The sequence below is a fragment of the Rattus rattus genome, chromosome 13, assembly GCF_011064425.1.
Source record: "Rattus rattus isolate New Zealand chromosome 13, Rrattus_CSIRO_v1, whole genome shotgun sequence".
In the NCBI taxonomy this organism is placed as follows: domain Eukaryota; kingdom Metazoa; phylum Chordata; class Mammalia; order Rodentia; family Muridae; genus Rattus; species Rattus rattus.
The window spans coordinates 1,652,680-1,779,033 of NC_046166.1; the positions used below are offsets into that span (position 1 = coordinate 1,652,680).

At 52.2% G+C, this 126,354-nt stretch overlaps 1 protein-coding gene across 4 annotated transcripts; it reads left to right on the forward strand.

The window, feature by feature from the left end:
• The first annotated feature begins 27,931 nt into the window (after positions 1–27,931).
• On the forward strand, positions 27,932–121,486 carry Zmiz1 (zinc finger MIZ-type containing 1). 4 transcript variants are annotated; one of them, XM_032919115.1, is made up of 21 exons: positions 27,932–28,063; positions 32,160–32,273; positions 37,596–37,701; positions 91,319–91,463; positions 98,282–98,396; positions 99,247–99,464; positions 100,231–100,429; positions 101,268–101,558; positions 104,190–104,372; positions 105,077–105,157; positions 105,801–105,975; positions 106,453–106,594; positions 107,971–108,181; positions 109,064–109,169; positions 109,643–109,803; positions 110,603–110,670; positions 110,867–110,935; positions 111,355–111,599; positions 112,625–112,791; positions 116,138–116,392; positions 117,784–121,486. In XM_032919115.1, the coding sequence occupies exons 1-21, from the start codon at positions 28,004–28,006 to the stop codon at positions 117,889–117,891; spliced, it is 3,219 nt and encodes a 1,072-aa protein (XP_032775006.1). In that variant the 5' UTR covers positions 27,932–28,003; the 3' UTR covers positions 117,892–121,486. The 4 variants fall into 4 exon arrangements, with proteins under 4 accessions (XP_032775006.1, XP_032775007.1, XP_032775008.1 ...); XM_032919116.1 differs by having other exon boundaries at positions 101,286–101,558; XM_032919117.1 differs by lacking the exon at positions 116,138–116,392.
• Positions 121,487–126,354: the final 4,868 nt, after the last annotated feature.

Consider the following 126,354-nt stretch of genomic DNA (forward strand, 5'->3'; position numbering starts at 1 on the left):
AGTGCATGTTGGGCAGGAGGGGCAGAGCCCCTGGGCATCTTCAACATCAACCTTCGAGGAGTCAGAGCAATCAAGAGAGCATGTAAGCTGGAGTTGCGCTTGGGGCATCTGGGTGTGGACTGGGGTCCTGGAGCTTCCCTGAGTCTAGCAGGAGCACGATGCTCTCCACAGTGGACCTTTGGGAAGGGCCTGGGAGGATGCAATATCACAGGAGCTGCTGCCTGGACTGCCCTGTGGCCTTGGTACCAGAACTGAGCAGGGTGGGAGAAAGGCCTAAGCTCATGAGGCTGAGCTGGTACAACAAGGCTATGCATGAGTATTAATGGTACCTCTGCATCTTAAAGGTAGGGTCTCACACCTAGGCACCACCTGCTGGTCAGATTTGGAGTGGCTTGACACCATTTCCATCTCCACCCCTCCCCTCCTTCCCAGTGACTGTATTATCTCCACCCTTCTCCTTGGCCCCCCTTTGCCCAGAGACCACACGTGACCTTAGCATGGCCACTCTCCCCACTCTGCCCAGATTAGCCAGCTGAGCCCAGTGTCTCCTCACCTCCACTCTCCTTTATCATCAGAGCCACTCTTCCCTTGCAGGACACGCAACAGTTCTTCTGCTCTGTCTTCTCCTCCAGTCTCAGCAGAGCAGATACTTCCTAGGTTCCTGAACTGCCGCTACCTTTGGCCTGGCTTATCGGGCTCTGTTTCTCCCTTGAAACAGGTACCTGAGGACCATAGCGCAAGGTGAAGCAATGGGTCCACAGGCTGACTTTGCCATTCACAGATGCTAGGGGGCAGCATTGCTTATGTGACTGGAAACAGGACTGCGCTATCTCCTCTCTCCAGACTTGGTCCTGTAATGCTGGACACATGGATTGGAGGAGGACCTCCTAGCCCAAAGATGAAGACGAGGGACCCACACCCACTATCAGGGTCTTTGGAGACCTGGTGTTTCCCTGCAGCATCATTGAAATGTTTGCTATAATTAGAAGTGAGGTGTGCAGGAACTAGCTGTTTGATGGGAGTGCGTATGTGCTCATGAATAAATTGTCCTCTTCCAAGGGAGAGGGAGCTGGAGATGAGCTACCAGAGAATCACAGACCTAGGAATATCGGTGACCTGGTCACCCTCGGGAGAGTCTCTGGCTGGTATCTTCCTGAAGTGCCTACTGTGTGCCCGGCATAGTCAGCCTGGCATGGAAACTGCTGCCCTCTGGCTACATCACAGACCCGTGCCCTAGGCTGGAGCCCCTGGCTCCCCTGCCTTCTCACACTGCACCTCGCCCTGTGGCCCTTACTCAGCAGTGCCCCCTTTCCTGATTCTGCGTACTGGCCTCTTCAGAGACTGTTTCAGTCCGTGTTTCCTGTATGAATTGAGATCAGACGTCTGTGTCTGAGGGACGCTGAGTTTTTGCTCTCTTTTCTGAAGTCTAGGCCCTTCCTCTCCCGTGACCTGCCACCCTGTTCCACATGGATCGTGTATTGGAATGATAATCTATTGGGTTCACGGGGCAGATGTTTTACATTTGTGTTTCATATCGCGTCTTCTCTGCAATCTGCTGCGTACTTGCTAAGTGCACACAGATCTCACGGTTTGGCCATTGCTGTGGCTCTTGAGAACACAGCCACCAGTGCAGGCTCGGAGGGTCTGGCTTCCTCATTTTGTAGTTAGGGATGAAAACTAAGGCCTTGTTGGGGGAGGGGGAGCTGACAGAGTCTGATCCTGAGGTCATGAAGGTGGATGAGGCCAGCAGGATTATGACAGAAATGCTTAGGGTAAAAATTCACTGTATCTAGAAGGGAGAGCTTATGTAAATTCTATCCCATCTCCCACTGTGTCTACATGTGTGTGTACATGTAGAAGTAGAGGGTTGACCCTCAGTCACTATTCACCCATGTTCTGAGGCAAGACTTCTCTCTCACTGAGCCCAGAGCTTGCCATCTTAGGCTGGTTGCTATGGAGTTTAACCATCTGCCTCTTTGCTAGCTCGGTGCAGGAATTTCAGAGGTGCACATCTGTGCCTGTCTTCTTAGGTGAGTGCCAGGAATCTGAACTCAGGCCCTCATGCTTGTACTTGCACAAAAGCCAGCACCTCCTCTTTAAGCCATCTCAACAGCTCCAGGCCTCTGGAGTTTTAACAGGTAGCCTCATATGAAACCATGTTCATTCCAGTCTGGGCTGTACCAGTGCCTACAGAGGGGAGCTGGCCTAGAGACCGCATGGTTCCACTGGGAACCTGTTACTGCCTGTGGCTCTAATTTTGTACTCATAAACCAAAGGCTTTTGTGATGTCAGGACTCTATGCCTAGAAAGCCTTATGACAATCAGGTGTCACTGCCAGAAACCTGGAGGACATACTAGCTTTAAGTCCCGTTCCCTCTGGCCACAGAACATTGGGTTCCATGGCTTCCTGCCAGCCCCAAATGCAGGACCTGCTACCTTTTCATCAGCCACCAGTTCCTGAGCCCTAGTCCCTGGACCAGACAGGACAGTTCTCACGGAGGGTCGCCAACAATCTTCATGCAAGTGACCAAAGAGTCCTCAATCTCCTAATCTATGTTGATGCTCAGAAGAGTTCGTAGGTCAATTGGGAAGGCTAGGCCTGCTCTAATTAGGTGGCTAGACCCTTGCAAGTGACAGAGAAGGAATTTTTTAGTGCTAAGGCCTTGATGCCTAGGATGATGTCAAGGCCTGGGTGGTGCTGTAACTCAGAAGAGAGGACACACCTCTCTGACCACTGGCATCCCACTTCCAGAGCCAGCCTTGGGTATGGGGCCTCATGGGTGACTATAGCTCATACAGGGTGGAGCCCCAGCTCAGTATTGATTCAAGACCACCCCACCCCACCCCCAGGCTCTGCACAACCAGTCTCGCCCCACTGCATTCACCGTTCTGTATGTGTGTGTGAGAACCTATCACTTATATGGGTTATACTTAGCATATTACATGTGATGGGAAAGAGCAGCAGGGTGGAAGCCAGGGCAGCTCAGCACAGTTCATCAGAGTCCAGGGTAAGCAGTGCATGTTGGGGCATCCTTCCAGGCTGTAGTACCACATCCTACAGACCTGACATATTCCTCCAGAGTCAATGCATCTCTCTACCAAAGGCCCAATATGGCACCTGGGCTAAGAGGCTCAAGGGAGAAGAGGTGCCCAGAGCTTGGCTTCAGAGTGGGGCAGCCCCTCTGGGGTGACTTGTACACAGTACATGGTACCCCAGAGATATTCACTCACCCTACAGGCTCTAGACCAGGAGAAAAACAAGTTTTATAGCACTCTGTCTCTGAAGGGCAAGGGACAGCTGAGTCATCAAGCCCTGAACGGGCAGTCATTAGTGATGGAAACAGTAATGACATCAAGTTTTCCCGATAGCCCCCTGGCAGGTGAGGATCAGAGTCACCTCTGGTTTATAGGTGAAGAAACTGAGCTACGCTATGTGATGGGAACTTAGAATCATCCCCTAGCTCTTGATGCTGAAAGGTCGTGCAGGACCCTCGAGCAACTTATTGGACACAAATCTGAATAAGACACAGGCTCTTAAAGACTGGTATCATTATCCATTATTTGGTGTAAGGGTGAGAGTCTCGCCTGGGCTTCATGAGACTCTGCCAATCAATCCATCAATCATCAATCAACCGTTCTCTCAATCAGGCCCCTTTACTCTTTACATTCTTTCTTCCTGGACTTACCCCAACTAGGTACAGAGCTGCCTACCTGTAGTTAGAGAATGTCTCTTCCTGGAAGCACACCCTTTACAGCAGAAAGGACATGGTCTCCAGCCTTGGGCTCTGGGCAAGTGATAATTCAGGTGTTTAAATGAACATGGCTACAGGGAGAGACATTGTCTGATGCCGGACTGTGTGAATTCCCCAGATCTTCCAGCTCTGCCCCAGAATGTGCTGACCAGCGCTCAGGCATCCTTCCTCAGGGGCCTCCAGGCTGTGAAGGCCCAGGTAGTGGTACTGGCCCCTGTGAAAGCAGGTTAAAGGGCTGCAGGACCAGAGGACACCCTGCTGACTCTGGAACTGAAATAACCAGGTGCATAGGAGGGGACTAAGGAAGGATTTTAAGAATCTACTTTGATGGCTAAATCACAAGTGCAAGTGACTTGCCCAAGGCCACTGAACCCAAATTTAGCTGTGAATCATGGTGTTACAGTGTGGAGTGCATGTGACTGCTTAAGACTATGTGCTGTGCGTTAGGAGAGCCTTCATGGTAGTTGTATTGATTAATACTTGCTCTCATTTCTTTGCATACGCCATCTAATTTAAACCTCATAGAGGTCAGTTTTAACCCTGGCATGGTGGTACACACCTACAGTTCCCAGCATTCCCAGCACCGGAAAACTAAGAAACTGATAGGCTAAGCACTCCACGCACAGCCACACCCACTGGAAGGCACAGCCAGAATTTGAACTGCCCCCGACTTTCAGGCCTAAGCTCTCAGCCTCGACCATAGGCATAGGGAGCCACCGCTACAGGGCTCCCTGTTACTATCCAAAAGACAGGGGGCTGCTTGGAGGTCCACAGTAGGGTTTTCTGCAAAGGACCCGGGCTCCTCTTTATTTTCTGACTAGTTGGGGTAAGTCCAGGAGGAAAGTACATAAACAGTAAGAAAGAGGGAGGATGGAGCCTTACCATCCAGTGGACCCAGACTTATCCAGGAATGACAAAATGGCCAGCAGATCCCATGCTATCAGCTGTGGCACAGGCTACCCAGGTGGGAGCCGCCTTAGCATCCGCTAAGATAATGTACTCAGTTTCCTACAGCTGCAGCTGTAGGGGCTGCCTGAGAACCACAGCCTCCATGAGAGGGACAGAGAGAGGCCATGCTGAACTGGATAGAACATGAGACGTCAGGAGAAGAGAAAGCCAAAGCTAGCCCCATAGCTGAGCATTCAGGCACAGCTCCAGAAAGACTCATAGGGGGCATGTCACGGGACTCTTTTGTTTGATGGGCAGTGAGAAGCCAGTGAAAGTTGGGTTCGTAGAAGAACCTGAGGCCATTTCTCCTGAGTTTCCATGGGAGGCTATTCATGTTGGGGACCCCTTCTATAGCAGAGCTGCCCTCTTGCAAGCCTGACCTTTAAAATGCAAGTCTAGTGAGGGTGGGGACTAACGTGTTCAAACTGTTCATCAGAGATGGGATGCTAGCAGTGCCCATTGTGCAAGCCAAATGGAGAGGTTAAGGGCTAGGGGGCTCTGAGGAGGCAGCCATCGAATGCCTCCTGCACTGGGGAGAAAACAGGCCTGGAGCTGAGAAGGGTTTGTCTGAAAAGCCTCAGAACCCTTGCAGTAAATGCATAGCTCTGGCTTCCGTCTGCCACAGCTCCAGTCTGCACCTGTTATCCTGAGGGAGATCTCTTCCTACATGCCTCTGACCTCAAGCCAAAGACAATGAGTGAGAGAGACCTGGAGCAGCTCACCACGATCAGAGCAAGAGCATCCTCCAGGAGACAATGAAACCCTTCTTTTGCCCCTAGATGTTGAGGCTGCTGCCATGTCTGGCCTGTTGCAAGTGCACAGCAGTCGTCTGGCATTGCGGCATCGTGGGCCTAGAACAGTTCCACTTGTCTGGAAATCTGCCAGCCTGGGTTATGGTCTGTGGAGGGCTCCTGGGTGCTCAGCTGATAAGTGAAGTACGTTGGGTACCTGTGGCTGTAGCTGCCGGAGGAGTAACATCCTGAGTCTCTGTGCAGTGTAGCCAGCACACACTGCCTAGCAGGACCTGTGAAACGAAAACATGTGTTTCCTGTTAGAAGCCAACACAGGGCTGGGCTCCATGTGGCCTTGGTAAGCTGGCCTGCTCTCAGGAAGCCCTGCACCCCCTGTCCCCCAAGCAATGCCACAAAAACAGTGGAAAAGTGAGCCTGCTCCAAGGCTGTTTCCACTGTAAACAGTGGCTCTTCAGCTGGTCCTCAGCCTCCTGAGTCAGGGCCAGACTCCTCCGCCCTGCCTGAGAAGCACCTCAGCTGCCCTCTAGCCGCCCTCTAGCCTGACAGCGGCCCACTCGTAGAAGAAGCTCTCAGGACCTTCCTTAGAGTATGGGTACAACCCATCAAAACCCCTTTGTCTTCACACGCAGCCTGCGAGGTGAGAAGGCAGGAGGTCGGGAAGCACAGCGGTACACAGAGAAGTCCAGAGCATGGCCAATGTCACACGGCAAAGACTGGCACAATCGTCTTCCAGAACTGCGGGTCTCAGAGAAAGATTCTGAGTGGTGTTCACTGCCTAATGCGACCTGGGTTTCTTTGAGTTTGCGCCATAAATGCAGGAAGTCAGCAGCATTTAGTGGGAGCGACATCTTCGCTTCTGATTTTAATAATGTTCTGTTTTCCTTAGTAACACGCATTGCTTGTGGAAGTCACAAAAGTATAAGGTAAAAACAGAAGTGCCCTGACTCTGCCCAAGGAAGCCTTCTTGCCCAACACTCAGCTCCCTCTCCCTCTCCCTCTCCCTCTCCCTCTCCCTCACCCTCTCCCTCTCCCTCTCCCCTCTCCCCCCCTCCCCCTCCCCCTCCCCCCCCCCCCCCCCCCCCCCCCCCCCCCCCCCCCCCCCCCCCCCCCCCCCCCCCCCCCCCCCCCCCCCCCCCCCCCCCCCCCCCCCCCCCCCCCCCCCCCCCCCCCCCCCCCCTCCCCCCCCCCCCCCCTCCCCTCCCCCCCCCCCCCCCCCCCCCCTCCCCCTCCCCCCTCCCCCCTCCCCTCCCCTTCCCCCCTCCCCTCTCTCCCCTCCTCTCTGTCTGACCACTTTCTAAGATCCTTTCATCTATTGGTCTTATGTCATGAGCAGATTTTGAGGGCCACTGTTTCTAAAAACCAGGATTCTTCATGGTCCTTGACAGTTTTCCCCTGCCCAGACTGGCTAGGATGGGGGCTATCAAGGATGCCATGAGGAGGTACCGCACCCCACCAAGAAGCTTCTAGAGAAGGCGGATTTATGCGAGCCTGGGAACTAGGTACCAAGAGGTTCTGCCTTGCAATTTGACACAGGTTGTCTGTGGATCACCCTGGAGCCAACCCAACCGTGCCCAAGTGTTGTCTGTTAATTGACTGCGAACTTGACAATGCTTTCCTTCCTTCACATCGTCCAGATGTCAATATCAAGAGCCTTCTGTGTGCAATGGTTAGGAAAGCAAAAAAAAAAAAAAAAAAAAAAGGCCTCAGGCCCCCTACCTGCCCCTCCTGTCACCCGCTCTATTCTAGAAGCCTAGCCAGGCCCCTCTTTGAAACCCTCACCAAGTCAGATCTGGAGGCCAGCTGGGCTGTGGGGCAGCAAAGGTTCCAGGAGGAGCTGTCTCCGGTCCCCTCCATCCGCTGACGTCCTTGGTGGCCCTAAGACAGCTTTATGGAGGACAGATTGAGGCTGTCTCCCTTCTGGCAGGTTTATTCCTTCATCTTTCAACCCCTGCTCTGATTTTTTCCACCTTGGCCTTCCCACCCCCACTGGCTCCCTGGCAAGCTTCCTCTTCCTCCCCCTCATCTGTCAGCCTGGCTAGGCAGAGGGCCACCGGCCTCCCAGGTGATTGAGTTATGGGGGAGGCAGGCCAGGCTCTGCAGGAGTACTCTTGGCGTCCTGCCTTGGAGAAGACTGGGGAGGCTGGAAGGGTGGCGACTGCAGACCATGGATCCCCAGTAGGTCTCCACTCTGTTTAGACAGCCCTGCCTGCTGGCCCGGCCACCCCTGCTCAGACCTCAGTTTCCCTTCCTGAGGAATAGGCTTGTCCAGACCTAGAGGAAGGCAAGATGTCAGAGCAGCCAACTACTGCCTCACTATGGAAAACTTCCTAAACATTGTTGTTGCTTGGCTAGAGATCAGAATACGTGGAGGAATAAGAGAAGGGAGGTACACATTTATAAAGAGCCTACTGCGTGCAGCTGCCACCACCCCTGCCCCCAGCAGGAACCCAAATAGGTAGTCACTGGTGGCAAAAGGTCAAAATTATTTTTGACAGGTCAGCAGACTTTACTCGTTTGCTGCCAGTTCTTTCTTAAAGACAGTCTTGTTATACAAGCCAAGCTGTACTCAGAGGCAGTATGTAGCCCAGGATAACCCCCACCTCTTAGCAGTTCTATTGTCTCAGTGTCTGAGGGCTCGGATTACAGGCCTTACAGTTTGTAAGGCTTGGCAGCCTCGGCTGTAAGTTCATAGAAGCAAGGGATTCTGGACCCTTGGGTCCTACAGAAGGCTTGGCAATGAGGTAGAACTCAAAAAGAGTTGGGGAACCTGATTGTACCAAAGAGACCAGGGAAGTGAAAAGGGCAAGCTGAGACCGCACAGCTAGAAGTAGAGCCCTCTTCTGCCTGGCTCCTATATCCTACTCACTCTTTGTGGCATCAAGCCACTTCTGACTCTACTGTTGGCAAGAAGGATTTGGCATTCCAGCTGGCATTGCCAGCCAGTGCTTGCCATGGTAGACTAAAAGCTTGATGGCTTCAAGGTTTGCCTTTTCCTCACAAGCCAGTGTCTGACCCTCTGCTAGTCCGGCCCCACTTGCTGTCTCTTCCCCAGCCAGGAAGGAGGGGCAGGAGGGAACCCCCAACACATACACACATACCACACTACCACCACCACCACCACCACCACCACCATCACCATGCTGCTCCCACACTCTAGCTCATGGGAATGAAAAACACATTGGCTTCGTTATCCTTGGAGTGAATGAGCAGGGTTGCTATGGCAACAGCCATCTCAGGCCAGGAAGGGGGCAGGGAAGGGGTTGGTGAGACGGAAGCAAGTGGGGACCCGGGCAGTGGGTGAGCAGGCACATCGGGTGGGTAGGCCATGGGAACAATTGTCATTTATACCGCCTGCCCTCTTTTGAGGCCTCTGGCTTCCAATCTTGCACTGGGCAGCAAGGACCAAGAAGGCAGCAGCATCCTTCCCTAACTTGCCCCTCATTCTTATCTATCCCTTCCATGGAAGGGTGCCAGGGTGGTGACAGGCCCATACCCAAAGCCATTCACTGGGTCCACTTCCCAACAGAAACCAGTCCAGGAGCTCCACTAGCCTCCCAGATACATGATTGAAGGAGGTACCAGAGTACACTTGAGTACCGGGGAGAGGTTATGGAAAAGCTCACAAAGGCTCCAACATATTGTCCTGGGAGGCCAGCTCTCCAGGCATGAATGGGATGAGGTAGGCGATGGTGGCTTTGTGGGGGCTTCTCAGGTCCAGCCCTGAACTAATCCACTCCCTGATTCTTTCCCTGCCTGAGCTAAGTATCCCGATGCCCATAATGGGCTCTTCCCTACCTGTGGCCTTGATTTACCTGTCCTTACACCCCACAGATAGTCACACCCAGATAAAGCCTGTTCTGCCATCCTATGTTCAGCCTAGCTCAGAGGTGACTAGCTGTAGCCCTTCCTCCTCTAAAGAACTCCAGCTATTCATCTGAAGGTACTCCAAGCTCTCAAGGCCACTTTGTCTTATCACAAAGCCTCAGATGTCCCTTCAAGTGATGCACACACTCGAGACACCACCAAAGCCTTCCTTCCAGGGACTATACCTACAGTGTCATCAGACAGAGCCACTCAGACCCCTGCTCAGATGCAACACCCTGGCCAGTCTGACCGGCATACATACCGTGTTCTCATAGCCTAGGCTTTCTCTCCACTGAGTAACTCCCAGCCCCCACCTCTGTGTCCCACCTCTTACCATGTCAACTTTAATGAGACACTGGGTCTTGGAAAGGAAATGACTTTGTCTAGGACCATTGCGTATGTATATGTGTTTGGGGGGAGGAGGGATAGGAGATCAGTGCAACTCAGCCTGATACTACACATCCTTTCTCCAACCCAGGCCCTTAGTACCCACTGTCATGGGCCAAAAGACCATATGGTCTTGGATCCAATGCCAACCTCCTCTAGGGCCAGTGACAGCTTTCTTACCAGTCCTGGTTGCAGAAGATTGAACTAACAGCACCAAGTTGTGAGTTTTTTGGTGGCCTTTCCTGGTGGGGAGGAACCATTGTGGGGTGATCTAGGCCTGAATTCTTTACTCTCAGCTCAAGCAAGACAGGGGGCAGTCCTGTGGTTCCATCCACAAATGGGCAGTAAGGGGGTGCATGGCCTACAGTTGCCCCACCCTTCTGGAATTGTGGAATGGAAAGGTTGCCAAGCAAGCTGCAGATCTATCCCAGAGGCTGTTCTCAAATGCAGGCCCTGGAGCCCTTCTAAGGGATCCCAGGACAGGCTAGAATTCAGTGCACTTGACTTTGCCCCAGGGGCTGGCCATGCTGCCCAAGTCTGAGGCCTGAACTCCTTCCCCTAGCCTCAGATCAATGGTGAAAAGCCTTTGCTGACCCTCCCTGACCCTTGTCCATCACCTTTCCTCTACACACCCACAGTGCCCCATTCCCCATGGTATCTTCCCCTGCTGTTGACCTCCCATGATTCCATGGGGCTGTGTATCCTGGGCCTCCTCCTAGTCAACACCAGGGCTACAGCCTGGCTTCCCACTTACAGGCTTTGGAGGGTGGCTGGGCAGCCTGTCATTTTCCTAGCTGGGGATTATAGGTTTGGGGTTGGGGAGGAGGAGCCAGAACCCTGGTGTAGTGCCAGAGAGAAACACCTCACAGAAAGAGGGGGGAGGGGGGAGGTTGGGGCTGTTTGGGCCTGACTGATACTTGACTGGGTTCAATCAATCTCTCTCTCTCTCTCTCTCTCTCTCTCTCTCTCTCTCTCTCTCTCCTCCCACCCCACTGTGTGTGTGTGTGTGTGTGTGTGTGTATGTGTATTCATCCCTCTACTCAAGGATCTCTCTTTACTCTCACAATTTATTCCTCTCAGTGAGTCCAAGGCCAAACCTGGCTTCAGATTTTCCAGTTCAAAAAAGACAGAGCTCTGGCTGGAAAGTGGCTCAGTCAGTGGAGCCCTTGCAAGCCTGAGGACCTGAGTTCTGATCCCAGAAACCCACCTAAGAAGCCAGATGTAATGGTACTACTTACTTGAATTCCCAGAGTTACTGAGATGAGCAGAGACAGGCAGCTCATAAACTGGGTAGCCTAGCCTACTTGGCAAAGTTCCAGGCCAGCCAGTGCAGACGCATCTACACATCTGTGTACACACACAGAGAGAGACAGAGATACACAGGCACAGAGACACACACAGAGAGAGAGAGAGAGAGAGAGAGAGAGAGAGAGAGAGACACACACACATACACAGACACGTAGAAAGGGCATCAGACTAGTCAGACTGGCCTATTACACAGCAGGTTAAGGCAGAGCCAAGATTGGGCCACTCCTACTACCCACTGGTACACGATTGGTCAGCCTCATGTGGACCACTCAGCAATCCAAGATGGTGCAGAAGCCTATGCCTGACTAATTTACCTCATCCAGATTGTGCTTGTCCTTCCACACTCTGTTCTCAGGGACCAGAACTTAGAGAAGACAATGTAAGCTGTACTCAGTGTGAGTAGAAAAATTTCCCAGTGGTCCATCGTGTACAAATTGGGGTGGGGGTATACACCTGTGGGGTGACCCAGCCCCTTTGAAGGATACAGGCAAAATATATAGGCCAGTGATAGGGCTTGAGGACTGAGGAACCTGAGACTCAGGAAACATGCTGGAATGGTCAGGCAGACCTCTGTGCTCAGATCTGGAACCCAAGCTACATTAGAGGTTCTTAGAGCCTCCACCTTGTTAGAAGAGCTGATGGCCACACCTGGCCCCTTAGTGCTGGCTAACTGTAATGCATGCTCTGGTGGTCTTTGCTTCTCTGGCTGTTGGTAGTTAAGGCCCTGTTCACCGACTGAGCAGTCAAGGTTGGAGCAGGGTAGCCAGCATGCTTCAAGCAGCCCAGAGCGGGTCATGGGGGTGGTGGCTTGGGTCTCTCCCAGACTATACCACTGGGGAGCCAGCATTTCTGATGGACCACCACTTCCTGTGTGAGCTGGCCTTCTGCTGGCAGCCAGAGAGACCTCATGGAACCAACCCATGACTCCCTGCAGACCCAGGGGAGCAAGCAGCTGGCAGGAACCAAAGCTATGGGGAGACCTGCCTGTTCCTGGGAATTCATGACGCGTCTGCTTGTTGCAAGCATCCCCGATAAGGAAGATTTGTGGGTGAGATTTGCAGTTCTGTTTTCTCTGATGGTTATAAATCAGTGGCACACACATCTTTCTCGCAGCATCCGCTGGAGGCTCACAGGCGTGAAACGGGAACACACATGAGGACCATCCCTAGTTGATGTTCCCTGGAGCACAACAAAGACTTCTGAAGGGAGCAGAACACTGTAGAGGAAGAGCCTGGAGCTCCCGGCTGCCGCCTAGCCTAACAGGGTCCCAGAACCAAAGACACGAGACAGAGGTGGGCAGGATTACTCGTGTGTGAACTTTCATTCAATCCTGACTCTGCAACTTACTAGCTGTGTGCTCTTGGCTATATGACTTTTAAAGTGTCCTGCCTCAGTTCCCCCCGTTTCTGAAGTGAGAATACTTATGGTATCGTTTCATGGCACAGTTGAAAGAATAAAATAAAATACGATGCACAGAATGCTTAAAACATCCCAGAAAAACACAGTGGGAGCTTGGGAAGGCTTGCCTGTCCTCAGTCGGCCCTGTTCGAGCCCCCATACCCTTCCACCATGAGCTGTTAACTACTCTGGTAGCTGGATCGTGACCAGGAAAGATGTGATAGGAGGCCCTCCGGTCATGGCCACCATTGCTGTGTCTGCTGGAAGTGGGCTCAGGGACTGGGGCATTGCTTTGAAGCCTCCAGGTGGCTCTGCTCTGTGGCCTGTCTTCCTGGGGGAAGGATAGCATGCAGAATGTTTAGAGAACAGGAGAAGGCTGAGAGAGGGGAGCCAAGGGAAAAGTCCAGGAACATCTGTCTCCCTTCCAGCAGAGGAAGAAACCACTAGCCACATTGTCTCCCGTTCCGTTCTCCTCTCCTTTCCTGTGAGAATGGGCCTTGGAGAGGGGCAGGTGTGAGTCACGGCTGTGCCATGCACTTACTGGGTGGCCTTGGGCAGGTCATATAATCCCTCCACTCCCTCCAGTAAGGGATAATTGTGCCTGCCTTGCCGGGCAGCTGGGGAGCGTGTTAAATGAGATAATGCATGTCAAGCACTTAGCCCAGCGCCCGGTGCTGGCCTCGGGATAAGTGCTCTGCAAATACCATGAGGGCGCCTCTCCTTCCTCAGCACCTGATGCACGGATGGCATCTTCTCAGGCCAGACCTTGGACTATTTCTCTCTGGAAAAAAATGAGGTTTCAATGTGGGACATCTAGGAGCAACTGTATAGCCAAGCATGGATAGAGGGAAAATCAGACCTGCTCTGCTTCCACGCAGGTCCTCTTTGTCACCGTGTCAGAGCTCAAGAGCATCATGCACAAAGCCCAGCCCCCGATGGCCCACCGTTGCCTCCCACTCCTGCACCTTTACTGCCTCCTGGGGTCCACAGGTGCTGTCAACATGGGCTTGCTTCCAAACTGCTTCTGGCATTTTTACCTGCTCAGCCATAAAGCCTGGAGAGCTATGAATCTAGGCATGAGTAGCTGCTTGCACAAGCTCAGGGGTGGGGGAGAGACGGGGAGCTTCGGTTATATTTTTTGCAGAGCTGGCACTTTTATGCCGCTCTATCCCAGCTCACTGCTGGGGCAAGCAGGACAGTGGAGCCTTGGCCTCAGATAATTGTTGGGAGCATCCCAGGCCAAGCCTGGTCTCCCTGTCAGAACTTTGGAGGCTGGACTTTTCTGTTGCCAGGGAAACCAGTATTCCCTGGAAAGGAAATCAACACCGGTGCTTTGGCTGTTAAGATGCATCCCCTCCCTGCACCCCCCCCCAAATGAGTTCCCTCCAAAACTGATTGCCCCTGAAAGCATCCAGGCAGCAGCAGCCCGCCTCCTCCCTGAGCTCATGGAGATGCCAGAAAATGAGGTCTGCCCCGACCTTGCGTTTCCCACCTCTCTTTAAAACATTCCATTGTAGTGCAAGGACGTGTTTTGTTTTTTCTTATTTATCTTCCTCTCATGCCAGCTGGGGTTCTGAGTATTTCTCTGCTCTTGTTGACTAGAGCCAGAAGGGAAAGGCCTTCCACCTCTTTCTCTCCTTCAGCTGTCAGCAAAAATAAACAAGCAGCTTTATATTTGGAAAATAGAGGGTCTTGGCCACCAGATTGCTATGTCCGGGGCAGGCCACAGCCTTGGTTGTCGTCCCCCCACCCCCACCCCCACAACTGGAGTTTGAAATCTGACCCAAAGATTTGCAGAGCTGCAGGAAGGGGGGAGGCTGTCTTCACTCACACAGACTTTTAAAAGCTCTTGGAGGGTCACTGTGACACTCCTGTGGCCAGCAGCACTGGGCCTGGGGAGAGCAGGTTATAAGAAAGGATAGCCAGAGACAATTCCGAAGCTGTAAAGCTATGAGCAGGGGTGCCTCATTCTTGTCTACCCTGGACTGTACCTACCCAGGTCCCAGTTGTACCTGTTGTTGTTGTTGTTGTTGTTGTTGTTGTTCTTGTTCTTGTTGACAGAGTTTCTGTATAGCTTTGGCTGTCCTGTAGACCAGACTGGCCTTAGACTCACAGAGATCCACCTGTCTCTGCCTCTGCCTCTGCCTCTGCCTCTGCCTCTCTTCTGCCTCTGCCTCTGCCTCTACCTCTGCCTCTCTGCCTGTGCCTCTGCTTCTCTCTCTGTCTTTCTGCCTCTGTCTCTCTGCCTCTGCCCCTCTGCCTCTGTCCCTCTGCCCCTCTGCCCTCTGCCCCTCTGCCCCCCTCTGCCCCTCTGCCTCTCTGCCCTCTGCCCCTCTGCCTCTGCCTCTCTGCCTCTGCCCTCTGCCTCTCTGCCTCTGCCCCTCTGCCTCTGCCCCCTCTGCCCCCTCTGCCTCTGCCCCTCTGCCCTCTGCCCCTGCCCCTCTGCCTCTCTGCCTCTGCCTCTGCCCCTCTGCCTCTGCCCCTCTGCCTCTGCCCCTCTGCCCTCTGCCTCTGCCTCTGCCTCTGCCCCTGCCTCTGCCCTTTGCCTCTTTGCCTCTTTGCCTCTTTGCCTCTTTGCCTCTGCCTCTGCCCCTGCCCCTCTGCCCCTCTGCCTCTGCCCCTCTGCCCCTCTGCCTCTCTGCCCCTCTGCCTCTCTCCCCTTCTCTGCCTCTGCATCTGCCATCTGCCTCTCTCTGCTTTCTCTGCCCCTCTCTCTGCCTCTTTCTCTGCCCCTCTCTGCCTCTCTCTCTGCATCTCTGCCTCTCTGCATCTCTGCCTCTCTCTGACTCTGCTTCTCTGCCTCTCTGCCTCTCTGCCTCTCTGCCTCTCTGCCTCTGTCCCTCTGTCCCTCTGCCCCTCTGCCCCTCTGCCTCTGCTTTTGCCTCTGCCCCTCTGCCTCTGCCATCACACCTGCCTCTAAGAAGAATCTTGCTGCCTGACCCATTGTTCTCCTCATGCACTGATGGGAGGGGACTAAATAAATCCGGGAAAGAGAACCAGACTAACTAGAGGGTTGTTAGAGACCTTTTAGGGTTCAGTAGAAGAGGGTGAAAACACTAAGAGCCCTTGTCTAAACAGCGGTCAGACACTTTCCCCTTACGGCCTGAGACTTGATGCTCTGTCCTTAGCCTGTGCTATGACCTGAACTCTCAGGACCACTTTGTTTTGGTGATCTGAGGAGTTAATTTGTCACCTACAAGTGACTCTATAAGTAATTTTAAACAAATCCTTTCCTGTCCCTGAACTTCCGCTGCAAGCAAACATGCCCCAGCTGGGCTTCCCTCTGTCAGGGGCAGACTCAGAGATAGCATGTGCTCCAGGAAGTGTGCCCATCAGTCAGGCAGCAAGGGCCCCAAAGCTCCAGCCACTGAACCACTGAGCCGGGCACAGGCTCACAGCAGGAGAACCCGAGGAAGTGTCTGGGGCTCTCTAGGCCTTTATAACCTCATTCTAGGTTCTTGTGGATCTTCCTGAAGCCCTGTCAGCTCTTGCTATTAGCACAAGGCTCTCAGAATGTAGAGTAAACTAATGAATTACAGCATGATTACACAGCACATAATTAACTTTGTAATTAATATGCAACTGCCACTTAAGCTAAAACACTGCTTATAGAGACGTGCGGCAATAGGAAATCACAGGTCAGAAATGGGCTTCGGGAGGTTTAGAAGGCTGAGTGGAATCGGGGGATCGTGCAAGACCACAGGGCGTGTTAATTAAAGGAAAGTGAGGAGTGGGGGCCCTGTTTTCATTCTGTACCTTCTCCTCTAACAAAGACCCTCCCCCCAAGGTTGTATTTTCAAAACTAAAGCAGGCCTTACCTTCCTGCCCACCCTGTGTCTTGACCCTTGGGACCTGGTTGTACCCCTTCCTCCTCCAAAAAGCCTGTGGGGTCCCCCCCACCTCCTCTGTATTTTAGGCTTCTAGAAGTTAACGGTTTCCATGGTCATTTTTATTCAATCTTATCATTCTCTGGCCTATCCCAAAGCTTTAAATCTCGAGGATTCCTTAGAGGTCACCCCACTCAGCCCTCTCCTTACACCAAGGCCAGAGTCAAGAGGCTTAGCACCTCAGTCGCCTGCTAATATGGGGATGGGCTGATCAGGAAGCCTCCAAACATTCCCCTTTGGTGTAGGTGGCTACCAGACAGATACAGCCTTTGTAGCTGTGGGATTAAGCCAGAGCCCTTGCATCCTGTCAGTCAGTCAGACAGACAGACAGATACACACACACACACACACACACACACACACAGAGAGAGAGAGAGAGAGAGAGAGAGAGAGAGAGAGAGAGAGAGAGAGAGAGAGAGAGAGAGACCTGTGTCTTTGGGAAACCTCCCTGGGCCTTGGTTACTATAAGGTATAACCTAGACCGTGAGACCCACTCCAGTAAACCAGAATGAGGGTTAGGTGGGAAGATGCACCTGAAGGAGTTATGAGTGAGTGCTATGAGTAGAGCTGGCCAGCTTTCTGCAGCTAAGGGAATGGATCCCGAGCGTTGAAATGCATGTCCACAGTACCACACATAGGCAGGTGTGCTTGGGACATCCCCATGCCCTGGAACCAGGAACACCCAATGATGGATCCCTGTCCACGAATCCTACCTCGAGCTGGCTCTTGGTTGTCCTGGCTTTGATCATTGGACTTGTCTGAGAGACCTGAGTTCAAATTCCGGCTTTGTTGTTGCCTGATCTGGGGCAGATTTTAAGCTCCTTTATTCTTTCCTGTCTGAGCAATCCCATCAGTAGATGGCACCAGTCGGCCTGCCTTTGGCTGTGTTGTGATCATTCTTAGGGAATGTCAAATGTGCATGCCTGGCGGGTGGTGCCTGAGGTGCACCTGTTCTCATTCTTATTCATAGCTAGTGGAGGCTGCTGACTGGCCAACCCTACAGCCTTGGGGAGAGAGCCCTTGCTCTTTGGACACTGGGTCTCACACACCTGGTTCCTGAGGCCACTGCCTTTGCCTGGGTGGGAGAAGGAGGGGGAGGGGTAAAAGCCTCAGCAAACCTAGTCTTCACCTTAGCCAGCTCACATGGTCATTGCCCACTCAAGAAATGGTTGGGTCTCTGCTCTTCAGTGGCTGGGTCCCTGCTCTTCTGTGGCTGGGTCTCTGCTCTTCAGTGGCTGGGTCTCTGCTCTTGAGTGGATGGGTCTCTGCTCTTCAGTGTCTGAGTCTCTGCTCTTGAGTGGCTGGGTCTCTGCTCTTCCCAGGCTTCTCTTTCCGGAGATATTTTGTGGTCACATCTTCACTTGAAGATAGGAGTCTCCTCTTGTCCCCACCCTGATGGCTCTGCCATCTCTGAGAACTGCAAGCTTCCCTTTGTCCTCTCCTTCCTCTGTATCCCCATTGGCATGCCTCTTAGGTCAGCATTTGTCCAATTGACTTCTGGGGACATTCATGCTTACAGAATTTTTAAATGTTCGGGGAGAGCGGTTATGATCCAATACCTGTGGAAACGCCAAGCATTCAAAGTAATATGTGGGCGTGTAGAAGCCATCTCCCCAGGAGGCCAAACAGAAAGCATTTGTCTCATCTGACCAGGGCCTCAGTTCTTCAGGATGACCTCAGGGGACTGTGTTCCAGTGGACAGCTCACAGCAGCTGGCAACCCCACTCCCCTAACTAAACCCTCAGTGGCCCTTCTCTGGCTTCCTGTCCTCAATGCAGACACTGCCTGTCTGGAAAGGCTCTGTGTTGGTACCCAGGCCCCTGCTTGGAGAGCTCACAAGTCTCAAAGCCCCTGCCTTAATTTCTCATCCACACTGAAACTTTACAGACCTGGACTAACCCACTCGATGCTCCCACCTAGTATTCCAGCTGGTGGGCTTGGCCTTGCCCCACTCTTAGGCCCAGTTACCCACATCCTCCAAGCCTCTGTGGAAGCTTTCTCAAGAGAAGTGGGGGAGAGGAGCTGGAGAGATGGCTCAGTGGTTAAGTATACATATGGCTCTTCCTGAGGGCCTGAGTTTGATTCTCGGCACTTACAGCAGGAGGTTTACAACTGACTGTAACCCCAGCTCCAGGGAAATAGGATTTCTCTGACCTCCGTTGGGACCCACATTCATGTGCAGTGGTGCCTCAGTCTACCCTCTCTCCTTGGCAGCTTCAGTTACAAGTTGAGACTCTTTTTAAGACACTGCCGCAAAGCTCAGTGAGCAGGCTTAAGAACTAGGTTGCTGTTTGTTTCAGATTGACAGTTTTTAGCATTCAGGGTAACTGCACGTAAGTCTTCCCCAGCAGACGCCAGGCTTCGGCTGGCTCCTCCCTCCGCGAATATTGTCCAAAAGGGCCAGGGGCCCTGTGCAGAGCTGATTGGTGGGGCCCGATGCAGATTTATGTTTGTAACTCACTCACAAAGTGAGGCCAGCAACCTGGGTGGCTGCTGTCATTACTACCGCCTGCTTACAGAATAGCACAGGCCTCAGAAGCCAGCAAATAACAAGGGGGGGGGGATTTGAACCCAGTGCCCTATGCTTGTACACTAAGCTACTCTGCCTGTCTGAGACTGGGTGATGACAAGAAGGTGAGAACGCCCAAGTGCTCATCTCCCCGGACTATCCATCGACGTCACCAGGCAGGAAGTAAGGTCTCACTTATCCCCTTGAGGGCCTCTGACCTGAGACAACAGTGGCTTGGTCGTCATAGCCCGTGACTCCCTGAGTTCAAACAAGATGCGAGACAGTATGGCGAGGCTATAGAGCCAGCTGGAGAGAAAAGAGGCTTCTGCCCAGAACGCTGGGGTCACAGTTCTGCAGGCAAAGTATGTCTTCTTCACAGTGGGCAGAGCATTTGATCTACCTACCCAGGCTTCCAAGGTTCTCCTCTGACCACACCCACCTCTCCCAGGCCTGTTTCCTCAGCTGTGAACGTCAAACGTGTCTGACTGCTTCCCCAGATCTCTTCCAGGTCTAAGCCATGAGAAATGTTGCTTGTTTTCTATCTGCCACTTGTAGCGCAAATCTGTTTCCCTTCTGATACTTTTCCCTTTTTAAAAAAAAATAGCTTTTTTGAGAATTTTTGAAAAATTTGGCAGGCAGAGGCAAACAGGAGCTGCTATAGGGGCTAGAGAGATGATTGGTTAACAAGTCATACGTTCCCAGCATCCACCTCTGAAGGCTCACAATCACTTGTAACTCTAGCTCCAGGAGGATCTTACCCCCTCTCCTGGCCTCCACTGGACACTCTCACCTCTACCTGGCTGACAGAAATTGCACAACCCATGCCAAGCCTCAGTTTTCCCATCTGCAAACAGAGTCAGATGTGCAACTGTGCTAGGAGGCCGCTTGGAATGTGGCTGCTTGACTGTGTGGTCCCTCCCGCCGGGGGCTTGGGGCTTGAAAAGAGCCTCGCTCACACTCTGGATTTCAGGAAAGAACATCAAGTCAGGAATCGGGAAGTAGGTGTGTGGGCTACCTCTTGCCGGTCACTCCTCTTTCAGAGCTGAGTCACTCAAGGCTGGGAAGATGGCTCAGTCAGTAACATGCCTGTCACACAAGGACCCTAGTTCAGATCCCTAGAACCTAACAACAACAACAGAAAAGGCATAAGCAGTAATGCAAGCCTATCAGCAAGCATTGATCTGCACAGCAGCAAGAAAGATAAAGTTCTTCAGCCACACAGCCTGGAAGAATCAAGCTATAGGTTCAGTGACAGATCGTGCCTTAAAAAAGGGTGGAAGGAAACTGAAGAAAGGCATCCCATGTCAACCTTGGACCCCCACGTGCATGCTCACACATAGACACTAGCACCAACATGCACACAACACACAACACACACAAAGATGGCTCACCTGAAAGTCTTCATTTCCTGGGATAGCAAAGAGTGGGTGCGCAAATGGTTTGGTAGACAATCATCTGTCAATGTCTAGACTAAGCAAGAAGAGTGCTGTGATTGATTAGCCATGTCTGTCCAGGGTGTAGGAGTTGGAGATGGCTTTACTGTCGGTCTTGCTCTCTCAAACCCGCCCTCCCCAAACTGGGTGATCCCCATCCCCTACAGACCTGAAGGCCCAGGGGAGCCAGAGGTAGGAGACAGTCAAAACACTTTCTGTGCCTGGAGTTAGAGCTGTAGGAACATCTGCTCGAGTTCACTGCTTTCTAGAAGATTCCAGCTTCCTTGTCCCCCAGAGCTCCTGAGTAATTGCTGGCCTCCCTAACCCCTCCCCACTTCCTGGCATCTGAGACTTTGGCATAGCCTCAGGGAGGACTCCTCTCTCTCTCTCTCTCTCTCTCTCTCTCTCTCTCTCTCTCTCTCTCTCTCTCTCTCTCTCCTCTCTCTCTCTCTCTGTGTCTCTGTGTCTGTGTGTCTGTGTGTCTGTGTGTCTGTGTGTGTCTGTGTGTCTGTGTGTGCGTGCTGTCCTGGAGACACTGTGGCCTGGACAGTGTCAGTCATGTTAACAGTGAACGCAGTGATGGTCACTTCCTTGCTCTGGGCAGTAGGGGTGGGAAGGAAGTGTCCAGCTGGTGAAGATGCGCCATGCTCCTTTACAGAATGAGATGTGCAACAGAGGCCCTTGTGGTCAGAGCAAGGGCAGAATCCTGGCGCCATTTCTCAGCCCTGGGGCCTTCAGCAAGTCACTGGGCCTGTCAGAGCTGACACCAAGTGAGGTGACACAGAGAACTTTGTCTCTGGGCTCTGCAGGCTCAGTAGGGGGGGAGCTGGTTCCACTGAAGAAGAAGAGCCCCAAGCGTGTGGTCCAACACTGGACCAGCCCTCATTTGCATTCTGTGTATAGGAGTTGGGGCGTGGGGTGTGCAGAGTCAAGGACCTGAGGGGACAGAAGAGCTTGACTTGAGGGCAGCGTAAGGCTTCAAAGGCATCCTGTGCCCAAAGGGCAAAGAGCCCAGATGTAGCTGCAGTCCTCAGCCTAGTGTGGGTAGGGACAGTGGCGACCTTTCTCAGGGTCGATGTGTGTCATTCCTCTAGACTAACTCTCAGTCCAGGGCAGAATGTCAGGCACAGCTAAGTGGGGCTGCCCTTCGGGAACCTGAAAGGCCAAGGCTATACTATTTTTCTTTAACTAGCATCAGCAGTGGATACCCTGTGGATAGGATGGAGTGCTTGGGAGATTTGGTCACTGAGAAAAGAAGATCTATCCTTCCAGAAACCTCCAAAGTGGAGCCAAAGCACCTTGAATCCTGGGCCTTACAGAGCCTGGTCACGGGCTGCTTGTTGATTGGGTAGAGGAAGCAGGTGTGGGCCTTTCAGAAACCTCTCTCCTAAGTGTCTTTGCTTGCTCATCCCCACAGCCCAGGGAAGCATGAGAAGACACAGGCTCAGGAGGTAAAAGGGCCTTCCCAAATCCCACAGTCAAGAAGGCTCCCAGCCCACCACCCACTGGAACCCCACCCTATGCAGACCTCCTGCCTGCCCAGGACCCATCCTCACTGCTTGATCCAGAGAATGACAGCTGGTCCCCAGAAGCTGCCTGAAGCTTCCTTGCTTCTCTGGCTCCTGTCTGCCTGTCTTCCAGAATCCCCTGGAGTAGAACACCAATAGAAAAGTCCCCCTTCCTCCGCCTGCCTTTGCTTCCCAGTCATTTCTTTCCCATGGCCTCTCCTTTAAGATGAGGAGGGTGGAGGTCTACATCAGAGCTTCCCTTACCTCATTCCTGGCCACCACATTCCACCCAACTCTCAACTAAGACTACATTTAAAATGACCTTTGAGCTCACTTGGGTCAGCCATTGGGTAAGTAGTTTAACTCCATCGTAAATCAGACCCGTGAACTCACCCTTGGTCATATTCCTAGGCCAAGACTTCACTATGAAAATGGAAAAGGTTTGCCCATAGACCTAAAGTCATCCTTTTCACCCATGGGACATGGATCACTCCTTAAAGTCACTGTCCTAAGAGGCCAGTACCTCCCAGTCCCGAGATCCCCTAGTTACAAATGTCTTAACGATAGCCATGCGTCCACCCATGTCTGTCCACTGAATGAGCACATTTGGGGTTTGGGCTTCAAGATGCATAACTGTCAGCCATCCCGGCTGAAGGGGAGAAGGGTATGTGACAGACACTGAAGGGACTGGAGTAGAGTGAGTACTGTCACTTGCCGGCTACACTTTGCTGGACCTTTAGGGGTAAAAGGGCAGGCAGTCTGACCTGAGGGCAGGCCATGTCAAAGCTGTAGCAATTCATCCAGAGCTCAGACTAGGAGGCAATGAGCTACCCTGATGAGGGGCTCGGAGTGTGGGCTATGAGCACTGAAGGAGGGGGCCAAGCCAGGAAAGGACATGGATGGTGTTGACACATGCGCAAGTTCCATGACCTCTGTCCCCTAAAAATCCACAGCTGCTTGTCTTAGTTAGGTTTCCACTGGTGTGAACAGACACCACAACCAAGGTAACTCTTATAAGGACATTTAATTGGGGCTGGCTTACAGGCAGGTTCAGAGGTTCAGTCCATTATCATCAAGGTGGGAGCATGGCAGTGTCCAGGCAGGCATGGTGCAGTAGGAGTTGAGAGTTCTACATCTTCATCTGAAGGCCACTGGGAGAAGACTAGCTTCTAGGCAGTTAGGATGAGAGCCTTAAAACCCACACCCACAGTGACACATTTCCTCCAACAAGGCCCCACCTATTCCAAATAGTACCACTCCCTGGGCCAAGCATATTCAAACCACCACACTGCTGGAGGGATAAGTTGGGGTGGTACCCTAGAGTCTAGCGTCTATGTTTCTCTCCCTGTCCCTCTCCCTGTCCCTCTCCCTTTCCCTCCCCTTCTCCTTCTCCCTCTCCTTCTCCTTCTCCCTTTCCCTCCCGCTCCCCCTTTATGTCTTTCTTTTTTCTTTCTTGCCAGAGTAAGACTGTCCCCCTGGTCCTGTTTCGAAGCGCAACCCCTAGTCAAGCTGCGGGTAGAGCCTTCCAGCCCTGCTGCCAGCTCCCCTCCCCCAGCCCCCAGCTAGAGCTGCAGATGTGCATGGTGATTGAATCGTTTCTGCACACCGTTGCTCACACAGCTCCCCAGAGATGTGCTCCTTGCCTGTGCAAGCTGTCAGGAGATGTGTGTGCTCGAGTGCATCTGGGCCAGCAGCCCTGGTGTGCACATACCAACTATGGAGAGTGCAGAGGGGTACGTAGGTGTGTGTACAGTGCAAAACCACCCCTACCTGGAGGAGCTCAGGTTTACTAGCTAGGCCTGAGAAGTAAGGAAAAAAAAAAAAAAACATGGTGTTTGTAAGATGGTGGTGAGGTAGTCTTGCTACACTGGGGTGCTCCGGGTGCCCACAGTACAGTAGAAATTCTCTGTCTCTGTACCCAGGGAAGGACTCTATATGTAAGGCAGCCAGATGGGTTCCCGCCTGTTTGAGGCTTCTACCCACTCTTTTCTGCCACTGGCATAGTTGAAGAGGCTGGTTTCTCAGTCTCCCTTCAGCTCTCTGCAGATCATTCTCCAAGAGGCTTTAAGTGCTCAGGGCAAGCTTGACCTGAGCATTGCCAGGAGGTGACTACTGTCAACAGAAGCTTCTCCCAGCATGACCACCCCTGGAAATTGGGAAGACTCAGCCTGACTACCATGTCATCACCTAAAAACTTCCATACTCCATACATGCAATGAACTCTGGTCAGGCGTAGCTTCAAGAGAGACAGTGCCTGAGGCGTTGGGCCATCTGGCGGGGTTTGGGGGTGGGGTGTGGAAGCAACATTCACAGAGTTTTCCAGGCTGCAGGCTCCAAAGCTTGGGAAAGAACCTTTGAATTTTAAAGTTGGATGCTCTGCTCCTACTGAGGTGGAGTTTCCAGGCAGCTGGAGCCCTCAGATGCTGGCGTTTGGCAGGTTGCCAGAGGATGACTAGCCCAGGCCTTCATTTTACAAATAGACAAACTGAGGCCTAGCTTCTTGCCCTGTTCACACAGTGGGAGGGTGGCACTCAACTCCCCCCCCACCCAGCTAACTAGAAAGGTTTGCAAGGACAGAGATGACAGGACCGAAATCAAGGTCCCACACTTATTCAGAGGGCAGCAGTATTGGTACCAGGCTCTTGGTTGGTAGAGAGCCAGGACCTGCCTGGGCACTAGAGCTGCTTCCATGGATGATTTTGTAAGGATGTCTAAAGGCACCTGGAGGCAAACACAGCTGAGCAGCGCTTCTGTGGCAGCGGGGCGACCTCTGCTGGCTGCCGGCGGCTTGCCACTTCCTGACAGCTATGCTGAGTGCTATGCTGGGGTTCTGGGTGGTCTTGCAAACCACTGGCTTTGGACAGGTTTGCAAATGGAACAAGTACTTCTTTTGGGACCCAGTCGTGGCTTGAGATAGGAATACACAGGAGACTGAAGCCACCCTCTGGGAGGAGTATGGAAAGGATCACATGCGAATGGACAGTGCTACCCTCTCCTTGGGCTATGCACCCTTAGCTTCCAAGTCCTCGCCCCTTGCAGTGTAGAACTCAGGCCCACCATTTCCGTTCATTCCTGTGTCATTGACCCCATCCCCACCATTGATATGAGCAGTTTCCAGGGGACACTTCAGCTAAGTATAACGGCTCAAGAAATCAAACAAGAGTTTCAGGGAATCAAGGCCAGCCTGGGCTACATACAAAAAGTCCCTGTCTGGAAAAGAATGAAACAAAAGGAGTGTATTATATGTCACCTTCCATGTACGGGCCTCTTTCTTCAGCCAGATACTTTATTTTATAAATAGGAATCTATGATAGCTAAGTATCAGTAATTTCACCACTAAAGAGTTGAGGCAGGATTCCCCATGAGTTTGAGACCAGTCTGAAGTGCAATAAAACTGCATTGGGGGGCAGGGACCCTGTGATGATCTGTAATGTCTCCAGACAGTTATCTCTCTGATGTCCTATGAGTCTCACAAGTGTTGGAAGCCCAGCTGGGCCACGCCTTGATTCCATAAGATGGACCTGTCATCTTGGACAAAAATCATTATGGGTTTTGGGATTCCCCAAAACAAAATCAAACGGACTGTCAGGTTGGGAACAACCTTGCCCGCTGGTATCCTGTGGATCTTTGAATCCAGAGACCCTGTGGAGGCTAGCCTGATCTAGCATGGTACTTTCTGTCTCTTTGCTATTTGCCTCCTGAAGTAAGATCTGGGGTCCTGACAGCACTCATAAGGGAAAAGCAGCCTTGGGACCCTAAAGTTCCTGACCAGGGATGTGCAAGCTCCTCATACTTGCTAGAAGCTTCCGTGGGTGGGCAGAGCATCCTTAGGCTACTGAAGTTATGGATTCCTGGTCCTGAATGGCATGGCCCTCCTGGAAGATCCTCCTTGGAGACAGAACTTGGTGAAGCCACAGGGGACTCTTGTCTCCCATCCATGGGGAAAACAAAGCTTTGAATCCAGAGATGACTGCACAGGGCCCTCCTGGCTTTTAGAGCTCAGGACACCTCTGAGCTTTTAGAGTGATGGGAAGGAAGAGATGCCCAGAGAGTCTGCAGTGTCTGCGTCTGGCCCTCAGAGTGCTGTAGTTTGTCTAGAGTGCCCCCCCTGCTGGCTGGTATGGCCTTGGAGGTCTTTCCTAGTTGGTTACAGCCTCTGAGCTGGGTGCTGGTTATTCCAAGCCCAGTTTCTTTGTGCTTCCTTACAGGGTCCCCAGACAGTTACTAAGGTGATCCACACTTGACTTTCTGGGTTACTTTGACTCACTATCCTTGTCTTAGCCACCCCCACTCCCACTCAGGCATGCACGCACCATAGGTGTATGCGTGTTTGACTGAATATATAAATATATATACACCACATGCACGTCTCTTACCTGAAGAGGCCAGGAGAGGGTGTCAGATTCCATAAAACTGGAGTCACAGATAGCTGTGAGCCATCGCTTGGGTGTTAAGAACCAAACCCAGGTCCTGTGCAAGAACAGCAAATGCTCTAAACCACCGAGCCATCTCTCCAGCCCTAGAAAACACTTTGCAGGAATCCTGCCAGCCATTATTTGCCCATATTTAGAGTAGGATGATCATTTACACACCCTCAAATATTTCCAAGAACTAAGATAACCTGTCAGATGGTATACCATTGCCCCACTTCTACTCTGGGCCTCCCCTTGTCTCTGCCTTCCCCATGGCTTATCTCTGACCACAGAGGCCTTCCTTTGTCACTGGAATGCTGGCTGAGGCTCTCTGCAAGCGTACCTGAGAGGAGACAGACTCTGCTTGAAGGACCCTAAAAGGTGCCAAGGTGCTCTGCACCCCTACCAGCCTCCAGTGAGGACCCCCTAGAGGCACTCCCCAGAACCTGTCCTATAGGTTGGAACAGGAAAGCCAGGATTCTGCCTTGGCTCTTACAGGATCAACTGTAAACGGAGTCACACTTTCTTCACCTGCAGTGTGGGAATATCGCAGTATCTGTCAGTCCCCTGGGCCTGGATCAGCACTTGACCATTAGCAGGAAAGGTTCAACCCGTTGTCACCTAGTAGGTACCCTAGGGTAAATGTAGGCTTTTTTCTTTTGAAACAGAGTCTCAGCAAAACTGATGATTCTCCTGCCTCAGCCTTCAAAACGCTTCGACCATGCACACATGCCAAGAGTTCCAAGAAGTTCATGTCATTTTTCATAAGTACTGCTGGCCCCAGCACTGGGGATCTAGCAGGGTCCCCGGGCAAGCAGAAACACAGGATGGAATAGATGGAAACTCACAGTGCGGGGATGGATGTAGGGGTGTGGGAATGGCTGGACCAATTGTCGTAGTTAGGTCACTGTGCTGTGATGAAACACCATGACCAAAAGCAACTTGGGGAGGAAAGGGTTTGTTTAGCTTACATACACTGAATCACAACCCGTTAAGGGAAGCCAAGGTAGGAAATCAAATGGGGGCGGACTGTGAGGGAGGGCTGACGCAGACAGAGTGAAGGGTGCTGCTTACTGGCTTGTTCCCCATGGCTTGCTCAGCCTGCTTTCTTATAGAACCCAGGACCACCAGCTCAGGGATGTCACCACCCACAATGAGTCCCTATCACTCACCAATTAAAAAAAAAAAAAAAAACACAATACCCCACAGGCTAAAATCCGATCTTTTTCTTTTTAAGGTATTTATTTTTATTTTATGTGCATTGGTGCGCTGCCTGCCTGTATGTCTGTGTGAGGGTGTCAGATCTTGAACTAACAGTTGTGAGCTGCTGTGTGGGTGCTGGAAATGAACCCGGCTCCTCTAGAAGAGCAGTCAGTGCTTTTAACTGCTGAGCCATCTCTCCTGCCCCCTACAGCCGGTCTTATGAGGAATTTTTTTTTTTTCAGTTGTGGTTTCCACCTCTCAAATGACTTTAGCTTGTGTCAAGTTGATATAAAACTGTCCAGGACATCAGTGAACATTGAAATTATAAAGAAATGATAGACAAAGAAGTGGGTGTCTGGAGTATTAACATTTGACAGGTACCAGGACTGTGAAAGAAGGGGCAGGATGCAGATGAGGAAATAAATACAAGCATGGCCCCCACTTTTACTTTCTTTCTAGAAACCTCGTGAGATAAAGCTTGGGCAGCCAGGGCTCCTCTAGGGCAGGACTGCCAAATCAGAGGGTAGCCAAGAAGCTGCACAAAGTTGTCAGGTGTACCCCATTCAATGACGCTCTCTTTCCTCTCTCCTCAGGCTGGGCCACGTTCATGGCTCTCGGGTAGGACCCAGCTGAACGGCCAGAATGAATTCTATGGACAGGCACATCCAGCAGACCAATGACCGTCTGCAGTGCATCAAGCAGGTAGGTGTGGCCAACCGGCAGGGTAGGCAGGACAGGCAGGGAGTAAGTCTTGCAGCAGGATGGTCCCTGGGTGTCAGCTAACTCTAGACCCAAACACATATGAATGCCAGCCGCACCTCATTCCCTGCTGTGCAACTTTGGGACAGTGTCTTGTCTTCTCTGGGTTCTGCTTCCATGCTTTGAGTTGCAGTGAGGTACCTAACACCATCATCTACTTTCTACCAACCTCCTCCCCAGACCTATGCTCTCTGGGCCCCTGCTCCAGCTGCTTTGCTAACAGTAAACAGGAAAGGCCTGGTATGGTTGGCCCACTTCTGTGAACCTAAGCCCTAGATAGATGCAAGCAGGAAGATCAGGAGTTGCAGGAAATCTTCAGCTACACAGCGAATTTGGGGCCAGCATGAGATGTATGAGGCCCTGTGTCAAAAAGTTACAAGAAAGGAAAAGTTTCTGAGAACCTTTACAGAAAAGGAAACTGAGGCACAGAAAGGGAATACTGCTTCAGAACTTCACCCTACACTGTTGGGGGCGGTAGTTCCCCAGCTCGTCCACACTCAGAACCCCAGTGGCAATCTCTAGCACCCTCATCACGGGTTGTTGGGAAATAGGGAACCCCTCACTAGACACCTCCCAGACATGATCAGGAATGATGCTCCAACCTCCCACTAGAGATGACTAAGAATGATGCTCTCTCTACCTTTGGGACAACCTCCAGCTGAGGACTATGGAGTCTCAGGTATCACAACTTTATCATAATAGAAAGGTGAATGCTCACAAACACGGGTGCCAAATATGTCTGCTGGGTGGGCCCTGACTGATACAAGCTGTAGCTCCTCCCACCCTGGGCCTCACAACCTTGGACTCTTAGCACCTAATCCTTCCAGCACAGCCTTCCCAGCCACCTCATGGCCTCCTGCAGTCCCTGGCATCAGATACCCCAGCACCAGACAGCCCTTCTCTACAGCTCCCTTGGTTGGCTGCCTCTAGGTGCTGGGAGAACCAAGGCTTCCTCTTTGCAAGTGATTCTCAAGGCCTGGTCCTCTTGGTGCCGTAGGAAGAACTCTGCACTGTGAGTCAGTTCATAGTGCCCAGAAAGCTCCCCAGGCCCTAGGCAACCTTAGAACATCAGCACATCCTGTTCAGGGGCTTCCTGGTCACCCAGAAACCTCACCTATCCTGCTCCCCTCTTGAGCTGAGGCATGAGGATCTCAAAGTCCACTGTGTCCTACTGTGCTCTGTCCATCTAGAGTGGGGCCCTAGTATTTCAGATAGGTACAGAGGAGGGTGGGTGAGTGGGTGGATGGACATACGGCTGGGGAGTTAGATAAGTAGGTATGTATAGATGATAGATGGGTAGATGGATGAATGGGTGGCTGGCTGGATAAATTGGCTTCTAGATGAATGGACAGATGGATGAGTGGATGGATAAGGGATAGATAAAGTGATGAATGCATGAATGGGCAGATGGGCAGGTAGATATATGGATGGATTTGTTCTGGATGGATAGATAGACACATAGATAGATGAATGTGTCTATGATTCATCCATCTGTTTATCATCCCACAGAAGGACTGGTGGGCAGTTGACTTGATAAGATGAATCCATCACCTCTCGGGGAGCCGGCCCCGGATGGTGTGCCCACTTCCTGCCCACACAGTTAGCAATCATGGGTATAGCTCCAGTCACCTCAGGAATTGTGGAGAAGGGAGAGGGGGTGGCTTTCTTATGGGAAATGAGACACTGATGTCTAGTACCAGTCACAAGTTGGAACCTCTAGAAATGATTCCAAATGTTCATCCTCCCCAGGCCACTGGGGCCCCTTGTAAAGAGGTCAGGTGGCTGGCCTCAGTTGAGGAGCTGTCATTCAGATAATCGGATACCCATCCATCACTCCTTTCAGATCTTACCCGGTGCCAGTCTAGGGGCCAGGCATGCCTAGGAAGTTGTTTCTGTCTTCTAGACTCTAGAGTCTAGAGGTTCATAAGAGAAGTGAGGCCCCTGCATGGGAGGCTCCAGTTGCCAGCAGCCCCATGTGTCCCCACTCTGTAGCAGGCTTCTCCCGCACTTCTACACTTGGCCATAGGCTCACGTGCTCCCACCCCGCACCCCCATTTCAGAGTTGAGAGCTCTGAAGTTCAGTAATGTCCTCAGGGCTGCATGACTCCGTGGCCAAGGTGGGGCTTGGGCCCGGTGTGCACTTTGTGTGTCATCAAAACCCGACCTCTATGTGCTTAAGCCATAATGAGGTGGAGACCAGCGAAAGCACAGGCCACTGAGATCCAGGCAACAGCACTAAGAGGATGTCACTGTTTACCGCCTCGGTGAGATGCATCCCATAATGAGCCAGCTGTAAATGAAGAGGAGGCTAGCAAGGTACAGACAGCTTTAGCTCAAATAGGGCCTGAACACAAGCAGGCTTGGGGATCAGTCTCAGAGGCCACTCAGGAGCTCAGACCTCCAGAGAGCATTGCTATGGCCACCTGAGAGTAGCGTACGGAGCTTGCTGACACTGCCGATTGGTTGTAGCATCCCATAAATAAATGAAACACCTGGTTGTCAGGGGGAGCGCAAGCCAGAAGGAGCCGCTGAGCTGCAACACTCAGTCAGAGTCTCAGGGCTCCCTGGGGCCTCTGAAAGGCAGATTTAGAAGTGAACACCAGAAGCAGAAGCGAGGCCAGGCAGCCATCCTCCCAAAGGGTGTGGCTGGCATACTCAGCGGTCCCTCCTGATCTGAGGAGCTGCAGCTTTAGAGAGCCAAGCCTGAGAGCCTCACAAAGCTGGGCTCCTACAGAGGAGGTGGGGAACCTCAGGGAAACTTGAGACCCAACCCTAACAGAGTCAAGGGCAGCCACGTGTGGAACTGCCAGGTGCTCTGCCTGGTCTCGTTTAATCGTCGTCCGACCCCCACGACACAGGCTGCTGCTGCTCACTTGCCCTTCCTCTCGCTCTATTTCTCTTCTTCTCCGTGGAAGAGCTCACTTTCTTCTGACTGTAAGCATCTCCTTGCATGAACCATACTCTGACAAGCACAAGGAACCAAAATTTCCATGACCATGTGGGAGTCTCCCATCCCCATCTTGCAGATGGATGACTGAGGCTGGGAGAAGTGAAAGGACCATCCTAGATTAATAAGGGGCACAGGCAAAGCGAGCCCAGAGCCCTGACCCCAGTTCCAAGGCCCTCTCTGCCCTGACGATGAATTGACTCATGCTACACCTGAGTTACGGGGCCCGTCTAGGCCAGTGAGATCCTTCTGTCCTTCCAATACCAAGGGGCCTGGAGCTGCTAGCATCCTGTGTGTATGCATCTGGTTTCTACATGATATCCTCTGGGGTCATACCTACCACTAGGCCAAATCACAGCTGTGACTCTAACTTGCCCCATGGCCCTGGTTTTCTATCTCCTCGTCCCAGTGCCAAAATGACAAGGACCCAGGAAGCCAAGGGTCAGTGTTAAGGATGAAGTGAGATCTTTTCAATTTCTCCATACTGGCAGCCAGTAACCCTGAAAGCCCCAGGATTCTGACTTCCTATGTGTGAAGCAGGAGGAAGAGGCTCCAAAAGGGCCCAGATCATCTAGGCCTGAGGAGTTGGAGGAGCTTGGAAGCTAAGAGCACAAACCAAATGCAGTACTATCGATGGCATGATGATCCAAATGCTGTATACCAAGTCCCCTCCCCAGTGTGTCCTCCCCCACACCCCCAACACACACAAGGAGGACTTGAGCTGGAGTACAGAGGGTGAGAGGGGGTGGGTTGTTAGGAAGGCACCTCCAAAGCCTGCTGGTTTCAAGTGTAAAGACTGGGTACCACCTTCCAAAACCTTTCTGGGACCCCTCCCCAGCCACCTGCAACCACAGAGCACTTGGATGTCTCATGGCTCTAGCCTTTACTAGCCCTGATTCTCATCCTTGAAGTGGGTCGCTGGCCTTAATCCTACCACTGTGGGCCAGGCTTTGCATGCAGAGTGTTTAAGAAAGCTGAAGAATCCAGTCTGCCTTCTGCCCCTTTCTGTGTGTCTCCTTTCTAGCTAGTTCTGAGGTCCTCCATTCCCTGGCCTCTTCTAGCAGCCTCAAGCCGGTATCTTTTTCTCCACAGCACTTACAGAACCCCGCCAACTTCCACAATGCTGCTACAGAGCTGCTGGATTGGTGCGGAGACCCTCGAGCCTTTCAGCGGCCCTTTGAGCAGAGCCTCATGGGCTGCCTGACGGTGAGTCCTTACCTCCCCCACTCAGCACCCTGGGAAGCGTGGACGTGGACCAGAAGTCCTGTCCACATACCTTTCTGCAGGCCCCAAAGCTGTTGCTGGGGCAACAGCTGCCATTGCTACAAGCTGACCCTGCAGGGGAACACACCCCAACTGCCAGCTCTGATATGGAGACAGTCTACATGGGATGTGTAGCTTCCTCACACTTGGTAAGAAGCACACTGTGGGGACCAGTGTTCCCTCAGAGGCAGGGGAGCTCGAAGGACTCTGCCTTCCTTCTCCACAGCCATTTTATTCCTTTATCTGCTGAGCATTTGTTGAACTCCACTCTGGTCGTCTGTCTGTCAACTCCAGAGCATGTATAGAGCCCCTGTTACATTCATCCATCTGGACAATAAATCTTGATTGATCCCTCATTTATCGTGTGTGGTCCCCCTCTGCCAAGTCCTGGATACCCCAAGATAAATAAAACTTTCTTAAACTTGATTTCTTAGTAAGGGGTAGCAATGTGGAGAAATGACTGAGGAAACAAGTGACGAGAGGGGCTATGGGTCTTTGCCAGCTGGGAGGCGAGGCTAGTCATGCAAAACAGCACATACATTTGGCCCAGCTTACCAGGCTGCTGACCACAGCCAGAGTATGCCTGGGCCACAAAGCAACATGTACCAAGGCCCTTGGTGTCCAGAGAACTGGGTAGGGTTCTAGGATCCAGACTAGGCAGGATCTTGAACCTGCCCAAACTCGAGGCTAGAAAGACCCACCTGGGAGAGTCTTCTGTAGCTTTTAAGTGTGCCCCAGCCCTGTGGTCTGCATTAGGACAGTCCCTCAGAAGGCCTGTAGTGGGCTCAGAAGGGAGTGTGGATCACACTGTGTGGAGCCTGCATGTCCTGAGTGTGGAGTGGAGGCAGGAGATACATGGCCAAGCAGGAATGGTGTCTCCTGAGGAGCTCCACACAAGAGGGGGACAAAGAGGCCAGCTTAGCTCTGGCTTAGAAGAGGAAACATGGTGGCCACATTGAGCTCTCTGGTTCTGAGAAAGGCCGAGATGCCTGTGGCACATGCCACCTCCCAGAATCCACCTGTCCTTCAGGCTGCCCATTTCACAGAGGAAGACACTAAGACTCAGAACTGACTGCCATGCCACCAAGCATCTTGGTGTCTAGCTGAGGCCTGTCTGAACCTAAAGGGGGATGTTCTAATCCATCTAAAACATGGCGCAGAGCCTCCCAGGGCTCGCCTGTCAGAAGCTGACCCCATCTGTCTCACTCAAGCCACCTGCATAATGGCCCTGTCTTCCTTATCCTTTAGCCCCCGAGCTCCCCTCTCCGCCCAACTGCCTAATCCTCTTTGTAGGATCTGGGGCCAGCCTAAGCCCCATAGAGAGGGCCAGATGTTGTCCAGGCCATGGTTCCCACCCCAGTTTCCTGGGAAGAGAGGCTGGGGGCCATGCACAGTGTTTTGCTAAACAAACTAATATGCTACCCCAGTATACTGCATGAAGCTTGGCCCTGCCTAGATCCTGGACCTGAGGGAGGAGACATTGGCCCTGGCCAGCCTGGATGAACCAGAGGCTAGTCCTGCCTTGCTTTGCCCTTCATTTACTCATTCAGTGGACGTTTGCCAAGTCCCTGTTGTGGGCCGCCACCACCATAGCCATGAAATACAGTAGGAACTCGGAAGGTCTTGTTCCCCGGGGAAGAACCCACAGACTAGGAGAACGGAGCTGGGTGTCATCTGGAAGGGACAGGGTCTGGTGGCAGAGAAGTGGGAGACAGAGCTGTGCTCAAGGAAGGAGTAGTTGTTGGGGTCTGTCCTGCGAATGAACAGCAGGGCAGGGCTTGGTGTATTGTTGAGTGGGAGGTCTGACCTGGGAGTCAGCAGCAATGCAGGGCTTCCTGCAGAAGGGACCCCACCCCCAGGAGGGCCCCCTGAGATGTTCCTGAGCAGAGATGAGTCTTTCCGGGCAGAGGACACGGTGGACAGAGGTTCTGTGTCAGTTCCCTGGGGCCCTTCACCACCTCCCCACGAAAAAGCACGTGCTTACCCTTGCCCTCCAGTCTGCCTCCCAACCAAAGGGAACCCTCGAAAGACCCTCTGCCAACCCCCACAAACACGGCCCCAGCTGCACAGGCCTTCGAGCTCAGGAGAGCCAGCTGTAGGAGGGAACTAGAGAGGGGAAGGTCACAGAAGTCGACCTTAGCATCTAATCTGTTTTTTGGGGCTCCATCTTCACAGTATCTAGAGAACCTTCCAGGTAGGCAGGGAAGGAAGTTACCATCACCCCAGTGCCTCCTGCAAGAAGAGACCAATGCAGGGCAGGGAGGCTAAGCCCTCCCCAGGACACAGCACACCAGACTGCAGACTTGGGTCCCTCCCTAGCCTGGGGTAGCTAAGCCTGCAGGTTGACACAGTTCCCTCAGTGACCTCTGGTAGCTAGTTCCAAATTCCTCCAGATCGGCTTACTTTGAGGATATAAATTAAAAACCACTCAGCTTCAGAGAACAAATGGACACGGAGTGTTTTTGTTGTTGTTGATTTGGTTTTGATTTTTAAGATTTTTTTGTTTTGGTTTGGTTTGTTTGTTTTGCCACCAATGTCTAAGCTGCTCAGAGTCATTTCAAATGTGAGTCTCTGGGCCACACACTACCTAACTCAATCCCTGGAGGCCTGTCTGGACTCACTCCAATCCACCAGTCATAAGAACATTTGTACCCATTTCACAGGTAAAGGAGCTGAGGCCCAGGAAGTAGGTAGTCACTCGAGCAAAGTAAGATTACTGTCAAGGGGCACTTGCAGACCCCAGATTTATGCCTAACTTCAGAGAAGCAGCTGCCACAGCAGGACCCTGCTGTGATCCTGTAGGCAAGTCTTGTCTCTAGGATCTTTTCACCTGTTGAAGTATTAAAACTGAACACCCTACCAGGTGCCCCTCTCTAGCTCTGGCTACTGACCTGGCAGCCAGAGCTAGCAGAAGGACAGCCTTAGGTGAGCTGGTTTCTAGCTTGTATCCAGTTTAGGCCAACCACAGGACTACTACAGGTCGCTCTAAGATATAATCTGCCCAGCTTACCAATATGCCTTACCAATGGCCAAATGGGCCCTACCTTATGAGACCTTCTTGGGGACTCAGACTCAGCCAGGAGCTAAGCTGCATGTGAGGATTTTTAGTGTCACAGGTCCCGGCTTGCTTGCTCTGCCATACCTTTGCCGTATGGTCTCCAGCAAAACCCTTTCTTTCAACAACAAAAGACAACTTGAGCCCAAAGCGTGCCAGACTTGGCCACAGCAGACCCAGTGTTTCTCTGGCCTGAAGTCCTTCCTCATGACCCCAGGCCTCTCTTGCTCAACTCAGCTAGAATTGGTTTTCAAAACCAGAGCAACAAGACTGGCCAGTATCAGACCAGGCACAAAACCTTTGCCTTGCTTCCCTGACCCAAGGCCTCCCCAGAGGTGGAAAGCTATGGCTTTAACTCTTTGTTGTCCAGACTACCTGGAAAAACTCTCTCTCTCTCTCTCTCTCTCTCTCTCTCTCTCTCTCTCTCTCTCTCTCTCTCTCTCTCTCCCCCACTCTTGTCCCCTGGGAACCAAGTTCTCAGGATACTACTATTGACAAGTGTTCCCCAGCATAAACTTTAACACTGTACCAGTCCAAACAAAGTTATCCATGATGGAACTCCACAATGCCCCCTAGGCTGTTGGGCCAGAAACGGAAGGCACAGAAGGCAACATCTAAGCTGCAGCTCAGAGAGTCCAGAATCTACCCCACCCTCCAGAGCCCCTGACTGGAAACTTGAAAACCTCCACAGGCCAGATTGTGTTAGGGATCTAGGCTAAGGCAGACAGTAAGGAAGCTCCACGCCACAGGGCTAAAGACTCAGGGACATAGAGCCAGGGAGCCCAGGGGGCATCAGAAACCAAGCAAACATCCCAAAGTAAAATTAGCTGCTTCCTAACTAATCCTAGCTGGCTTTGGGCCTGCAGGGCTTCTCCAGGACCACAGAGGGTCCAGAGCTCTGGTCTGGCAGGTACTGGGAAAGGGCTCTCTCCTGTCTCCTTCCAGATTCTGTTGCCCCCTCTCTGAACTTCTGTGTCCCTTCAGTTTAAAAGAGGAGATGGAGCCAGGCATGGTGGGTGGTACATTTGCAATCTCAGCACTCGGGAGGATCACAAGTTGGAAGCCAGACTGGGCTACACAGTGATAACCTTCCAAAGAAAGAGAGAGTGGGATGGGGGAAAGGGGAAAGGAGAGCTGGCCTCACAGGCATGGTTGAAAGGGTCCTCCCTTTCAGCCATAGAGCCCTTGTGGTGAGCCTTCTCCCACCCCAAGTGTGGTGCCAAGCTAAACCCACTGCAGCCTGAGGCCCCTCCAAGTAGGGCAGACCCCAGAGACTTGAGGACTCAGCCTCCCTTTCTCAGTAGCTGGGAACCTTCTTCCCACCCAGCCATGGCCTCCCCAGCTACTCTCCTGTATGAGTGCATTTTCCAAGCTCCTTCCTCTTTAACAAGGAAGCATTGTCTCATTAACAGAGTTCAGAGTACAGAAGTACAGAAGCATCAGGTCACCTAGGGATAGGTCTTCTTGGGACAGAGTCAGGTGCGGGAGACTCCAGGGCCTCTCTTTGGTCCTTGGGGCACCCCAGCTCCACACAGCACCCCAATAAGGCATCCATCTCTCACAGGGACTTACTCTAAGGGCTTAGTGCTGAATCAGATCCCAGACTGGGCCTCAGAATACAGGGTTCTGCATCTATAGGCTGAGGTGTGATGACCTACAGAACCACGTGTCCACCTGGCCCAGGAGCCCTTGACATACTGTAGGTGACTCTGCCTGTGAACTATCAGAAGAGCAGCAAATCCCAAGTCTCTGGTTCTCAGAATACAGCTGTTGATGCAGGATAGTAGGGGCTGCAGGATATCTCTAAGAGATACCCCAAAATGTGCTGATGCCTGGGGGCAGCAGAGGGTGAGTGCCTGCAGGGGTATGAGCAGAAGCCCAGACATGTTGGGGGAGGCTGAGGGAAGAGAAGCATCCTGGGGCTAGGACTTGGGAGGTAAGGTGAGCAGCTCTGGGGTGATGCAGAACACCTAGCTGGGGCTACTCTATCGAAGGTGGTATTGCATCTCAAGCTAATGGCTAGCTAGAAGGTTATTATTCAAGCCATTAAAAGGGCCTACTAGAGCCCTAACTCTATCTGGCCTTTGGCCCCTGCCGTAGCCTGGTGCCTTCACCTGCTTCATTGATGTTATGGGTATGTCTGCCTACTCAGGCTCAGAGATCTGAGGGAGCGGTAACTCACCCTGGATTTCCTCTTTCCCTGCTGTCAGGTTGTCAGCCGTGTGGCTGCCCAGCAAGGGTTTGACCTGGACCTGGGCTACAGACTCTTGGCCGTGTGTGCTGCAAATCGAGACAAGTTCACCCCCAAGTCTGCTGGTAAGTACCTGTTTGTCTGGGGCTCGACAGTTGGAAGCAGAAGGTGGGAAGAGCCTCAGTCTGTCTAGGGGTGGTGCAAGCCTCTGAGGACCAGTGGCTGAGCCATCAGCCCTAGGGCTTACAGATTGGGTTCAGCCCTGTGTGTCTCCCAGCAGAGGGGCAGCACTCTCACATTTGCTTCACCCCAGCATAGGCACCAGACTGAAGGCAGGTCAAGCATCTTCTCATGTCAGCATTGCTGTGGGCGTTTGGCATATGCCTTGTTATCTATCCAGTTGCACCAGTGAGGACACTGAGGTTTAGGGAAGCAGAAGAGATTCTCCTGGTCAGGGAGTTGTATGTAGCCAGGTCTGTACTGCAGAGTTAGCATGCACAGTAATCCTTACACATTCACTCATTCATTCATTCACTCATTCACTCATTCATTCACTCATTCATTCACTCATTCATTCATTCATTCACTCATTCATTCACTCATTCATTCACTCATTCATTCACTCATTCATTCAAAGCCCACTTAAAGAAAAAACAAAAAACGAACCTGTCAATCTAGCATTTCTAAAAAAACGCTTTCTGCAAAACATTGTCTATTGAAACTTGGCCACAGCATGGGGCTCCTGAGTCCATTTTTACAGAGGTCTGGGAAGGTGCTGGCCTGCATTCTGCTTTAGGGGGAAACACATAGTTACTGGAATTTGGGGGCAACCTGGGCAAAAAAGGTGGAACCCCATCTCAATTTTTTGTTTGTTTGCTTTCTTAATGACCCACGTTTGCACCTGCCACCAGCCCCATAAATGTGCATAGACAGAGGATACATTTGGATTTTTAACAACACAGACAACCGACTGTCTGGGGTGCCCTTGCTGAGCATATGATCTGGAGGCCTCATTGTGACCTCCTTGTGAAAGAAGGGGTGATAGAGTGAATCTTGCCTTTCAGGGGTCATGGTAAGTTCTAGAAACTCGTAAAGCGCCGGATGTGGGGTCAGGATGTTACTAACACTCCTCATGGGTTCAGAGGAAGTGGACAGATGGCTATAATGTGTGGGAGTGCATGTGCATGCACATGCAGATGTACACGGATGTTGAAGTGTCTGCAGGTTCAGGCTGTTCTAAGTGCTATGAAGGAAGAGTGCAGGGGAAGGTGGAAAGACACAGATCACACTGGGTCAAGAGAAGCTTCCCCAAGTTGAGAAAGAGTTGAATATGTGACAACAGCCTCACAGGTGAAAGGAACATTCTGTGCAAAGGTCCTTGAGTGGGAAGAGGACAGGGCTTTGTGTCAAGAAGTAAATAAAGGACAGTAGTTCTGAAACCTAGAGGCAAGAGTACAGAGCCAGAGGGAGGCTGGTGAAGCCAATGGCAGCTGAATCATGTAGGCCCTGTCTTAGAGGTGGTGTTCTCTGTCCTGAAGGAAATGGGAAGATGGCTAGAATCCCAAGCTGTGACATCCCATCTCTGCTAGCACAAGGAGCAAATTGCATGGGCCAGCGATCAGTGTGGACACAGGGGCCAGTATCATGTCTCTGAGGAGACCACTGGGGCAAGGCACAGTGGTAAGATGCTTGTCTAGTGTCTTTGCTGCTTTTCATTGCTGTGACAAACTGCCGTGATCAAAAGCAATGTGAAGAGTAAAGGATTTATTTCCACCTACAGATAACCCTATGCCATCAGGAAAGAGAGTCAGGGCAGGAACTCAAGGCAGGAGCCTGGAGTCAGGAACTGAAGCAACGGCCATGGAGTAATGCTACTATTGGCTTGCTTCTCAGGGCTTGCTCAGGTCATTTTTTTATGCAATCCAGGACCACCTGCCTGGGGATGGCACCACCCACAGTGACCTGGGCCTTCCCTCATCAATCAGGAAAATGTCCACAGACTTGCCAGAGGCCAATATGGTAAAGGCATATTCTCAAGTGCAGTTGTGTCTTCCCAGATGATCCTACCTATGTCAACTTGACAGAAAACTAACCAGGGCACCGAGTATGTATGAGACCCTGGGTTCTATCTCCCCCATGCACATAGGTAGGTAGGTAGGTAGGTAGGTAGGTAGGTAGGTAGGTAGGTAGGTAGGTAGATAGATAGATCTCCCCCATGCAGATAGATAGGTAGGTAGGTAGGAAGGTAGGTAGGTAGGTAGATAGACAGACAGACAGACAGACAGACAGACAAACAAAGTTAAGAAGAGTTATGTAGGCAAAGAGAGACAAGGCCAATGAGCATTCCTGAAAGCCAGAAAAGCATTCCTTGGTACAGGGGGAGGCCTCATGCCCTGTGAGACCTGACTTCTGGGTCTCTTAAACCCCTCTCCTAATGGCTCAGGCAATAGTCTATAAAGTGCTGTAAAGCTCAGCTTTGTGAGACACAGAATATTATCTACATTTATGGATGAGGGCCCTGAAGTTCGGAGGTCTCGTGGCTCGTCTGTGGTCACACACCTCACAAACAATCCAGCTGGGACTAGGACTCCAGCCTCCTCTGAGGGCTTTGCCTACTCTGTCACAGCTGACTCCAGATCTGGTCAGATCCTAAGCCAGGAGGTCTTTGTTCTCCTTGTCTAGGATCCAAGCATTCTTTCCCTATGCACAGCAGCAGGATGCTGTCCTTTCCAAGTGCCGTTTCAGCATCGATTCTGAAACACAGATTTGTCCTCCCCTCTGTCTGCGTAGCAGCAAGGCAGGGTCACAGTTCACAGCACCCCTTCCCGTGTTGGGCCTAAGGCAAGACGTCCATCCATGCATTGCTGTGTCTGTGTACTCCTTTGCCGCCTGGTAATGCAGCGCCTGTGCCTTGGCAGACGTGGACTATTCCCTCATTAGGAGTCAGACCTGTCAGAACCTACAGCTCTGACTCACCACGTTTCCTAGGTGTGCCTTCGAGAAGTAAGGGCACCCCTGTTTGAGAGGCTGGAGGCCAGTCTCAGGAGAGCTCAACAACTGGTTTCTTTCAAGGGATGAGGGGCTTGATGGGCATAAGGCTGATCTCTCAGCCATCTCGCCTGGCTCAGAGCTGTAGTCCCCTGTTGCATAGCTGCCTCTGGGAACTCAGAGGGCTCTCTCAATATGGGCTAAGAAAGATTCCCAGGTGGTACTCGACATAGTGGACACCAGCACATGCCAATTTCCAGCCATCATTCTCCATGTGTCTGTCTCTAACACGTCTGACCTCTCTCTTCAGCCCAAAAGGCAAAATCTCTCCCCTTAGCTCTGTGGATAAGGTGACCAGATGTGACCTGCCCTTTGGGTACACATGACTCTCCTAGTCTCCCAAGAGGCCTTAGTTCTGGAACTCTGTGCTCAGAGCCTATGGCTCCCAGCTGCCCTCCCCCCTGTCTTCCCCACTTGCCTAGGCTCCACTTTGTCTAGCTTGCTGTGCAGTGTCTCTGTCCCCAAGGGCCTCTGCTGGCTGTCCCTTCCTCTGTATTCTTGACCATATCTATCCTTGACTTTCTATGCCTTCCTGAGCTTCCTTGCCTCTCAGACTTTAACCCCACACTGGCTGTACATGTGTATGGCTGTGCATGGGTGTGCGTCTTTATGTGAAGTATATGTGTTGTGTGACTATTCATCACGCATGTGTGCATTGTGAGCATGTAGTGCTGTAAGCATGTTCAAGGCCATCTCCCTGTGTATTCATGCCTGGAGTTTCTAGCTGTGTGAGTGTGTACATGGTCTGCATCTCTCTGTGTGTGGCTATATATCACGCGTGTGTGCATTGTCTGTCTGTCTGTCTGAGTGCTTGAATGCTCATGTATGCTTATGCCTGGTATGTCTGGCTGTGTTGAGTGTTTACACATGTATCTGATGAGTCCTTCTGTGATAGTGGAGGGGTTCAGTGCATGTAGACCTAAGGGTGTGCACAGCTGTGCGTGGGCTCTGGGGGTAGTATATGACTGTAACTGAATGGCTGTGCAGTGTGTGTGCGTGCTACTGGCTGCATCTATGGGCGCCTCTCCCACCTTTCTGCTGTCTGTCTCTCCTGTCAGGAGGCCTGGCTGGGGCCTGAGAAGGCTGTGCAATGAGATCATGCTGTGAGGAGAGACGCTTTGTCAAGAACGCTGCCAGAGAGTTGGGCTGCATGCGTGGCTGGGGCCGTGAGCAAGGTGGTGACTGTGAGCAGACTCAGGCCTGGGGGCAGCCCTGTGTGGTGCGAACATGAGAGAGACAGAGACGGAATGCAGAGCTGAGCAGAGCCCAGACACTACAGCAAGCAGCCCAGGCAGCCGCCTCCACGTGGGGCCCTCTGATGCCCAGCCCCCAACCCTTTGTTCTGCTTCAGCCTTTAGCCTCTGCGCACACGGGAGCAGGAGCAGCGTCTTGACAGGCACTCGCATCCTCATCTCGAGGCTCCTGAGGGGACAGCTGCACCCTCCCACACACCCCCACCCCTTCCTAGCATAGAAGGTCACCTGCCCAGCCCCCAGCACCTGACACATCCCAGACTCCTCCAAGGCTAATGCCCACCAGCCCCCTCCACCACCGAATGCCAGCCCAGAGTAACTTGGCAGGCTGTGCCGAAATGTCAGTCTTTTGGGCGCTGAGTGGTTTGGCCTTCTGCTCAGCCTACATGGGAGCGAGTACCAGGCAGTCGCCATGTCCGAGGGTACCCAAGACTCGTCTGCAGGCCTCCGCTGGTGTTTATGCCTGAATAGATCTATGTAGCCTCAGCTGACCCTCTGAGGAGCCAGCACGGCTTGAAATAACAGAATAGAGAATGTCAGAGCCCAGAAGATAAGCAGCCAGGGACCAAAGGAAAGGAAGGAAGATGTGCCCCAAGCCAGAGTGGGGCCGCGACATGGGTGTGGGTGCTAGCTGCTACTTTTGGTCTTCTTTTTTTCTCCCTGGTACAGCCACCTAGTGTAGGAGGCATCAAGAAGACCCGGGGCCACCCTAGCAGGCACCAGCAAGCTTTTGGAGAAGGGACTATAGAAGGCAGAAGAATAATCAGAGAGGCAGAGGGTGTTTGCCAATCAGAGCACAGCCAGGCTGCCCAGAGCATGATGGGAACGCTGCACTGCTGGGTGGCTTTAGGACATGCCTGCTAGCTGCATGCATTTGCTCTTTGTGGGACAGCACCATCACACAAATGTTTTGCTTCCTTTGGATGGAAACCTTGGGTCTGCATTCCCAAGATGGATACGGTCTAATGGGCTCCCCCTTGGGAACAAGTGATGTATGTGCCTAACGTACTACCTACTGTCTTACCCCTGAGCCTGACACTGTGGACATGCCTCTGTCCGACCTCTGACTTCTGTACTAAGCACACCTTCCAGCACAGAAGCCCAAGTCCCTAAACCAGGGTAGAAACAATGTAGCTTGCTGGGCTTTAAGTCCCCAGATGCATGCCTGCTCTGTTTTCCCTGATGAGTCATGTGCCCGTCAGATGTCAGCTGGTCATAGTGGAGGCATTGAGACGTGCCTTGCCTCTCTCTGCCTGTGATCTGTGGAAGAAGCTCTTATGAGACACTGGGTCCCACTCTAGAGCTCTCAGTTCAGGGATAGGGGCTGGGATGGGGTAGCTTCTACAGTAGCTTCTGAGGCAGCCATGGGATGGGATGCAGGCACCCTAAACCAATCAGGTCATTTCAACTTCTACCAGCTAGGACTCCTTATACCAGGGAATGCAGGTCATACACCAGTGTCCCATTGTCTTGGCAAGCAAGCCTTCTTGTACCTACCTAGCTGCATGGTGACTGAGATACCTCCATGGTGGGCAGTGCTTCTGGTCTCTCATAGAGTCAAGGCTGCTGTCTCTACCTTCACCCTTCCCCCATAGCCTTTCTCCACCCTCTCTGCCTCTGCCCACCCCAACAGAGCACTCAGCTGCCTTCCCTTCAGCATGGAGGACAAATAGCACCATTCAGGGACACCCAGCAGAGCTGTCTCCCTAAGACAAAGCTGTGTGCAGCTCCCGTGAAAAACGGCTCTCGGCCGTCCAGTGAGCAAGCAGGATTGGTGGGGTGCAAATTGCAGGGGATTTGTTAGCAGCTGCCAGTTCCCCCAGAGATAGCAGGAAGGCAAGACCTTGTCCTTGAAAACCAGCCGCCTGGCAGGCCGGGGCACCTTCTCAAGGCCAGGGACAGACTTCCTCCTGGACACCACCCCCACCCCCACGTGAACTCTCTGCAGAGCTGGGCTGTGGGGGAGGGCTTGGCTTCCTTCCTTGTGCAGGACCTTCTGCCTCTCCCAGGCCAGATCTCATGGAAATGGTTCTGGATTTTACTACCAGCCTTTGGGAACTGACTAATCATCAGATACACGTAGTGGCCCAAACCTGTGTTCTCTGTGCCATGGGAGAGGTCACTGGGGCTCTGTTGTTGGCACACCCATATCCAGAGGAGGAAACCAAGGTTCTGAGAGGGCCAGACAGACTCCAACCCCATGATTCTCAGTGCTAGTGACAGAATTTGCTTGCAAGAGAATCAAATTTGGGCCCCAGGAAGCTATCCTTCCTTCCGAATGAACCTGCGTGACCCAGAAACACAGGTTGTCCTGGGGCAATGGCCCTGCTTCCCCCAATCCCCACTTTGCTGGGGGATGTGACCCAGGCTCCTGTAACCTTGCACTGTTCTTTAAGAAAGGGACAGGGAGGGGTTGGGGATTTAGCTCAGTGGTAGAGCGCTTGCCTAGGAAGTGCAAGGCCCTGGGTTCAGTCCCCAGCTCCGAAAAAAAGAACCAAAAAAAAAAAAAGAAAGAAAGAAAGGGACAGGGAGAGGAAACTTGTGGGGCCAGCATTCCCAGACTAAGGAATTTGGGGGTGGCAGTTGAATGATACCTACAGTATTAAAACCTCACTTTGGAGAAGAAGTAGAGCTGTGTCAGAAAGCAGGCAGATGTGGGAAGAGCATCCGACTCAGAGAAAGGGCTGAGTCCCTCCGTGGCCACAGTGGCTATGTGGAAATGCCTAGGGTGTCATCAGGTTAACCTTTTAGCAACAGCCAGCTTTACCAGGAAAGAGCATCCCGAATGGCCATCCAACACTAGGTGGTCAGTCCTGAAAACATCTGCATAAGTAGCATTATATAGAGTGAGCAGATTGTATTTATTTATTTAGGAATACAGCACAGTGTGTGCACATGCACACACACGAGAGAGACAGAGAGACAGAGACAGAGACAGAGAGAGACAGAGAGACAGAGACAGAGACACAGAGAGAGACAGAGAGACAGAGACAGAGAGACAGAGACAGGCAGAGAGAAAGAAACAGAGAGACAGAGAGACAGAGACAGAGAGACAGAGACAGAGACAGGCAGAGAGAAAGAGACAGAGCGTATATATGAGTAACTAGGTACAGAAGCTGCCCATGAGTACACTAGACACAGAAAATAGGCACTGTCCCAAAATATTGACTTACAAAATCTATCTACTACAAAAGAGGTGGATGTGTGACCTTTCCCTCTGTTTCCTCTGTGTTCTGGTGAGTTCCTTCTAAGCTCATTGAGTTGTTAGGGTGTCAAGAACAGAAACAACTCCTAGGCAGCTCAGCTGTTTCTCTATACAGGCAGCCTGCGTTGACGCCCCTAGAGCCCGAGGGGACAGGCCTCTTCTTGTCTGAAGGCCGTGCTTCCTGCCTCTCACAGAATTAGCTCATAGCCCCCACCCTACAACAGAGACTTGTGCAAGGCCAGGGCTGCCTGGGGCTCAGCAAGGTGTCTACTTATTAGGCCCATCCAAACATAGAGGCCGAAGGGGATAGGGAGGGGATGAGGGCATCCGCCCACGGTAGGAGGCGTCTGCCTCTGTGTCTGTGTCTGCGACCCTACCAGGTGATTCAAAACTTTCTCAGTAGAAGTCCAAGCACTGGGGGCTGTGAGTAGAGGGGAAGGGATCAAGGATGTGCGTGGTGGGGGAGGTCATGGCTACTGAAGGCTTCCTGCCACACGGTGTGTATCTGACGTGGGTCCTCCCAAATGCCGATCCTGCAGTGAACATCCCACTGTGCTTTGCTTCTTGGCATTGGGTTAGGGGAACCAGAAAGCATGATGGGAGAAGTAAGAGCATGGGTGGGAAGGAGAGGCCTCAACAAAGTGTGACTGTTAGGCATGGTGTCTGCTGTGGGCTCCTGGGGCTCAACCTGCCAGCGACTCTGTTAGGCAGGAGAACTCACCCCTCACCCTCACCAGTTCGGAGCTGCAGAAGAAGTACTGACCCTTCATCCCTTAGTTGAGGGCTGTCTGGGGTGGAGGATAGGGAGGATGGGCCAACCTTCCAACACACAGGTAGCTTTTCCTGGGGGCAAAACCACATCCTAGGTCAGTGCGTGTGCTGTGTAGCCGGGAGCAGACAAGGCACTCACAGAGCCCATCATGCAATCTCTCCCTGCCACAGTCCCCTGCAGCTTCTCACCGCCTGGACAGGCTCCGATCTAGCCATATTATGAGTGCATACTGAGAGTTTTGCTTTACTCATATGGCTTCTACCCAGAGATTGTAAAAAAAAAAGAACTAGATGCCACTACCTAAGAGAACTGTTTATCCCTACCTACAGCGGAGTAGCCACCCCTTGCCACATTCAGAAGCTGTCAAGGCACTTCCTGAGTCCCGGTTGAACAATAGTTTTCTCGTGGGGACCTGGGACCCTATGAGCCATCCTGTGGGTCATGGCCTGTGGATGATGACATCTTACTGGACATTTGTTCCATCCAGCCTCAAGTTCCCCTGTCATCTTAGGCATCTGCACCATTTCATGGGTGCAAGAGGAAGGAAGAGTCAGGGGACGCCAAGTACTCCTCAGGATGAACAATACCAAACAGGAAAGGACTGGTGGGATTCCAGCACCGATCCCACTGTAAGCACAAGCTGGGGGGAGAGAAAAGAGAGAGAGAGAGAGAGAGAGAGAGAGAGAGAGAGAGAGAGAGAGCCAGCCCAGGCTCTTGAGGTTTGAAATAAATGAATGCTTCTGTTCTGTGGGTGAGGGATGACCAGAGTGCCACACCCGCCACAGCTCTTCACCAGTCTGCAGGCCCCACTCCAAGAATCCCCAAGGCAGGCTTTAAGGAAGAAACACGTTCCCTGGATATCCGGGATAGAAGTAGGACCTGAGCTCCAGCCAGACCATCTTCGCTTCTCTGCGGGATGCAAGGGGCCCGAGAAGCTAGAACATTGCTCTGGGAAAGCAGAACCAAAAGCACTGTCACCCTGCAGATGACCCTTTTCTATACCAGCCCTCAGGACAGAGGTCCTGCTGAAATAGTCCCCCCTCTGATGTCCCCTGGTATCCCAAGGAGGTATGGCTTAATAAAGCCAACCACAGCCAATAATGATAAAAAGGAAGACCAGGTAAGAGGATCAAGTAAGCCAGGGCTTTGGCCTTCAGATAGCCTTAGCGTTCTCACCAAGAGGGGGATTCTCAGGGCTCCAGGACAGGAAGGTGAAATGGATCCAGGGTTTGCCAGGAAGTGGGCAAGTTGGTATGGGAACTTTCTCTGCAAGTGTTGCAAGTCGGCAGCCTTGTAAATGCCTTCTGGAAGAGGCAGACAAGAATCAGCAGTTATTATCTATCGTGCCTGTTTAGATTTACAGCCAGGGCAGGTCAGGAAAGGGCATCTGGATTAGGAGAAAATCTAGTTTATATCCCCTTTCAGCCATAACACAGCAAACCTGAGATCAGTGGGTAGCCGTCACTCATCCCTTGTCCTGATCCCAGCCACTTGCATCCATTGCCTGGTGTAGGTGAACAGGTTGAGTTTGGAAAGGTTAACTAATGTGAGACAGATTTGTGATTCAAGCAGGAATGTCTGCTGGATGTGGTGGTGAATACCTGTAATCCCAACCTTTTGGGATGCCAGCTCAGGAAATTCAGGAGTTCAGGGCCAGGCTCAGGAACATGAAGACTTGATTGAGGCCAACCTGGGTTGTATGAGACCCTGTCTCAAAAAGAAGGGGGACTGAGGAGATGATGGCTCGGGGGTGTTGCTTGCTAAGAAAGCACGAATACCTGCGTTCTAATCCCCAGAAGCCACATAGAGATGGGCAGAGCAACATTTATCTGTAATCCAAGTGTTTCTGTCATAAGATGGGCGACCATGACAGAGAGAAACCAGGAAGCTTGTTGGATTCCAGTTTCTCAAATGAGGTGAAATGCAAAGACCACCAGAGAGAGAGAGAGAGAGAGAGAGAGAGAGAGAGAGAGAGAGAGAGAGAGAGAGAGAGAGATCTGGAGAAGGAGAGGGAGCAAACAGTGGTTATCAGGCAAGACAGCTGAGTGGGTACAGGTGCCTGTCACTCAGCCTGAGCTCCACCCCTGGAGCCTATGTGGAGAAAACCAACTGCTACATGTTGTCATCTAACCTCCAAATGCATGTGTGCATACATCCCCACATATACACAGAGAAGTAAAATAAATGAAAAGACCAAGGAATATGGGCCAGCTGGAAGATACCAAGTTCAAGGCTACAAATGAGTAATAAATAATATAAAATGAGAGTGACTCAAGCTATCCAGGTGGACTCACTTTCTTGAACATGGCAGCAATCGGATTCTGCTGTGAGTTAAACACATTCCCATCTTTGAGGTCCTTCGAGGGACAGAGGCTAGGCTGCCCCAATTGACATCAGTCATTAACCTAGTGCATAGAGAAGAGTAACAGTTAAACATGCAGGCTCAGGAGCAGTCTGCCTGGCTTGGGATGCTCCCCAGCCCCCACTGACAAGCTGTGTAACCTTGGAAAAGTCACCAACCTTGTGTGTATTTGAGGTCACGGGTTTTGAGCTGATCAGCCTGCACAGGGTGCTTAGAACAGAGCCTGCTGTCTGGCGATAGCTATGTGTTGACAATTTTACCAAGCACACTGGCATCCAGTCTCCTGGGGTACCTAGCCTCCCTGGGGGGAGCACAAAGCTGGGGGCTGAAGAGCAAAGGGCCTGTTGGCATTGGTTGTAAGCAACGTAAATGCTAGCTGCACCCATCTAGAGTTTGGAGATGCTAAACACCAGGCATAGGAGTGGGCACTACATATGACACCAAGTCCAGAAAGGCCTGGGCTATGGTTTCCATGGAGTTCAGTGTGTATCTCCTCTCTTCATGAACAGGAGGCTGAGCCTAGCATGGGAGGCAGGACAGAGCCAACAGTCCCAGTCTTTGCCCTAGGCAAGAGCTCCGTCTCAACAGGGGCTCCCAGCAACATTCTCAGAACTCAGGATTGGAAGCAGGGAGGCGGTAACACTTATTGAGCTCCTGCCTGGTGCTGTGCCAAGTTGGTGTTATTAATCTTGAGGCTGGCCATCACAATCCCACCCAACCCATTGCAGGGACTCGGCAAGTGGACACAGGGATAGCAAGGCAAGGGATGGTGGAAGGGAGGGGGTGAGGCTCAGCACAGGTAGTCCCTTACAACTGAGGAACAGAAGGAAGAAGCCAATGCAGAAGAGGGTGTAGATAACCTCGGCTGGCTGGCTTGCCGGTTCCCTGGCCCCACCTCTTCTTGCTCCCTCCCTGGGATCAGTCACTGTGTCTAAGAGGAAGTGTCCCTGTGCCACCTCTGCCTTCTCCCCAGCTGAGCTGCCCAGCTTGGCATGTGCACAGTGATGCTCAGAAACTAGGTCCTAGACACTAGATGCTGGCCCAGGGACCTTAGCCCCTCTTTTGCCACTTCCCAGTGATGTTCATCAGGTCCCAGTGGCTTCTGAGCCAGGGTTGTTCACAGGACACTTAAATCTCAGAATGAGAAAGCAACGTGAGGAAAACCCAGGGCAGGGGTCCAGCTCAGGCCGCAGGATCAGGCTGATGCAGCAGCCTAGCCCCACCTGATCCTGCCCTTATCCTGAAGCTCCAGACTTTAGGTACAAAGTGTGCCACACAAGACAACATCTCCCAAGACACTGGACACCAAAGTCATCACTTATAAATGTATAACTTATAACACTGCCCAGGACTCTGCTTTGTGGTCCAGGCTGGAAATCTACTGACAGAGCTTTATGAAAAATCACCTCGATTCTCTCAGCTTGGGGTCCAGTACATCTAGAATCCAGGTCTCTCAGCTAGAGAGGCAGCCATCCTGTTTCCGTGGCAACCCCACTATCTCTCAAGGGACATCTGGATCCTGTCACCCTGGCAAGGTGCTGCCCAGGCAACCAGGTGTTTGTGTTTTGCTGTGGAAGCTCTGCATAGTGATAATTTCCTCTCTGGGGACTGGGTGGTGGCCAGGCAGGTGGCTGGAAGGGAGCAGGCCCACCTTGGCATGGCGGGTGCCTTTGCTGTAACAACAGAGCTCCGGCTAATGGTTTGTCGTTAACAGATGCCTCATTACCTTCCTAGGAACATGGTGGCTTGTTGAGGCTGGCCAGCTGGGGAACACTGCCCAGGGGCTGGACTCCTTGCAGGGAATTCCAGAGGACCCAGTCTCACCTGTTTGGAATGAAGAGAGACTATTGTCTCTGTCAGGAAACAGGAATTACTAGGAGCCTGCCTTTCAAACTGCCTCGTAATTATAGTCAGCAGAAACTTGCTGCCGAAAAAAAAATAAGCCGAATTCACCCCTGCAACGTAAGCACCCGTGTGCCCCGCCGTTGTCTGCACCTTCGAAGAGCTCACACACCGGGATGAGGCGGGGACACGCTTAGGAGGGATACAATGCCAGGAGAATCACATGGCCTGGGTAGGATAGAGTTAGGGGCCATGTAGAAGCTCCTGCCAGCCAGCCATCGAGAAGCTAACCTGGACTAGGTTGGCACCAAAGGGCATGCATGAGACGGTTGTGGGGGAGGGAAAAGCACAGCCGTCCACCATTCTGCTGTAGCAGCTCACAATGCAATGCTTCCCTTTTCTGGATAAGGAAACTGAAGCTCACAGGAGTGAAGTCCAATGCTCAGGGTCACGTGGCTGGAGACGGGCTGGGTCAAGACAAAACTAGGTGACTACATCCTCTGGGTATGCTACTCTCACGTTGGAGTTGCCAGGGGAGGCTCCATTTCCTGGAGCCTGGGGCTTCCAAGAGAACCCTCCTCTCTCTCCCTGTCCCTCCCTCCCTCTGTCCCTCCTCCTCTCCATGCCCCTTCCTCTTTTCTTCTCTATTTCCTTTTCCACCTCTGCCCTCCCATCTTAATCTCATCTTCTTTGTCTTTTCCTGTCCCTGCAACTCCCAGGACTCAGCTCTCTGCCACTTTGGCCTTATTGGCTCAGCTATACCCCACCTTGAAGTCACCATCACATCTGTTCTCTGACTGAGGCGTAAACCTTGGGAAACCCACTGCTGTTTAGCTCTGCCTGTTCCTGAACGCCCTCAACCATGGAAGTATCATAGCTAGCATATAGTCCTATTTCCTTGAGTTTCTTCATGGCCCTCATCCCCCTCTCACATGTGCCCCAGATGTTTGGAATCCCAGAGGCCAGGGCGTGAGGATGTCCAGGCATCCTTGAGTCCCCTTGTGTGAACAGAGGCAACTTTGTGATTCCTGGAGAGAGATTCAAGTGTCTCCCTTCTGAGGCTAGCCTGCGTGTCTGGCTTTTCCTATGACGCATGGAGGAAAAGAGAAGAGAGGCTATCCCTTAGAATATGGAAGCGGGATGCTGAGCCCCAGCATTTGGAGGCCACATTGGACCACAGTTAGTTTTAAGCATTTCGTCCCAGTCTCTTCCCTTGAAAGGGAAGCACTCCTTAGCTGTATGTGGAATTCCTGCTACTAAGGTAAGCAAGTAACCCAAAGATGGCATCTCAAGTGAAGGTTCCAGAAGTGCGCTGAAGATCAGAACACCAGCCCCTGAAATGGGTATCCTTGTGCAGTGAGCAACAGGGTACCGCACACACCACACACACACACACACACACACACACACACACACACACACACACACACACACACACACACACACACACACACACACACACACACAACCACTAGAACTGCTAGGATTCTACAGGATACCGTACATAACACACACACACACACACACACACACACACACACACACACACACACAACCACCAGAACTGCTAGGACTTCAGATTCTACAAGGAGGCGGGCATTTCTCTTGTTGCCAGCCATCTATTATCTAAGGCCGTGTCCTGGCCACTCCAGTGAAGTTGAAGGTTGATTCTTGGTGAGCAGTGTGCAGCCTCTGGACTTAAACTTGAGTAGCAAGGGTAGGACAAGGAGGGTCCACCCGGGGGAAATCTCATAGCAGTGCTGCTGCCCTAGGCTTGGCGTCTGCTTGCCTGCTTTTGAGATGTAACTCTATTCATCTACTTACTGGTGCAGAAGTTCAAACCTAGAGCATCAGACTTACTAAGCACACATTGTGCCAGGACACACAGCCCCAGCCCTTGCTGCTGTGCATCTTTAGAAGGCTACCATCACCACCCTGCATCTCCTCTAATATAATGTATAATATAATATAATTAATATAGTATAATTAATATACTATAGCTATGACCCCTCCTCCTGCGGGTTGTTTTTATAGAAGATCAAATGGGATTCTGTAGGAGTACTCTGTTCTTTCTTTGACCAAGACAGAGCAGGTACAGGACACTGCCCTCCACCCACTAGCAAGACTCCCCTGTGAGACAGGAAACCCGAGTGGCAAGTAGGTTGGGCAGGAGAGCGGTGCCTTGCTGGAGATGACATACTGAGTGTACTTGTTGGCCTTGGGTTTCTTTGCTTCTGTTACTCTCTGACGTGAGCATTGGAGTTCAAAGAGTTTGTAAGGGTCACTGGCCCAACTCCTTTCTGCTCTGAGAAGAGACCAGCACAGAGTGAACCATAGTCTGACCAGCATCCCTGACCCTTGAAGGACCAAACTGACACCATAATGGCTGTCACTGTTGTTCTTCCTGCCCCTTTAACAATCCTTTAAGGGAGTTGCTTATCTGCTTTTAAAGTTTTTTTAAGTCAAGATTTCATATAATCCAGGCTGGCCTCAAAACTCCTACTGGTCCTCCTAATACCACCTTCCCAAATCCTGGAATTACAGTCTTCAACACCGTGCCTCGCTGTTGATGCTCAAGGATGGAAAATTCCACTCCCAACTCCATGAGACGGGTCACAGTCAAAACCCAGCGCAAGACCAGGGATGTAGTTTGGCTGGTAGAATACGTGCCTGGCATGCACAAAGCCCTGGGTTTGAACTTCATAAAACCAAACTTGGTGGTACATACCTGCCATCCTGACACTCGGCCAGTAGAGATGGGAAAATTAAGAATACAAAGAGTCATTCTCAGCTATACCCCGAGGTTAGCCTGATCTATATAAACCCCTGTCTTTAAATTTTTAACAATAAGCACACTGTTATTAAATTCCTCCTTCAGACTATTTGCACATAAGGTGCCTGTGATTCAGAAATTAATTTACTGATAGACTTAGGTCCCCTTCCCAGGATACGTCTATGCACCTATTTTACTGTCTCCTAAACCTAGAAATTCTGAGATACCCCTGGTGCCAGGCACTTCAGACAGGGACTGGTCAGCCTACGCACTAAGCAGCTAGGGAGCAGATGTGTTGACTCTTCCGCGTGCTGTGGACGCTGGGCAAACACGGCACACGCATTCTCCCCTTTGCTCCTTACAAAAATCTTAAGCTGGGACTCAGGGAGATGAGTGACCTGCTGGACATCCCTAAGTAGCAAATGGCAGGACTAGAACTCACACCCAGGCACACTGGAGTCTCGGCTCAGGCTGTGTCCCTGAAGGAGGAAGAGGATGCCTAGAAGAGGGAGGTTGAAATAGGCAGGAGCACACTTCCCAACCGAGGTAAGTGGGCCACTGGCTCAGATCTCCTGACCCAAACCCATATATCAGTTGCCTTGGATGATGCAGTCTCCACTTAAGTCAGCCTACTTAACTACTTAAGTCAGTTCTTTCACTTGACCTCAGGGAGTGGGCACAGAAGCTGAGGCAGGCCCAGACCCATACAGTTCTGGCTTTCTTTGCAAATATAAGACCCTGAGCCTTGTCTTCATCCCCTCAAGTTGAGGACTCATATCTGAAGCCCTTAGCTCATGGCCTTGAAGTGGGGTCTCCTCCACCCTTACAGGCCTCTGTGCTGGACACAGAACGCTGTGGGCTGAGAACATCTCCAGCAAGCTCTCTAATGATGCCTCCTCAAAGGACAGTGAGGGCAGCTAGCTCATGGCTGAGGACGTAGGAAGGCTTGGTTGAGAATGTTACCCTACCTCAGATGTCCCCCAAAACAAAGCTGCTGTAAGAGGAGAATGAGGACGACATCCCAGGCAGAGGGGAGCATATGGGCGAGGGGCCCTGAGCACAAAGAGTGAGGGTTCCAATCTCTTCCCTGTATCACCCAGAGCCTCGAACATCTTTGGTATGACAGGATCAGTCACCTACCTCTGGGGCTCTTGGATCTGAGGAGTTAAGGGTTCTGAGGATGTGGGTGTCTGGAAGATCTGGTGCTCTCTCTTGGCTCCTGATTTCCAGCCACCCATGACACCCAGGGCTCTGTCAGCAATGGTTGTTCCTCGGCTCAATGAGTTAATTAGGCCAAATTCAATTACATACCATGCTCCCAGGTCTGTCTGGAACCTGAGGCGGGTGTGGGCTCTCATTGCTCCAGAGCATCCAACAGCAGTGGCTTGGATCCCAGGGCTGCCACACTGCACATGCCCTCTGAGTAAACCGAAGCAGAGAGCAGGCGGTGCGTAACATGCTACCCCAAAACACTTTGACCTGAGCACATCATAGACAACAGAAATCTACAGCTCACAGCACAGAGGCTGGCAAGTCCAAGATCAAAATGCCAGCTGATATGGGCCTGGTGAGGTCCTCTGATATCTGCTAGCATCTTCTTCCTACATCCTTTCTTGATAGGAGGAGTGACAGTGCTTCCTCAAGCCACTTCATCTGGGAAATCAACTCCTTCCTGAGGGTGTAGCGTCAGGACCTTCTCACCTTCTACTTCTCACCTCTCACCTCTCACCTCTCGCCTCTTCATAGTCTCGTGCTAGATAGCAGATTTCTAGTGGGACACACACATTCTAGAGGAACACAGCGCCCAGACAATAGCATCCCCAGACCACAGTGGTCCAGAGATGAGGCCTCTTTGACAGCCTGGGCTACTGGCAGGGATTCATTGTTCCTCTACCCCTGGAACATCCCAGAGCTTGGTAGACAGAGGCTGAGTCTCCACAGCCCCCTACTCCTGCGTGACCAATAGGTTTCTGTCCATCTCCATGTTGGCACCAACTGCTGCCCAGCACATCAACTAGCATGTAGGGAGAGCAGTGACACTAATAAAGGGGTAAACTTGAGTCCATACACACAGGTCCCACAGCAAGCACCAGACAAAAGCCATCCAAGCCAAGGCCAACATCGTCTAAGGCCATGAATGCCAATCTAAGAAGCTAGACCTTGGAACTTAGTCCTGGCTACCATAGAAAGCAAGGTCGATGTTTAGAAGGGTGACATGGTCAGCTTTGCCTTTTAGAAGCCTTAGCCAGTAAGAGCAAGCTAGGACCAGAGGCAGAAAACACAGTTTAGGGATGGGAACAAGGCTGTATGTACTGGGGTGGTAGCTGGGAAGGATAGAGTGCATCTCTCCAGCATCTTACCTGGCTACACCTCACCCTGGGCCGCCAATATGCCAGGCCTCTGAAACTCAGCTGGTGTGGAGAAATTGTTCCATGCTTGATACCCAAGTTCCTGGTTCTGAATATGGTATATAGCTCTTTTCAGAAAAGGAGGGGTCTTTACATTAGATTCTATTAATTAAAATGGACATTGATTATGCATTTTTAATTCTAAAAATGATAACATGTCATTTATAGGACAGTCATAGAACATAGAGAGTAAGGGGTAGAACTGAAATTCTACCAGTAAGCCAATAAGTTGGTAGCTCTCCATTAGTCATCCAATAAGCATTTGTCCAGCACCTGTCTTGGTCCAGGCACAGATTCATCAGGAATGCAGCAGTGAACCAAACAGAGTTCCTGCCTTTATGGAGTACCTAGTCTAAGAGAATTAGAGCCTTGGTAATAGCTCCAGGAGACAGAAAGGCAAAGAAGTATGGTATGTCTTCCACTTTAGAGGTGGCTTCTTGGTCTTTAGCATGATGTGTAATGAGGGTCTCTTGCCTGGCCCGGTGCCACCTTCCCAGAAGATGAGCAAGGTCACTCCAATGGGGTGACTGCTTTCCTTCTTGGGGCTTTCCCAGCCAGACTTAGGAAAGCCAGTGTCCTAATAAGAGAGGTACAGAATCCACAGTAGCTAATTCACTGGTGGTAGAAAGAAACCAAGACCCAGAGAAAGATGGTGACCTGCCCTTGGTCCCCCAGCAGGTCCACAGAGCTTTCTCCCTGTCAGACATCTGCTGCTTGGCTGAGCTCAGCCCCAAGGAGCCTGATTTCAACATCAAGCCTCCTACTCCTTGCCCTGCCCTGGCGGCCACCTTCAGATTTTGCCCAGACAGACATTCCTGCATGGCCTGTCTGCTCACGTCCAGAACCTCTGGAGGTGGGGGACATCTGGGATCACACTGGGGAGAGGAAGAAGCTGTTTGCTGGCTCACCTGAACCGCTGTGGGGAAATGGGACTGGTAAGAAATAGGCAGCCCCTTCTCACCCCAGACAGGGAGAAATAGGAAGGGTGGCACCAGGTAACAGATTCCTGGCAAAGCTCATGGGTCTGCAGAGTTCTGAAACTTCTGCATGGAACACTGAGGTGTCAGGGCATGCTCCCATACTCAGATCACTGCTGCTCTCTCCTTCTCTTGCACCCCAAGCAGCAAGGCCTTTAAAAACTAAGCCTAAAGGACAGGTCCTTATTGTCCCCACTTCTAGTCCCCCAACCCCACCCCATTGCCATCCTCAACTTACACACCTAGGTGACAAGTCACCATCATACCCAGGAAGTCCCCTGCCCTCTTCATGGTCTTGCAAAAAGCGCAGGGCTAGGAAAGATGACTCAAGGCTGCAGAACTTCCCCTGGCTGCTAACTTGCTGTGAGATACAAAGCAGCCCCTGAACCTCTCTGAGCTTCTGCTTCCTCATTTAGAAAGGTAAGTTGCTGACCTAGGTTGCAGCCTTGCCTGATCCCCAGCCTGGCCAGTACTCATTGTAACATCAAGTCCTTTCCCTATCTGAACCTCACTTTTGTCCTGTGCAAAGTAGGTTATATCCCTCAGGCTGCCTCTCATAGACTGGGAAGTGTTCAGTAACACAAGCAGACAGACAGCAGACAGACAGACTGCTCTGGCAGGAAAGGAAATTGCATTTCCAGCTCCAAAGAACTTATGTGGGTCTAGGCCTGGAGCCATCTGGAAACCTTCATCAGGTCTGTGTCCTGGGAGACGAAATAAACCTCCCAGGACTGCTGTGGCATGAACGTCTCAGCTGCCTCTGTACCCACCCCTTCAAAAGCAGCTCTAGCAATGGGAAAAGATTCATTAGAGGCCTGACTCGTGTGGTGTGTATCCACTACTTCCCGGCCCTTTTTGTTGGCCAGTCTGAGCTTCCTGTTCAGACAGACTTCCTCCCCGGGAAACAGCTTGTATTCTGCCAAACAGCAGGCTGGCAACCCAGTCCCTGGATAGGCAGGCACAGGTAGCTAGGACATGCGGATCTCTGGAGCCTGTGATTAGTCAGCGTACACTAGTTCATTTCTTCACTCCCTCATTAATACAGGCAGCTGTTCTACCTCCTTTACACAGAAACTATTTATTAAGCATCTCGTAGAGCACATTCTAGATACTGCCCAAACAACTCTTACCAGACAACAGTCCCAATTGACAAAGAACTTGCCTTTTAGCCAGAGAGACAGAATTAAACAAAATAAATACTTGAAACATCAGAGTGGCAAAGCTAAGATAGAAAAGAAACACAGGGTGAGGCGAGAAGGATGAGAGTGTGGGACAGTGTGGTTGAGGAAGGTCCTCCAGGGAAGAGAGGACCTGCAAGAGGTAGCAAAGTCAGGATAGAAAGCTCTGGAGTCTGAAGCAGGAGGGCATCTGGAGGCTGCGGCATCTGGAGGGGCAACAGAGACACCAGGAAGAGATGGGTGTAGAGCAATGACTGGCCACAGGGCCTGGGACCCACCTCATGAGCCATAGTCAGGACTGAGTCAGCTAGAACCTCCGGAATCACAGTGGGCTGTGATCAAAGGGATCACCTCAGGTTAGTTTTCCCAGCAGCCAAAGGCCCCAAAGCCATGTACCACAATGGTGTGCATTAACTGTCTCACAGTTTGAGGGGACCAGAAGACCCAAGACCACCAACATGTGGGGCCTGTCAAGCCCCTATGTAGGTGCCACGGAAGGAGGGCCCTCCAAGCTGCTGGAAGTGCCTTAGCTGGTGCTATGAAACCACTGCAGCTTCTGACGCCTCCACGGCCCTTCCCACTCCTCCTTGAAGAGGGTACACATGTCTGCTTGTTGTATCCAAATGTCCCAAATGTTCTCAAGGACACTAGCCATGCTGGACCAGGGCCCACACTCATGACCTCATCTTAACTCCATCTTCGGCAAAGTCTGTTTCTAAATAGGGTTTCCTTCACAGGTCCTGGGGACTTCAGCCTTTGGGGAAGCATACAGTTCACCCCAATACCATGACTTCTCAATCTGTCTTAACTGTCTTCTTGGGTTTTCACTAGGACCTGCCATTGGGTGGTCTCACCCGCTTGAAGAGGGTGTCCAGTAGACTCTGAAAGCCTGGCTAGCATGTCCAGTGCTCAACTCTTAAACCTCTGCCTCCTGAGTGCCTCATGGAGTCCAGGAGCACAGCACCTTGCTTCTTGCTTCCCCTCCAGCCCTGGAGGGGAGGGGCAGCTCCCACCCTGGCAGGTTAGCTTTCCCAGCAGCATCAATCCTGTTGAGGGGTCCTCATGGGCACAGAGCCTGAGTCTGGCCCCCTTGCCAGCTGAGCAGGTAGGGGGCAAGGCAAGCAGTTCCCTAAGACTGGTGGGGCCATTCTGAGCCTGCTCCTAAATCCCCACCTTACTTCCCCACCACTGCCAGCCCTGCAAAAGCTTTCCTGGATCTCCAATAACCTGGAAATTGTAGGGTTTCTTGGACATGCTGAGTGGAGGTGAGGGACAGGAGCTGGTGTTATTTTCAAAATGAAATGATTATAGGATTTGGGCAGAAGCCAAATGCAGGGTTCTGAGAAGGCTGCCTGGTCTGGGCTGAGGAGCCATGCTGGGTGTGGGGGGTGGGTGAGGAGGTGGGGTGATTCCAGGAAGGGGCAGGGGATACTATGATGGGAGGAGGGAGGTAATGAGGTCTTCCCGTGTCATCTCAGGTGGAGCCACCCCTGTCAACAGCAAGTAGGCCAAATATACAAACGTTGGGCTTTAAAGAGAGAAACTCTAGGAGCAATGTAAGAGTTCTGCACACTATGCTGGCTCTGTGGCCCGGGTAGGCACCATCAGTGCTGAGTCTAGGCATCTCATGCCAGACAGTTTAATGTGTAGCATGTTAAGGATGTATCAAGGTTAGAAGTAGCTTAGATGCTTCCCAAACTTCTCCTGGCCAGCTTATCACCATTCTACCTTCCATGTGGTAGATAATAACTCCCGATCCAGGGCAGTAAGGATGCTATAAGTTAGTGCTCAGGATGTGCTGAAACCTACAAGCATCCAGCAAGCATTCAATGGCCAGGTCTAAGAATAGAGGGGGAGCCAGGCCTGGTACCCTGCACTGTGTCCCTGGTATAGGCGAACTTCTAGGCTCCCATATTGGTCAAACCTTACCTGTGCCTTCCATCTTCAAGATTAAGAAGGACTCGGCAGTGCTCAGGAAGGAGAATGGCAGAGGAAACATCGTCCTACAAGGATGTGTCCTTTATGTCCTGACCATGCAAAAGGAGACAGACACATCAGGATCGGTGGTTCCTAGGCAGAGCCCAGGAGGTGACTCACACTCAGTGCTGTCATTTGATCCTTAGTTGTCTGTGTGCCTGGTGCCCTGTGACCCAGTCTCTTTATGGGTGATCCAGAACAGCATTCCTTTCTGTCCCCTCTTGATCTTCTCCGTGCTCCAGGTGCACACCCACTTGGGATCTCCCTGTTCACCCTACCTTCCCACTGAGTGCCTGAGTACACAGCAGTGACATCTCTCTAGGTCATCAGAATCCTTGGTCATTCCCACCGAATCAGCAAACTGCCTGAGTTAGAAGTCTGCTCCTTCCCTGGTCTCAGAACCCAATGCCCAGAATCTGAACCACATCAAGGTTCATTGTTCTGCCTTCCCTGGTCTTGGGAGTTTGGCTTGTGCATGACAGACCTGCCTGCCCACTTAGCTTGCTTGCCTGCCTGCCTGCCTGTCTTCCTTCCTAACTTTCTAATGACCTTTGGGCCCCTACGCCTCCCACTACCAAAAAAAAAAAAAGCTGTAAGAGGGAGGTGACCCAGTTTGGAACCACCTTTGAAATCCGGGTCTCATGCATCCCAGGTAGATGCCTTGGTTCCTTTTCTTATTGGAACTGATTCTAGCTCATCGATGAGCTGGAGGAAGTCCCTCCTTTGACCCAAGCTTGGGACTGTGATGTTCTGGCTACATAATCTCCCTTCCCATCCCTCCTCTCTAGCGGGTCCTGCAGAGGGCGGGCTCCCCACTGACTGGCGCACCGTAGGATAAAGCATCCCCCACTCCGGAGCCAGCCAGCCATGCCACAGCACTGTATTTATTGGCGGCTCCTCTTCACTAAGGCCCACGACAGGAGTTCAGACCCCGCGAGAAAAGCCACCCGCTATTGATCCTTGGTCAGGCCTCCGGAGCCTGGCGGACATTCATCAAGGAGCCACAGCATGGGGCTACAGCTCGCCTTTTCTTTCTTCTTGCTTTCTTCTTCCTCCCAAGCCACCCACCCCCCCGGGGGTGGTCCGGGGGAGGCCCGTGTGGGGGCTTGCGGAGGTCACTCAGAGAGCTGCTGAGCGTCAGTGAGTGGAGTCGCAGGATGCCTTTGTCTGCGGCCTCTTTTTGTAGATCCTTATCAAGGCGAGCGCGGCGGGGTGGGGTGGGGTGGGGTTGGAGCAGTGGCTGTGGGCCCCGAGCTTTTGAGCAAGTCTTTGGAAGTTAGAGATGTGGAACTTGGAGTGAGTCAGGGAAAGCCCTTCTAAAGAAGACAGTGTGAAGCCGAAATCCTAAAAAGGCTGCTAACCATGAGGGCCTTGAGGGATTTGATTCCAGAGAAGAGAGCCTAGAAATTAGCAAGTGAAAGGGGCCAGTTTGGACTGATGAATGGGTGCTTGAAAACAATTTGTTTTCTTAAGTATGTAAATATGCTAGTGAAGAGTATTTACTTTTTGGGTTACCTTGGAAAACCCTGAATCTTGCATATTAATTCTATCCTCTGGTGCTTCGAAGTGGGTCCCTAGGAGAACTAAGAGGAAGTAGGAGGCAAAGCGACTGGAAGCTGTCTATGACTTCTAAAGGGTTTCACCAAGCTCCCGCCCCTAAGGTGTAAACTTTGCTCAGTTCCAGCCTGAATTTCCACTCAACCTGCAGGAATTATCTTTCTTCAAAATATGTATAGTGTGTGTGTGTGTGTGTGTGTGTGTGTGTGTGTGTGTGTGTGTAATGTGTGAATATGTTTGCCGGCTTGTATGTCCATGTTCCACTTGTGTGCCCGGTGCCCTCGGTCTAAAAGAGGGTGTTGGATTTTCCTAAAACTGGAGTTTCAGATGATGGTGAGCTGCCATGTGGGTACTGAGAACAGAATTCTGGTCCTCTGCAAGAGCAATAAACCTCTTTTAACCTCTGAGCCATCTCTCCTGCCCCAGGATTATCTTTGCAAAGTTAGTTCTTTCTGCTACTGTGTGTGTGTGTGTGTGTGTGTGTGTGTGTGTGTGTGTGTGTGTGTGTGTGTGTGTAAGCCCTCGGCAGCTGAAAAGGCCCTAAGAATCAGATGAGAATTGTAAACTGTCATTGTACAAAACTTTAGGAGTGGGGAGTTTCTGGTTATTTAGTGCTTGGATTCTGGTTAATTGAGACTTGAGCCTTGATATTGTTAGGTCAGCCTGACACTACAAAGTAGGTCTTAGGTACATATGTCTCCATGCTTGCTTCTGAAATGTGGGCCAAAGTGTCCTGCCCTGTCAACTGGCTATGCTGAGCAGTGGAAGAGTCTTCACATAGTTTCTTGGAGCCCCCAAACTCTGTGGGGATGTTTGGAGGGCCAGGGTCTCAATAAATCTCCCACTGAGTAAACGAATGTGTTCAAAGAAGCCATTAGAATACAGGAGGAGGTGAAAGTGAACCCCCTGAAATGTGTGCACAGTCCATCCCCCAGCACTGCCCCAAGGTTCCTCCAGGAAGGAGATGCCAATTAATTTCACTTGCAGAAGCTGGTTCTTGTGCAAAAAGAAAGCCAGTTATGAAGTAGGAATTAATCCATTTAGTGAGCTCCTGGGAGGGAAAGCCCATGACAACTGCATTTCCAAATGCCATCCCAAAAGTGATATTTCAAGTGGCAGTGGGTGGGATTAGAGCCTGCTAACGACTTCTGTCAAACAAGGAGCAAGAGCCTAGTATCTAGATAAGTGATTTGTCTTGCCACTTCTGCGGCCCGCAGCAAGTCAATCAGAAACGCTGAGGGGGCAAGTCAGGAACTCATACTGGAGGAGCGTGTGCCATAAGAAGAGCCCTCAAAGGCGAAAGGGGTCAGTTCCCCAAGCTGGTGAGATCCGTATCAAATGCAGAGAGTTTAAAGACGCTCTTGGCTGTCTTTCTTGAGGGTGAGTGACCTGCCTTTCCTACTTTACTAATTGAGGCAGTTAGGAGCTCATTCAAACAACTTTCACTGGTGAGTGGGCGGGTTTGGGGGGGGTGCGATAAAACAGTCTCTCCCTAGTGAGTGATCTAGGTGGGTAGAACCCTAAAAGGAGGGAGGGGAGCCGACCTCTTTGGGCTGGACAACTAATGGGTTTCCAGCGGTGCCTATGGGGCAGAGGAATGGGAGGGGCAAGCATAGGTTGAAAGCCTGGAGCCCCTACCACTACTGGCTGGAAGGAAGAGGCCGCGGCCACCACAGGATGCAGAGTCAGGAAGACGGCAGCACCGGGAGCAGGGGCGGGGCTGTGCACAACAGCCGCCTCCGATTTCCCTCCTGCCGCCGGCTGCGGAGCACAGGAACTCCCCAAAGTCGGAAAACCAGAGCGTACGTGCGCCAGTCCACCTACCCTGGACCCGGCGTTCGAGGAATGCCAGGGCCTACAGGGAACCCCTATGCAGGGAGGAAAAAAAGATGTCAAGCTCCTGATCTCCGTCCCCACTAACCCGTTCAGAAATCCCTTTAAACCCTGGTTGTAACTGGATGTCCCCAGCCTGCCCCGCCCCTTACCCGACAGAGGCCACCGGGGCCCCGCTAAGGACCCTCATTAGCATGGCCACTTGGGAAGATTCGGGGGCGAGAGGCACCCCGAGTCAACCACCGCCAGCGCCTTCCCAGAGGACCCTCGGGCGACAGCGCTCCAGGAGCCCCACTCTCACAAGTGTTGCTTCCAATTAATTGCCCGGGCGGGGGAGGGAGAGGGGCCTGGTCGCCGCCCCCGCCCGGAGGCTGGAGCTGCACTCGTCGGGTCGTGCGTTCGCTCTAGCGGCGGCGTACACCAGCACCACCCCTGCGTGCAAGTTTGAAATGTGAGCTGCCTCCGATCCCCAGTCACTAGTCCCTCGCAGTGAAGTGGCTGGGCTGGCGGGCTGCGCACGCGAGTGAGTGCGGGCTGCGGGCTGCGGGCTGCGGGCTGCGGGGCGGGGGTGCGGGCGCCCGGCTCGCGGGGCGGGGAGGGCTCCCCGGAGACGCCGACACAGGGCCGCTCGCCTTTCATCGTCCTCCCGCGCTCCTCCTCCCTCCCCTCCCCCCGTCGCCGCGCGCCCGGCTTCCCCCGAGCCCCCGGCCCCACGCGGCGGCACGCAGGCTGGGTGGTCACGCCCGCGGGGTCCGGGAGCACGGCGCAGCGCAGCGGGCCGTGGGAAGTTTCTCCTGCGCGCCCAGTGCGCCCCCGCCCCCCCGCGCGCCCCGGTCCCCATCCCCGTCCCCGAAGGGCTGTCGCTTGCGCCCGGGCGCGCGGCTGGCTGCCTCCTCGGCGGCGGCGGCCCCATTAGCGGAGCCTCCGCCTGTGATTGGCTTTGCCCGGAAGCTGGAGACGGGCGATGAATAATTGATGTGGTGCGGTAGCCGGACAGCGGCGGCGGTGGCGGACGGCAGCGAGCGGGAGCGCGGGAGCCGGAGCGCCCTCGGAGCGGGCAGCGCGCAGCGAGCGGGCGCCGGAGCCGCCTGGGGCCCCGCGCCGCCGCCGCTGCCGCCGCCCCGGCGCGGGCGGGGGATGCAGGCGGCGCCCGCTGCCTGCTCGCAGCCTTTGTTCGGCGCCGGCTGATCCCTGCCCGGAGTCGCTCGCTGCGGCCGCCGCGAGCTGGGCTCCAGCCTCCGGGGGCGCCAGGGCGGGACCGCGGACTGTGCAACTTCTAGGTGAGTGTGAGGCTGGAGGGGTCGGCGCGGGGCGCCCGCGGGCCCGGCCCCGGCTCCCTCCGGGTGCAGGGGTGAGTGTGTGCATGTGTGTGACAGAGGAGAGCTGGTGCATTGTGGGTAGCACGGTGTGCTGCATGGTGTCTGCCTGAGGCTTGGCCGTAAGAGTGGCTTCAGCGTGCACCAGGCCCATTTTGTTCACCCACAGAGGAGACCTTGGTTCCTCCTCTGGATGCGAGTGTGGGTGGGGGACCAGACAGAGTGTTCCCCCACGCCTCTTTCCTAAAGGTGAAGTGTTGATTCCCCAGCAGACATTTTACAAGGCTCCATCTCTGGTAGGTTCCCTTTGCAAAAAAATAAGAACTACCCCACTGGTTAGAGGCAGTGGCTAAGGGATTTAACTTAAAGCTACTCCTTTGTCAGAATGAATCCTTGATGCTGGAGAGACCTGGAGACTTGTATGGCTCCAGGGGCACAGCAGAGTTCTGACAAGTGTTTGCTGAAAAGGCTGCTGCTGGTGATGATGATGGTGGTGGTGGTGGTGGTGGTGGTGGTGGTGGTGGTGGTGGTGGTGGTGGTGGTGGTGGTGGTGGTGGTATTGGTAATGGATGATCAGCCTGCACTAGAGGCCCAGGGGGCTTCTGTAGGGGATGTGGGTACCTGGCATCGGGCTGTATCAGGCTGTGAGAATCCTCTACAAGACCTTGCAGAGAGGTTTCTCAGAACACTGCAGGGGCTAAGAAGCAGCTGCCAGAGGTCCCCAGCATATGGCTTTAGTGTTGGTACCGAATGCAGAGATAAGTCCCAGTTCCTGGTTCCCGTGGACGCCAGCTGTAGTAAGACTAGGAGGGCAGATAATATTCCTTAGATGGCTTCAGGAGAGCACCAGGTCTTACAGTGGGGCCCAGGTGTCCTGCCCTTGACCATCAGGCTTAACTGCCAATGGGCCTGGGCATAGCGAGTGGTTTTCTAAGAGGGAGGTTTTGTGAAGCAGCTGCCAAAAGTATTGGTACCAATATTTTTTAACAGCCCATCCTTAAGTGTAGGCTAAAAGTCAGGCCAAGGAGTGCACAGGGCCATGTCACCAGGAAACCTGGATGGTGTGTAGAGAGGTTCCTCCATTTCAGGGGCTCTGGATCCAAAGCTCATCTCCCACCGCACAATGCATTGAGATTTAAAGTCTATATGGCTTATAGTAAGTCTGTTCCTCCTTTTTTTATATCTTAACCAGGCAGTGACTACCCTGTAAGTAGCTGGAATCGAGTCCCTTCAGGGCTATTTTTACCCCAAACTTCCTTAGTGAGAAACCACCAAACGGCGAAGCTTTGGTGAGAATCTGAGTCTGCACCGGAAACAGCCGCCTGCACAGAGTTTGAGGCTTGCTTCCTAATGCTGCTTGCTCTTACTCTTCCCTGCACAGCCTCCCTCAGCCATGAACAGTTGCCCTCACAGCCCCACACACTCCAGAAAGAAGCCCCTGTATCAACTGGGGGAGTGCTGGGGCCGGGAGGATGATGTGCTTAGCCCAGACCAATAGAGAGTGGGGGAAGCCAGCATAAGTCCTGCTGGAGCACAACCTTAACTTTATGATGGGTCCCTTACCAAGGTGCACCCCACAATGCTTGGCAATGAGTGGATACTCAGTGTGTGTGGAGGTGCGGAGCCCTCTGGCAGGCTTGTAAAACTCTTCAAGATCTCTGTCCACACGGGTTGAGCGCCTACTCACCACCCAGCCAGCCATATGCAGATCCTAGGAAGTCTAAAATGAGTTCCTGGGCGTAGTTAACCAGCGCCCAGCCTGGGTCTTTCTGAGTGGCGCTTGCTAGGTCACCCCCACTGAGGAATGGCTGTTAAGCTCGGTGGAAAACTACCATCCAATATGGCTGCTTCTAAGTTTCAACTGATTTAAGAATCAAAGTAATATTCATTTAGTTCTTTTATTTTTCCTCCCAGGTGTTGGGGTTGTAGGCGTGTGTCACCAGGCCCAGTTTGATTTGTGACTAGTGCTTTTTTGCACACAAGACAAGCACTGTTATCAACCGAGCTACATCCCTGGCTGGAGCCGGTTTCTCACGCTCAATAGCCCCACAGGCTAGTGGCCACCCTACTGGAAAGCTTAGACTATACAACAGCCGTCTTCTAGTGGCACAAAGTTCCAGTAGACGGTGCTTGGTGGAGACTTAGAAAACCTGAGGTGAATCCACCTTCTGTCAGCGCAAGCCTGTTAGATTAGGCTTTCCATGTTCTTTGGAGTTATGGCAGCCTGTGTGTGGGGCAGGCATAGACTAGCCAGTGCTCCCAATTAATACCGGGGTTAAATTTTACCGGAGGACTAGTTGCCAGCACTCTGCTGTGCAACAGAGGTCAGCCAGGGGGCATGGATGGGCAGCAGTCCCGGAAGCGACCTCCCTGAGGACTGTCATGGTGCCGGCAAGGCATCAGGCTCTGTGAAGTCATGTATCGATCAGAAGGTCCTCAGAACAGGCAGCGCTGAGCTGGCAGGGCTGAAGGGGAAGGGAAGGTACTCTGGGCCTGGGAGGTGTTTACCTTGCTGGATGTGGCTTTGGTCCCTCAGGAGGGACCAACTTCTCCACAAGGAAAGGGACTCATCCCTGGGCAGGTAGGCTGTTTGCTTGGAGCCACCCCAGAGAGAGAAGGACCAGCAGAGAGAGTCTCAGGGGGAAAGGGAAGTCTGGACACCCGGCAAATGGTACAGAATACCCCATGCCCCCTTGCTGTCCTCCACCAGGGCCCTCCACCCCAGTATCACAGCATACCCACTGGGCTGTGCTTGCTCTGGCACTCCCCACAAGCCCCAGCTGCCTGGGAACCTCTCCAGGGCCTTTAAACAGCAGCAGCCTCCCGAGGGAGCTCGCTCAGGGAAAAACAAGGCCCCCACCCTCAAAGCACATGCAGCTTCCCAGGGAGCTCCTGAGCAGTACCTCTAGGCTGGGAAGGACAGACAACAACCATTACCTAGGGACAAGGGACAAGGAACCAAGGTCATAGCAGGGCAGGCCTAGGATGGAGCAAGGCTCTTCCCTTACCTGGTCTTCTACAGGTCCCTCACTGAGAGCTGGAAGCTAACAATTGAACTGCTGCTTTCTTTCCTGATCCCCTGCTCCAGCCAGGCAGTGTGGCTTGCAGCTGTGTCCCTGTGTCCTGAGCCTCCTGCCTCCCAGCAGAGGGTCTCACTGTACTCTCTGCCTGGCTAGGCTCTGGGCTAGCTGAAGGGCTGCTGGCTTTCTGCACAGCTGAGAGAGAGAGTGTCTTCCCGACCCATCCAGGGGGATGTGAAGGATGAGAGAGGCTTTGTTTGCAATCTCAGCTTACAGCCCTGTGAACAAGACCCCTACAGGCTACCATGGTGCCCTTTTTCTTCAGAATCTCACTGGCAATGGACCCCTCCAAGAGGATTCTGGGAGTTAAGCCTTGCCTGTCCATGCTTATGAAAATCCTGGGACTGGGTTTTGTTGGCCTCTTCCTTCCCAGACCCCAACAGGTTTATCTGCCAGTGGCCACCCAGGCAGTTCAGGGGGCCCAGGTTGTTTTCATCTCATGGTAGTCAGCCTAGCCGTGTCCCTGGCTTCTGCTAGAAACCCACTCTAGACCTGTATAATACTGTGGATTCGCCTACAGTCCCTGCCTCCAGGTGAGGCCTAGCCTAGGGCAACAGCAGGTGCTGCCCGAGGGGCTTGTCCAGGATAGTCCTGCCTCTGATGGCATTTTGCTGGCATGGAGCCCCTCTGATTGATTTTAGCGGGATGAGCTCCCCACATACTCTTGACAGTGTTCAGGATAAACACAATTCCTCTGGCCCAGCCCTCCAGTAATGGTATCTGTAGGCAATTTTGTGACCTTTGACAAGTCACCTTGGGGTAGGGGTGGGGCTGAGGGTTCTGATAGGGCTGCTCTATCTGTACAGTGAAATAGTGACTCTGGGGCTGGGTCAGCCTGAAGCTTCCCAGAATGAGCGAGTGGGATAATAAATGCCTTGTGGGTGAATGAAGCGAGGTGTGGTACTGGAGTAGATGGGAGATTGGTGGACCAGAGCCTCCAGTGCAGGCTAAGTGCTTCGTTGTGAACCCTCCCAGGATTAATTCCCTAGGACAGTGGGGGAGTGGTGGAAGATTTTGGAGCCACGGAGGCTCCTAGAACTACAGTTCCCAGGAGCAAGGGTGTTGTAAGCTACAGGCGGGACCTGGAAGAGGGGAGGTTAGCATCCTACAGTGGGAATGCCCTTACTTCTGCTGGCAAAGTGAAAGCCCTCTCTGGTCACAGGGCTCCTGTTTTGCAGTTGTCATAGTAAGGGTCAAAAGCAGTGCTCTGAATCCCCCAGAGCTCTGGGAACTTGCTGGAACTTGTCCAGACCTCCCCAGGCTGCACTCTGAACTCTCCTGGAGAGAGGGAGGAGAAGGAGGAGAGGAAGAATAGGGTCCCGTTTGTGGTCCTGTAGCTCCTTGGGTCCCAAGCAGGTCTGGGAAGCTTTACTGCACTGAGGGCATTTTCCCAAGGCTGGGGCTATGGGGCCAGGTAAAAGAGAAACCCCCAGGGCTTCTCACATCCTATTGGCTGCCCAGGATCTAATCCCTGTCCCCAGGGTCAGAGCCTGGGGTACCTCATGATCTATAGGACCTTGTCTGTCTCCTAAGAGTTTGTCTCTGATTAGTAGAATCGCCCTATACAGAGAACATTCTACATCTGGTTCCATTTCTACTTATGCTTGGGAGGACTTTGAAAAATGGGAGGGGCAGCATCTTTCAAAGGGGAAAGAAGCAGCAGCCCCCAGAGCCTGCCTCTCTTCTCCTTCCTTCCCTTCCTTCTTTTTCCCCCTTCCTTCCCCCATCTTCCTTCCTTTCTCCTCCCTCTTTCCCTTCCTCCTTTAATTCCTTCCTTATTCCTTCTCTTCCTCCCTTCCTCCTTCCTTCCCTCCCTCCTCCCTTCCCTCCCTCCAAACCTCCCTTCCTTTCTTTGTTCCTTCCTTCCTTTTTCTTCTCTTTGCAGTGCTGGAGGTTGAGCCTATGGCCTCTGCTCACAAGCTAAGCAGACTGCACTTTGCCTTCTTTTTATTGGTAATTGGCACAGTAAATAAAGGATCAGATCCACCGATACAAAGTAGCTCTTCACACCTTCTATACTAGACAAAGATCAGACCAGAGTTGGAACCGGCTTTCATCTCTCAGTTCTGCTGGGTCTAGGCCCGGCTCAAATGCCACCACCCAGGAAGCTACCTCTGGTCCCCAGCACACATCAGCATGGGCACAGGATGCTGAAGACAACAGCAGAATGAACACAAGCCCAACAAAAAAAATTGTACCTGCTTAAAACATTAAGAGATATTTTTTGCAGTGTGTGTGTGTGTGTGTGTGTGTGTGTGTGTGTGTGTGTAATTCAACTATACAGTTTTCAAGTGTTTGTAATGACAGTGTTATGTCACAGTGTCAAAAGGTTAGACAGTTAGACACATCAGCTTGGGATCACATACCCACAGGTGTCACCTTGCTTGACTGGGAGGGCAGAGAGGTTATATATGAGGGATGTCAATACTGGGTGCCTCATTATTGTGTTACATGCGCAGCCCAGGAGACAGGCTGGTGATGACAGAAGTGGTCGTCTACGGAGTAAGTGAGAGGCCTGAAATCCTGCGAAGGCAGGGGGATTGCCATGAGTTTGATACCAACCTAGGTTACAGAGACCCTGTCCAAAACAAACAAAAAGTTAGTAGAATCACTCTGTACAGAGCATACAGGTGCATTTACACAGGTTCTTGTCCTAAGCTTAGGGTGCCAGGATGCCTCTGTGGTACACAGCTTAAGGAGTCGCCCCTTTCTTGGGGTCCCCACCTTTCAAGGTCTGTCACACAACCCCGCCTATTTGGTTGTGTTTTGTGTTTTTAATTTAGGGATTGTTTTTTGAGGCAGTCTCACTATGTAGCTCAGGCTGCCCTCAAGCATGAACCAACATAGCCCAGAGCATGTAGCTGTTTAGATGTATTAGTTAAAATGAGAACTTTTGGGGTTTTCGGCTCCTCGGTCCCACCATTTGAAGTTCTTGATGGATACCGTATTGAATGGTGTGTAGCAACAGCCCAGAAAGAAAGGAAGTTCTGTTGGGCAGTGTGGTGCCTAAAAGTCACCGAGGGCTCTTGAAGATGTCTTATGAGGTCTGTGGAGGGTAGGATCTGTAGGGGGGCCTCAGACTCACAAGATAGAACCTGCCTGCCTGCCCCCGCCACCATCACCACTGCCTCACGTAAGCCTCCTAAAACAGGGTCACCCAGGGTATTCGCAAGCCGTGTTGGAAAGTAATTATGAAACCCACATCTGTAGTTTCCTGGGTGACTTTGGGTAAGTCACTTAATTCAAGCTTGTTTCCTGATCGATAAAACATCTGTGCTGCCTGCCTGGCAGGCTGCAGTAGATCACAGGGCTGTAGAGCGTTTAACTCTGTGTCTGGGACATAGGAGTTGCCCAGTAAATGACAGCTTGACTCATATCTCTCCTGTAGTTCCAAAAGTAACTGCTCCCAAGCCTGAGAGATGGGGTTCTCTCTTGACCCTCCTTGCCTACAGCCTTCTCTGGGTCTCAGTTTCCTATTGTGCACTGTGAGCAGAATCTTGGCTGTGCCCTGTAGACGCGCCGCCCTTCCCTTCCTTCTGAATGGCCACTGTAGCTGGAGAGTCCGAAATGGTGTGTGTGTTGGGGGGGGGGGGGATGACGGTGTTCTTGTTGCCTTCTGTCCTGGTGTAAAGCCGCAGGGCTGACTGACACTGGTGACTGGCTGGGAAGCCCCAGCTCAGGCCCCAGCTGTGGAGGAAGCACCCAAGTGCTGGCAGCTGCTTTCATTTCCTTCCTGAGGCTGGAGCTGGGCGGGAGTCTGCATGGGGGTTCCTAAGGCCCTCGGGCATCTTTCACATGAGATTCCTTTCTGGGATCTATCTGTGGCCCATCAAAGTCTGGATGCCCCTGGTTACCTACGCAGAGGGTCTGAGAGCTGAGCTATGCCAAGGTTACCCTGTATCCCTAAAGAGGATGGGAACCCGGTCAGTCCTGATGAACCATTAACTCTTCTATCTCTGTGACAAGTCTCTGTACTTGTATAAAACCTGCCCTTCTAGAGGTATACCACTCTTGTTCCCCACAGGAGGAGGCCTCTTACCCAGGTACTAGACTCACTGCCTAGCCACGTACCCTCTCTCCGTTTTCCTCCTCTGAGACTGTTGCTTTGCTTAGCACCACCATGGACTAGTAGCCATGCAGAATTCCCGCCTTCCATTGAACCTGAGACACCTGGGTGCCTTGCTTGCCCTGGGGTTCACTAGGCCCGTTGCCATGAGCTCAGGGCTCCCCCAGTGCTTACAGGAGAAAGGTTTGTGGTTTCTCTACAGGGAGTTGAGGACAGTTGGAGGGGGGTGGGTGTTTGTTTTTTTGTTTTATTTTGCTTTTGGTTGGGGATTTAGCTCAGTGGTAGAGTGCTTGCCTAGGAAGCGCAAGGCCCTGGGTTCGGTCCCCAGCTCCGAAAAAAAGAACAAAAAAAAAAATTATTTTGCTTTTGTTTTTTACCAACCACCATCCTCTAATGTTTCCAGACAGTCCCAGGAATGCCCCAGCAGAAGTCAGCACCCAACACATCAAATCCCTGCCCAACCAACTGGGCCACACAGAGCCATGGTCTCTAGCGACTAGGGAGGTTACTGGGAACAGAAGAGGCTCCCAGACATCGTCAGTTTGTAGGAAGGACCAAGGGCCCTTCCACTTTCCTCCCTTGTGGGCACAGCATAGGATCTCCTCCCCCCCCCCGGTCCTGCTGCCACCCAAAGGCCCAGTGAGCAGCAAGCAGACTGGGGTACAAAAGAAACACCATTACCAGGTCCCTCCAGCCCACACATCTGACCTAGAATCAAGTCTCACCAGGGCCAGGTTGATCAGGGCCTGGTAATTCTCTCAGCTTTTTGTCCTGGGCTCTCTCCAGAAAGGTCTTCAATGACCTAGGTAAATTTCTCTTGTCTGGTGGGCACCCCTGGACCTCTGGGGTTTCTTCCCAGGTTGTGGGATCTCCCACCTTCAGGAGTGCCCCCATGGACTCTTCCCTATTTAAAACCCAGCCCCTATTAAAGGCCCGCTCAGACTAGCTTCCCTGGTCCTGGGTCCTGTTAACTGAAACTTTGCTGTTCCCCACTCAGACAACCTGGAGCTTGTAAATGTCAGTAGTGCACCATGCTCTCAGCCACACCTGCCCAGAGTGTGTCTCCAACACTCTACTGGGGACCCTGGAAGCCTGACCTTTCTGTCATGCTCATTCTGATACATATGCCCTCCACCTGCCTGTTGCTACTGCTCAGTACTCCCCCCGTTTGTGCAGCAACAATGTATTCCAAGTTTGTAACTGTAGCTCATCCAAGTTTGTGTGCTCAGCATCTGGGCGGTTGAACTGCAAGCAAGTATGTTTTTGAATGTGTGGATGAACAAAGAACAGGTTCTGGGTGGGGCCTCTGCCCTCATGGGAGTTTAAAGTCCCCGAGTGGGACTGGAAGGCTTCTGATGTGCAGGGCAGAACTCGTATCTGGAGGTGAAGGGGATAGGCCTGATGCAGAAGATGTGTGCTAGAGGAGAGATGGACAAGTTGCTCTAATATGACATGGGTTTCTGGTGTGTGTGTTGGACCATGTGTGTGTCCATATACACCAGTAAATGACATTTCCACGTTGAATCATAGATGAGGCTCTGGGGTGATATTCCTGTGGTTGTCAGTAGATACTGTGCGTGGTAGAAGGATGAGCTAACCCTTTCCCTGTGCTAGCAAACCTGGAGCCATGCCCACAGAAATGCATTCCAGTAGAGTATTTCTAAGGGCCCTGTTTCCAGAGGTAGCCCTCAGGACAGGAGCAAGGAGCCTAGGAAGCTAGGGTGATTTCAACAAAAAGAAAGGCTGAGGTAGCCTCCCTCATCCTTGGAAATCTAACTGCATATGATCCTCTCAGGCCTGAGGAAAGGGAATCCTGTGGCTTCTCCCTGGAACCCACAGTCATCTCTGTCATCTCCAGAAATAGGAAGATTCTGTGCATGCCATCACAGTTACCCTTCCTCATTTCCTTAGTGGAGCACCTGAGCATCCAACAGAGAGGGCTTGTCAGTTCCTCTTCCTGCTTAGCACCAGAATTAAAGGACCCTGGAAAAGCTGGTCTCTGAGCCCTCAAAGTGCAGTCCTTCGAGTCACAATCACCTAGGTATCACAATCAGGTGGAAGGGTCTCTCTACCTATAATTCGCCATTTCACCTTGAGTCTTCTTACCAGGACACACAAGGAGGGACAACACCCATGTGACCTTACCTTAAAACTGACTCAAGCTCCTGATTGCAGGTTGAGGTCAGAGGTCACTGGCTACCTCCAAAGCTTCAGTGAAAAGCTGACATAGTAGATGTTGCTAGAGCTCTTCAGAGTCCAGAAGGGACTTTCCTGTCCATGCCGCCCTCTCTCCCCAGAAAAGGAGGTATTGTCATGAGCTAATGGAGCGTGTGGAACCACGGAGTGTGGGCTGTCAGCAAGAGTGAAAGCTCTCTAGCTTTCTCCCTTTTCGTATCAAGTCTCACGCACCATCAGGAGACCCTTGCATGCTCTAGCTCCTCTTCCCTGATAGTGCCCCATAGAACTGGAAATTCAGGCAACAGAATGCCTACTGGAGTCTGGGACTTGGTTAGGAGCCCATGTATTCAGGGGAGGATGACACCATGGCCCCAAAAGGTGATACTCATGACACTCTATCCATTATGACCCATATGGATGCCCTGAACTGCGCGCGTGTGCGCACACACACACACACACACACACACACACACACACACCAGGCCCATAGTGGTACAGAATAGACAGAGTAGCTGGAGGAGGACTAAGCGGGGTCAAATTCAGGATCTGAACCCCAAGAGAGGGGCTCTGGGGCGGCCCTCTCTGTTCAAGAATGGCCTGAAATAGTTGCGTGCAATAAATTTAAGAAACAGTAAATAAAAGCTGGGATGTGGCTCACTGGTAGAGCGCTCATTCATGACCAACATGCTCGAGTTTGATCCCGAACACTGCACATACACAAACTGAAATTATTGCCCATGATCTCAAGGCCCAGGCTGCCTTTGTTATGACAGCAGGGGACACAGAAGACTAGTACTGGGCTGTGAGGAAAACCACAGAATGAGGTGAATGGCCTTGAGCCCAGGCTGCCATTGGTAAGGCAGCGAGTGTAAGCACACTTCTTTCCATCTAGAAACTTACTGAGGCTCACTGCTGAGCCAAGGGGAAGCAGCTTGTGACAGTTAGTTACCCAAAGCTAACCTGAGCTAGAACCAGGTCTGGGGGTAGTCAGAATGATGTCAGTTGGTGCCATGGGGTCTAGTGGATAAGAAAGCCTCCTCAGAGAAGACATAACAGAGGCCAGGAGTGTTGCCCTTAGGGCTTTGGAACCTAGTGTGTCCCCCTACCCCAACGTTCAGTCCAGAGATCCATGGTCTCACCTACTCTTGCCTGGAAGGAAGGATGTGCATTTATATACCCATCTGCCTTGCAGCCAAGCTCAATCTGCAATATCCAGGTTTGCCTGAGCTGTACAGGACAGCTGGTGCCTGCTCGTGCCCTGCAGGTCTGTTGGCCTCCAGCCTGGCTGGCTCCATCCTTCTGTGCCTCAAGGTGTCTGCCATGGCCTTGGAAGGTATTGCTCCTCCCCAACCCAGCCCAGGGCCATTCCCTGTAGCCTCTGGGAGGCTCAGGTTTCTACCCACCAGGTGGGCAGCTCCCCTCATCCCCCTCAAACAGCAGCTCAGCTCACAACACTGCCCTGTTCCTGCCACCTGGGCCCCCAGGTGCCATCTGCCACCTTGTTTCAGACAGCAGGTAGGCGATCTCAGGGCAAGGGCAAACCGAGGATAGGAAAGGCCCAGGCTCCAAGCTTAGGGCAGCCAGTAGCCCACCTGCTCCCCGGCATCTGCATTGCCCTTGCCTCTCTGTAGGACTCGTAAATGCAGGCATGAAGGTGGATGTACCAAAGAGCATTCCCAGTCGGTTCTCATCCTCACCTCTTACTGTGTGACTATGGCGTCCCTGTGGACAACTCTGTGGATCTGAGTTCCATACCAGTTCTCACACTACTCAGCAGGGGCACCTGTGTCTCTCTCAGCTTGTTCTTCTGTTGCCTTCCTGCGTTCTGCCCACTGATTGATGCCTGTGCTTCTGAAACAAGGGTGTCTTTGAACCACCTTCCCCCCAACATTGGGCCGCACCACTTAATTTCATCTTCCCTGGGCTCAGACATAAACCCTCCCTCCCCCACCCCTGCACTTCTTGGATTTAACAAGCTTGCTGGAAAACAATAGTGATTTCCGCATTGATCATAAACAGAAGTGATTACCATACAATTATGGCCTGGACCATCAGCCTAGATGCAATCACAGAGCCGTGTTGTAAATCGGAAGACAATTGCCAGCAGAATTACCCCCAAATTGGTTTAAGTGGCAACAAAGGAGTGTTGGCATTTTGGGGAGGGGTGTGAGAATCCTGGTGGTCCTAGTAGCAGAGGGTCTCCACTGGGGTGCTCCCTGGTGCCTTTTTGGAAATTAAGGGCACATAACAAGAGCTACCTGATATTTTTTTTCTACACTCAGTTTTCTCCTCTTCAAATACTGTGCCTTGCCTGTGTCAGCACAATTTGTTGTAAACTTGTTTATTTATACTAATGTATAAGTGGCTAAGTACTCCTTGAAACTGGGGCAGTATAAAAGAGGTGAACCTTATGAGAGGGAGCAATCTGGGAGCCTACTCACTTGTGACCCTTCCTCCCAATATTCTTTTCACCTGTAGCTCTTCCAGGTCAGCTTCTCTGCCTAGGCTCTTCTAAACTGCCCCACATCCTTCCTTCTCTTTCTCCCAGCCCAGTAGTGGACTCTATCAGGCCCCTCCCGTACCCTGCCTAGGGCAGCTATCCTGGGCATCTAATGTGGCTTGCAGGCAGCTTCAGTAGTCCAAACCTGCTCCTTTCCAGTGTGGTTTGTGAGAAGTCTCTGACAACAGGATGCCTTTAAGGTCTAAGTCTCTCTCTCTCTCTCTCTCTCTCTCTCTCTCTCTCTCTCTCTCTCTCTCTCTCTCTCTCTCAGGTTTCAGACTGCATATAAGTTCCTAGGAACCAAGAACAGTCTGCCTGTGATTGGTAGACTCAGGTTCTGCCAAATCCACCCTGGCAGTAACTGCTCAATGCGTCTTGCCCAATCTTCACAGGAAGGTTCAAGCGTAACTTGTGCCCTGGTGTTTGATTCTAAAAGCTGCCAGATGAGGTGGGTTGGCCCTGATAATGCGGTCCATCTGTGGGGATTGAGGTCATCAGACAGACATTCTACAGCTTGCCCCTAGTTGCCATCCTTCCAGGCCTGAGGGCAGACAGTGATCTTTGCCTGGTGCCTGACCTGTGAATGACCTCAGACAGTTCTCAGTAGTGAAAAAAAAACGCTTGCTCTTTTACATCAGTCCTTCTCCAGTATTGTGAAGGAGTAGCGGCTTTCTCCAGGGGCAGCCTGAGGGTCAGAGTTGGGCCTAGACTTCCCAAGAGCCCTCAGGTCCTTGTTAACCAAAGCTGCTTTGAACCCCCACCTACCCACCAGATATCAGAGCTGGGTTCACTAGTGCATGGGAAGCCAGAGGCAGCATGCCCTCCGTGAATTCTTGCTAAGCCTCAGGATGGAGTCCCATCTGTACCTGGTACAGCTAAACATGATGGCCTCCCCAGCTCCAGCAGGCTCGGGGCAGAGAGAGGCAATCACCACCAGCTTCCCTCTAGCATTGGAAGACTGGCTATGTGGTCTCTGCACAGTGCACATAGCTTCCAGTCCTGCTGACTTTCTCCTGGAGTGCCAGGGATCCAGTCAGTGAGAAGACAGGGCTCAAAGCCAGAGAGCCAGACCAGGATTCCACCTCCACCGTGATATGGCTTGTGCCATCCTCTGAACCATGGCTTGGATTTAAATAGGAGAGTATCCCACCTTGTTGGTTATAATGACCCGAGTAAGAGTGCCTGTTCCAAAAGGGCGGTAAGCTGGGACACAGGCAGGTATGCCAGATGCACTCTGCTTTTTGACCAGTGTGGACCCTTCCCCTGCCTTGACGCTTCTGTGGGCTCGCTGAAGGCAGAGCCTGCATTTTCTTCCTGGGTAATGTGAGTCGAGGTGTTGAACCAATGTTGGATGAGTCGACAGACACCACCTGATGCGATGCTGGGACAAACTTGACTCTCCCCCTGATGGAATTAGTGTGGGGCGGGTAGAGTCAGCCGCTGAGGAGTGATGGATGGCCCCTCTCTCAAGATAAATGTGGCAGTCAAGGTAATCGGATCGTGTGTGATGGTCTAATTTGTAGGCGAGGGTAGGAAGCGCCCTGCCCGCCCATATTGGTTTAATCAAATGCCCGGTATCTAAGTGGCTGGGCCCAAAGATGGATGACGTGAGCTTCGTTAAATGCCGTTGCCCTGTCGAGTCAAACTTCCTGAAGCCCCACCAGACTCCTGAGCTCTTCAGTTTGTTTCCTCTTGCTTGGTTATGTCTCTGTGGAGCAGGGAAGTGAGGCCTGGGCTCTTTCTGTCTTGGGTTCTCATGGAGGCTGAAGAGGAGGCCATGGCTAGTTGACATGGTGTCTACTTGTGACTCTTCTCAGAAGTCTGAGTTGTTGGACAGTCTTGGGGAGTCAGGCTCTTCATCCTGGGCTTCTCTCTTCAGTCTCAAGACACCCCTTTACTTCAGCCAACTGGCCTTTCCATTCATTCCCTCCCTCCCTCCCTCCCTCCTTTCTTTCTTTCCTCTCTTTGTTATAGTGCTAGCTGTCCTGGAACTCACTACATAGACCAAATTGTCTTAGAACTCCCAGAGATCCCCCTGCCTCTGCCTCCCCAGTGCTGAGGCTAAAGGCATTCGCCACCACAGCGAGCTTCCTATTTACTTTCCTAATGGGACATTTCGGTGCTTGTTTTTCTCCGTGCTGTATGACAAACATCAGATTTCTATTAGTGCAGGGAACCTTCCCTGAGAGTCTTCTGTAGCCCTCAGATGATGGAGTCTTCCTGTCTCACCATCCAGACACTGTAGCGTGTGTGTGTGTGTGTGTGTGTGTGTGTGTGTGTGTGTGCGCGTGTGTGTGTGTACGTGTGCGTGTGCCTGCACACACCCATGCTCACACCATCTATACACAGTGTGAGGTAGGGATTACAGCTGGAGACTCAAGGATAGGTCTGTGAAAGAGAGGCAGGGTATAGATCATAGCAGAGAGAGTCCTGTCCTCTGGGAATTGATGGTGCATTCAGCCTGAGATCCTCATGCTTGATAAGGGATCCATATCCAGTAGTGGGTGCCACCCAGTCACTGCAAGCGTAATGGTGGTAGCCACAGAGAAACCTTGGCATACTAGACCACATTGTTCAGGTGGGGACAGCCAGCAAGCCACGAGGCCTGTGGCTGGCCCTGGCTGGGGAGGTCAAGCTCATGAAGAAGAACCCCGAAACGCGTGTCTGGGGGAGGTTGGAAAGCTTTGCTGTGAATCTATGATAGAAAGACCCTGCAAGAAAAAAAAAAAGCCTCCAGCGTCTGTGGCCCCTGATGTGAGGAACTGGGAGTGGGGGTGAGGGGAGATGAATGAGTCTTGTTTCCATCCACTGCTCTGATTGCATGTGTGCATGGCCTCTTCAGAAAGAACAGGGAGATGGATCAGGTATAGGGAGAACTGTGGGTCTGGAGCCAGCTCCCCCTTCTTCCTGCCTGCTGCTCTGTAAAGAGATGTATCTGTGTACTTTGTACATAAGTCATTTTTCTCCTTCAAAGAGGATAGAACCCCCTGCCATTTGCTGTTTGTCCTTTGGCAAGTCCCTCGGTGTCTCTTGGGGCCAGGAGGCTAGACATAGTTATCACCGGTTCCCAGCACTGTCAGACGGTGAAGAAAAGGGATGTCCTGATTTGTCTAGCATATGCAGCTGACCTTCTAAGGACACAATGCTTGTATGAGCTGGCTTTTTTAAGGTCAGAGAAAGAAACTGTTCTCATCCTCAGATTCTCCCTTAGCCCTGGACTAAGGAGAGTCCAAACTGTGAAGCTTGGCTCCCCAAGGATGACTAGACTGGCTCCAGCCTGCTGACCACCATCCGTGACCCTGTGGCCTTGCTGGGTTGCCAGTCGTCTGTCCAGGCAAGCCCCTCAGGCCTCAAGCTTACCCTGCTGGTGCCCGCTCAGTCTGGCCAGCTGGCCAGCCAGCCCCAGCCCCTCCTGCCACAGTGCTTTCGCCTCAAGCTCTGTTAATTTTCATGGCCTCCATCAGAGGCAGAAGGCAAAAGCTGTTTCCTACAGAGAGAGCGAGAAGGAGCTGGAGGGGCGGAGGGAGGCTTGCGTGGAGTGCTGTGTGGTGATTGAACGCTGCAGAGGCCTCAACAAATGACGGTCGCTCCTCCAGAGGCTCTTGAGAGAAACCAGGAGCTGGGACTGACTGCACAGCAGATGGCCCAGGCTGCTGTCTGCCGTGTGCCTGCCCTCCCTCCCCCCATCAAGTCCTGCCTTACCTGGGGCCCCAGCTCCTGAGGTACCACAGCTGACTCAGCCCTGTGGCCACAAGACGCAGAGTGCTCAGCTCCACTCAGCCAATCCACCAGCTGTTGGTGGTGGCACTGGGAGCTTCTGGAGATAGACCCAAGTTCCCAAATACAGAAACGTCAGACTACTGAGACAGAGCCACTGGAATATGGCCTGACCTGAAGCAAGTTCACCTGTAGCTCCTCCATCACGCCTCTGCGATGACACCTGTGCAGACAGACAGGTCACCTGCAGGTGAGGCAAGTGCATCTCCCACCTGGGCCTTGCTCCGAAATCTGACATAACCATGGCTCCATGCACTCCTGTCTCTAGCCCAAGGTGTAATAGTAAGGGGAGGTCAGCAGCAATCCGAGAGACCATTTGCCAGCTCACAGAGCTGGTTCTGAGAGCTCCTGAACATGTCAGTGGAAGGGAGAAAGGAGAGAGCCTCTCAAATCCATCCCGGAAGTCCTTGAGAGAGCAGCTCACGATGCCAGGCCTGACAGTGCTTCTCGGAGTGAGACCAACGGGGAGCGACATCATCATCATAACCTGATGGAAATGCAGATTCTTCAGCTGTGTCCTGCTGCATCAGAGACCCCACAGGGACTGGAGATCTAGGACTCGTCTTGTAACCGGCCTTCCAGATGATTCTAAGGATGGACAAGAAGAATGTGTGGCCGGGAAATCCAGGTGGTTCAGTCTTGCCCTGCGACTTCCTGTCCGGGACGTACTAAGTGTTACATACAAGAAGCCCATAAGAATTATATCAAGTTAAAAAGTAAAATAATAACAACAACAACAAAAAAAAATCTCTGACTTTGCCACCCTCTCGGGTGTGCCATACAGAGTCTCTAGGAATTGCTTCAGGCGGTATCTGTGTAAAACCAAGAGTGTCTGTGACTGAACTGGTAGCTGGCATTCTAGAACCTGTTCTGGAATCTTTCTCTAGAGTGTAAAAGGGACCCTTGTGGTTTAGAAAAACCAATCCAGTTCCATAAAGAGGTCAATCTGGTGTTTTCCTGCAACAGACTATTTACTTGCCAGCCCTGATGGGTACCCAGAGAAGAGGTGGTCACAGCCAGACACAGGCACTTCCCCATCCAGTATCTCCATGGGCACCTGGAGGAGAGGTGGTCACAGCCAGACACAGGCGCTTCCCCATCCAGTATCATCAGGCTTTTTCGGAAGAGGCACAGAATAGCCAGTCAGAACAGGCAGAGAAATGAAACTGTACTCTCGTTTGTTGAGTAGAAAGACAGCCACAGCCACATAGTTCTACATGGAGAACCCACTTGAAGACCAGGCAGAAAGGAACCTCTAACCACCCCTGCTTGCCATGTTTGGAGACCCTGGGCTAGGAGATCTCCTAAAGAAAAGCACCTCTCTGTCCCAGAGAGACTGCAGCTATGGAGATAGCACCGAGTTGGAGAGAGGAGGCCCTGCCTGCATTTTGCATCAGGATCCTGAAATTCTGTAAATGTAACTGGTTAAGCATCTGTTGAATTGGGGAAATGGTGGGTGAGGTGAGAGATCAGAGGCCTAAAGACAGGGCAGGGTAGGACAGAGTCTGGCCCCCAGGTGCTCCCTGAGTGTGCCCAAACCCAGTAGTGAAGGGTGTGGGTTACTCTGCGTGCTGCCTACACCTGTCACCATACCCCACACCCCTTGAGTTTTGGGAACTGACTGGATTGTTCCCTTGTTGATACAAGTTTGTTGTGGGGCAATCATCTCCCCAAGACTTGGTCACCCCAGTGAGCCTCTGTGTTGGTGTCATGAGCCCTGTCATTTGAGGGGCCCGGGAGAGGTCACCAGCTGCTGTCTCCCCTAGGATTGGACACCCAGTGTACAGCTGGGCTGCTCTACACATAAACGTGTGATCTGCCGTCATCTGCTCCCAGTGTGTTGAGAGTTGGGGGTTCTGAGGAAGAAGTGTGGCTTGCTCTTACCTGGAGGAGCCAGACCATGAGTCTCCCTGACATTTCCCAGGGACAAAGAAGTTCCCATAGACTTCCTTGGCCCCCCAATTCCCTGAGGTCAAACAGAGGGTACTGGTGTTTTAGCCTGTAGGAGAGAGTGTATGCAGGAAGGAAAATGGATGAGGCTGGCTGTGCCCGCTGCAGCTCCAGGCACAACAAAGTGGGGGAAGGGGGAGCTCTCTGCTCACCTCAGAGACCCAGGCCAATGCGAGAGCATCCTGGTCTCCCAGGCCATCTGACTGCATCCCTTTTACTACCTCATTGCCACCTCTGGGCTACCCTTGGCCTTTTCAGGTGCTCCTCAGGGCAAGAAGGAGTTGGAGGGGGGCAGGTGAGGAGTCCTCAAATAGCCCCTTAGGAACACCAATGTGTCATTGAGCACCTAGGAGCTCTGCCCTCATAGAATCCATGTCTTCCCAGGATGTGGAGTGAAGGCTATCATGGGCATAGGCCCAAAGCTCTAAAAGGAAGACTATAGTTACCTCCCCGCCCCCTACTCCTTACCCCTTACCCCCCTTCCCTCTCCCCCCTACGCCCTATCCCCTACGCCCTACCCTCCCCCTCCCCCACCCCCCAGTGCTGCATACTTTGCTTCTGTGACTGTTTGTTGTGGTAGTAGGGATTGAACCCAGAACCTCAAGCACTTTAGGCAAACGTTCTGTCGTTCTGTCGCTGAGCTACCACCCCCAGCACTTGCATTATTGTTATTGTTTTGTTCTTGAGATAAGGTTTCTACGCAGACCAGGCTGGCCTCAAACGCAGAGAAATTGGCCTGCCTCTGCCACTGCCTCCTGAGTGTTGGGACTAAAGGCCCGTTGTCATTTGTGTTTTATTTTCTTACATGTATATGTGTGTGTGTGTGTGTGTGTGGAGATCAAAGGACAGCTTGTGGGAACTATTTCTCTCCTCCCACCACTTGGGTCCTGGGATTTGAACTCAAGTTTCTAGGCTTGGCACCAACCACTGTCACCCACAGTCTTCTCACTGGTCCCCTTGCTTTGCAACTCGTGTTCTTTCCTTTCCCACTGTATTGCTCTGTAATCCCTAGCCAGCAGGCGTCCATCCCTAAAGCCTAAGGAGACAAAGGTTACGACCTGCCACACAGTAAGCAGTGGCCTGAGTCAGGCTCCTGACTTCTCCTGGATGGGAGCTGGAGCTGTCAGCCCCAGGGGAGGATCTGTGGGAGGACCACTGAGCCACTACTTCAAGAGGGAAGTCTGCGGAACTGGCTCCCCGCCAGCTCCTCTGAGCCAACCGCAGCAGCTTGCTGGCTCACGGCCCAAGCTCATCCTCGGGTCCACAGTACTTCGAGAGGACACTTTGTAGAGATGAGACCATCTTAAGGGTAGGACATCGTCTTCCTGATGAACGTACACTCTTGACTTTGCTTTGGAGTCTTAGCGTTCGAGCCTGAATTTTCCACGCTAGCCGGGCGGTAATGGGAAATGAAGGGAACTTTCAGACTGGGTTCTTCTGAGGCCCCCAGAGGCTCAGCTCTTCTGGAATCTTCTTGCGCTCCCTCTTGCTCAGCCTGGACAGCCTCCGCAAGGCAAGGAACAGCCAAACCAGTTTGGGAATCAGCCTTGCAGGCTCCAAGGTTCCCGAGAGTTCAGTTCCCAGGGCGTGTTCACACGCCTTGAGACTCCAGCTTCTGTCACCCATAGAGCCCTTGGGAAGAGGGAGTGTTCTGGAGGCAGGGGTGGGGGCGGGAGGAGTATCCTGAAGCTACTCCAGGCTAGGTCACTCCACTGGATCCTTTAAGCCCACACCTTCCCAGCCTGAGGAGCTGTCAGGGAACTTGTGTAAGTCCCAGGCAGGCAGCACACCAGACCTAAGCTTCTAGAAGAATGGTGGGTAGGGAGGTGGGGTGAATGGAAGGGTTCCTAGCCTAGTCAGCAGGCAGCTTCTGCTGTCTTGCCTCTCACCCCGCACAGTGACAGGGATGGCAGAGCAGGGAACAGAAGGTGAGAATGACCCGGGAAAACCAGAAGCTGTAGAAACCCAGGCCAACACCTTACTGAAGGAGGCCGGGCAAAAGTGTGGCAATTCCTCAGGAGAGCTTCCTCCACAGAAAACCAGGGGATGTCGTTGGCACCACCAAAGTTCAGCTCCCTGAGACCACCAAAAAGTCCTGACCCCAGGCGTTAAGGCTGCAGGGTAATTCCCATCTACCCACATGCCCTCCTGGACTTAGAAAGGAACAAAGGCTACTTGTGGCCACACAGTTCAGCTCATTTGAGAAACCAGGATGGTACATCAGTGTCTCCTAAGTGACAGGTCTGACGTCCCAGACAAGGGACATAAAGGAAGGGAAGTCCTATGGACCAGTGGCAGAGCCAGTGTCCTGTGGTGTGGTCTTTTGAATCTACCAACTGCCCCCGCTTCTTCCTCTAATACGGTATAGTCCTGGGGCAGCCCTTGAGGCATGAGAGGCAGAGAGTAAAGCTGAGGGTTCGAAGTAGCTGGGAAAGGGGGAGGGAGAACTGTCTCTGCTCTCGTGTCCCTGGGCTGATCTTCTCCATCCACCATCGCAGCAGGGTGAGTAGGGTCAGAATGGCCGGCCACCCTTCCTGTAGACAGATGCGCCTGTAGAGCCTACAGCTGCTTTACCAGGTCAGTGACTCAGAGCTACCCACTCAGCCCAAGACTAGAATCTGCTCTCGTGGTCACGTGCTTCCTTTGTGGGTTCCTCCTGAGGCAGAGAGTGGGGCCATTTCTCCATTGCTGGGGCACCCTGCAGAAGAGGCCTCCAGAGGCCGGCAGGAAACAGCCTGTCAGTCCCACGGCAAGGAAGCAACGTGACGATTCTGTAGCCATTTCTGTTCTTCAGAATGCAAGTCCAACTGCCTGACTCTTAATGGGAGCAGAGCCCTTCCTGTCACCCTCCCATCGCACTTCAGGTCACAGTTAATATCAAGAACCTTTCGGAGCTGGTCTGTGTGAAGAGGGCGGCTGTAGCGTTGATCCCAAGCCCTTTTTTTGCCCAGTGCTCCTACAGAAAGTGAGCCTCCCCAGGCCAGCCCCTGGTACTTTGGGCACAGGAGCCGAGAGGCAGGAGTAGGTAAGATGTCAAGGTGAAATGTGGGTCTATGAGGTCAGCCCTGTGGAGAAACACTGAATGTGGCCACTGTTGGGTGCCAGAGGTAACATCTCCACCCCAGGGGACACCAAGCATAAAGGTGCCAAGTGGGCAACTTTTAGCATTTATGTACATCTGTGCGATTCTCCTAGAGTCTGGGAAGGACAGACCCACAAGGGACCAGGTTCGTTTTCTGTTTGTCAGGCGTCTCAGCGTCAGAAGGAGGATCACCTACAGAAGAGGACAGCAGGAAAACCAGTCAGTTTATCCTGCAGGATACTCCACCTGCCTGTATCTGAATTTGTTTAATGTTGACCTCAGGAGAGAGGAAACCTGATGCTTCTCATGGGGGCTTCCAAAGTTAAGCCTGATCTATTGCCTTGGGGATTCTCAGGCCAGGTCTGTAAACAAGAGGAATTCTTGCTATCTCACTATTTTACACACAGAATGAAGGGATGAGCCCAGGCCTGTGTCCCCCTGGTGAGTTCTAGAGTATCCAGCCCAAGCCAGAGATTCCCTGCTGCCGGCATTGGGGGCCAGGACTTTGTGCTTGAAAGAGGAGAAGGTGAAAGTGTGACCTGGCCCCACTGAGAGGGATAAGAGGTACTCTTGTGGGTACGCCATAGTGGATGCACAGACACCGTAAGCACTGGTGCCAGCACATGAGCAGATGACATGAAGGTGGCAGTTGTCCTCAAGTCACCTACGCTGTTGTTTCTGTAAGCGGCTTACATTTATAAATTCTCATTAGCCTGTAGCTGTGCATGGCATGAAATGTGTCAGTCGACTCCGTGATAGGTTTTATCTGGTGACAGTGCTGTGGAGATTGGCTTGCGTTCAGGGCCCTTGCACTGCAGCCTGGCTTTCAGACAGAGTGCTTGATGACTGACCGTCTCCCATCCTCTCATGTACTTGAGCTATTTCTGTCTGTGCCTCACTGCAACCTGTTAGTCATGTGGTGGCTGCGTAGTTCTTACCAAATGCTACGCCGAGTGTGGGACTGTGGAAGGGGGCCCCTCCAGTCTCATGTCTAACCCCTCGATAGCCTGACTCATGGCCCCATTCGCTTCCGTTCAGCTTATCCTGACTACCCAAAGCAGGGTGGGTTGGTGACAGACACATGATGGGTGGCCCTGTTCTAATTCATTTCGGAGCTTGGGGTAGGCAAGGTGTAGGACAACAGGCTGCCGAGATGATCGACACACCATGGTGGTACATGTTCCTGAGACAGCTAAGTGTGTGTGCTCCTGGGACTGGAGTGGACATGTTGGTGTGGGCTCTCTGACTCACCAGGAAGTGCCTAGCTCATTCCGCTGCTGTGTCATTGTCCCACGTGAACCTAAAATGTGCGACTGAGCTATTTATTGGAGGAATGACCCTTCCTTGCATTCTCTCCTTCCTAGGATGTGTGAAAGAATCCCTTGTGTCTTGCAGGCCTCTTCCTGGCTATTTCAGTCCTTCCTGGGTGCCCTGGGTCTCAGAAGCCACCCCGTCATATCCCCACTGCCCCTCCCACACACGTACACTCCTCTTTCCCCAGCTTCCTCCTAGCCGTGGAAATGTGCTCCTCAGAGTTCCCTTTTCTCACTCTGCATTCCCTGGTGGCAGCCTGTTGGCTAAAGCTTTCACCTACGGCTCTCTGATCACCTCCAGAATGCTTCTCAGGCTCCTCCCCTGCATCTGGTTCTTCCCAGTTCCCGGATCTTAAAGCACTGAACAGCCCAGGCCTGGTATCTAAACTTCCCGACCTGGCTTTCCCTGAGATCTGGCTGCCTCTGCCTTCTTGCTTCATCTCAAGCTCAAGTCCAGCCCAGCCTGGTGAGGAGCAACCTCTCCCATGCCCCTGTGTGCTCGCTGTCTTGGATGCCGAGACCCAGCCTGTTATCCTAGACCCCAACTGGATCCTATCATCGTAGGCTCCCAAAAGCTGGTCTCTGAAGTCCAAACCATGCCAGGTGTCCAGACAGTTCCCCAAATTAGAACCTTGCTGCTTCTTCCTTCTGCCTCCTCTCTGATCTCTGCTGGGAGGTACAGATACAGAAGCAGATATGGGGCCTGTCCCTGCCCCCAGGGAAGGCACGCCTGGGGTCAGCCATGAGCTCAGTGCCTAGGGCTCTGCATTCCAGTCCATCTTGCCTCTACCCTCGCCTCCCTCTTTGCCCTAAAGGACATTGTGATGGTGCCTGTTTGCGAAAATGGTTGCTAGAAAGACCTTGAAGAGGAAGATGTGGGGAACCTGGCTCTCCCATGTCCTCTCAGACCCACTTCCTGGAACCCAGTCACCAACCTGTGTGTCTTTCCTGTGTGCTTTCATTTTCAGTAGTCATGGCCATGCCCTCCTTACTCTCCCCAGAACTACTGGTGTAAGAACCTAGCAATGCCCTCAGAGACACAGGGGAGCAAAACTATCTTTCTTCTGGGGCAACAGCTGAAGAGGCACAACTGCCCTTCACTTCCTGTCTCGCAGTAGGACACTGGCTGTCCTTTCTCCGCCCCTTGGCAGCTCAGGGAAGAAGGGAGGAACAGGGCTGAATGCAGAACCTGTATTGGGCGAGCAGATGGCTTCCTCATCTGCGCCAAGGCGCCCGTCTACCCACACGTCTCCCATGAGTGTCTGGAACTCATAACCACCCAGGACACTGGCTCTGCACTCGGCTCCAGATCAGAAGTGGACAGACACACCAAGGCCTCAGAGCCTTCCTTATTGTCACTCCCAACTATGGAAGCTGATGCTAATCATCTGCTTAGCACACCATGGGCCTTCAGTCTTCCTGTACTTCAGAGTGGTGACTCAACCCCCACCCCCCAACAGCTGCCCTGTGACCTTGTATAGGTGTCACACACCATGGTGGTCTGACTCCTCAGTGACTCCCACTGATCACACGGTGAGTGCCAAGTTGCTGGGACCACAATGCTATATAGACCCCTCTACCTACCAGCTACTGTTAAGCACTTTATCAGTGTCTGTGTCATTGAAACGTCATAGTGATCCTGAGTAGCAGACATTAGGGTTATACTCCTCGACAGATAAAGGTTTAGAGAGAACATGTGACCGTTTAGCTAACGGTCACATAGAAGTCAGATGGAACTGTTTTGATCTGATTGTTCTTTCTCCTTGCCCTGGATACAGCTGACCCCTACTGTAACTCAGAGGAGTGAGCCCTGAGTTACGTCCAGCTTGCTGGCTTATACAGGGGTCTTACCTAGTGCAGGAAGCCCCACACTCGGTGTTCAGCAGCTGTTTGTCAAATTAATGTAGGTGGGCGATCAGTCGCTTTGGCCCCTGAGGCAACAATGGTTAGGAGTGGAGCCTAGTAATAAAATGTTAGTTTGTGTTTGTGGAGAGTCATACACATGGTGGCATAGGCCTTTAATCCCAGCAGTAGATAGAGGCAGCCTTGAGTTCAAGGCCAGCCTGATCTACATAGTGAGTACTGGGTCATCCAAGCTACATAGTGACACGCTGTCCCCAAATGGCCAATAGATCTTTATTTTAATTAACATTTATTTGTCTGTATATCGTGTGTGTGTGTGTGTGTGTGTGTGTGTGTGTGTGTGTGTGTGTGTGTGTGTGTGTAAGAGACACAGCACAATGAGGTCAGAGGACAGTACACCGGAGTCTGTTCTCCTTCCAACATGTGGGTCTCAGGGATGGAACTCGAGTCGTCAACCCTTGAGCCGTCTTGCCGTCCTCATCATGTAGAAGTGTTGGGTTGTGTGTGTTTGTATGTCATGTTGAGAAGTTTGAAAATAGTTTGAAACCTAGGTTGAGTCTCCGAGTAGGCAGCTGGGGTCCAACGTGGGCCCCACTGCTGCATGGTGACATTAGCTAGGACACCTGGTGGAATGTTCTGATGAGCTAGTGGGGAAACTGGCTTGCTCCAGACTGAGAGGCCAGACTCCTAGGGTGACCCTTCCCAGTGCTTGGACATTGTGCAAAGCCTGCCCCAGGTGGGCATAAGGAAGAGACCGCTAAGGACTGTTCTCCAGGCACTGTATACAAAAGACAGGTTCACAGCTCGATGTGTTCTGCCCTCGGGACAGTCAAACCCTGCCATGGGCCTGTCAGGAGAAGAAGCAGCAGTGGGTGCCACTGGGATGGTGCCTCTGAGTGCCAGGTCTTAGACCACGGGCCTCCATGGACACTGCTCCTAGCTGAAGTCCGCCTGGGAGTGAGACTTGTCTTGAGCTAAGACAAGGGCCAGCAGTGTTGGCTGTCTAGACAGTTGGTAGAGCATTTCTGACCTATCTACCACAGAGAGAGGTACAAGTTAGGACCAGAACTGTCTCTGTTGCCCATCCTGGGACAGCTTCAGCAGCTGGGACACAGTGCAGAGACAAGCAGACAAGACTGACCTTCGGGAAGCAGATAGGCCTTCCAGATCAAAGTGTGCTTGGTCCCACCCGGCTGAATCATTCAAGCCCCATGGGCTTCTGTCTCTCAACAGACCCATATTCCGTTTCTGGCAGCAAATTTCCATGTGGTGTTTGTCTCCACATAGCCTCTGCCGTTCAAGGCCTCAGAAGCATTCGCATTGCTCCTGTCCATTGTGAGGGAGCTCTGTGCTCGCCAGGCTCTTAGCCAAGGTAGGGAAAGTGGGGTTCTCTGTATTGCACCTCTTTCCCTCCTGGTCACAGGATGGTGGCCTTCCAGGCATGTGAAGACATAGCTAACACACATCCCACCAGCTGCCTTCGAGTTTCCACTGCCAGTCCTACACCTTCGCTATCTTTCCAGAGGCCAATCCACTTGGGACAGTGGACGAGCCTGCCCTTTACCCTTAGGGCAGCCTCTGGTAACCAAGGGAAGCCCTAAATCCCGCAGTGGCCTGGCTGGTACCCAGAGGAGCAGGGCTAAGATAGCGAGGCGTATAGCAAACAGCTCATCTGCATCCATACATCCTTCGTGCTGGCCGCAAGCCTTCTCAAGCTGCAGCCCTGTGTGTGAGCCTCATGCTTGGCATGCAGATGAGCTTCTAGATACTTGGTCCCCTGTGCAAGAAGCCTAACCAGGGCCCAGAGACAGAATGGAGCAATCTGAAAACATACCTGTGCCCAACCCCAGCTTCCCCTCTTGACATGTCTGGGTACCCACCAGGAGCCTCATTGGCTCCCCAGCAGATGCCTGTCAGGGGCAGGGTCCTGTGCTTGTACTCACTGTCCTCACACTCACAGAAAAGGACAAGCTACATCAGCATATCCATTGCCTCTAGGGGAGACACGGCTGCTCTCTTGAGGGCCACAGTCCTACTTCCGTCCTTAGTCAGGTGCTTTTGTGCACCGGCAAGATGAACAAGCACCTGACGGCCCCAGTGACTCCCATTGGAGCTGTGGGTTCAGGTCTCGAGAGAGGGAGGACGTGGACAGGACCCGGCAGTTGGAAATACCCAGCACTCCTGGTTAAATTGCATTTGGGCATATCCCTCCAGTGTTGGCAGTGCTGAGTAAGTGGGAGAAGTCAAGAGATAAAGGTCAACAGGGGTTTGAACTTCTGAAGGCATTTTGTCATCTGTAGGGTTTCTTACAGAGCAGGGACACCATCTCTATCTCATCACTCTTTGGCTTTGAGTACTGAGTGACTTCCCGTGCGTGAGCTACTGGACAAAAGTCCACACCCCTCTATCTCCAAACAGTCTGAGACGTACAGGGGATGTGGTGACAAACCCAGCCTTACCACGTCCCCTCCCTAAACTTGGCTGTATCCTGAAAGAACCTTGAGGAAATTTTAGTCCCTAGTGGCTACACTGGGATGAAGAGAGGACAATTCTTTCCACAGCATGGGTTCACTGTAGACTTGTAGCAGAGTCCCTTGGACATGCTGCCTTGGCCATCTCTAGTACAAACACACACACACACAACACACACACACAACACACACACACAATACACACACTACACACACACATATACACACACATACACACAATACACACATACACACATACACATATACACACATACACACACACACACACACACACACTGCCATCCTCTGCTGGTGAAACCTTTCATCCTTCCAAGCATTTGAGTCTAATGAGTGTGTGGTGTGTGTGTGTGTGTGTGTGTGTGTGTGTGTGTGTGTGTGTGTGTGTATGTGTGTGTGTCTAACATGTACTCAAAAGGAGAGTTCTAGCTGGGGGTTTCAGGCTTTGAGTCCATCAGTGTTCCTGGGTCCTCAGCAACTCCAAAAAGCTCTAAGTTATGTCTGCACATAACAGTTTCTAACACATCCATGATGAGAACCCAGGTAGCAAAAATGTTCTGAGTACTGGGTAATGGGATCTCCTAGAAGTCTGTGGGGGCACAGTGGTGCCTGGGTCACACCCTGATCTAAGGTCTCTATTGGCCTTTTCCCCCAGATCACCGTTGACTCCATCTCTATATCCTCCTCTTGGTGGTCTGGACTGTTCGTAGGTCTCTTAACCTGGTGGCCATTCCAGCGGGCTCTTGTATTGGACTCATGGCACAAATGATTCTGATTTCTCCTTCAAGAGCATTAGTCTCCATTTTATAGTTTAAAACACTGAGGCCTCCCAAGAAGCCTTAGAAAGTTTCCCAGGAGCAAAACTGGCCTCATAAACACCATGTCTGGGAAGGATGCAGAATGGGCTCGAGTGTGTCCGCTGACCATCTGTCTTTCCTTGCAGCCCTGCTGTCCTCCTGGTGTGAAGAACTTGGCCGCCTGCTGCTGCTTCGACATCAGAAGAGCCGCCAGAACGACCCCCCTGGGAAACTCCCCATGCAGCCCCCCCTCAACTCCATGAGCTCCATGAAACCCACTCTGTCGCACAGGTAAACAAACTCCTGGTGCCTTCAGGGATGGGTTACCAGGGCAGGCACTGAGCATCTCTGTTTTCTGTGTACCTGGGATCTTAGAAACCTTCTGTGGTGTAATACTTGGGGGCAGGGCCTCTGAGAGGCCTTTAAATCCTCCTAGGTGGCTTGCTTCTTCCTATCAGGCAGGGATGAGAAGATCATTTTTGTCCCACCGGCTGCTACCTTGTCCTTCAGATGCTTCTAATAGAACATTAAGAATCCCTCTATCCAGAGCAAGCATTTAGGCACTCTCAGGTCTTGGGACATTCTAGGGCCCCACCTCAGTGTGGAGCAGAACCAGGCCACACCCACCATACCGGAGCAAGTGAAACTGAGCCAGGTCTGCCAAAATCCTAGGTCCTAGGCAGGAACAGGCTTGCTAGGAGCTGGCAAGCACCTAGGAACTGGCCAGGCTGCCCTACAGCAGCCTCGGAAAAGCACGTGGTGAGACTGGCAGTTCCCTGTTAATTATCTCCCAGGCGCCTTGCTGAGCTGATGCTCTGAGTATTCTGTGGGCTGACCCTGCAACAACAGGGCCCGTCATGCTGTCTGCACTCCCCTTGTGGGTCCTCGCTAATGACGGGGGCCTCTGCAGTCGGCTCAGCTCTCATTATCCTGCCTGGCCGAGAGACTCGAAGCCCAGAACATCCTGTAGTCAGTTCTGGACTGCACGGTCCAGGCAGTGACGGAACTCAGTGTCAACCTTGGCCTCTTAATCGGAATAACTGTCAGAACCAGAGAGGACCTCAAGCATGCATCAAGGCCAAGTGCTCTGCCTGGCCAGGGTGACCCAACTATGTTTGCCTGCCGTGGTCAGGAGTATTTCAGAGCATAGCAAGGCCTTCTCATACAGCACACTGACACTGCCTCGCTAGACTCTGAGAGACTTCCTTCTGTGCCAGTGTTTCCTGAGTAGATATATGGGTAGATAAATGCAGTGAGCATCGTGGCCCTGACTACCTTACCTTTCTGATGACTGCCTCCCCTGCTCCCTAAGCATTAGGGCAACAAGAACACCCAGCATATTTGGGAGAGTGAGGGTGTCGCCTTAGTGGAGAACCATTCATTGCTCTAGAGAGATAAGTCTGCTTCCTTCTGTCTTCTGCACTTTATTCCTGGTCAATCTGTCAGTGAAGAGGACTTTGGCAATTGGTCTGATGGATGGTGGTGTAGCTTGACCATTTCGTTGGTATTTGGAGGCAGACAGGGTCTCCCTCAGTGACACAGGCTGATCTCCAACTCCTGATCCTCCTGCTTCAGATTCTAGTGCTAGGATTACAGGTGTGCAGGTGTGTGTGCATGTGTGCAAGCATGTATGTGTGTGTATGTGCATGTATGTGAGCATGCTTGGGTGTATGCTGAGTGTGTGTGTGTGTGATCATACTCAGCTGTATATTGCTAATTCTGCCCAGCCCCTCAGTGCTTCAGAACCATCTTGACTCTCATCAACCCATTAACATTGCCCCTCCCAACTTTCTTGCCTGAGTCATTTGACTGTTGGTGACAGTGATAGACCAGAGCACTGAGGCTTCCCACTAGAGACCTGTCTCGGTCATGGCCTGCTTGGCCATGGCTATTGTAGCCCTGGAGGGTGACAGGTTTTGACCACAGTCCATCCTTGGCTAGGTCTTAATCAAGTTGAGCTGATGTGGATTATCTGGCAATAAACAAAGGAAAGCAGCCTCTTTACTTAGAGGCAGACTCTACCAGCAGAGGAGGAAGGCTCCTGGGGCAAAATTAAGAGCTGGTAGATAGGGGCAGGCAAAGAGGGAGTCCTGGGTCCCTATGTCTAGGAAGAGGTGGTTGTTGAGATTCCTGAAGGTAGGCCACTGAGGATCCAAGGCTGAGGAGAAGCCACCTGCATTCTGTAACCTTAAACTAGTTTTGCCTAAAAATACTGTGTGTAAAAAGCCACCCAAGGTCCTCCCATCTGTGCTACCATGACAGGTTCAGGGCCTTGAAGATCCATCAGGGTAACAGACAATGCAAAGCAAGTGGTCTGCAAGCTTCAAGACCTAGGTACCGTGTATTCTGTGGTCTCTGGTGGCCTTTCAGAGGCAGGCTGGGAGCTGTGCGCTTGCTGGGTATTGACTGGGGTTGAGGCTGATCAGTTGAACTACTCCTCTTGGAAGCATAGCAAGGTCACGGAACTTAGAAGGAAACTAAACCTGGCCTAGAGTGGGAAATGAGTTGCCTAAGAACACACAGCATGTAGAGTTGAAGTAGGACACAGAGGAGTGTGTTCAGGGCTGTGAGGGTATATCTTAGGGTTCTAGCAGCCCATGCCTTGCTCCTATCCGTGGCTTACCCTAGGTAATTGCTATAACACTGCCACATTATGGTGGGGCAACTGTTGAGCAATGGCCAGTGCCTGACCCTTCTTCAAACCCAGGACTATGGAGAGGACACTCAGTAACCAGTGACCAGGAATTGACTGGCCATTCCTTGTAACCTTCATGCATGTCCCTGTGGGATCTCTGGAGGGCTCCAGCACCTGTTAAACTCTAATGTAAATTCCTAAACATAGATAGTGGAAGAGAGAGCAAGTCTTTGCAATTGAGAAACTGACTCTGGTATCTTCAAAAGGGCTGTTGTCTTCTTACTAAGGGTGGTGTGCATTCTGTACACTGGGAAGTCTGGAGTTTGGTACCCAGAGGGTCGTTAAGTGGAGGCTCTGAAGAAGTAGGGAGAAACCAGGGAGCTGGAAAGCCTACCTGAACCCAGAGGTCTGGAGAGGCCCTGGGACCACAGTATTTCTGTGCTATGCCTCCAATCAAAACCCTTGACTTCTCTGAGCTCCCGAAGTCCCAAAGAGACATGGTGTTACTCATCACCATGAGAGAAATGTAGGGAGGAGCCAGGCTGCTTCCAAAGCACTTGGTGAGCGTATCAGTGAGCCTGTGAAGAGAATGAACTAACGATAGCTTGTAAAAGTCCTCAGCTCCTGTGTTAGCTTCACTGTTGACCACACCAAGATCATCTTCCACTTAACAAAGAGCCACAGAAACATCTTCCATCCCCCCACCCCCACCCAATAACCCCAAGATAGAAGCTGGGAGGATCTAGCCATTGCCAGGGCAGAAGGGCACCTTCGGTGTCCCTGAGGTGTTCTGGACTTTATCCCAACAACTCCTGTTTCCTCATCCAGGTTTTTAATGAGTGGTTTAAAAAGCCATTTGTGATTAGCACATTGTCTCTATGCAAATGGGTGTTGCAAAGCTAATTAAGAGTCTAATAAATCTTGTTTATCTATTAATTTGATTACAATCAAAGCCGCTGGAGCCTCTGAGATCAAGGGTGATCTCGCTTCTCCAGGGCCAGGGATTTGCTACAATCCAAAGAGAGGCCCTAGTACGCTAGGTAGAGCCAGGCTGATGCCTTCTAGCCGTGGGACTGGGCACCGGTTTCTGACCTGCAGTTTCCTCATCTCTAAGAAGAATAGTAGGACCAAGTCTGGTACATGAGGATCCCCAGGGTCTTGTACGCCCTCCAAACATTAGCCTGATATCCTCTTCACAGGCTCTTCCTTGCCTCTCCAGCCCCTTTAGAGCAGAGAGGGCAGTGTGGGTTAGTGGTAGAGTACTTATTTTGCATACCCAAGGCCCTGGGTTCATTGCCAGCAATACAGAAAGGGAAACCAAAGGTACCAAAGATCCAGGCTGTATCCCAGCACAAGGAAGGAGCCTGCAGGAGGGTCAAAATTCCAAGACCAACCTTTGCTCTGTTGGTAGGCCCTTCTTGCCCCCAGAAAAAATTGCTTTTAAAAAGAAAGCAAAAAGGGCCATTGAGATAGCCCAGTGGACAAAGGCGCCTGACAACTACATTATTTGATCTCCTGGAACTGATGTGGTGGAGGGAGAGAACCAACTCCTACAGGTTGTCCTCCGACCCCCACATGTGTACCATGGCTTACGTGTTTCTACATGCATGCACGCACAATTGTTTTTTTTCCCAAGACAGGGTCTTACTATGTAGCTCTGGCTGACCTGGAGTTCACTGTGTAAACCAACCTGGCCTCTGAAATTCACCTGCCTCTGCCCTCTGAGGGCTGGAATTGAAGTTGGCACCACTGCGCCATTTTATTTGTTTGTTTGTCTGTTTTTAAGAAGAGCCCAGAGAAGAAAGCTGAGGAGCCTGAGGTCACTAACAGTGCTGGTCACTGAGACTCCAGAATTCCATCCTGGCTTCCAGCGTGCAATGCTTACCCTCTCCCAAAGGCCTTGGGATGCATTTCCCAGAGCCCCTCTCCCCCAGGACCTTTTGTCTCTCAGTCTCCTCCCACTCCAGCCAGTCCCCTTTCCCTGCTGGCACTGGAGCTCGGTTTGTCCTTGATCTTGGACACAGTGACAGGTGAGGTAGAGGTGAGAGTCCAGGCAGAGGTGACACATCACAGGCCAATGCCGTGGGTGCCGGTAGAGAGCCCTTAGAATCAAACCTCCATGGACCTGACCCTGGCCTGGAAGGTGGTATGGAGTTTGTGAAACATCTGAAGGGTGGGGTGTGGTGGGGGAAAGACAGACTTTTCACTATTCCCACTTGAGAACCTAGGTCTGTCTAGCATACCCAGCTGGGAATCCAGAAGGATAATGAATGGTCAGAGGTCTCCTCTTTCTTTTGTGAAAACATGCCCTGCAGGGTGTCCCAGCCAGGTCCCTCATGCCAGCAGTGTCTCAGCCCCTCCCTGGAGAAGCCCCTTCTAGCCTGGCCAAAAGCCTCACTTTGACAAGCTCAGTCAACCACCGGTGCTCCTGGGCCCTGTTCTGTCTGGTCAGCCATACCTGTTTCTCTCCCCATTCTAGCCCTGACATTTCACACCAAGAATAATGAGCCTTGCATCACTTTATAGAGGCCTCTTAATCCTCTCAGAGAATGTGCTGCTCAGCCCCCAAGGCCTGTGCGTATGTTCTTGACTAAGCCTCTTGGTACTGATCCTCAGTCCACAGTGGCCGGTGCCTTGAGAGAGCAATATTCATCCCCACTGTGGGCTACAGTGTTTTGTGTTGTTTAGTTTGGGTTTAGGGGTTACGTTGTTTGGTTATTTGGTTGTTTGTTTTGAAACAAGGTCTCATACAGCCCAGGCTAGATTCAAACTTTCCATGTAGCCAAGGATAACCTTGAACCTCTGATTTCTCCTGTCTTCCCCTCAGAGGTTATAAGGTGATTGTAAATGTTTCTCTCCAGGCCTGCCTGGGCTTTGTGATGCTCGGCAAGCACTCTCCCAACTGAGCTACAACCCCGTTCCTCACTGTGTTCTGCTCCTCCATGCTATTGGGCACCAGGACCAGGACCCACTCCTGGATTTGGGCAATACATGAGACAATGCTCTCAGGCTCTTCTCAAAAATGAGAGTGTGGGAGACTTGTGGGGTCAGGATACGAGGGGTGTGTCCAGGATGACTTTCCAGGTCCGTGGAGACCTGGCCTTGCAGCAGGGTCCAGAACAGCCTGAGGTAGGGTTATTCTCTGACCACCGTGAGAGCACAGGCCACAGAGCTCAGCCACCACAGCCCGGAAAATACAGGTCCTGCTCAGCAGTTCTTCTCCATGCTCAGGACCTGTTCAAGGCCTGGCTCATGGCTACTTTGTTCGTCCATTGGCCTTTAATCCACTCTGTCCCACAAAACTGCTAGATGCATGTCACTGTAGATTCTGGAGTAGAGGCTAGGAAGATAATAATCAAATGTGTAATGAGTGCTGTGAAAAATACGTAAAAGACAGGGTGGGGTGCTCCTTTACATTACGAGAAATAGGAAGACTTCCCAGAGAAACAGGAAGTGAACACGGACCAGTGAAGGCAGACCCAGGGAAGAGGGCGTCACACATGACATTTTCTCTGCTGCTCTGGGGCACAGGTACAGTGTTTTATGGATCTCACTGAGGAAGTAAGAGCAAGCTAGAGTGAGGCTAGGGACCCTGGCAAGTCTTAATGTTGTACATCACTTCGGACCCCTCTCATTCCTCCCACACCACCCTGGCTGGCTGGAAGGCCTCGCTGAGTGCTCTCTGTAAGCCTGAGATGAGAGGAGGTAGATTCCTGGCTTCTATTGCCCTTGGGCTCCTTGAGAAGAGCTGCCCGCCATAGGGCTGGAGTGAGGAGGCGTGGTAAAGGCTCGGGGACCAGCTGGTGGGATAGTTCATTCTGGAGTACATTTAGAGTCTACCCAATAAACACTGGAACCTGATGGTGCTGACTTGTAGGTGAGGGAAGGTCTCAGCCAGGTAGAGATGGGCACAGGACTTGGAGGTAGAGTTGGGGAACCCAGGCAGGCTTGGGCCTAGGCACAGAGGAAGGGTGAGAAGGTAACCCAACCCTGAATCCCAAGTCCAGGTCAGTGGGACTCAGTTCAGCAGCTAAAATTTGTCATGAGGTACTGACAATAAGGATAAAAGCAAGATTCCACCAAGGCCCTTCCAGCTTCTGTAAAGTGGGGACCAGGCTGTCCCCTGTGGAGACAATGCTGAGGTCTGACTGTTTGGGGGGCAGTGGTGGGGGGTCATCAACAATCAGCATACTTGAAGAGGGGGCTTAGAGTAAGCTTTAGGTCACACTAGCTGGCTTCTTCGCTGCATAGCTACTGGATTGTGGCCCCAGTTAAAGCAGCTACCACAGGGGTAGCCCCAGCAATGACGGGGGAGAGTCATGTCTGCCTGGCCTATTCCCAGGGAAGATGCGTCTTCTCTGCTTCAAGCGCTGTCATGAGCCTGGAGCCCCAGAGCTCACTGGGGCAAAGGTCAAGTGAAGACACTGTCATCTGAGCCCTGCCCCAGCTCTGAAGACCTCTTCTCTCTCCACAGTGATGGGTCATTTCCTTATGACTCTGTCCCTTGGCAGCAGAACACCAGTCAGCCTCCTGGCTCCCTCTCCGTGGTCACCACGGTGTGGGGAGTGACCAACACATCCCAGAGTCAGGTAAGAACCCGTCCCATCCCCAGCCCTGGTTCCTTCTAGGCACAAGTGTCTCTTCTTCCTCCCCTGAGTTGGGATTCTCCGGGGAACCATGCCTTGACCGCCCTCCTCACTGTCGCTACAGACACATCACTCCAGAAGGGTACACAGCTGCCTCAGGAGACACACAACTGGGCCTGATAACCATCCCCTATTGTAAGGCCTTCTGGGATAGAAGAGGGAGGTGTTTATGTGACGAGGCCACGAGTGTCCTTCTGAGACCATGTTTCCTCTAGTTGTGCAAGCGAGAACTCCCTGTGTGTTACTGTCCTCGGGGTTCTCGGCTGGAAACCCTTGGCTCTGAATGGCCTGGATTAGGTTTTCCTAAGATGTCACCTCTCAGTAAAGGGCGCCTTAGCCTAACAAACCCAGTCGCCTTCCCAGACAAGCCATTCTTGTTTCCTCTTCTCTCTCCTTGCCTCTGTCCTAACAGAGGGTCCCCCACTGCTGGACCTGGGCCAGGCCACCCCAGAGGGAGCTGTCATACTTCCCTGGGGTCTTCATCCACAGACAACCTGTAGGCCAAAGTCACAAAGGTCCCCAGGGCGTCCATGTCCAGACCCCTGGGCACCAAGCCCTATTGCAGAGTTGGGACTGCATAGGCTAATGATTGCCAAGGACTACTGACCTGCCTCACATCCCTCTCTGGAGCCCTGGCTTTGTGAACCTTGGCCTCACTCCATCCTGGCTAACCTATGCAAGCCACTCCTGTGCTCCTCTCTGCCATGTTCCAGTCTATGTCTTCTTGCTACTCTTCTCCATGCTGCCTCAGGTACAGACCTCGGTGACAGCCACTCTCTCTCACTGCTTGCAGGTTCTCGGGAACCCTATGGCCAATGCCAGCAACCCTATGAATCCAGGTGGCAACCCCATGGCATCGGGCATGAGCACCAGCAACCCCGGCCTCAACTCCCCACAATTTGCAGGGCAACAGCAACAGTTCTCCACCAAAGCTGGCCCTGCACAGCCCTATATCCAGCCCAACATGTACGGCCGGCCCGGCTACCCTGGTAGCGGGGGCTTCGGAGCCAGGTGAGTGACCGACTACAGCGGCATGTTAGCCCTGCCCTTCCTACCCACATCCAGGAAGAACTCTTAGTTGAAGGCCAGCTCCACGTTGCCTGGTCCAGGATATGAGGACAGTTCTGCCATGTGTCTGACCAGGTTCCCTTCCCCACAAGGGAAGAGAGGATACATCTTCACTCCCTTCTTAGCCTTGTGTCTTTAGGATTTATAAGGTGATGGGTTGAACTGGCAGGACTGAAGAGTGGTGACAGTGGGCTCCACCTGTCCAAAGCTCTTCAGAGAGCTCTTTGCCTCTCTGACCTGAAAAAGAAGGATGAAATGGAAACTAGAGTCCCCCAACCTCAGGCCGCAGTGAGGAAGGGACAGAAGCAGGCAAGCCACCCTTCCCTAGCTCTAGGGGCAAAGTTGCTGGATTTCTGGCCTTGTAGTTTCAAACAGGAGTCTCAAACTCCTTGATCCACATGCACAGCACTCAGCACCATACAATTCTCAGGTCAGCGTTTGCTAGAAGGTAAGCTGTGGCCTAGGGAGCACTATGGAAACGTCCTAGCCCCAGCAGAGATTCAGAAAACAAGTGGCCTAGTCATCACTAGTAGCAAGAATAGCTGCCAACCTCAGAAGTTCCAGGTCCCCTACTGGGCCTCACATCCACAAGCTACGTGCCTGGAACATATCTGTATAATCGTGTAGCCTTCCTCCTGGTCCTGGGCGTGTCCCAGGGTCAGCTTAAGAAAGGAGTGCTCTCTGATTGCTTCCTGCTTCTCCTCCACAGCTACCCTGGGGGTCCTAGTGCCCCTGCAGGCATGGGCATCCCTCCACATACCCGGCCTCCTGCTGACTTCACCCAGCCAGCTGCTGCTGCTGCAGCAGCTGCAGTAGCAGCAGCAGCCGCCACAGCCACAGCCACGGCCACAGCTACAGTGGCAGCCTTGCAAGAGACACAGAATAAGGATATAAACCAGTATGGACCGGTAAGGGTTCCTGCCTCCTGGCCTGGCCTCACCCACACTGGGGAAGTCTTGAGTGTCAATGCCAAGGGTATCCTTGGAAGGATGTTGTGCTTGGGTGTGGTAGAATGGTTGGGTGTGGCAGGGGGTTTTGGTGTGCTACGTTCTGTGTGGGTTGGTAGCTCACTAGTGCATATGGGGGAAGAGGTATGCTATCGGTCTCAGAGTTCCTGCTTACCAAACAGTAGGCTGTGTGCCTAAAATGGCTTCATTACTAGCCTGTCCACCCCAGAGGTCACTATTGTCCCATTAACCTATTCTGTGGATTTTACCAGGCCTTGTCGTAGATCCTCTGACCTTCAAAGGGATGGGGTGGGGTGTGAAGAGGGGAACCCCGTAACCATGCAGGGCAGAAGCATGGAGGAAGGGTACAGGGTGGGCAGGAGGAAGTGGGCTGGGTAAATCTTGCTTAGTGTATGGTGGGTGTGTTTCCATTGGCCACTGACCAAGGGCAAGGCTAGGGCTTTCAGGAAAGGGCTTCAGCCTCCATCCTCATCCGCCTCCTCTTCCTGTGTCCTCCCTGTGCCCCTCCCAGCCCTTCCCTGCCTGCCTTCCTGAGAATGCTGCCTGTGCCTCCGAGTGACTGCTCCCCCGCCCTACCCAAACCCTCCAGCTGCACTTTCCCATGAGGCCTGCAGAGGGCGGTAGTGAGCCCTGGAGGCCTGGGTCCTTCGAGACTTCTGGGTTCCTAGCTGCAGCCCCTGGGAAAGCATGCCTTCCCCTTAGCCCCCTAACCTTCCCTCCCTGCACTTTCAATGCATGTGGCATTTTATTCTTTTTTTTTCTTCTTCTCCCGTTGAAGGTGTGTTCCTCTTTCCAGATGGGTCCCACCCAGGCGTATAACAGCCAATTCATGAACCAACCCGGGCCTCGGGGGCCTGCCTCCATGGGGGGCAGCATGAACCCTGCCAGCATGGCAGCTGGCATGACACCCTCGGGCATGAGCGGCCCTCCCATGGGCATGAACCAGCCCCGACCGCCTGGCATCAGCCCCTTTGGCACACACGGGCAAAGGATGCCCCAGCAGACCTACCCAGGCCCCCGACCCCAGTCCCTTCCTATTCAGAGCATAAAGAGGTCATACCCGGGAGAGGTGAGTGTGACTACAGATGGGGTACTGGGGGTGGGGAGGGTGGACTGACAGAGGGACCATAGACAGAGCCTTGGAAAGGGCACAATTTGGCCACTTGGAGAACTTGGACTAAAGGCTGGGTTTTGGAGTCTTAGTCCCTGACTACCACCATCTCTGCTGTGGAAAACCCCAAGCAAATCATAACAAGCAACCCCAAGCAAATCATAACAAGCAACCCCAAGCAAGTGTGTGTGGCTTTTTTAGTCAATGCTATTTACAGTCTACCCTGGCCTACAGGGCTGGCAAGTGTAGAAGCAGAAACCATGGAGACCACTTATTCCTGCCCATGCTCAGATACTAATGCATGACTTTGGGTAAGGACCTCAAGGCCAGGAACCACCTAGAGTGTGAGGGCTGCCACCAGACCCTCTAGTACAGGCTGTGTGTATCAGGACGGCCATCAGGTGGCAGACAGTGTCCCTAGGGCCTACTTCCATCGTCGTCGCTCTACTAGGGATAGTTAGTGCCTTCTCTGGGGTCTCCCAGCAGAAGTGCCAGAGGAAACCATCCCAGCAGACTGTCCCAAACTCTGTGTAAGGCGGGGGGTTGGGAAGAAATGTCACCAGGCCTCAGTGACACTCAGAATACAGCAGAGACCGGGATCCTTGCCCAGCAGATGCCTCACCCCATCCCACACCGCTCCAATGACGTTTGTCTTTGGCACACGTCATGACGCCCCTTCCTGAGCATGGCCCCCCTGCTCTCTCTCCATCTCCTTCTAGCTGGTCAAGGCTGTGGTCTTCAGCTTGAGCCAGAGCAGATTTCTATCCCAAGAAAGCAAAAGCTCTCTGTCCCCACAGGTCCCTTCAGCAGCCACTCTCACGGAGGTTGGATGATGGCATAACTGATATAGGTATCCTAAGCCTGAGACTCAAGAATAGGGTGCTAGGGCGCTTCCTATCCACCCAGGAGGCCAACTGAGGACCTGGGCCTCAACCTAGTGGACACCGGTTCAGGGAGAGAAGTTCAAAGGCCCATAGGCCCCTTCTTAGCCCTGGGTTGGAGCCTTAAGCTGATGGCTTCACTTCCAGAGCACAGCCCCACACCGTTGTGTCTCTAAACGTCCTCTACCCTCAACCTCCTGAGAGATCGTTGACTGCGCTGGGCATGCATGTCTGAGCCTCTGCTCATCTGAGATGAGGCCACAGAAGATTCGCTTATTGAAAAGCCCTACATGGAGGCCAAGCCTTCGGCTCTTAGGATTCCTCCCCAGAGCACTGCTGCTTCCCGGCTGGTTATAAGATGCTGAGTGGTCCCTGTCGGAAGCTCTGGCTTCTACCTCATGACAGTGTGTGCATATTGTTAGAAGTGGCACGACCTCGCCAGGCATTGGTGGTGAATGCCTTTAATCCCAGCACTTGGGAGGCAGAGGCAGGCAGATCCCTGAGTTCTAGGCCAGTCCAAAGAGCAAGTTCCCAGCAACCAGGGTTACACAAAGAAATCCTGTTTCAACAAAATTCAAAATTTACAACTTTACTTCAGGCGGCAATCTTGTTGTCTGGCCCCCCTACAACACTCCTGTACCCTGCTGAACAGGCGGGTACTACCCACTTCATACCATGGTGAGAGCTCACAGTGGCCCAGAGTAGCAGATGCGCCCCCACAGTGAGAGTCCTTGAAAGATCCTGAGTACAGCCCACTCTGATGTGTATTTCCAGGCACTGGAGCGCTCTCACCAACTAGATTTGAGCCTAGAGGATGAGAGACTCTTAGGGAATATTCTTGAATAGAAATCAAAGGACTCTGGAACACCATGTTCTGGGTACCTAAGTTACAGGTACCCCTGAGTCATCTACTGTTCCAGATAGGGACGATGTCAGAAGGTGGCGCTGTCTCCTTTCTCAATAACCTGTCCAGGAGGGGCTGTTGTGTTCCCCACCCCTCGTTGACTAGTTCTCCAACAGCTGTATAGCTAGTGAGTTGACACTGTTACGAATGGAGCACTGGGTAGCTGTTTGCTCAGTGTTGAACGTAGGGACAGCGCTACCCATATCAGCCTCGCTGCAGGACTTGTCACGACTTGGAAACAAATCCTGTGACCTGCATCTCCCTGACACGTTGTGGTACACACATAAGCACTGGGAGAAACAAAGGAATATTTTAAGATTGAACCCCCTCAAAGACACAGCTGAGGAACTCTGAGCATCCGTGGGGTTCTGAGGACACAGGCTTCCAAAAGGACGGTTACGTGGAATGGTGGCCTATGGTCTGGGCATACAGAATGTAGTGGCCCTGGGTGTCAAAGCAAGTGGAGGCTTCCAATATTTTCTGTCTCAGTCTCTCCTATGACAGGGTAGAGAGGGCATCTTGTGTGTAAGAGGAGTAGGGGAGCCGGAGAGGTGGCTCAGTGGTCAAGAGTGGTCTTGCAGAGGACCCGAACCAGTTCCCAGGATCCACATGATGGCTCCTAACCATCCATAACTCTCATTGTAGGACTCTGATTCATTCTCCTGACCTTCACAGGCTCCAGGCATGCACATAGTACACATGTATATATGTGGGCAATAAAATAAGTCTTTAAAAAAGGCGGGCCCAGACGCAGCATTTGAATACATCATCATGACCAACCCTGCCCTTTCTCCATTCCTACAGCCCAACTATGGAAACCAGCAATATGGACCAAACAGCCAGTTCCCCACCCAGCCAGGCCAGTACCCCACCCCTAATCCCCCAAGGCCACTCACATCTCCCAACTACCCCGGACAAAGGATGCCGAGCCAACCCAGCACCGGGCAGTACCCACCCCCCACAGTCAACATGGGGCAGTATTACAAGGTGAGTCCCACCGTCAGGGCACCCAGGCACCCACATATCGAATGCACCTGCAGCAGCGCTCTGATCCTCCGTGTATTCCTGAAGGAATCAAAAGGCAGGCAGGGGAACAGTGCTGGCTTTCTGTGGGTGCTCAGCTCTGTCTGCGCTCAGACGGGTAGCCTCCCTCTCCTTCCTTCACAGTACATGGATGGTGATGGCAGAGGAGGCACGATTCTTGAAAGACAGAGCGTGGCCACCACTTTGTCCTGAGCCTGTCCCCCTGCATATGTTGTATGCTCGTTGCTTTAAAATGTCTCTCTTGCTGTCTTGGTGGCTGCCTAGCAGTCCGCGGAGGGGATCCCACTCTACCTCACCCTTCTCTCTGTGTTCGCTTCGCCTTTATGGTGCTACTGTGATAAAGATCTCTGAGCGCTCACCCTTCTCCATTGCTGCTCTCAGAAGGGAACCCTCTGCATTTTACACTTCCAGATTGTCTGCCATCTTTGCTCAAGGTGCTCATTTCAGCACCCTCCCTGTTGCTGGTATGGGATCCATCTGCTAAAATGTTATCTGTGAACAACAGAAGCAACGCTCAGGCCCCTCTGTTTTTCACACTAGTCCTAGAGACCCCATCTTAGCACCCTCTTCCCCAGCACTCGTGTCTCCAAGGAGGTCAGGCCGTGGAGCCATTCTGCTCACTCCTCTGCCTTCTTTCGTTCCAACAGCCAGAACAGTTTAACGGACAGAACAACACCTTCTCCTCTGGAAGCAGCTACAGCAGCTACAGCCAAGGGAGCGTCAACAGGGTGAGGGCTTAGAAAGTCCAGCCGACCCTCAGCCGGCATCAGCAGGCTTACACACCCCCTTACCTTCCCACCCCAGCATCTCTGCGAGTTTTTAGGGGCCCACGGGTAAGGGATGCACTTTCCTGGCCATGTGCTAAGGCATAGACGCACTCAGGACCCAGAGTCCACTGCTTTAATGTGGGACCAAGGACAAGCATGGGCCCTATAGAAAACCAGACAAAGACAGTGAGGAGAAAGGGGGCTGGTACTCTTCCCCCGAGCCCCCAGAACAGGGTCAAGGAACATGGACTAGACTCATAGTGTAGGGAGGCCAGCTGCTTTTTCTTCCTGGTGTAGGTCAGATAAGTCCAGCACCCTGGGCCTCTGTGTCCCCTTTGACCCCTGGCTGTGGGAAGCCATAAATGTACCTAGCCCTGAGGGGCCTCAGCAGTATGAGCTTTAATGAGGGACAAGGTCCTTCCCAGTCCCTTCTGTCCTCCCAAAGAAGCAGGATCCTGCAGGAGAGCCCGAGTCCTCTGCTGACTCACCTTCCTTGCTGGGAGGGGTAGCCCTAGGGTAGGACTTGGAATAGGTAGAACATATGTCCACAGCTTGACCCATTACCTCTCTGAATTCACAACCTATTTCTGATATCTCTTTCCAGCCTCCTAGGCCAGTTCCTGTGGCAAATTACCCCCACTCGCCCGTTCCAGGGAACCCCACACCCCCCATGACTCCCGGGAGCAGCATACCTCCCTATCTGTCCCCCAGCCAAGATGTCAAGCCACCTTTCCCACCTGATATCAAGCCAAATATGAGCGCTCTGCCACCACCCCCAGGTGAGAGCCCCTGCCATCTATTCTTCTGTTGACTCGGAGGCCCTCCGTGGGCAGGACCAGAGGGCTCAGACAATGGGCTGAGCAGGGCTGGGTTACCAGGGGTGGGAGCTATGCAAAACAGGCAGGAGGGCTGAGAACAAGGATTCCCCATTCCCAGTGATATTTGATGAGGGGGCTGGATTTCCCATAGCCTCCTTATCCCCAACTTCCAGAAAAGCATGGATCTCCAGGTACTAAGATACTGATGAGAGAAATGAGATTGCAGGGTGGAGTAAGCCAGCTAAGCTGGAGGAAGCCACGGGCTCCCAGCCTGAACTTGGGCACACTACACTTTCTGTGGCTCATGGCCCACATTTGTGCTCTTTGAGCATGCTTCCCGATGTAGTGTCCCATGGGGGAGTGAGTCCCACTCCAGCACCGGCACAGGTAAGGCTGGAGAGCTCGCCACTCACTCATATGCTCCTTGTCTTTGCCCAGCCAACCACAATGATGAGCTACGGCTCACATTCCCCGTGCGGGATGGCGTGGTTCTGGAGCCCTTCCGCCTGGAGCACAACCTGGCTGTCAGCAACCACGTGTTCCACCTGCGGCCCACGGTTCACCAGACGCTGATGTGGAGGTGAGGTGGCCTGCATGGTAACTTCCTACCCTGGAGTGATCCCGCACAGATGTTAGCAGCAGCTTCCTGTCACAGTCCCCTCTTGAGCATCACTGACAGGGCCCTGCACTAGGCAAGGCCCTGAGAATGTCACAGGGGACTTAACAGGAGAGGGACCAAGCATCAACAGCTAGTAACAGCTGTTACCCAAGCCCTGAGTATTGACTAGACTTTCTGGAGAGTGGGGAGGCCAGCAGAGCACTATGGGCTGGGAAGAGGCTATCTCAAGGTGATAAGTTAGCAAAAGGAAGCATCAATCTGAACATGACTCCCGTTGCCAGAGCTGCCAGTGTGAAGAGAAGAGGCTGTTGAGAACAGCAGGGCTGGGCTGGGCAGGCTCACCAATCTATAGATTGCAAGGGGCAACCAGGGTCTGATGCTGCCCACTCACAGGATTGTGCTCAAGTGCCTGGGCCAGGAGGCTCGCACATGACCTCTGAGATCTTGAAGGAGGCAATGCTTTTCCTTTTGATTTGAAGGGGAAACTGAGGCTAGAGGAATATTTCAAAGAATGTGAGTTTTCACAGCAAGAAGTAGAGCTAACACTTGAACTGGGGGCTTCTAAATTACAAAAGCCCTCCTGGGTCTTTGACCCTTAAGCAAGGTTCATCCAAGGCCCGGCATGGAGCCCCATCCCAGCACAGCCTCCCCAGGTGCTTGCTGGAAGTGGGCCTCTGCTCCCAGCATGTTCAAATTCATCCAACATTGGACACTCGGTGGGCTGTTGCAACAGGCAAACCTGGGTGGTATTCAGGACACAGGAGCTAAGATATAAGGCAGGAGGCCTGAGGCTTCCGGGCACACAGGCAAACATGGGCCAAAGAAGGTACTCCTGCCTCCACCTGGAGATGGTCACACGGGCCTTGCTACTGATCTTGCTATATCTGTCGTTCTGACCTTCTGACCCTGTCATGGGGAGGAGGGGTCAGTTAGCCAGGCGGGGCAGCCAGGGCTGTGGATGTGGCTGCCATCGTGTAGGATATGGAAATGTAAGGGCTTTGGATGTTAGCACAGATTCATATTTGTAGGAGGGGTAATCTCAAGGGTAGTGGTTCTTAACCTGTGGCTCACAAACCTTTGGGGGTTATATATCAGACATCCTGCATATCAGATATTTACATTACGATTCATAACAGTAGCAAAATTACAGTTATGAAGTAGCAACAAAAATAATTTTATGGCCGAGGGTCACCACATGAGAAACTGTATTAAAGAGTCGTAGCATTAGGAAGGGTGAGAACCACCGCTCCTAGAGAGAGAGAGGGAGAAAGGCTGTGTGGCCAAGGGGAAGGGTCCCTGGGAACTCAGGATGATGATGCCCACCCTGCCCACCCCAGGTCAGACCTGGAGCTGCAGTTCAAGTGCTACCACCATGAGGATCGGCAGATGAACACCAACTGGCCAGCTTCAGTGCAGGTCAGCGTCAACGCCACACCCCTCACAATCGAGCGGGGGGACAACAAGACCTCCCACAAGCCCCTGCACCTCAAGCATGTATGCCAGCCTGGCCGGAACACCATCCAGATCACCGTCACCGCCTGCTGCTGTGTGAGTAGAGTGGTCAAGCGGGACTGGGAACACACCGTCAGCCTCCCTCGAGTCTCCAGCTAGACCCTAGGACATGGTTCTCTATATCCAAAGTGATCTAAGCTGCTATGCTCTGGCCGTTTCTCTTAGACTCAGCCATTTCCCCTCCACACTCGGTCTCTACTGGGCCTCCACACACCTCCCGTTTATTTCTTTGTGCCATCCCAGGCACGAGCACCCCTATTCCACTGGCCGAGCTGTAATCTACTCTTGTCTCAAAATTTTCATATCCCTACCACCTCCCCCTACTCCAAGACCCACCTCTGCTAAATGTGGAGTTAAATTGATCCCTGTTGTCCTGTGGGAAGGATATATCCACATGCACTCCCATAAGTGCACATGTGCACACAGATGCTCGCACACATGCACCCAGAGGCACACATACATATCCCTCCAATTCGTGTGATTTAGGACCACCCCAGAACTATCTGTCTTTTCAGAGGGGATGAAGCCTGTTATACTTATAGGCTGGGGATGCTTCATGCTCAGCCGTAGCAGGAAGAGTTGGGATGCACAGTCCTAGAAGGTATCCTAGAGGAAGGATGGCAGAGATAGACTCACTTGACAAAGGACAGAAAGGACAGGAGAGCAGTAAATGTATTAGGTTCTAGTCCTGATGCCCTATGTCCTGTAACCTCAGCTGCTTTTCAGTTGGGAAAGCCACCATATTAGCTTGAAACACAGATAGTCATTCCAGAGGCCCTGCCTCACAGTCCTGGGCCTCGTGATTTCCAGGCCCTTTTTCCTCCTGGGTACCCTCTCCTAGAGAGGTGTAGTCATGGATCCACCAGGAGCAGGTTTGGGAACTGTGGACCTCACTGAGCCCCTCTGTTCTCTCTGTAGTCCCACCTCTTCGTGCTGCAGCTGGTACACAGGCCCTCTGTGCGCTCCGTGCTGCAGGGCCTCCTCAAGAAGCGCCTATTGCCCGCTGAGCACTGCATCACGAAAAGTGAGTTTGGGTGGGTGGAGACAGGTTGGGTGGGGCTGGCCACAAGAAGTGGTGAGTCTCAGGCTGAGTTCTGGAGCACCTCCTGTGAGGTGTACTGCCCCTCCTCCCTATAGTTCTGTCCCTAGTGTCTCTTCCCTCAAGCTCCTGAACACCTCCACGCAGTCTGGTTTCTATCTCCACACTTGCAGAGTTAGGTGCAAAAGTGCCTGAGGGGGCTTTTTGCTGACCTAGTTAAATCAGAGGAGCAGCACCAGACTGGGTTTCTGCAAGCTTTGCAGAAAGTTCTTACTCCTACCAAGGGTGGGGTCTGTTCTTCAGAAAAGGGATTCTCCTCAGTCCTTTCTGCCCCACATGCACACTGCATGCATTGAATGTGGGATGCAGGGACTGGGGAATCCAGGTCATGGTCAGGAGCTAAGATCCAACCCCTCAGCAGAACACCCAGCCCTCACCCTCTGCCTCCTACCTCACAGTCAAGCGGAATTTCAGCAGTGTGGCTGCCTCCTCGGGCAACACAACTCTCAACGGTGAGGATGGCGTGGAGCAGACCGCCATCAAGGTGTCTCTGAAGTGCCCCATCACATTCCGGCGCATACAGTTGCCTGCTCGAGGCCACGACTGCAAGCATGTGCAGGTGAGCAGTCCCAGCAAGTGCAGCCCTGACACAGGCTGCACAGAGTTGGCAGAGTGACAAGGGGCAGGCTGAGGGGCCAACAGGGCCTGCTGCTGCCCGAAGGACATCGTGGCCATCGGCAGCCACAATGCTCTCTGTCATATTTTCTCCTTCTGGCCCATCTCGGAGGTCCTGGGGAGGGGTAGAAATGCAGAAAAAGTTAGACAATCAGATATTGTAAGCCAGCAGAAAGTCCTGGCTAGAAACCACAGGCTAGGAACCTGCCCTGAGCAGGCTCAGGAAAGAGGCAACCCAGACTAGCAAAGACCAGTTGTGTAGGGATTAGCCAAGACAGGGTCCCCCAAAAGGGATGCAAAGATGGCGGGGCCAGGTACACCAACACACTGTGAAGTATGATTTATCCTGAAAGCTGGGTGGCAGACAGGACTGCCTCCCTCTGAGTTTGTAGGTGTGGACATGTGATGTGATCGTTTTGTTTGGTAGAGGCTAATTAACAGAGTGGCCCTGGGTCCCTAGGATGGACTAAGGGGACTGCCAGAGTCCACACTGGTCCTGTCCTCAGTAAGAGGCAAAGGCAGTGAGACTCGGCTGGGATGCTGGGTCCAGAAGGGCTTCTTTGAGGACAGGGAAGTGATCCGTGAGGGCTGTGGCAGACACAGCGTGGCTGTGCTGTGGTTCTGTGGAGAGAGCAAGAGAAGAGTTCTTCCTGGGTACGGAAGTCTTCCTAAGGGTCCAGAGCCACAGCAAGGCCTTTTCTGACCATCCTGATCTTCCCTCTCTCTGTCTCTCACTTCTGCAGTGCTTTGACCTGGAGTCATACCTCCAACTGAATTGTGAGCGAGGGACCTGGCGGTGTCCCGTGTGCAAGTAAGCAATACCCACCTTGCAGAGCAGAGGTGCCTCTTAGCTGCTTTACCTACCCTACGGAGGCCATGGGTCTTGGATCTCACTGCTATATTGTACTCTGTGTCTCCTTTGTGTCCATAATGGCAGGACAGTGGAGGTGGGCGGGCTGTGCCCTGCCTCCAGGAGCCAAAAACCAAGCCTTGTTCTTCTCTTCCAGTAAAACTGCTCTGCTCGAGGGTCTGGAGGTGGATCAGTACATGTGGGGGATCCTGAATGCCATCCAACAGTAAGTGTAGCCTTGACTAGGGAGGTGCAGCCTGACTAGAGGGGAGATGTAGTCAGTCCTGAGTCCTGAGTCCAGCCACCAATCTGCAGCTTGACCTTGGGAACTCCTAGACATGGGGGCCAATATGTCCTTGATGAGACAGAACTCAGCCAGTGCTGGAAGTCTTCTTGGGGGGGGGGGGGTATCTTGGGGCCAGCAGCCCCAGGTTCAACCACTTGTTTTTCTGAGCCCCAGTATTCTCACCTCACCAAACAAGATGTGAACAGCTCTTCTAGGCCTCTTGACACAGAGGAGGAGTGTAGACATTGGCCTCAGAGGATGAGTGTAGACATTGGCCTCAGAGGATGAGTGTAGACAAATTTGTCTCCAAATCTAGACACTCTGAGCCTCAGTTCCTCCCCCATTGCTCTCTCCACCAGCTCCGAGTTTGAAGAGGTCACCATCGACCCCACATGCAGCTGGCGGCCAGTACCCATCAAGTCAGACCTCCATATCAAGGATGACCCTGATGGCATCCCCTCAAAGCGGTTCAAAACCATGAGCCCCAGCCAGATGATCATGCCCAACGTCATGGAGATGATCGCCGCTCTGGGCCCTGGCCCATCTCCCTACCCCCTCCCACCTCCTCCTGGGGGCACCAGCTCCAACGACTACAGCAGCCAAGGTACGGAATGTGATGCTGGCTACGGAGGGAGGGAGGGAGAAGAGGACAGCCTGTGACCATTAGGGACTTGCGCTTTCTGTGCTGATGGTAGCAGGTACACAATGAGAGAAGAAAGGCTGAGTGAGGCTGGAGAAATGGTCCACTGGTTAAGAGCACTTGTTGCTCTTGCAGAGGGCCTAGGTTCAATTCCCAGAACCTCCATGATGACTACAACCAACCATAGCTCCAGTTCAAGGGCATCCAGTGCTCTCTTCTGAGCTCCCTCTGCAGCAAGCATGTACATGGTAGCACATACATACATGTGGACAAAACATTCCCCTCATACACATAAAAAATAAATCTTAAAAATAAAAGAGAAAGAGAGGAAGAATGGACACACCCTCCAAAAATTGCCCTCTGGTCCCTGGACTTGGGAGAATAATGGTGCAAGCCCAGAGGTTCACAGCCTGCTCTGCCAGGTTATCAGCCCCGCCCTTTGGCTCTCCCACCCTCCCCAGAGAGAGCCTAGGCACTGGCTAACCCAGTCTGTTATCACTCGGTCTCATTCTCGGCTATTCCAGACTTCAGGCATCATCCCTGGTATGTTCCACTTGCTTCCTAAAAAATACCCACCCTCTGTCTGAGGGTGGTGGCCCTGTCACTGAGATCCATGATCTTAGGTCTCCAAGGTGCCCAGGTGATTGATTAGTGGACCTAAGTCATTAATTTACTGGCTTGAGTCCCACAGCCTGTGTCAAGGGCCCCAGCATCCCAGCATTTTAGTCTCCGTGTCTCACCATCACCATGGGATGTGGGATGGAGAGGCTGGGTTATCACCTAGAGCCTGGTGTTCTTGGATCGAGCAGAACGGCCTCTGGGCCTGAGAGGAAAGCCTGACTGCTCCATCATATAGCCAAAAGCAAATGCTTCAAAAGCCACGCCTATCTCAAGGGAGGGAAAGAACTTGGCTTTTACACTATCAGCTGAGGGTGACCACCTTCCCCCTGGGTGACCTCTTCCCCATCCTCATCTTATTCCCATCCCAGGAAGCAACTACCAGGGTCATGGCAACTTTGACTTTCCCCATGGGAATCCCGGAGGGACATCCATGAACGACTTCATGCATGGTCCCCCCCAGCTCTCCCACCCACCGGACATGCCCAACAACATGGCCGCCCTCGAGAAACCCCTCAGTCACCCCATGCAGGAAACTGTGAGTACCTTCAACTTGTACCTCAACCTTCCCGTTTGCCCATGCTTTAATCCCAGCCTCATCTGGAGCTGACTGGGACAGAGGGCTTTCTCTTGGGCTCTTTGAGATGTGAGTACTCTGGTTCCCTCTTCAAAGAAAAGGAAAGCCAAGAGTTAGATTCGGGGGCTCAGATGGGAGGGAGAGGCTAAGGTGATTGGTCTGTACCTGTCAACTTGGCGATTTTATTGAGGACATTGGAGTCTCTTAAGTTAAGGAAGTCCCAGGCTGCCTCCTGCGTCCACATGTACCACCTTAAGCTCCACTTAATGCTCTTCCACTGACGTCTATGGTTTCAGCAGCCTGAAATTAGCCCCCGTGCTCAGACACTTTGCCTCTGGGGATCTGAATCTTCACCCAGGGTCTCACCACCACCTGTAAAAAGGAGGTCCAGGACATTTGACCTCCCTAAGGTCTTGCTTGCCCTCCTTGTCTTGTCTCCCAGTTATTGGCATGTTCCACATAACTGGGCATACCTCCTTAGAGCAAGATGCTCAGGGCTAACCACAATCCATCCCTTCCTGTGGCTCTGGAAACAGTGGCAAGAGAGCTGGCCACCCTCTTGAGCCACTGTTTGAGTACTCGATTGTTGTGCTGTGTAGCATAGTAATGCCCCTTGGGTCAGGATAAATAGGCACACTGGGCCTTGTGTTCACAAAGCACACCTTCTTAAGGAGCTGAGAGGAAGGAGAGCAGTGGGGGTTGGGACACTGAGATCCATGTTGATCTCTCACCTTGGAGGGAAGGGGCACAGAGAAGAGAACCAATCAGAAAAGGTCCAGAGTTTCCACAGTGCCTTGGAAGCCTCCTCATCTTCTCGACATCCCTGATTTCCCACCAGGAACAATAAGTACCATTCCTGGCGAAATACAGCTCCGTCGGATAGGGTGTTTGCCCAGCGCTGCCTGAGCAAACAGGACATGGTAGGCATTGTGATCTCAAAACTCAGAGATAGATGAAGGAGTGTCCAGAGTTCAGAATTGTTCCCCCCTGTGACAGAGCGAGTTTAAGGTCAGCATTGCAGTACTGGAGAGCCTGCCTCAAAGAAAACAGAAAGAGAGAGAAAGCAAAGTACATGTTGACTCTGCCATGAAGTTTTCCACTTCGAACCACTGATCTCCTCCTCTGAGCCGTCCAGGACTCCGCATTCGGCAACTAGGAGTCACCCCACACACACGGTACCCCTCACACACACACACACACAGTAGGACCTTAGCATTCCGCAGCTAGGAGTCACCACACACACATGGTACCCCACACACACACACACACAGTAGGACCTCAGCATTCCACAGCTAGAAGTCACCACACACACGGTACACACATACACACACAGTAGGACCTCAGCATTCTGCAGCTAAGGAGTCACCACACACACATGGTACCTCCCCACCCACCCACACAGTAGGACCTCAGCATTCGGCAACTAGGAGTCACCACACACACATGGTACCCCACCTATCCACCCACACACAGTAGGACCTCAGCATTCTGCAGCTAGGAGTCAACACACACACAACACACACACACACACACACACACACACACACACACACTGTATATCGCAAGTCCTCATACCCACTAATCCTGGAAGATGCTACAAAGGGAGAGCCATATGTTCTCTTACAAGCCAAGCTATTTCCTTCCTGGTTCATCCTCTACCTGAATGAAGCTCAGAGTTCCCCCAGAATTCCACGAAGGTGTGCTTGCTTTCTCAACTTTCATCTCACCGAAAGCAACCAGGCCTAGCAATGCATTGGTACCACATGGGAGACAACCCCAGGTCTGTCCTTGGTGTATCTGCCTTGTTGTGTTGAGAAGCAGCCTGGCTCTGGCTGAGCAGGTGACTGGAGGGTTTTCATGTAGTCCAGGGTTGTCTAGGAGTTTCTAGCCAAGCACTGACTGCCCAAGAGTTCTCCCACACTAGGCAGCAGAGTGGCAGAAATGACAGCAGTGCTCTGAGCTCAGAGACACTCTTGTTGAGATCTAGGGAAGAAGCTATATCACAGGATCCGAGCTTTCTATCCCGAACTGAGCTGTTCATGGGAGTATGGGGTCCCTCCCTGTTTCCTCAGGATGGCTACCATGGGACATCTGCTGCTGTCAGCTAAGTGGGAACCCTCAGCTGGCCTTGTCTGCCAGCTCCTTTATATCATGCCACATAGAAGTCACCTGGGGACCCAGACTGGAGGAACACTGTAATTAATACTGGTGTCGCATGGAGCCCTGCACCCTGCAAAGAAAAGGCATCCCAGGACTTTTGGTAGAGACTAGATCACAGCAGATTTGGAGAGCAGCTTTTAGCAGAAATGGAAAGAGAAACCAGGGTCTGGGAGACCAAGGCTGGCATGGTTGCCACTCACCAACCCAGCATGGAAAAACCCAGAAAGGGAGATTGGGGCAGGAATTAAAGTCATCTGAGACCAAGGAAGCGTTTTTTGTCACCAAAATGCTTTATTCTTGGCAGCATTAAGAGGATGCTGGTGGCCCTGTTCAAATGTATAGGGCAGACTGAGACCTTTGCTGGAGCTGCTTCAGGCCTTCTGCTCTGAAGGGTCTGCTTGGAACTGCCAACAGCATTCACCAGGCACATTTTACATAAAAGCCCTCGCACCCACCTACCCACAGCCAATGCGCTGCGAATTAAAAGGGAGGAATTCCTTAGCGAATGTTTTAGAGTTGTCCCACCATGTTCCTTGCTGCCCTCAGCATGAAGCCCATTGCTAATCAAGGAGAAGGCAGTGCCCCAAATGTCCCTGGCCAACCAGGTTCTCTCCCTGGTCTGCCATTTTGACACTAGCTGAGGAGGGAGGCAGGCAAAGCACCTGTCTCCTCTTTACCACCAGCCAGGGGAAGCTGCACGCCTGCCGGTGCTGTGTCCATGCCTGCTCTGCACTGCCCTGGCCCTGGGGGTGGGGGGGACCGCACCACGCTGCCAGCAGCTACCCGCTTCCCGGAAACACGTCCATTGCTTGTCCATTCTGGCCTCGCTGTTGTTTGTTGTGACAGTGTGGGGGTGGGAGGCTCTCTGGTCTGTGCCTGGCTCAAGGCCCTTCCTAGGCTTTGTGCAGAGTAAGGCCTTCTCCACTTGTTCTTCACAACCTTCCTGGTTGTTGGTTTCTGGAGAGGATAATTTTTTTGTTTGTTTTTCTACCCCGCCCCTCAACTGCAGATCATTGTTCTTGTTCGGGGTGCCCTTGTTTGGGGTCTGTTACTTCCTGGTTTGTTTGGTTTTCATTTTCTCCAGGCATCCCGTCGTTGTGCCTTGTCACCTCACCTCTCTTTTCTCCTGCTCTCTCCTCCTCCACAGATGCCCCACGCTGGCAGTTCTGACCAGCCCCATCCCTCCATACAACAAGGTTTGCACGTACCACACCCCAGCAGCCAGGCAGGGCCTCCATTACATCACAGTGGGGCTCCTCCTCCTTCCCAGCCTCCCCGGCAGCCACCACAGGCCGCTCCCAGCAACCATCCACACAGCGACCTGACCTTTAACCCCTCCTCAGCCTTAGAGGGTCAGGCCGGAGCACAGGGAGCATCCGACATGCCGGAACCTTCACTGGATGTAAGTTGGGGTCACCACACACCTTGGTCTGGGGCCAGGCACGGCACCAGTACCTTCCCAAGAGAAGGGGGGTACTTAAGGGCTCAAGGCCCCGGGTGGAAAGGTGGGTGGGTGGTGGGCGGGCCCCAGCCAGTCTTCCCTGACTCCAGCCCTAGAAAACCCCATATGGGGATAGGTCATGCAAGCCCCACCCCTACCCATCAGCCCCTTGGCCCAATAGTCCTGATTCCCAGTCCTACCCGTCTTCTATGTAAGCCCTTGATGAGTCCCTCCAGTCAAAGCCTTAGAGATAGTGCAAGAGGGTCCTTGCCCTTCTCCCCAGCCCCTCCCTCACACCCCCATGTCGAGCTTGCTATTTCTGTATCTACCTTCTGGCCTGGGCAGGGGAAGAGCTAAGAATGACACCCCACCATCGTCTTGCCGGTCTTGTCTGCCTGCGGTTTCCTTGTCCGTGTGTCTCCATTTCCCTGCTTCCGCTTGCTCCATTGCTCACTCCAAGAAGTCTCCATGTGGGATGACAGCAGATGGTGGGGGGAGGACATGATTCGGGGAAGACAAGGTCAAAGTGCGCAGCTGAGACTCAAGGGTCTCCCATCCCAAGATCTCATGGTGTAGAAGGTGGGACGGTGAGGATCACAGAAAGGTTGGGACTGAACACTTGCTCCTCCTACTCCCTTGAGGAGCTAGAAGCTGTTCCCAGCCCCCATCCCTAGGTACTGGACTCCTGGCCCTGCTGTCAACTCCCACCACGGTGGTATTAGAGAGCTCTTGGCAGGGAGAACTGTGGCACAATCTTCGGTTTGCAGACGTCTTGGTTTCTCACCCAAGTCTCCTCCCTTAGCCAGACCAGTGGGATGCTTCTAGATTCAGGAGCTCCTCTGCCCCTGTGTGACGTACATACTCCAAGGGTGTCACATGGAGAGAGGGGACAGTGGACCACAGGGACAAGACAGTACAGCCAGCCACAAACTCACTAAGATTCAGAGAGAGTAGTCTAGGGCACCGTGGGGACCACCTGGTCTCCCCACGTCTTGCCTTGTGCTCCGGATTGAAGCCAGATGGCTTATACCAGCAGGCTGTGTGGCCCAAAGCTGCCCTTGGCAGGCTCTGAGAGAACAGAGGAACAATCAAAAAGAATCCAGCCCTTGACCTGCCATGGGGCTGACACTGAGAGGAGGGGGTCAGCCCGGTGGGTCTCCCTGGCCTTGGCATTTGTTGAGTGCGGGCATGCCTGCCCCAGCTGAGACACGGTGGTCTTGGGGACACTGTTAGTTTTCTGTCTTTGAGGAAGAACCCCAGGAGGCAAGTGGAAGGGAGTGAGAAGGTCAGAGAGACCCCTCACTCCCTCTGGACCACCCTCAGCCACCTCAACTAGGCTTCTTCTTTTCTAGCTACTGCCGGAACTCACAAACCCCGATGAGCTCCTCTCCTACCTGGATCCCCCCGACCTTCCAAGCAATAGCAACGATGACCTCCTGTCTCTCTTTGAGAACAACTGAAGGCCACTCTCCACTGGGGCCAACCCTCCCCACTCTGCCTCCTATCCCATCTGTCCCACACACTCTTCCTCCCAGGAGCCCATGCTCAGGCCTCCCACACCAGGACCTCAGGCTGAGAGCTGAGCAGAGCACACTAGGCAGGGAAAGCCATGTGAGTCTACAGTCCTGTTTGCCTGAATGTTCCGGGACCTGTGCCTAGAGCAAGCCTGAAGACGGCCCCTGGAAGACAAAACCCAAGCAGAGGGAATCCAGGCCCAGCAAGAGACATGCCAATGGCGAGTATAGGTCCCTCCATGTGTGCTGACTCCAGACGACCGACCTTCCAGTGTCCCAAAGTTCTTCCATGTTTTTAAACCTTATCCCAGCCTCCTGGCCCAGAGCCTCCTTCAAATGACTGGAACCTGAGAGGAACACTCCGGCCCCCAGGCCAGGATAGTAGACAAGCCTTGGAGGAATGGTGACAGTTTGCAGCAGCGAGGAAGGACACACACACACACACACACACACACACACACACACACACACACACACACACGCATCACAGAAAAGCACAACCCTCTGGGAAGGAGAACATCCCTCAGAGCCAGGGGTCGTGGCTTTGGCCTCTGACTTCTAAGCCAAGATGCCCTGTAAACACTCTCTCAGCAGAACAAGGACAAAGTGCTACGTCTGAGAGAGCTTGCCACACCTGTGTAGGGACTGGCAGGAAACAGGTCAGGGCCTTCTCCGGAGCCAAGACAATGCAGGGGAGGGCTGCTCAACTAAGACCAGGGCCATGCCTTGTGGGGAGCAGAGAGCACGTGCACCATTGTGCACCACACCAAAATGTGTCTCCATTAGGGGCCAGGGGACAATGCCAGCCAGAGCCCAACAGAGGCAGCCAAAGCCTTGCAGCTTTGCCCCAAGCCACTCCCTGCTTTAAATGACCACAGTAGGAAGCTCTGAAGTCACAGAAGGAAAGGAATACTGCATCTGGACAGCAAGCAAACCATCGCCCCACCCACCCCACCCCCATGTTCTCTTTCCTTCCTCCTGCCTATACTTCCTTCTCCAAGACTATTCCATAGACCCACTTCCCTCTGGGTTCTACTTTTCCCAGACAGCTGTAGGGCACATGGCAGGGAAGCAGCATGGGTCCCCCCCCCCGGGGAATCTGGACTCCACAGCAAAAGTTCAGGGCAGCCATGTCTTTCCAAGCCTCTCAAAACTAGTCCTGCAGGTTCTCTGCTCAAGGCTGCCTGTCTCCAGCCCAGACCCTTGCTGGGTGCACCAGGATACCTTGGCAGGCATATTGTGACATTTGTGTAGCTGCCTGTCATTCCCCATATTTTTCCCTCCACCCAGAGCTCGCTCCACACTCCTGCTCACCCAGCAAGTGCAGCCTCTGGTCCTCTGCTTTTTCCACTCCATCCAGCTTAGAGTCCCCGGCTGGCTTGTCACTCACCTGCTTTGTGCCAGGCTGGTCTGTGTCCCCCTGAGCCTCATGGCCTACGGTGATCCCTACAGTGATGCCAGGTTGTCCGCTCACATGAATCCCATCTGTAAATTCTTTGCTCCCTTCTCCGATGCTGCCACCCAGGGCCCTCTCCTGCCTCCTGTCCGCTGCCAGCATCCTCATTCGTCATCGGTCATTAGCCTCCCTCTGTGCTCCCTGGCACTCTTAATATAGATTGAACCAGAAAGGTGACCCCTAACTGTTGACTTTCTGCCACCCTAAAAAAAAAAAGGCACAAAGAAAGCTGCCATCACCCCTCCCCTCTTCTTCCTTTGTCCTGTTAAGGTTTTTTCAAGCAGTGTGTTCAGTATGCAAATCAATTATTTTAAGAATCGCTTTTGTAAATATCTTTGTGAATATTTTAGTATTGTCTTTGATAATATTCAACATTTTCATGACCTGGTTATAGCCTTTGCTGGTGTTTTTAAAATATCTTGACTCAGTGACAAAACCGAGTCCTTTTTTAAAAAAACAACAAAAACAAACAACAAAAACACACACACACAAAAAAAACCAACCAGGGCTATTTGTACAGATGAGAGAGGAGCAGAAGAGTCGGCCATGCTCAAGTTGGGAGACCAGGCAACCTACTATTGAGAGCCACTCTCAGTCAGCTGACAGGGACAACACTACACAAGGTACCATGTGGCTGTCCCTACCCAGTGCCTGTGTCCTGGCACAAGGCCATGCTCTTGTCGGACTATACGGACGGACTGTTCAGCTTCAGACTGACAAATGCCTTTCTCACAAGTTCCTGCTTCTTGCCGTGATACTGTGCCCCAGAACAGCCTGGGGTCCCTGCTAGTTCTTGTCAAGGCATGCCCAGGTTTTCCACAGCTTTCCAAAGCAAAAGGCCTAGACACTCCCCGTAGCCCCAGCCTCTCTGTCACCAGTTCACACCTGAGGCTGATTTCCTAAGACTCTCTCCTAGGCAAGTGCCCCACCAGCAAGTTCACCACACAGCCTGAAGCCCACACTCCGGGAGCATCTCCTTCCAGAGAAATGTCAGAGCTCACCCAGGGTTTGAGAGAGGTACAAAGACATCTGGGGCTGGAGCCATGCCTTGGTAGTGACAGATGCAGGTGAAGGTGACATCTATTAGCAGAGGCAGGCTTAGGCTCTGGAAAGATCCTCGGTCCTTTCTGACAACAATTTGGAGCCATAGTACCCTCAGAAATGAGGTCTCAGCAAGCCACTTTACCACAAGGAGCAACCCACCCATAGGCATGTACCAGCCACCACTCAGCTAACCAGGCTGGGAGTCCATGGGCAGATGGGGAAGGCCCCGCACAGGCGATCACCCTCATCTTCTTGGTTTGAAGCTTTATTCATGTCTCATGTATCCTGTAGCCATTTTATTTTTTAAAAGATTCCTAATACTTTCTCCCTAACGGAAGCCCTAAACCCCAGAGAGCTACAGGTCTGCTCCCAATGGGCCCTTGGGCCTGACCGATCCAGAGGCAGTGTGAGCAGCGGCAGCGACTCAAGGGACGCGTGTACATATGTAAATGAGAGATAGACATGTCAACAAGATACATTCATTTCTCCCGGAATGTGTAATGTTTTTTTATTTTGCGAAACAGAAACAACAAAAGGCTTGGAACTCCTTCATCCTACGTGGAATACTAGATCCTGTTTGTTAGCCTTCGTGACTCCGTCCTTGTCTCCTGTAATATACTGACCCGTGTGCAGAGGCATTTTCGTTCCCCTTTGTCTTTATTTCTACCTACACGTACTATTTACCTTCCGTGTCCTAGCCCTGCCACCTGTGTATTTTTGGGGTGCTATGGAAACAATGAAGAGAAACGGGGGTTTCAGAAGAAAATTGTAACCAAATTCATATGCTTTGTATAAGTTTTTGATATCATGATCACAGGTGATTCACACGCATACACATCCACACCCACACGTGCAGCCTGAAGTGATGTCCATGGAACCCATCGTCTTTGTACAGCGTATGTACATGGCAATCATTTCATACTTTTGACTGGTCAGAAAAAAAAAACTAATTGTGATTTCTAGTCTTGCAAAGCTGTATGTAGTTAGATGATGTGACCTCTAATATTTATCTAATAAATATGTATTCAGATGAAACCTGTATATTAGGTGTTCATGTGGTTATTTTGTATTTAAAGATCAAATTATTTGATTATTGCTAGACATTTCTATACTCTGTTGTAACACTGAGGTATCTCATTTGCTCATGTTAATTTTTTTCTAAATAAATGGACAAAAAAAAAAAAAAGAAGGTTCTGATGAATTAGCTGTTTTGTGGATGTTAAGGCCTGGTCTGAGGGAACAGGCTTTGGTTTTTAAACCACCACCCTATCCTGCTGGTCTGTGCACACACAGAAACAATGGAATGGTTTGGGTGTTGGCTTGGAAGAGTTCTGCTCTGGTGTCCCTGTATGAGATCCCAAAACCCATGGATATAAAGAACTCCAGGCATCGGTCCCTCTTGGGGACCACTATCTCTTGTTGAAGGCTTGTAGGACAAAGGTCTGTGATGACTGGCTAAAATGGGACCCTCTACAGGGCTGAGTCCTGTGGGGGTGCTGAGTCCTTAGGCCGTCTGTGACTCAGGCCTTTACTGAGTCCCTGACAGACTAGGAACAGGAACTTCTCTGTGTCAAGTCAGAGGTTCTGTTCATAGCATCTAGGCACAGCCATACTTCATAAATGCCTTAACAATCACTCTCCTTGCAGGTTATAGAGCCCTGTCTCTGGCCACCTGGCTTCTCCCCCGCTGTTTCCCTGCTTCATTCCAAGCAAAGCTGGAGTTTACTGGGCGGCTGCATTTTACCTGGGTTCCCTCCTCAGGCTGCACTCCTAACACCCAGCACAGACTGTAAGTCTGCGTGTCCAGTTTAAGTTTTAGGCAAACTGGATCAGATTGTCAGGGCCAGTAGCCATCAGTGCTCTTCCTCCACACAACCTGACCCTTGAGCAAGAAAAACAAACATGGCTACCTTAACCATCCCTCAGCGAGGATTGCAAATGTCAGCTCAGCAGGCTCCCCACATATGTCGACTGGTGTGAACTGAGTGTGTGAACGGGGAAGACTGAACACACCTGGAGTGGAGTGGGGTGGGGTGGGTGGGTGTACCCAAGAGCCAGCTAGGCTGAAGGACTACCTGTGAGGTCCTGGGCTCTGAGGAGCACCACCGCCTCTAAGGAAGACAGGGACAGATAAGGTGGCCACAGTTTCTTGTTTGAATGGGAGATGAAGGTGAGAAGAGAAAGATTTGCCTTAACGAACAGGAGTCCAGGTCACTGCTAAGCTGCAGGCACTGTCTGTCATCTGCCAACATCTGGCAGCCTTGTCCACAAGCAGCCTGAGACGCCAGGAGAGCTTCCGGGGCATAAGAAGGGCAGCCCTACTCCCTGTTGCCTTAGACCAGTGACTTTACAATGAGCAGAGAAATGTGTGTATAGAGGCATGACCAGAGCCTTTAAAACAAACAAATAAACAAGGCAGAAAAATAGGAGGGTCCTCTATAGGGAAAAGATGTCAGACAGCTATCAAAGTGAGGATGGAGTATATGTGTGCTTGCTGGGTTAGTTCTTGTGGGTTGTGATTAAAACAAAGTGCACCGTTGCCCTCAAGGCAAGAAGTGAGCAGAGTAGAAACAGGACTTCACTATAAAGACAAGACTTGCCTTTTTTTTTTTTTTTTTTTTTTTAGCTTAACTCTTTGCTAACAGAGATACACAGGCCATATACAAGCCTGTGGCTTCCCCAAGCTCTCATGACCTGCTCAGACAGGCAGCTGCCTTCTAGAATAGAGGGCCTAACTGTAAAATGGGAAAAGTCACCCAAGGTAAAGTAAGGCTGAATGCCACCTCCTAACATAGACACAATTAAAGTAATAAATCTAATGGGGTTGGGGGCAGGGAGTCCAGTCTCAAAGCAACTGGGGCTCAACTTCCATTCCCCCTGTGGCCGTCCTCCCCACACCTAGTCCTAGAGTGGTTTTGTTTTGTTTTGTTTTGTTTTGGATAGACTCTATGTAGTCCCTGGCTGACCTGAAACTCTCTAGATAGATCAGGCTGGCCTCAAGCTCACAGAGATCTGCCTGCTTCTAGCTCTTGAGTATGGGGATTAAGGGCTTTGGTCACACTCAGCCTGGTGAGACTTTTTAAAAATTATTTCATGTATCTGTGTGTTTTGCCTGCATACATGTGTGTGGGACCTGTTGCTCTTGAAAGCCAGAAAAGGGCCTTGGATCCCCTGGGACTGGAGTTACAGACAGTCGTAAGCCACCATGTGAGTGCCAGGAACTGAACCCAGGGCCTCTGCAAGAGCAGCCAGTGCTCCCAGCCACTGAGCCATTTCTCCAGCGCATGGTGAGACCTTCTTTAATGCCACTCACCCATCCTCCACAGTTGGGAGCCCACGAGGTCCAATTCAGTCACCCTGAGCAGACAGGGACTCTATGGAAGGTCTCTGCCTTCTCTCTCCCACCCCCACCTAGCAGCCCACACCCAGCAACTGACTTCCAGAAGGATCCACAAAGCAACCTCTCAGCAGGGTGAGCTCAGTCCCCCCACAGACTCTCCTGGTAGAACTGCACCATCGTCCTGTGCCGTCCCCTCTCTCTGCCTGCTCTTTCTCCCCCCCTAGGTCTCTCCTGTTTCTACCCATAGACACCTGAGGGAGTGGAGTTCTGAGTGAACGTGAATGGCTTTACTTGAGACAGCAGTGTCAAGGACCAAGGAAATGAACCCATGGGAAAGTAATTAGCCAATCCTTTTCCCTGGGTCAATCTTGGAAAGGGAAAGGCTCCTTCTGTCATTTTACTAGTGTCTGCTAACCATTGGCTAAAGTGCGTGAAAACTAGCAACTCTCTCTCCCTCCTCATTACAGTCTGAGACTGTGCACTCCACCTAACACTGGCTAACCCTGCCATGTTAGTTGAGTTGAGTCTCTGCCATGTTCTGTGTTGCACACCGGAGAGACCATTGCACAAATAGATCCTCTTATTAGTCAGGCTGAGCCCATGATGACTACTGCACTGGCCTCATCCTGCACCAAGAAAAAGGGTGTGTTTCTTGCGCCCACCCAGGTATTTGAGGATTCCCAAGCCACATTGAAAAGGGTCTCTGGTCCTGGGACCACACAACTCCAGGGAGCGGAGGTGTAGAAATCCACGATTCTGAGATTGGTTGGGGCCCTGTGTTGCTGAACACATGCTCAGATGAGCCGCTGAGATGAACAAGTGGATCTCCTACCATGTACATCATCAGTCAAGGAGCTCTGGGAGGCAGTGAGAGAAACCAGCTCTAGTTACCTTGCGGAGAACAGGCCTGTGCTGGTTAATAAGTAGAGAGGTTGTGAAGGAGGATTGGAAACAAGCTGGGAAAGTAAGCAGGACCCACGCAAGCTCGGGCGTGGTGTAAGAGAGGTGAATTTCAACTCCACCCTTCTACCCCATTGCACACATACACACCCCGCCCCCACAGGCTGTACAGTCTGGGCTTTGCCTCCTACTAAGAGTCATCCAGTCCGTCCTTTTAAAGGTGTAGATAAAGCTGTTCCCCACTCCATAGACCTCTGTCACTTACGATAAGCAGGATCTACCAGAAGATGCCTCAGGCACTGTCTCAGTTGATGTTGAGAAACAACCAAAGACAAGTGCAGGCTCCAAGTCTAACCAGACTTCTAGCACTGGAATCATACATTAGAAACAGTTCTTACGGGGCTGACGAGATGGGTCAGTGGTGAAAGTGTGCTTTACAAGCCTGGGGACTCAAGTTCTTGGCTCAGGATGAAGCCCAAGTGGGAGGGAGAAAACCAACTCCTGAAAATATTCCTCTGACAGCCACAAGCATACACATATCACACACACACACACACACACACACACACACACACACACACAGGATAACAACAACAAAAGCTTTTGCTCTTAAGTGGTTATGTTATACATACAGAAATGCCTATATAAATAATGCTTTCAGTCTGTCCTCTGACCTCTGGACTCTGTAGGACTGACTTCAGAAAGGAAAGGTTGCAGGCTCTGGGCTTACAGAGCAGGGCTTGGCCACCTGGGATGCGATGGCCACCAGAAGCAGATGTGAGAGAAAGAGTTCTACAGGAAGTCAAGAGATTTTCAGCAAGGGGGAAGAATGTGAGTGGCCATATACAACAGAAGGGTGTATGGTGTGTGTGTGTGTGTGTGTGTGTGTGTGTGTGTGTGTGTGTGTGTGTGTGTGTGTGTGTCTGTGTGCATGTGTGTGTCTGTGTGTATGCCTGAGTGTGTCTGTGTGTGTGTGTGTGTGTCTGTGTGTGTCTGTGTGTGTCTGTGTGTGTCTGTGTGTGTGTCTGTGTGTCTGTGTGTGTGTGTGTCTGGGTGCGTGTGTGTGTCTGTGTGTGTTGTATGTGTGTTGTGTGTGTGAGTGTGTATGTGTGTCTGTGTGTGTATGTGTGTCTGTGTATCTGTGTGTGTGCCTGTGTGTATCTGTGTGTGTCTGTGTGTCTGTGTGTGTGTCTGTGTGTGTACCTGTGTATGTGCCTGTGTGTGTACATGTGTATGTGTGTATATCTGTGTGTGTCTTTGTGTCGTGTGTCTGTGTGTCTGCCTGTGTGTATGTGTCTGTGTATTTCTGCATGTATGTGTGTGTCTGTGTGTATGTGTGTACAAGTACACGTATGTATTTTCATACTGAGATGTTTCTCCATCAGCTGTCACCTAGGAAAAAAACCCAAGAATTAAGGAAAGTGATTTGGGCAGGACGCCCTTCATTTCATTTTTGGATTCAAGGAAAAGAGTCCTTACAATTTGACTCAGAGCAGAGAGAAGTGGGAACACTCTAAGCCCAGCCAATTAAACTCACTGTCAGAAAAGGGGTTGGCTACATGCAGAGTGGAGAAGTGGAATGTTTCACTTTCCACCCCCATACTTAAGTTCAGGCACCTGAAGCTGTCATGTGCTAAGACCCCAAAGAAAGAGAGTGATGCCTGTGGAG

Bases quoted from the DNA above. Each gene is read 5' to 3' on its own strand.
- Zmiz1 (XM_032919115.1), top strand. From the start codon at position 28,004: ATGAATTCTATGGACAGGCACATCCAGCAGACCAATGACCGTCTGCAG. The intron at 100,430-101,267 runs GTAAGGGTTCCT...CTCCCGTTGAAG, and splicing joins ATATAAACCAGTATGGACCG to GTGTGTTCCTCTTTCCAGAT. The intron at 116,393-117,783 runs GTAAGTTGGGGT...CTTCTTTTCTAG, and splicing joins TGCCGGAACCTTCACTGGAT to CTACTGCCGGAACTCACAAA.